Source organism: Marmota monax, unplaced genomic scaffold (genome assembly GCF_021218885.2).
Source record: "Marmota monax isolate L192 unplaced genomic scaffold, Marmota_monax_Labrador192_F-V1.1 WCK01_AAM20220418_F8-fsc00059, whole genome shotgun sequence".
Lineage (NCBI taxonomy): Eukaryota > Metazoa > Chordata > Mammalia > Rodentia > Sciuridae > Marmota > Marmota monax.
The window spans coordinates 3,784,606-3,917,947 of record NW_026693595.1 but is presented as its reverse complement, the minus strand read 5'-3'; the positions used below and the strand labels follow the sequence as shown (position 1 = coordinate 3,917,947).

The 133,342-nt window shown below is 35.6% G+C and overlaps 1 protein-coding gene and 1 long non-coding RNA gene across 3 annotated transcripts; both read left to right on the top strand.

The window, feature by feature from the left end:
- The first annotated feature begins 17,773 nt into the window (after positions 1 to 17,773).
- LOC124103007 (uncharacterized) lies at positions 17,774 to 85,601 on the top strand. 2 transcript variants are annotated; one of them, XR_009228197.1, is made up of 7 exons: positions 17,774 to 18,022; positions 52,113 to 52,193; positions 55,713 to 55,919; positions 59,446 to 59,562; positions 62,088 to 62,197; positions 84,994 to 85,070; positions 85,383 to 85,601. It is a non-coding gene; the product is annotated as an uncharacterized LOC124103007 (long non-coding RNA). The 2 variants fall into 2 exon arrangements; XR_006855049.2 differs by lacking the exon at positions 17,774 to 18,022 and adding an exon at positions 20,863 to 21,075.
- A 1,667-nt stretch (positions 85,602 to 87,268) lies between these two features.
- Anxa1 (annexin A1) lies at positions 87,269 to 112,706 on the top strand. The gene is made up of 13 exons (XM_046459470.2): positions 87,269 to 87,454; positions 93,605 to 93,684; positions 93,770 to 93,878; positions 94,401 to 94,495; positions 95,310 to 95,423; positions 95,859 to 95,949; positions 97,943 to 98,022; positions 98,686 to 98,742; positions 100,264 to 100,357; positions 101,220 to 101,315; positions 102,365 to 102,423; positions 111,216 to 111,338; positions 112,464 to 112,706. Exons 2-13 carry the CDS (start codon positions 93,619 to 93,621, stop codon positions 112,518 to 112,520), a joined length of 1,041 nt encoding a protein of 346 aa, XP_046315426.1. The 5' UTR covers positions 87,269 to 87,454; positions 93,605 to 93,618; the 3' UTR covers positions 112,521 to 112,706.
- The last annotated feature ends 20,636 nt before the right edge of the window (positions 112,707 to 133,342 follow it).

The following is a 133,342-nucleotide window of genomic DNA, read 5'->3' as shown; positions in this document are numbered from 1 at the left end:
AACCAAGCACTTATCATGCACTGTGGCTATAATTTGCAGTTTAAAGTATACCAGCAAAACTGGCATGAATGAATTGTTCCTTTTTCAATTTCATAGATAGAAGATTCATTTCCACCATAAATTTTAATCTCACCATGCACTTTCTTCCCTTTTAAATCAAAAGCTTTCATGTCTCGAATCCAGCATCACTGTTCCTGCATTTTAGTGTCACTATTAAGGAATGATTTGTAAGTACCACATACCACAACAGTGAATTTGATAACCAAGATGGCTACTAAGTTACTAAGTGGAAGGTAGTGTATACAGTGTAGATTTGCTGGGTAGAGGAATGATTCATGGCACAGACAGATAGAGCTTCATGGAGTAAGGTATCATGATACTCAGAATGTGTGAAATTTGAAACTTGTGAATTTTATTTTCCTAGAATTTGCCATTTAATTTTTTTCTGACCATGATTGACTGTGGATGACTGAAACCTTAGAAAGCAAAACCATGGATAAAAGGAGACTATGTACACCGAGTCTCTGCATTTTTTTCTAAATGTTTAAAGTGTGGAAGACTATTTAGTCTATGGTTAAAACTGCAAAAATAAAGTTTTCATTTTTTAATTTTTGGTGACTTATTCCTGAAAATAATATTTGACATAATAGTCACTCTTGGAGAGGTGACCACATATTTTATAATTTTAGTGATGCTTTTGGTTTTGTAAGAGCATTTGGAAGCAAGGACAGAAATCAGATATCTTTTCCTGGCCCTTGGTCTCTCCCCCTTATAAGAAATCTCCAGTTTAACCATGGAAATGAGAAATAAACATGAAGATGCCTTTCTCCTCTCACTTAACATGGTGCCCATTGTGGTAATGAATGGAATGGAAATAATGAGGCAAGTTATATTAAAAAATGAAGAGTGTTTTGCAGGCAGACATATCATGAACACATTTTATTTCCTGGCAAAAATATTCTTTTATATTAAGTGAATTATGGAGGGAGCTAAAAGATTCATTAAAAAAAAGCACACATTTTTGTTGCCTATTCTAAATGCAGAAGCAGAATCCTTCACTGTTGTTGTTTGCTTGAGAAAATCTGTCACCATGGATGCATCTGAGTTGATGAAAGTATTGGTAGTGTTGACATCCAAGAATGTCAACTTTGATCCCAGAAGTGTAATCATCTGTGCAGTGGCCAATATCGTTTGGGCCCTTTATTTAGCAAGAGATATGTGCACAGTGACAAGAAGACTCTGGTAGTGAAAGCAAATGATGGCTTACTCACATCTTCCAGTGAAGCTCTCCCAGTTGCTACAGTCCACTGCTGTCTACTAAGCTCCCTGGGAGTTTGTCAGCCCCTAAATTGGCTAATTATACTACATTACAATATTATCTTATTTCAAGGATGTAAATTTATACTAGGATGAAAGTTTCAGTGAGAAACAGAGGACAATGATGAGATGCACTGAGTGCCCAGAAAGTTGTAATCTCCCTTGGTTCTTTTCATCAAGGTCTTGCCATAATGAATCCTACTCATGTCATTAGCAAATCTGAAGTCCAGAGAGTGAGATTACATGGTAGTTTTACAGCTCTTGTTTAAAAGTCCTATGAAGATTTCTGTAGTCTTATATTCTCAATTTCCCTAGAAACAGAATTTTCTTGAGCTTGAGGATAGGGCACAGGCATGAGTGAAGAATCTGTGGTTCACTGATAAGTGATGACAAATATGTAGGTAAGGTTCTGGAAGAAAATTAGCAACTGTTTTGTCTTCCTCATTTCACATCTGGCACTCTGAGATCTCAAACTAGTGTGTCAAAAGTATCTGCATATTTTATCAGATCACATAAAGAATAATTATAAAGAATACTCTACAAGAAGCTTCCAATTGTCCCTCATTTCTCACTAGAGTAGGTTTTATATATAAAAATGAATTTTGAGATCATACTCACATCATAAGTATCTCCAGGAAAGACATTAAACCATAAAAAGATAGATAAATACATGAACAGGACAGAAGAGTTAAATTCTTGACTATAAAAAAAGAACAGACAGAAGACATTTCTTTCAAGCTACTGTGGGGACTCCACAGAAAACCTGTGGAATGGAACCACCATTTGACCCAGTTGGAATATACCCAAAGGACATAAAATCAGCATGCTAAAGTGACACAGCCACATCAATGTTTATAGATCTAAATGCACCCAACCTAGGTGCCCTTCAACAGATGAATGGATAAAGAAAATGTGATAAATATACCCAACAGACTATTACTCTGCCATAAAGAAGAATGGAAGTATGGCATTTGACAGAAGATGGTTGGAACTGGAGACTAGAGACTATAATGCTAAGTGAAATTAAGCCAATCCCAAAAAAAACCAAAGGGAGATGTTTTCTCTGATGTGTGGATGCTAACACAAAATGGCAGGGGGTGGGCAGGATAAACAGAGTTAAAAGTTTCCTTTAAAAACTCATTGGATAAGACAAAGGAGAAATGAAAGGAAGGGAGGAGGTATGGGAACAAGAAAGATAGTAGAATGAATTGAACATAACTTTCCTATTTCATATATGAATATATGACCAGTGAAACTCCACATCACAAGAATGGGACCCTAATTAGAATAAGTTGTACTCCATGTATGACTAATATGTCAAAGTACACTCTACTGTATGTATATCTAAAAAGAACAACAACAAAAAAGAATTGATTCTAGTATGGGCATATTGGATATAACAATGTTTGGGAACATGACTTTTGTTTGATGCTTTCTATTTGTTGAATGACATCACCTCTGTACTGTTGAGTGCATTTGCTTGAATACAAGAATTGATTCATTAGACAGAAACTTGTTAAACAACCATAAAAACTGTGCTTATGTACATATTGATTGAAAGAAATTCTAAGGAGAAAAATGAGTTTGGTGATTTAGTTTTCCATTCTACACTCTTTTAAGATTAAGTATTACCATTGCCAACAAAAATGGATGTAAGTTTTAAAATGATCTACTTACATTCCTTATGTTTTTAAACACCCGATTCATTTCACGTTAATTAGCAATGTGGCTCTTCCTGCATGGAATTTATATGTGATGTGAAATGTAGATAGAAATAAGTGCTCATGCTGCCTCTGCCTCCTAAGAGACATTACCAATGCCTTATTAATACCTGCCATAACAAATATGATGCTACCAAGAGAGCCACATTAAATGATGATAAAAATATTAGCACCGTGAGTGATTTCTTTGAAGATGATATGTGAAAATTTTTGTCAATGTGTAAGGTAAATGCTTTGCTCAGGAGATTGAGTACAATATCTTGTTATCTACTTTTTACAGTTTAGACTATTTCTCCTCTTCTTCTACAGGACATTTCGTATTGTTTATCTTATACTGCATAACCAATATAGTATTGTGTCATACCCATATCATTCAGAAAATCTTATTCTTATTTCATTTATTTTTATCTTATTTTTGCAGTACTAGGGTTTGAATCCAGGAACATTGTATCTCTGAGCTATATCCTCAGACTTTATGTTTTAAAATATATTTTGAGACAGAATCTTACTAAGATGTCCAATCTTGCCTTGAACTTGCAATCCTCCTGCCTTATCCTCCCAAATCCCTGGGATTATAGGTGAGCACCACCATGCCTGCTTTATTTTGATTAGAGGAGCAGAAACTTGAGTTAACCACAGTCTCCTGTTCATGGTACAGTTTCATCATTGTCCATATAATGGCTGCTTTTGTTCATTTATTACTTTGGGTCCTTACTCCTTATTTATTCTCCCAATCCATAGATGTTTATTCTTAATCTGTTTAAAATGTTATTGTTTTTTTATGCATTCTTATAAAATAGGATTAATATTTTCACATATAACCATGTATTTTTATATGACCATGTAATTTACATCTAAGTCTTTTTTTTTTCTTATGAAACCAAATGCTTTAAATATCCAAATCCAGTTGCCAGGCATTTTTCTAATTTGCTGTTTCTCAAGGTTGCAAAATATTCCATGATGTACAACCTCACACACATTTAGCCCATCTCCTAGGCATCATGATTGTTTGTAACGAGTGACTTGCCAGAAAATGATGCTGAATCGGGGCTGATGATAAGGTGACCATGTTTTTGTATGAGTTTCACCTCCTTTTTGAAATACAACTCGTGCTAAGAAGTAGAATTTTTCTTATAATAGAATTGTTGAGTTTTTATCGTCAAGTCCCTTTTCAGAATGACTATACCAATGTATCATGCTACCATGTTACTCTCTTTAAATTTCATAGTTGTTTCTTAAAAATCATTTTTACCTATAAAATTTCTTATACTTCCTGAAAGGTGACAGATGGGCGAAACAAAACTTCTTAGTATAACTAAAAGCAAAATGCCAAAAATGTTGTAGCAGTTTTATTTTAGGTGAAGTATCTCGGAATTCATTTTTTCCTTCTTCTTTCTATTCTCATTGGTAATCGATTTTATTTGTTTTTTGGGTTTATAATTGTATTTCTTAAATTTGTTTGCAATTATTATTGTATAAATTTAGCTACAGTTATTATCGCACTACTATAGTCAGAGTTTAAATTTCCACAAAAGCTTAGTCTCCAGCTTGACACTATTGGAAGTGGTGGGACCTTGAAGAGAGGGCTAAGGTGTTTAGCTAATGAGAAGTGTGCTCTTGAGGGTGGTTGTGGGACCCCATTCCCTTCCTCTTTTCTCTCTTTTGCTTCCTGGCTTCCCATGGGGTTAACAGTTTTGCTCTGCCCCATGATCTACCATCTTACTCCAGACCCAGAGGAACAGGTCTGGCTGATCATGGATTGAAACCTCTAACACTGTAAGTTCAAATAAACCTTTCCCTTTATTTCAGCTTATTTGTTGTAGTAGCAAAAAGCTGAGCAATACATACCAATGGCTTGTGTGATGGCACATGCCTGTAATCTCAGCTGTTTGGGAGGCTGAGGCAGGAGGATCATGGTGTCAAAGTCAGCCTCAGTAAAAGCAAGGCACTAAGCAACTCAGTGAGACCCTGTCTCTTATAAAAAAAGATACAAAATAGGGCTGGAAATGGGGCTCAGTGGTTGAGTGCTCCTGAGTACTCCCCACAAAAAATACATACCAATAATATTTATATAGTTCAAAGTTTCCAATTTGGCTTTTCTTACAAATTGCATATATCTATATATTTAAATTTTCATTTTGTTTTTAATCATGGTTATAAATATATAACATTAAATTTTAAGTGTTAACTTCAGTACCTGCAATACATTTACATTGCTGTACAACAGGCAGCTAAAACTTTTTCATATTTCTAAACTGAAATTTGATACCCATTAAATACTGACATCCTTCTCCATTCAGCCTCTTTTCTGTTTCCATGAATTTGACTGCATTTGATACCTCAGATGAGTGGAATCATAAAATATTTGTCTTTTGTGATTGCCTTATTTTACTTAGCATAATGTCCTCCAGATTTAGCAATGTTGTAGCACAGGACAGAATATACATTTTAAAGACTGAATAATATTTCCTTGTACGTATATACAACGATTTCTTTATCTGCTCATCCATTGATAAACATTTGGGTTTCTTTCACTTCTTAGTTATTGTGAATTATATTTCAGTGAACATTGGTACACCAATATGCCTTTAAGATGCTACATTAAATTTTGGGAGGTATAAACCCAAAAGAGTATTGCTGTATGTGATGATTCTATTTTTTAATTTTTGAGGACTCTCCATACTGTTTTCTACAGTAGCTACACCATTTTACACTCTCATCAATAGTGTATAAGATGTTCTAATTTCTTCTCATCCTCACCAACACTGCTTATTTTCTATTTGTTTGAGTAGTGACTATCTTAGTGAGGGAGGTTACAACTATATTCTTTAAATAAGATTAATTTACAATAGTTAATTTATTGCTACTGCATTGATTTATGGGTATATTTAGATTCTTTTACCCCTAGTTTTTAGCATTCATATGTGAAGTAAGTTTTGAATGCTAATATAATTTATACTTTTTTTCATGATATTTGTTCTCTTGTTTTGTTTTCAGGGTTTAGGTCAGTGTCAAACATTGTCTATATTGGAACTTTCTTCATTTGATAGGATATCTGGAAATTCAAGGCAAAAATTCGAGAAGAAATGAGTAACATGCTTTCATATAAAAATTATAATTCTTATAATGATAATTTTTCTTATTAAATAAATAAAATACTTTTCTTTAAGAAACATTGGAAAGAAGCCACCCAGATTTGAAGGCAGAAAAAATTCACTTTACATAGGAGCTTTCCCAAATAAAATATTCAGAGTCACTTCCTCTCTTTATTTAAAGTGTGTGATTCTCCTTTGAAATAGCAATGAATGATGGGGTCTGAGAGGTGAGAAATATTAGATATTGGGGCACTTTAAGTGATTTAAAATTTGCATTGTGTTAATTATTTTTCTAATACTTAATTTTACTTTGAAGCTTTCTATTGAATTTTTTTTGTAGAGAAAAGGCAAATTTCATAATCATTCTTCATAACTAAACTACAATAACATTAACTTTCTTAAATGAACTAAAAAGGGTAGCATAGGGAAAGATAGAAATTCCAAATAATAGATAATCCATCCATAACATCTATTTGGATCTGAAGCATCACATAACTAATATCCTACCTTCTAGACCCATACTCAAAACTGTACACCTTTCCCCTTGACACCTCTGTAATCATACCTGGATTTGATTAAATCATTTTATGTTTTCTTGTGGCTCTTTCTGACTTACTAGATTACCTTCACATTCACTTCACTCCAGAGGATAATTAGCAACATTTCAATCTGATGAGTTTTAGAGAAGACACTGGGCACATTTGTCTCAGCCACTTCTTGGTCTCTCTTCAGGTCAGCCAGCTTACAGTGAAGATATATTGCATTGGCAATCACCACAGGAGTAGTTCTGTTGGGAGTCGACCAGGCTCCAAAGACTAACTTCCCCATCCCCAAAAAAGAGCTGTCCAATGGTGAGCCCTGCCTGCTGGCTCACACGATCCTTACCCACCAATCAGACTAGCCCTGCTGGCTCACATGATCCCCCAACCAATCAGAAAGCACCCCATGCCAACTGTCAAACCGTTCAACCATTAAACTGTCATAACTGTCAAACCACCCCCGGCTCTATAAATATGCAGAGCTGTTCCTCAATAAACGAGCATTTTCTCCGACAGGGAGTCTTGTTCGTTCTTTCATTGGTGCTGAAACCCAGGAGGGGGAATGCCTCATTGCTCTAGGGCCCCCTGTCTCAAGGCTTGCTGTCCTGGTCCACTCTTTCGAGCGCTGCTGCTACTCACACAACACCGGCTCTTCAGTAGGTGAGTTCCCCTATCAGGTATCCAACTTCAGAAGGGCTACACAGGGACTTTGACCGTGATTGTCTGGCAAACTTCTGACCCCCAATCTGGAGGAGAGAACGCACCTCACCACAACCTTCCTGGTTACGGTAGACTCTCTGGAGCCTGGTTCATGAGCAGGAGGTCCTGAGGGGTGGAAGAACAGGCACTCCTCTCTCTCTCTCTCTCTCAACCACCCTTTTCCCTCTCCTGACCTATGGGGCCTCTTCTTCCCTCCCTACAGACTCCCCCTTATTAAATTCTGCACACAAGATTGGCCTTACTATCAATTAGACAATCAAAGTCAATGGCCCCCAGGAGGATCCCTATACCCTGTAATTCTCAGAGATCTGTTAAACTTCTGCGAATGCTCGAAAAAGTGGAAGGAGATCCCCTATGTTGAGGCTTTTTCTCTTCTTCGTTCTCACCTGACCTATCCAGCAGATGAATCCCCTCCCTATTAACCTCCCCCGTTGGCTCCATCCAACCCCTCAGGTGCTTCCCCTGACTCAGCCGACACCTTTAGTCCCCCCAAACTAGGTTCCACTCCCTAGTCCCACAAACCATGGCCCCCTTAAGAGAGGTTGCTGGACCTGAGGGCATTATCTGGGTACATGTCCCGTTCTCTATAAATGACCTCATGCAACTCGAGCGAAGGTTGGGCTCATTCACCACAGAACAGAGTTTCAATGGGTCCTCCAGGCTTTTAGCCTCATTTATATGTTATTGGCTAGTACTCTCCTTCTTGAGGAACATACCAGAGTCTGGGAACTTGCCAGAGTCCATGCAGATGAAACTCACCAAGTTAATCCCAATCACCCTCTGGGGCCACTTGCTGCCCCAGATCAAACTCCCGACTGGGATCATACACAAGCTGGCATACAGAGTAGGGACCGATTCTCTGCATGTATTATTGCTGGGCTCAAAAAAGAGTCACATAAGGCTGTCAATTTCCAAAAATTACAAAAGATTATTCAAAAGCAAGAGGAGACCCCATCAAAATTTCTGGGTCGGCTTACAAAAGCCCTTCAGTAGTAACCTAGATACCGAAACCCTGGATGGCCATCATGTCCTTATGACATATTTCCTCTCTCAGAGCTACCCCAATATCTGGGCCAAACTAAAAAGCTTGAACAAGGCCCTGCCACCCCCCAGACTGAGATCTTGGCGGTAGCCTTTAAGGTTTTTATGCTTGCCCAGGCCCTACAGGGTGCTTCCTTGGGTCGCTGCCCATCATGGAAACCCCCCTGCCCCTGGGCACCTGCTTCAAGTGTGGCAAGGAAGGACACTGGGCCAGGGCATGCACTGCACCATGCACACCGTGTACCAGATGCCCTAAATGTCAACAACAAGGTCATTGGGGCTCTGACTGTCCTAGATCCCATAGGAGGCCTATGGCCAGGGAACCCTCCGACCTTCTGGGCATGGCAATCAATTGACGGTGCCTTGGGTCCTTGTCCCCGGCCTTAATGATCAATAGACAGGAACCCAGGGTGCAGATTCAGGTGGATGGGTGCAAGGTTGATTTTCTCCTTGACACCGGGGCTACCTTCTCAGTCCTGACAGAATTCTGGGGGCAAACAGTGCCGTCCTCCTCTCCTATTGTCGGGGTAGGAGGAAAGACCATCTACCCAAGAAAGACTCCCCTATTACTCTGTTCCATAGACAACTTCCCATTTTACACCAAAAGGACTTAATGAGTTCCTTTATAGTTTAGTGATATGATTTAGTCTACCTACCATGGCCAATCTTGTCATAGAAATACTAAGAATGTTCCATGCATATCTTAGTCATACACATGCTCTGAATATAGTAAGTGCAAATGTTTAACATATATTAATTTAATAATAGGTGGAAATTATTTTGACTTATGAAAGAATGAAGATTTATAAAGATGTAGTATTATTCCAGTAAAAACATAAATAAAAATAGTCTATGAGTCTTCATACATGTACTTTGGATAATGATGTCCATCACCTTCCACCATCCTTGCTAATCCCTTACCCCCTCCCTTTCCCTCTCTCCCCTCCTCCCTATCTAGAATTCATCTATTCATCCTATGTTCCCCCTCCCTTCCCCATTATGAGTCAACCTCCTTATATCAGAGAAAACATTTGGCATTTTTTTTGGGGGGGGGCGGGGGAATTGGCTAACTTCACTTAGCATTATCTTCTCCAACATCATCCATTTACCTGCAAACACCATGATTTTGTTCTCTTTTGTTGCTGAGTAAAATTCCATTGTGTATAAATGCCACATTTTTTTTTACCCATTCATCCACTGAAGGACATGTAGGTTGGCTCCACAGTTTAGCTATTGTGAATTGTGCTGCTATAAACATTGATGTGTCTGTGTCCCTGTAATATGCTGTTTTTAAGTCCTTTGGGTATAGTTTGAGGAGAGGGATAGCTGGGTCAAATGGTGGTTCCATTCCCAGATTTCCAAGGAATCTCCATACTGCTTTCCATATTGGCTGCACCAATTTGCAGTCCCACCAGCAATGTATGAGTGTGCCTTTTTCCCCACATTCTTGCCATCATTATCCAAAGTACATGTATGAAGACACAAATTGGGTGTCAACCTACTTTCTATACAAACAGAGATATGAAAAATTGTGGTATATATGTGTAATAAGAATTGTAATGCAAAAAAAACAAGTACATGTATAAAGACATGAATTGGCATAAATATACTTTATACAAAGATATGAAAAATTATGCTCTATATGTGTAATATGAATTGTAATACATTCTGCTGTCATGTATTTTAAAAAATAAAATCAATAAAAAATAGCCTGTGAGTTGTAGGAGACAGTTTAAGAGCAAGTAATTCAAAATTTAAATTTTCAGGATGTGCTACAATGCTATATTTTACTTTCCTAGTATTACAGCAGACACTACTCTGCATGGCTATTTCATTCTCAAGCAAATCTGCATCTTTATTGACATATATAAACTAAGTTATGATGAGTAAGTTCCCCAAATTAATTTTGGGATAAAATTGGCTTTCTTGTTTATTAATGTGGTAAAGATTTATATTGTTGTTAACCAAACTTTACTCTTATTTCTTTTTAAAGAAGTTCCATTTTCTCTCCTCCTTTGTAATAAGAAGAGTCATACCTTAATATAAATTAAAGGAAAGTCCAATTCATCAGGCTTATTTTACTGTTTTGTGTTTCTATCACAACATCACTGAGACTGGATGCTTTAATAAAGAAACGTGTTTTATTTAGTTCACACTTTTGAAGGTTTAAAGTCCAAATTTGGTTGAAAGTCCATTCCTATCTGCTCTTTGGAGAGAGACTTCTACTATGTCACAACATGGTAGAGGCATCACCAAGCTGGAGCATCACACATGAGAGCAGCATCACACATGAGAGCAGCATCACACATGAGAGCAGCATGGGGCATGTGTGGAGGGGAGTAAACAAGTGAGATGGGCTTGCTTTCAAACCCTTCTTCAGGACAACCAGTCTAGCCACATGAGACCTAATGCACTCCCACAGAATGAACAGCAGTTCCTCCTGAATTTCATGATCCTGCTCACATAATCACCTCCCATGAGCCTCCTCCTTAAAGCTTCCCCACCACTCAAGACCGTTAGATTTGGGACCAAGTTTCCAGAACCAAACCTGGTGGGACTAATTATATCCAAACGACAGCACAGCTCATTGTTAGGGAGGTGTGGGCCAAGAACATCATGGGCTCATCTTTTGCACTGCTATGACCAGTTGATACCTCAAATGCAGTCTGAATTCCCCCACTGGGTGTAAGCCACCAGATGGATTTTTTCCCCCTCTCCTTTTCTTTGTTTTGTCCTCTATCCCAGCACTGCCTGCTGCATACTTAACATTCAATAGATATTTGTTGACTAAAAGGAAGCTATAAAAGGGAGGACTGAGATGAAAGCCCCCTTGCAGAGGAAGTAAGGATAATGACCATACTGATGACTGTGGCGGGAATAATGATTATCACAGCTAATATTTGTAAACCCCTACTGTGTGTCATGCACATAATCTTGAAACATCCCTCTTGAGCCTCAATAACACTGCAGTGGTGCCATCTCGATCCTCATCTTATCTGAAATAGAAACTCTCAGCCAAGTGAAACCAACTGCCTAAGGTCTCATGCTGAGGGGGTAGCAGAGGCAGGACTAAATCCAGATACGTAATTTTTTAAAAAATGGAAATCAGTTTCTTCTTATGGTCAGAACTTTATGAGCCCAATAATTTGGCAGGGATTACCAATTTGTACATATTCAAAATATTGTAAAGTTTCTGCATCTTCACCCAAGGTCCTAACTAATGTCTCACACTCTAGGCTGTTAGGGAGAGAGGGATTTTCCAATGTACCTATTGGCAACTTCACAATCTCTGTAACAAGCAAAATGATGGAAAACAGTGCCTAGGATTTTCTTCTGCAACACGTGTTGGTTAGAGAGATTGATACCTCCATTCTTCACATTGAGTGATCCTACTGAGTGATATTAAACATTTTAAAGCCCATTACAAGAAGAGATACAGTCTAGGTAAATTTCGTGGCATTTTTTTTCTCACTTAGTAAACTCTACATGTTCTGTATGCTAATAATTTACTATTATATTAAATATTGAGTAATGTTTGAAGAAACTGGGTTAACACAAGTGCCACTAAGAAATCCTATTTGTATGGAGACACTTTTTCAAGAAAAATAAATACATGATTAAAGACTGGATACTATAAAAAAATTACTCATGTTTAATCTAAACCAGAGGTCACAAACTCAAGCACCTAATGAGGAATGGAAAACACCAAAAATGAACCGGGCACAGTTGCACACACTTGTAATTCCCATGACTCAGGAGGCTGAGGCAGGATGATTGCAAGTTCAAGGCCAACCTTAGCAACTCTGTGAGACCCTAAATAATTTAGCTAGGACTTTGTCTCAGAATAAAAATATATATATAAAAAAAAACACCTGGAGATGTAGCTCAGTGGTAGAGCAACTCTGAATTCAATCCTCAAACCCCCCCCCAAAAAAAAAAAAGATAAAGAAAATATCAAAAATGACTGAATTGTAATTGGTAAAGCATTAAGTGTTGGGGGGTCATCTCCATCAAACTCAGCCTAGTGAACTACTGAGAAGTACAACATTGTCCCAGACTTGTTAGGTCTTCCAGTTACGAAACAAGACAGAAATACAGATTTGCGGGACGCTCTAGTGGTGCCACTGATTAGGATACAGTCCTCACAAGAAATTCAGGTTTGTATATGAAATCTGGTGTTTAAATATTAGCAACAATGAATTACTTTTAAAAAATGATGAAAGTGAAACAAAATTTATTGAAGGACCTCTAGGTCTGTGACCTCTGATGAAGGTAGAAACCAAGTTTTTCCTCCAGAAGGTGACACCCACGAAGAGGCCTGGTTCTTAGTCAAGGCAAGTGAGTCCATGATGTATGGTTTAGAATGTCTTAGAAAACATGCTTTCATTCATTGTCATAGATGAGCTAAAATCTGGTGACCATAATGAGAGAGAGACAGAAGAAAGAACCAGATGTATAGTGATCTGGGCTCAAGCAGAGATGCTTTCTGGAGACCGGGCTCCTCTCTGTGATGATGATAAAAGCCCTCTTCCTAAACATGTTAGGATCAGAATGAAACAGGTGACTCATTTCATCATTCTCATTCATTTTAAAATCAAAGGAGCTTGAAAATTAATTACTTTCTATTTATTCCACAATTGTGTTATATTCTTATAAGAATTTTGTGGAACTCTTCATATAAGATAATTAAAACTGAAATAAAATTTTAAGATTATTATATAGCATTTAATGAATCAGAAGCCATTGTAGTGAAAATTAGATATATACTAAATATATATGGGTCAATATATGATTATATTTCATTATTATATACTTACACATGTGTGTATACACACAAACACTTGTACACACACATACATATGAACAGTGATACATACCCATACAAAGGCTATTCCAAATTGAGCGAAAATTTGGTGGAAAACAAAATTAAAAAATCATTATGGAGCAATTGAGATGATGGCAAAAGTGTTTAAATGAATTCTTCTTAAAATGTAATTTTATCTATTTTATGAAGGACTATTTGGGATAATCCCAATATATTTACATCCAAGTACTTTTCATATGAAAACAGGAAACTGAATAAATATCTTATTAAGAAGGTGTTGATATTTGGAAAATAAATCCAAAAGTGTCTGAGAAAAAACATGTAGCAAAAAGTGAGATACTCATTTTCATACCTGGTATTCTGCAATGACCCTAACTGAAAAAATGCCCAGATCTGAGATTGATCTGACAACTTATGGCTTAGAAATAAAGCCCAAACTCTATCAACTCCAACCACAATTCCACTACTAAGGCAGTCCGACTGCTTAGATTTGCAGACCAAGTGCACGGTTTCTTATTTAATTAAGAAAAATTAGATGACCCAAGTTTATTTAACAAGCAATTTAAGGAGTACATCCCTGAAACTAGGCTGTTGATTCAATTCTGTGTCACATATTTCAAAGTGTATGGTCTGGCCTCAATCACGAGACACTAAGTATACTACAAGGTAATGACAAAGGGAATGTGAATCAGGTTTAAATTTGTCAAGTGTGAGATGTCCTAGGTGTCAGTGTGAGTGTGAGAGGAAGAGAAAGGTGAGTGGCTAATGGGGTGAGCAGGCAAGGGATGTTTTCCCCTTCCCTTTATGCACATTTTAAGTAGAAAATTATATTCATGTTAATTTTAAATATAGTGTTCAAAAGAGCCAGTTTCTGACATTACGTATATTTGTTTTCAGTGATGCAGGGCCTAGGTCTTCAGTAGGGCCACAGAAGGGAGCCAGGCTGGCTTTGGCCAGGAGACAAGGATTCATAGATGAACTGGGCTAGATTTAGAGAAGTAGAGAAAAGGACATGAAGGTAGATTTCTTCAAAATCCATTTTGGTACCATCTTATATGTTCCACATGGAAATTTGATTCCCTGGCAAAGTAGTGATTTTATAATATTGCTAACTTCTTTTTGGTAACTAAACAAAATTACCCTTGTGGGGGAGAGGGGGGTTAGTTTGTCAGAACAGCTCCAATAACAAAATACCAGAGACTAGGTGGCTTAAACAACAGGAATTTATTTCTCAGAGTTCTAGAGGCTAAAATCACAAGATCAAGGTGCTGCTTTCTCCTGGTACCTCCTTGGCTTGCAGATGGCTGTTTTCTTCCTCTGTCCCCACGGGGCCTTTTCTCTGAGCATATATCCCTGGTGGCTCCCTTTCTTCTGATAAGGAGACCAGTCCTATTGAAGTAGGATCCTCACCTTAATTTCATTACTCCTTTAAAGGTCTTATCTCCAAGTACAGCATAGTCACATTTTGAGGTACTAGGGGTCGAGGATTCACTACATAAAATTTGAGGGGAGAAAATTCTTTCCATAATTACATGTTATGACTGAAAAAAGAAGAAGATGCTAATTGCATTGTTTTTTAAACAGTACACAGTACTAAGTGTGTGCTTATTTAATTGAATATGTTATTGAGTGAAGGCACATAAATGAACTTTAAATGGACAGTGACGAAACAAGTGTTTCAGATTGAGATTTTAAAGTGGAGTTACCTGATAAAGACTTAGAATCCAGTGGGGAGATAGAGCACTTCTCAGAGAGATAGAGCACTTCTCAATTAGTCCAAGCTGACCTAGCACCTAGGGAGGTGTGGCCCTCCAGATGAAGACATCCTGGCCAGGGTGTGGCAAGGGAAGCAGAGAAGTTGAGCACTTCAGAGACACTGAGAATCAGTCACGACTTAGTCTTATTTTCAGACATACATAAATTTAGAATTCTTCTTGGGAATAAACCAATTAAACTATTTTTGCTTTTCTAGAAAGGCTTTTGAAGTTATTTGTATTATCTCCATGGTAGTGTATCAGTACAAAACCTTCCTGTATTTTTTTCCATATAATCAAGTTTTTCATATAATCAACAATAATGGCGATGACTAGAACAACACAAAAATCTTGAAATTTGCTTATCTGATATTTTCTTTGAAAAATTATATTTTTCTCACCACTTTGTTAAGTAAGCAAAGTCATTTTTTTAAAAATGTTATATGATTTATTTTATAATAATATTGGTAAAATATACTCAGAGGTGAAAATAAACATTTAAATAATGATACATGTACATGTCCATTTTTATTAAGGTATAGTAAAATACATCTATTTTTGTAATATACTCTTGTTCATAAAAGCATCATAAATATTATTATCAAATATTATTGTAGCTGCACAAAATTAAAAATCCAAATTGTACATATCTCAGTAAATAAGCTTTCACATGGATTATTAAAATGCTAATTTATACTTTTACTCTAAAAGCCCAATAGTACATTATTTAATTGTGCCTTAGGCACAATTTTTGTTTAACTCATATTTTCATTTTATATATTTTTAGAAACATGAATAAGAATAACATCAGGAAAAGAAAGTATAAGAGCAAAATAGGAGTAAGTTGGTCATTTAATATGTAAAAATGAGTTAATTTCAATTGCATGTATTTGCTCATCCTGAAATGAATAGTTATTTTATGAAATATAATTAGAAGCAACATTGTGTAGAAAAATATTATATCAAAAAGCGTATGAACATTAACAGTTGAAATACTCAACTGGAGACTATGCACAGAATTATTACTGTGAAGTGGCTGATAATGTATGTACATATGCATCAGTTGATGATCCAAGATGAGCGAAGTCCTTAAAGTCATCACATAATAAAGTAAAAGGCAGAGTTGTAGGAATGAAATATTCTACAGGCAAGAATATGTGGATACTTTGATCTCTCTGCCCTTCTTATAGCTACAGCCTCTCCAACTTCTTTGTAACATAAAGACAAAGACCTGTTGAAACATTAGCCACTCTCTGATACAAGGGAGCCCAGGATGTATCTGGCCTGGCATGTTTTTCGAGGAGAACACTGGGGTACCAATTTGAAAAGACCCCAGGGCCTTTTCTCATATTGCAATTCTCTATTTTTTTCCCAGTTAAACACATAATCCAGATATAATATCAACCCACATACTACAAGAAGAAAGAAGAAGCATTTTTAAGAGATACAGAGGGAACCTTTGGGGATTTTACTATGTAAACAATTATTAATTAGGTTGGGAGACCTACAGATGTTTCCAGGACTCCAGATGTGTGCATATCCCATTGATGGTTCAGATTCACATGCACCTCCCCACAAAATCCAAGAGACATGCTTTAAACAAACAAACAAAAAAGCACTGTGCTATATATACCTTAAATCAGATGTAGCTAAAGGGAGTTGTTTTATGGCTTCACAGACTATAAAAACAAATTGCCTGTGAGGAATGCCTCCATTGGCTTTCTCTTTACACAAGCATAAAACACAGGATGCAGACAACTGAAGATCATGCAGATTTTTCACCCTGGAGAAACAAAATGAATAAAAATAATAAAAGCATATAGGTCCTCTATCTTTTAAGTTGTTTACAGAGAATAGTTACTGAATTCAATATGACTCTCAGGCCCTACCAAGAGTAAATTCTACACCCATATACACGATCCTGTCACCTTTATCAGTTACCCCTGGGTACTGAAGCATGGTCAGGGTACATTTTCCAGCTAAGTGAGATGGCCAAGTTCCAAACAGTTCATTTTAATGGCTCATAATAAAAGTCTTTCTGAGTTCTGATGTTTTAAAATTCATTTATTAAACATAATTTTCTCTTTCCCAGACTTTACAGTGACATTTATTTCTATGAGGCACTGTGCTGGGCTATAATCGTTTGTTGCTCTCTCAGTCACACCCTCCATTCCTGCTCAAATATTGGCTTCATTCATTATTTTAACGACATTTTTCTCTACTACTCTGCAAGTCCCATCAATGCAGGGGCACATCTGCTTCTCTTCCCATGGTATGTCCATTGTCTGGTACTGTAGACATGTAATAGACATTCCACGATGCAAATTTCAATCATTCATCTGCAGCCTAATTAATATTTATGTAGATAGTAAAATCCCCAGGAATGTTGATTAAATATTCAATGAATAATGGAATTAATTTATGATTAAATGAGTTGATGCATGGGAGGATGAGGAAAAGCTTCAGTGAAAAGGAAGTGTTTGAGATTGGTAGAGTCTTCTTACTCATTTGATGTGTATCATACAGGTCTAATCAAATAAGCCCTGAATTCTTTTTTTTTTTTTTTAAACTCACTTTTGTGGCACCAGATACACATTGTTATGGCACATTTTAATGGAAATTAGACTCTTAGGTTTCTCTCCAGCATTACAATCACAGTGTCTCTTGTGTATCTAGGAAACTTTCCAAGGGTAACATCTCAAGCATGTTCCAAAACATCACTGCCGCTGGCTCGAATTCTGACCTCCGGGTCTTGCCGACACCAAGCAATAGCAGCTGCTCAGGCTGTTGCTTCATTTCAAACATTTGTTGTTTGATGCATCTGTCACTTCTTCTGCTCACTCTGTGGAGAGAAAGGATCACTGCTCTTTTGTTATGCTCGAATTCGGGACCCCCAAAGACCACCACAGACCCAAGATCATGTAAGCAGCAAAGAGGTGTTTATTGCGAGCTAGCTCCGTCCTCCGCACGCACACAGCAACTGGTGACGCTGAGAGGCCCCGAGCCCAAGGTTTGCAGCATTTTTATACATTTTTTGGAGAGGGCAGGGACTTCACATACATCATAGCCTCTTTTAGCAAATCATCACACACTGCGGGAAAATCAAATAACAACTCTAAAACATGATTAGCACATTCACTGGCGGGAACAAGTTGGGTAGGTGTGATTGGTCAGTACAAAGGGGTATTCGTTTGAACTGATTGGTTTGAGCCAAGAGGGGTGTACGTGCTGAACTACATGGTTTCCCAACTTGTTATTAACCACCATAAACCACTGAGAGGGTTATCTGGCATCCCAGGTATTTCCCTGTCTCATGCTGATTGGTGGCTGCTAGGGGGCTGCTATGGATCCCCACCTAGCCTGACTGAGTCAGGGACACCTGGCGCAGCAGATCTCTCCTGTTATTTGTAGATAAACAACTTAGCAGGGTGGGAATGTGCTTAGGAGTGCTCTGTGGGTTTTTCCAAGGACTAAGGTCATGTCCCTTCCTTGGACAGGCTTTGCTCTGAGGTAGAGGCCGGTTTTTCATTCTCCCTGTACAATTCATACCCAATGATGAGTTTTGGGATTGAACTGAAATTCAATGACATAGAGATTTAGGTGTAATTCTGAGAACCAACTTGAAGATTTGGCACTATTAGAAGAAAGAAACTGGGAAAACAAAAAACAAACAAACAAAAACTACGTTGTCCTACTACCTACTGCCTAAACCCAGACTATCCCCAGGGCTTCATCCTGGGCCAATTCCTTGATCTCTGTGGTTCGGCAGTCTCCTCACCCACTTTTCGCACCAATTCCCATTAGAATTGTCCCACTCCACTTTGTGAACACTCAGAAGCTGGCAAAACATAAAGGCAAAGTATCTTCTCTTAGCCTTGGAGAGATGTATCTTTTGACCCGTGTCCCAGGCATAACTCCTGAACCTTTGCTTCCTAACCAAGGATTACCTCAAAGACCCCATAATCTCAGCAGATACTCAGATTGTTAGCTTTCAAAACCAGGGATATTCTTACTTATCATCATCTTGTTGCTGTTTGCTTTTATTGATAATGATAATGTCCATACAGTATTTGTGCCAATCAATGTAGTGGACATTTCTAATGATCAATTTTGGCACAGACTGTGAACTAGGTATTGACAGTAACTTTTTGCACAAAAAGAGGCTCAGAAATGTTAAGTAGTATGTCCAAATCATTCTGCTGATAAGAGTTTACTGCATTATTGAAATCCATATCAAATGCAAGTCAAAGCTTGTATGGTTTACCATGATGGCAGTGGTTTCAAGAGTATCTGACTTAATTTAAATAAAATCTTGACAGCATCATAATATTTAAAATTGTTTTTCATTGGTAAAAATGCCAAAATTTACTAAATCATTGTAAATAAATTAGTTTTATGTATCTTTGAAATATTTCAAGCAGAAATTTAAAGCTAATACAGTGCAATACTTGCATTGAAATCATGAATATTTCTGGCTATTTAAGTGTTGTTATAAAAGTATATTATTGGCAAGAAAGTATGTTATATTCAAAAGTAAGTGTGAAATATTACAAGTATGCTTTTATTGATTTTGCTAAAAATTCATGTATACTTAAGGGGAATAGTAAGATATGACAGTGTGTTTTAAAGATACTATTAAAAAAAACTATGATTTTTTTTCCATTTCAGTTTAAGCTTATACTCTATATATGGTACTGAACTTATTAGAGATTATAAATTTCCTCTATTTCTGTGAATTTCACATAAAGGGCAAAGTAAGGTTTAAAGATGGCAAAAATTCATAGATTTAATCTAGAGAGAGGGGAAATCCTCAGATTCTCAGAGTAGAGTTAGGAACTATGAGTCAAAACTCCAGGTTGAAGATGTGTTGTGTTAATTAAATTAAAAACAGAATCTGGTGACTGACAATGAAGAAAGACACAAAACTGTAACATAAAACCTTAGATGTCTGGGATTATTCAGTGATCAGTCAAGAAGCTCCTTATGTCTGCATAACACTTTATTTATTGTTTATGGATGTTTTTAGGTGCCCACGGTAAGCCAGGCATTTTGGGTGTCACATATAAAAATACCTAAATTATGACTCCTAATTGCAGAAGAGCTCTTCTACCCTAAAGAGAAGAGGAAAATGATAACAATTATATATTTATATTTATGTACCATATGTATATATCCATCTGCATATGTATACATGTATCACATGTGTTTGTATCTATTTATAGTTGTATATACATATTTTCATTATTCTTTATGAGATGATCAAAAATTCAGGCTTCCTTTTACTCTCCTCATGCATATAAATAGAGACACATTTAAACATTTCACTTGCAATATTTTCTGATTGTCAAAAACCTGGGCAAAGTGAATGCCTTTTGTTGGTAAATCATATTTGTATGTTTCTACCAACTTACTTTGGTGCACAGCAGGTCACTCTTTTAAAGAGTCTTCATTCTTTGATTCCTCTTGCCAACTTGGCCTCTCCAATTCTGTTTTCTAGCATTCCATACTTGGCAGTCCTCTCTGGGTTTCAGCTGCCTCCAGCTATTGTTCCTGACCTTTTGACCTTCATGTATCTGTTTGGCACAGCCCTGGGTTTTTGCAACCTCTGAGTAGCTGAGGACAAGGTAGTTAAAAATCCATTATATTGAGAAGAGAGTTTAACACCTTTAGAAGGAAGAAACAAGTTACCTATTGTCTTAGCCAGTGCTTAGCTAAGTGTCTAAAGTGTAATATCCTCTGGCATGCACTCAGATAACTCATTCACATTCAAAGTGTTTATTGGAAGTTCACTTTGCTGGTCCTTTGTGAGTCATAAACTAGTACTTTGCAAAAAGGCTTTCCAAAGTTGAAATTACGGTGGGCAGTCAAGTGATTTACAAGATGATCTCTCTCAAATTAACAATATTCTTACACTGGATGTTTCACAAAATTGGGAAATAGAGCCAAGTGTATGAAAACCAGTCTCCAGAGCAGGAGCAACAATGGCCTCTGGTCTTGAGATAAAAATCAAGCTGTTGTTTTTCCAGGATATTAGACTGCCCCAGTCTGTAATGGATGCCATAGGTGAGTTTGTGTCTTCTTGATTTATATATAAAGGGAATCAAACAGCATATATTCTTTCATGCCTGACTTATTTTCTTCCATACTATGTTTGCAAGAGTTAGCCATGGTTGTGCAGAATTTTCCATGTTGGATGTAAATGAATTTCATTCATTCTTATTGCTGTAGAATGTTCCTTTAGGTAAATATGCTACAATTTACTAATTTACTCTGCTGATAAAAGCTAGTTAGCAGTGTCCAGTTTGGGTCTGTTATGAAAAGTGCTGCTGTGAACATTTCTGAGCACATTCTTTGGTGAACATGCATACGCATTCCTGCTGACCATAAAAACCTAGAATTGGAATTGCTGAGTTGTAAGAATTCATTCACTCAACTTTAGAACTGCCATTTAGATTTTCGCTATGGTTGTAACAATTTACACTTCATCAAGATAAAAGAGTTCTCTGATTGTTCCACATCTTTAACATTTGCTACTTTCTGTCATTTTTTTTTCTGCCATTCTGATGACAAACATGTCCCTTGTTAAAGGGACAGACCATCAGAAATATCGCTCACTTGTTACCTTAAGTGAACTTGATGTTGGCAATATTAACTAGTTTATTTTCTTTTAATGAAATGCATCTGGGACAGATTGAGTGCCTTTATCCACTGAAGGCTTTCAATAGTGAATGATCTCCCTCACCCCACTCTCCCAAGTACAGATGATCTGAGCTCACAGTTACCATGGTCTCCTGAGAAAGCAGTTTTGCTAAGATTTCTTTCTTCTGATTTCCTTTGATAGAGATGCTACAGGCTTTTTTTCCACTAATTAAAACACACTCTAGTTAAACAATATATGTGTTCCTAGAATGTTTCTATTCTGTTCATGATTTATGGGTAGTCCAGAAGTGGCCATTTACTTGTGGCATGGCTACTTTGTATTTTTCAGAATCCCATTTTTTCATTTCAATGGTGAAGACTGAAAAACAGGATGTTTCCTCTGATGACTTACATTTCTAGAATTTTTTCTTGGTCAAAAGCTCAAGCCTGTTGACCTAAACTGTCTTTTTGACAAAAAAACAAAATTCAGGAGGGAACATGTTGATATCTTATTAACTATTTTGTATACTGCCTTTGTACTTTTTCCTCTATTTCACTTCTTATATTTTTCCAAATTGTACCATTCTGAATTATTTATTTTAAAAATGAAGAATTGAAGTGATTTTCATATTTTTCTAGAGCTATCAGAAAAACATTTCTGAGTAATAAAAGCATAAATCTTACTTCGGAATTCTTCCAGTAGGTTGAAAAAGTCTGAAACTTCTTTCAGTCATATATACAGTGAGATGATCCTCTGAATTCCACAGATTAATTGTACATGTGATGTTTCTTCAATAACTAGTTTTAATCAAAACATAAGCTTTTCCACACTTAATTTATAAATGCATTTTTGAATCTCTCTTTTTACTTTGTATAAAATATCTTTTGCCATGTAAAACTGTAACTTTAAAATAGACAAATGTATCTAGCCTTCTTTTTATGGTTTCTGAGACTCCTGTTATGCTTAGAAAGATTTTCTCTGAACATTTACATAAATATCTTAAATTTTTCTCCAAAATATTTTTTTTAAAAAAAGGAATAAGATTCCAACTCCATTTTCTCTAGGTGGAAAGAAAAAGGAAGGATCCAATTCTGTTTCTTTCTAGGTGGACAATCAGCCATAGCAATATTATTTAAATTAACAAATCTTCCTCATTTATTTGATTAAAACTACATAAATACTAGATCTTTCTGTGAATGCTCAATCATATATAACTAATAAATTTATATATTCTTGGGTCAATATCACATACTTTTATTTCAGTGACTTTATAATTAAGTATCTGGAAGTCTCCTATTTTGCCATCTTGTTATTATTCAGTGTTTATAAATTTATTTGCTATTCTTGAGACTTAGTCTTCTACAACTTGAGATTTAGTTGTGGTTCTCCAGAGGAACAGAACTAATGGAATGCAGATATAAGAGAAAATTAGAAAATTAGATTGACTCTCATGGCCAGAGCCTGCATAGTCTCACAATAATTGTTTGCAGACTGGAGAGCCAGAGAAATCAGTAGGTGCTCCATCCAAGAAGCTGGGAGCCAAAGGATAAGAGAGACCAATGATGCACCCCCAGTCCAACGCTGAAGGTCCCTGGAAACTCATTGGATAGCCTTTGGTGCAAGTCATGTTTAAAGGTTGGAGAAAATAGTATATGCTGCCCGTGGTCAATGGGAACAGCATAAAGCTCAGAGGAGCCCAGCATGAGAGCTCAAGCAAATCTCCCCCTTTTTTTTTTTCCAATTTTTGTTTCATCTAGACTCCTACTCTATTGGATGGTGCTGCTCACATTCAGGGCAGATCCTTTTCCCTTCAGTTTGCTGACACACATGCCATGATCTCTGAAAACTAACTTACAGACACAGACCCAGAGCATGCTTTAACAATTTTTTAGGTGTCTCTCCATCTCATCAAGTTTACAACCAGGATTTACCACCACACATTCACATTATAGAATTATTTTAGATACTTCCATAGAAAAATCCATTGTGTTTTTAATTTGAGTTATGCAATGTTTTCATATTGATTTTAGTTGTATGACATACCTATGATAGTTCATATCATTAAATTTATTTTATGGACTTTTAGATTCATTAAATTAACTTTTATTTATATATTATGTTACTCTTGCCATATTTTGTTCAAAGAATTATCGTGTCTTTTCCCTTTTATGAATAGAATTTTTTTTCACCTTACTTTCAACCAGGATATGGCTAAGTCAGAGAAAAAGCTATTGATTTTCATAACCTGTCAATCAAAGCTAAGACAAGGGCAACTGGGAAGAGATTTCTCTTGGAACTGAAATTTTTTTCAAACTGCTTGTCATAAGGAGTCTGAAAACCTCAACATTAAGAAAAACAGAATCTATGGATACAGACATGGCATGTTCTGGAACTACTATTATTTGAGCTTTTGGAACAAGTCATTTATGAAGTAATTATCAGTTGTTCTTTTTAATTACCTGAGCCAATAATTTCCCCCTATTTTTATTTGACTTGAGCAGGCTTAAGTCAGTGTAATTTCTTTTCTTCTTCTCCTCCTCCTCCTCCTCCTCCTCCTCCTCCTCCTCCTCCTCCTTCTTCTTCTTCTTCTTCTTTTTGTTTTTGTATGGACATTTTTTCAGGGAGGGAGGATGCCAGGAATTGAACTCAGGGGTGCTCAACCATTGAGCCATATGTACAGCCCTATTTTGTATTTTATTCAGAGACAGGATTTTACTGAATTGCTCAGTGCCTCGCTGTTGCTGAGGCTGGCTTTGGACTCAAGATCCTCCCAATTCAGTCTCTTAAGCTGTGAGTATGGACATTTCAGTTTGGCTTTCCCAGATGATTCTTCTGCTGATAATCTTTGGAAATATATCAAGTTATTCTATACTACTATCATCAGGATATAATGAAAAATAATTTAATAGGATAGAGTTGAACATCAGAGAATTGTTGAAATATTATCAAATGTATGTAGTATAAATCAGATGTTGTTTCATTAAAGAGTTGAAATCTCAGAGATATTGTTACAATAAAAGAATGGAGATTATCCAAATGCAGAACTGTAACTAAAATAAAGAAGCTGTATGAAGATGATAGTCACCCATTTTATGCTTAGAGAATATAAATTTGATGCATTAATAATTCCCTTCCAATGGATAACTTATGAAGTCACTAGATAGTCATTATTTTATTCAAGATAATTCTATTAATTAGAAAGCAGACACTAATTATAACATCAGTGGCATAATTATGCTCTTTGACGCAAAGAAAATACAGCTTGAACCCACTATTACATTCTGGTTTATCTCCCTCTTTGTTTATCCAGCTGCCTTATTTCCTCATAATTGACTTCTGAGAGATTATTGCACAACTCTGATTTTGTTTGTGTTTCAGCTTTAAAGTCACACTGAGACCAATCGACATCTTTCAAATAGTTGATTATATTTGAGATTATATTTAGGGAACTTCTTTGGTTTCTGTTAAAAAATGATTGGGACTCCAATGGGATTAGGACTCATCATCTATCACTCAGGGTGCCAAAGCATAGTTTCTGTATCATTTGAGAATTCATTTATTTTTTCTTTCTTTACTCCACCCATTTCATTGGATGTGACCTAAGGATGCAGGCATTTTTACAGACACAATCAGCACATCACTGAAAAAAAAAATGGATAAAGTTCTTGCTCTTATTAAATTTGCATCCCAAGAAGGAAAAATAGTGAATAAATATATAAACAAATATGAACATGCTGCAGGTATATACATAGTATTGAGTGTAGGTAAAAACTATAATGTGAAATAAAGTGAAGAGTGATTAGGATAAGGATGTCCTTTTATGTATAAGACAGGAAAATTACCCCCTGACCAAGTGACATTTATGAAAGGAGTTCTAGTTATAGTGAAGGACAGATCAAACGGATATCAAAGAAAGGGCACCAAGCGAAAAGACACAGGCACAAGAATATGCTAAGCATATTCAAGGAGTGGCCAGAAGACCTAAAGGGCTGGGGTAGAATGAGATCTGGGAGAGTTAGAAGAACAGAGGTAAGGGGCTGGATCATAAGGGATGTGATATTTGTTTTAAAAATTTGTTGTTTGCTTATGCAAATAGATGGTAGATGAGCCAGGGGAGAGTGATATGGCCCACTGCAAAAATGACTACTAAGAGTTGAATTTTGTTTTAGTTTGTTGTCATCAATCATGGGTTAGAAGAGTGGAGAATGAGCCTTGGAGGACAAATGGAAGATATCTAGGATGATGTTACCTAAACACGTACCTATATGAAGACAGGTGCATGCACATGTCTGGGGTGGGGGGTGGGAGGTGGGGGTGGCAGGGAGGGCAGATTAAAAAAATCAAAACGAAATTTCAGACAACAGAAATTTAAGATGGGAACTTGATGACAGATGCAAATAAGAACAATACACCAGTCAGGAGTGTCAGGGAGAAGTTGAGCCTGAGAAATAATCTCAGCATACAGTTGGTCTCAATTCTTGGAACTGGATCAAATCACCCCCACACTGAGTGTGGATGGAGAAGAGCTTATGAATGTAAGGAGGAATCAGCAAGGAAGACACCAAGTAACTTTTTTTTTTCCAGAAGGAGGAAGTCATTAGTTGTGTAAACAGCTGTTAGTAGTAGGAACGAGATGATTACTGGGGAATGACATTGAATTGTCAATGAATATACATCATTAATAACCTTAACAAGATTAAGACTTTAAAAAATGTTGTTTTGATGGAAAATCATACATTGCCTGACAACTCCCCTTGTTTATTCTCTTTGAGCTATGTTATGACTCTATACATGGTAGATAAATGTTAGACCTATCTGGTAGTGATTTTAGTTAATTTTCTGTATCCAGTTTGCTAATGATTTAACCGAGGTTGAAAATCAATTTCATTTCTATTGGTAAATCATTTCAATATTCCATTGCTCTAACTATGTGCTATTTGACATTTTATTTGAACTGGTTATTATATCAGCCTGGTTCTCTTGAAATAAAATAAATAACACATGTTCATTTTCTATATCTGTATGACAGTCATAATTTTACTTCTTTAAAAATTATATTTAAACATTAATTTTGGTGTAATGGTATAGGCAAAAGACTGATTTATATGTGCTTTATGGAGAATGGGGTCAAGAAAGCAGATATGATATTTAGAAAAAATCTGGTTTTGGTAAAGCACATTGAAAAATCTCAACACAACCTAACAACTTTGTGGAGTTTTTTAAGCACTGTGGGAAAACAAGAGAATCCACAGGGATGAATGAGCACTAGATCTACTGATCTGAAGGGTCAGGAGCCTTATGGATAGGAGAAAATCATGGGAGAAAGGACCCCCTATTATGGTTCTGGGATTCATCAAAGGCAGAATCTCCGGGGTGGGGGGGGTGGGGGGAAACTGCCTTTCCTTTAAAATAAAGCTGTGTGAAGTATTTTGTCCGCTCTGGGTTGAGCTGTAGGTAAGGAAGAAAAAAAAGATGAAATATTACCTGCTGAGAATTCCCAACCACAGGCTGCACCCATCTTGTTTGTTTAAAGAACTGAAGTAAGACAGGTGTGGACAGAACACAGTGAACCAAAGGAATCGCGGTGTGACTCAAGACAGGTCTTGTCTATCACCTCTTTGTTACCCTAATGTAGAAACCATAACTCCTTTATTTCATTGGGTAATAAAGCTCTAAGGAAGTCTCTTGATTCGTATTATAAAAGCCCAAACAAGATTCTTTTGTTGCAGTGCACAGGAATAGGTACAAGGATGTTAAAGTGGACAGATTCCACCCCTCTGTAATTTCCATTTCTCAAAAATTGGTTTGTTATATAACAATGATATTCACTTGAATTTTCATTTTATGAGAAATTAAACAAAGAGATGTAAATGTTAAATCAAAATATCAGAAACAGAATTTTATTTTAAGATGAACTTAACTCTTTCTCTGAGCTCTAACCCCATGATAAGTCAATCTGGGTCTCACGTTCATCTCATGGAAAATAAGTTGATTATGAAGCCATTTGACCTTTTACCCATTGGATTGCCATGAATGTGCCTGGTCTAAACCTGCAAGGACCAGTGGAATCAGAGAATCTTGGGTTTTGTTTCTACCAGTAGACTTTGCAAAGGTGATGGACTTAAGCCCATCAAAGTATGGAGGCTGGAGTGAACTATGGTGCCAAACAGGAATCCACAGATGTCCCTCTAGATGATGCTTCTCACCTACCTTTTCTATAACACCAGGCTCTTGTCTTTCTATCTCCTCTCTGGCATAATTCCTTCAATGGGTGTCAGGATTACAAATCATCTGCCTCCCAGTTGGCCTTTCTGTCCCACAGAACAAACCTCCCTTTAAGTTAAAAGCATAAAGGGAGCTGGGCGTGTGGCCTGTGGTGCCAGTGTCTCCAGAGGCTGAGGCAGAAGGATTTTGAGTTCAGACCAGCCTCAAAAACTTAATGAGGCCCTAAGTAACTTAGAAGACCCTATCTAAAAATAAAAACATAAGAAGGAGTGGGTTAAGTGCTGGTGAGTTCAATCCTCAGTACCAGGAAAAAAGAACAAGAAAAAGCATAAAGGGGTTGGCTGCCTCCTTGATGTGGGCATGAGGGGTCAGAAGTGCAAGAAGAACAGCACACAAAATGATGCCAATTCACAGTTTTCACTGTGATGCCCTCCCCTCATTCCCCAAATAAAGGAGGCAAACTCCATCTCTCACATACTGTTCAATTTGTGGGTGACCAAGGGAGTCCTGGGATTGGGGTTGTAGTTCAGTGGTAGAGTGCTTGCCTCACATGACAAGGCCCTTGGTTCAATCCCCAGCACCACACACACACACACACACACACACACACACACACACACAAAGATTACATGGGCTGGGGACATAGCTCAGTTGGAAGAGAGCTTGCCTTGCATGTACAAGGCCCTGAACTCCATTCCCCCCCCAAAATAAAAAAACAAAAAAAGAAAAGAAAAGGCAACCAAAGGAGTCCTGTAGACCTCCACCAGTGGCCTAGCATTTATAATCTTACAATCACAATGTTTTATTCCTGAAATCTTAAACCTGAAGGAGAAAGAATAGTTCAATTACAAACATCCTTGCTCACTGGCTTAAAATTTATCTTCTTGTACGTATTTGAATGCTTCCTTTGTTTTCCTACAGTTTCTTCCAAACTTTTTCACTTGATGTACCTCCAGTACATTGAAGAAATGAAATAATTTCTTGACTCCCTGGGGTAGATAAGACTGAGGAGGAAAGATACTGCCAGGAATAAGCAGATAAGCACTGTTTTTGATAAGAAACCAATGGAGATATGCCCATTTTATGTCTTGTCAGTGGTTAAATTATAACTGAACTGAAACGTTGTTGGACTTTAAATTATAAGCTTTCCAAAATCTATCTTGGTGTATCCAGAGACCGCAGAGAAACTAGACTTTATTGAATATAGGTTTGAGGAACTAGATCAGATGGGTATAGAATGGCTCTATTACTTCTTGAAAGACTTTTGTTCCTTTTGTATGTAAAACTACGAATTATTTGATGGAGAAATTAAAAGTATCCCCCATCAGTGTATTATTAACTACAATCATATTATATTGAAATTTTATCATTCTCTCTCTTTCAGTCTGAGAAAAAGGACTGAAAATCTCTAAAACTCCTTTTATATTTTCTTACTAAGTAGCCATGGGAAAAATCTCTTGTGAATATTGAAAAAACAAAACAAAACAAAAACTTCAGAAAAAAAATGCTGAATGAAGGATTTCAGTGGACACTGCCTTCCGGCATTTTTTTCACATGACATTGCATTTTATTTTCCCTTCTTTTCTGTTCATAATGTGACTAAAAGTATAATTTATTTTAGGGCCAACATCATTAAAAATGAATCAATCATTTTTCAAATTCCAGAATTTGATTGATTGAATGATCATTGTGGTTGTTTATTTTTCTGGGTTTTTATTTTGTTTTTGCATGTGGACAGACAGGAAAGAGACCAACTCAAGACTTTTGGAATGAAGGAATATGTGTACTCTAGCACCACCTACTGGTACATAGTATGTAGTGCCTCAGATGGCAAGAAACTCAACCTCAGAATCTTGATTTTCTCTCCAAACATTTTGTAAATTTTTCTACCATTTTCCCTTTTCCACCCTTTCCAGGCCTGATACTTCTCTCTATATTTTTTTGCCTACTATGAATGCTTTCTCTGTGTAATTCTCATATACAACTGTCTAATGCTATACTGGTGATTGAAGCCCGGGGATGTTCTACGACTGAAATATATTGCCAGCCCTTTTTAATTTTATTTTAAAACAGGGTCTCACTGAATTGTCCAGGTTGGCCTCAAACTTGCTATTCTCTTGCCTCAGAGTCAAGAACAGCTAGAGTTACAGGCGGGCCTCACTAAAGGCTAAAACTCCTACTTTCATGGCATTTGGACAAGTTGGAGATGAGTAAAACACAAATCCATGGTGGGTCCCTGATGGCATGACTTTGGGATATTTATTTTGTATCTGGCCAGTGGAGTCTCCCTCTGCTTTCTGATCATCATGTAAACAGCTTCTCTCTGCCACACTCTTCTACCATGATGTTCTGTTTTACCTAGAGCCCTAGGGAGTGGACCCAGCTGTCTATGTACGAACTGAGACTCTGAAACCGTGAGCCTCCAAATAAATGTTTCCTTCTTAAAAGTCTTTCTTTTCAGGTCTTTTAGTCACAGCAGCAAAAAAGCTGACTAAAACATCACATAAAGAGGTGATTAATAGGAGTGAAGTTTCCACTGGTTTTACTGGAACTATTCCTTCATGTCAGATTTCTTTGGAAGCTCTTTCTCTTTAGCACACACAGCATTCGAAGTTTATCCCCAAACCAGAAGAAAAAAGAGACACAAAGATGAACAAGGAAAGCATCTGATTTTATTCAAAACTCTAAAATTAAATTGATGAGTTGGATAGATTAGAGGAGCATCCAAATCTCTACCAGTGTGTATAACTTGGTTTGGGATAAACGGTTCTCTTGGATCTGACGGGAACTGCCTAGATACGCTTTAGGGTTTCATATCAGGTGAATATTAAGGATTTTGTCTATGGGCTAAAGCACCTCACACCCTTCCAATTAAGAAGAATGTGGGCTGGCTTACATTTGAGACAGGGAGGGAAGGAGAATAAGGGAGGGAGAGTAGTTCTTTATTGGTTCATCCTTCCAGTCTTCTTTTAGCTCCTCTTATATTTCTTCTGCAGCCTATGGATCATTCAGAATCAGTGGTGTCTCTTGATATTTGCCTGGTGCTAAAGGAGGACAGCATGATTAAAGTAATAGATGCCTGAGATTTAAACTCATTTCAATAATTTTCAAATAAATAACAAAATAACAAATCATTGTATTTTGATTTTTTTAAAGCATTTTTCTTAGGTGGTTGCCTTGAAATGTGTCAATGTACAACCTGTAAAGTGAACAAGAACATATGCAGCAGGATCCTAGAGTAATGGAAGTTCCAGCCCCCTGTTTGACAAAATGATCATTATTGCTCAGTTTGAAAATATATGGCCATTCAATTTAAGAGAAGGAGTAGAGAGAGAAAATACACTTGAATAGATTGGCTGTATTGCCTTGTATGGTAGGTGGAATTATACTACGACTTCCCAGATACTGGCCCTTTATGACCTGCATGATTTCCTCTCCTTGAGTGTGGGCAGGGCTATGATTATGACAGGTATAACTCTTAAGATTATGTTACATCTGATTGCAAAGGAATTTTCACATATGATTAAAGATCCCTATTCAATTGATTTTGAGTTGATTAAAGAGAGATTACCCTGAGTACACCTGGCCAAATCAGGTGAGCCTTTTAAAAAATAGACTGGAGCTCTTACTGAAATTAAAGATTTTCTCACAGTGGCCTTGAAGAACCAATCTGCTGTGTTGGGATAGAGCCTGGGGCAAGGGACCAGGAGCAACCTCTAGCAGTTGAGCTCAACCCCCAGCTGACAGCAAGCAAGAAAATGGGGAATTCAGTCCTACAACCACAACGAGCTCATTTCTGCCAGCAGCTGCCTGAACTTGAGAGAAAATAATCCCAAACTCTAGAAAGGAATGGATCCTGGTTAACACCTTCATCAGGTCTTATCAAACATTGAGCAGAGAACCAAACTCAGTTGTAACTAGAATCATGACTCCCAGAAATTGCCATTTTGTGGTAATTCATTTTGAAGCAATAGAAAATTAGTATGCCTTATATTTAAATTCAAAATTTAAAAATCAAGGCTATGTTAGTCTAGCCTACCCCCAGTATTTTATTATTCAGATATTACATGTATGGATACATTTATGCATACAGATATACATATACATATATGAAACTGGATGATTTCATTATGTAAGTCAAACTAAGTTGGCAGGCAAGTTTAGGGAGAACAGAAATATTAGCTCTCATGTTTTGTTTTTTACTTCTGCAGTTTGGAGTTTTAAAATATGTTTGGAATTTAAACCCAAGTTTACCACATGATCTCGCAATCCAATTTTAAATACTTATTAACAAAAGTAAAAACATGTTTGTACAAACATATATTCACCAATAGTCACAACACTTCGTTCATAATAGTATAAAACTGAGAGCCAGCAAAATATTCTAGCAATAGGTGAATAGGGAACCAAACTCAACAATAGAAAGAGATGAGCTGTTGAAATACAGGAACTATGGATAAAATCTCAGAAAATATTATGCTGGGTGAGCACAAAAAAGCAGAGCCAGATATAAAAAAGTACCTATTAACTCCATAGTGGATACTATAATAATTTTGTTTATATAAAATTCCAGAATAGGCAAGACTAACTTGTAACAGATGGTAGATTAATGATTTTTCAGAGGAGGATGAAGGTAAAGAACATTTTGGAGGGAAAAAAATGCTATGTCTTCACTATGATTATAGCTACATAAATGTATGCATTTATTAAAATCCACTGAACTGAACACTTAAAATGGATTCATTTTTGTGAATGTAAATTACACTTTAATAAAGCTTATTAACATAAATAGTAAGAGGTACATAATAAAACATTCTCTAAATATTTGTGAGTGAATAATTAAAGCCAATTTTATTCTTTAAATACTTTAAATTTTAACAAATGTGTTTTTTATTAGTTGTTCAAAACATTACATAGCTCTTGACATATCATATTTCATACATTTGATTCAAGTGGGTTATGAACTCCCATTTTTCTCCCGTATACAGATTGCAGAATCACATCGGTTACACATCCACATTTTTACATACTGTTTTCCATAGTAGCCCATATAGGTCAGTATGTAAGAAAAAGTTCATAGAAAATATATTGACTTTAAAAATGCAAAATTAACATCACAAATTATTTACTCACCTAGCTGTGGTGACGGGCTGTCTGCAATTATTAATTTGGGAAGTTTTCCTTTTATAATGCAATCCAGTGTTATTTGCTTTAGGTCTTGATAAAGCAAATAAGTTTTGGGCATCAGAGTCATTCTGCAAAAAATTGCCACAAAATCATTAACATCATAGTGTAGAAAGTCAGGATGCTGTTAAGTATCACAATGATTACATTTTGACATTTGAGTTAGAGCCTTCTGAGTAGTGGGAAGTGTAACATGTTAAATAAAATAAGTTGGAAAATTCGGGGTCACATTACTCCTTAGGAAATAGCATTTCTGTATCTTCAGATATGTTAGGACAAGGTGATCCTTCCAATAGTCATGAATTTATATTGCCAGATTTTGAAAATCAAATTCACATTGAGAGAGTTAATATTGATGTAAAATCCAATTAATATACAGAGAGACTTCTTTACAGGAATTTTGGAAATGCATTTCAAAAAGGCAGAGGAATATAACTCAAGCTTCAAAATATTATTCCTATCCTTGTTTTACTTTCAAATATTTCATTAAATTGTTTCTTCTTTATGAAAATCTCCTGTAACATAGGATTTATTGAAAGCCATGACTTTATGTACAAAGCAATATTTTATTAACTAATGAATGATAAACATGTAATTTCAAGAATTCTGTCTATAAATTCATAACTCATTAAAATACCTTTGCAACTCCTCTGTTTCATCCTTACAAAATGCTTCATGGGATGATGTCTTTGTCCACCTGTCTGCAGGCTCCTGCTCAGACATCTCAGCATCATTTCCTGTGAGCAGGTGATGGATTCTTTGTTTTGCAACGGGAATGTCACAGTATATAATGTGGACCTGATGAAAATTAAGATTAAATCATTTCACAGACAGAAACTTGAGCCTTTCTCCTTACCACGTTCACTTATTCTGTTCCACACTGGAGGTGTTTGGACAAAGGTTAAATGGCCAACGGCCTGAGAAGTTATGAGGAGTCAAGAGTTAAGAGCCATTTGGATTGGATGTCATTTGAAATTCAGTGTGGCTTGAGATCCTATCTGCAACTTTTCAAATGCATTTTTTTCTTTCACAATCCAATGCACATGTAACACTGACAAATTGTAATTTGTATTTACATAATGCTTAAATGTGGTTTGTAAATTTTAAAATAAATCCAAACAACTGAACTAGGATCCTGTCTTTGTACAGAAACACCAGCCTTTGTGCAACTTGCCCTCTGTAACACCAGGGAACTGCTGTTTCCTTCCGATTTAGTTATGTACTGTTGTAACACAGGACTTGTTGTTATTTTTTTTTTAGCAAAATATTCACATTTTGTAAATAGGCTTTTCTAAAATTTTACTTTTCTCTTTGGTAGAATATAAAAAAAAAGTTTTAATTTTGTTCCAAAACTGCTCTGTGTTTTCTGTTAACATAATGGACTTTTTTTTTTTTGATGGAGATTTTTCTTTCTTTTTTTTAATTTATTTTTTAGTTTTCGGCGGACACAACATCTTTTTTTTTTATTGGTTGTTCAAAACATTACAAAGCTCAGGGCATACCATCTTTCATACATTTGACTCAAGTGGGTTATGAACTCCCATTTTTACCCCAAATACAAATTGCAGAATCACATCGGTTACACATTCACATTTTTACATAATGCCATATTAGTGACTGTTGTATTCTGCTACCTTTCCTATCCCCTGCTATCCCCCCTCCCTTCCCCTCCCATCTTCCCTCTCTACCTCATCTGATAATACATGTAGTCACATTATATTTGAACAAATAATTCAGTAACTTCATTTTAAGATAAGTTTATTGTTGATATTTTCCAAAGAAATGTCATTTTGACCTTGGATGTCCAGTAAGCTCCAATAATTTAAATTATCCATACCTCACTACCTCTGTACTTAGGTAATTAAAGTTATAAATACTAGTTCTGAGAACAAACTCAACCATTAACTTGGCATTTTTCATGAACAATTTTAAAAGAAAGAAAAGAAAAAAAGGTATAAAAATTGAAGTGGAATTATGGCACTTATGTGTTTATTAAGATGTTTATGATAATTATAGGATACTTTATTAATATTAACATATAAAGCTAATAGTATACATCATAATCAGAGCATTTGTTTGTAACAAGCTTTCAAGATTAAAGACACAAATCCATCAACATTCCTTTGCCTTTAGTATCTGAAAGATAATTATTTGCTTTAATTAAAGGCCAATGAGAGGCTTTGACCATGGGGCCCACACAAAAGTGAAACCTGTGATTATCTCAATGTCCTAATCAATGCACTATGGACTTAAATCACAGTCTTGATGGTGGTGAAGAGCAGACAAAGTCTGTATGAAAATGCTATTTTTCCATTTACCATGTTGCTGATCATCTTTCCCAATGAGCACACTATGTACAGAAGGTCCCCAACTTATGATGGTTTGATTTGCAATATTTTTATTTTATGACAGGGCAAAAGTGATATGAAATCAGTATAAACCATACTACAAATTTTCATTTTTTGGTCTTTTCCCCAGCTAACCACGTGTAGTATGATGCTCCCCCTTGATGCTGGGCAACAGCAGTAAGCCATAGCCCACAGTGAGCCACATGATCATGAAGAAAACTACTGACATCCCACAGTGAATTGTATTGCTAAACTATGAGGTTGGGTAGGGTAGGCATATGAAATGCATTTTTGAGCTATATGTTCAATTTACATTGCACTTTATTGGGATTTAAGTTAAGGATCATCTGTATTAACAATGTTTTCCTCTCAAAAGAAGGAAAAGCATGTATTTCTTGTTCCTTTTTCTTGCTATAAATTACATTTGGATTTGTGAAGGAAAATATAAGCTGTCTGCACCATCAGTTAGATGTCTGATTACCTGTCTATTCTGAACAGGCTGAACTATGATGTACTTGAAGGGTATCTGAGGGGAAACTCACCTTGGATACACAGGCTGTCTGACTGTGGGTGATGTCACTATAACTCCTTGTTTTCCCTGCATCAAATAAAAGGATTGGACCACAATAATTTTTGCGAACATCCCTGGAAAGCTTGGTTTTGGGGGTGGGGGAGGGCAAGTATTGTCCCTCTAGAGTTCCAATGGCTCCAGTCCAGTATCCCCATAGCATCTCTATTTTTTATTATTATTTTTGTGTTCTAATTTTTTTTTTTAATTTTGGGTTTCAGGGATAAGCTAAGATTTTGTTTGAAGACAAAGAATCTAAATTCTAGAAAGGATAGAAAACCCCTGGTGTGAATTATCTTTGTCCTCATGACTCCTCTGTTCTGATGTATTCTGACTTGGTGAATCATTTGCCCCAGCACCTTGCACAGGGCAACGAAAACAACGAATGGATCAAAATCTTTGCCACTCACTCATGTCCTTCGTCACCAAAGATCCATTTGGAAAATTTCATTGATATTTACCATGCTTACTAAAATTTCCAATAACCGACTGATTGTTTCTTGAGGTCCATTCAATCTTCTTGGTTCACTTTCACTTTGCAAAATTTCGTTAATAGCTGTCTCTCGTTTGAGTAAGTCCTGTTTCATTTCTTCTAGTGTGAATAAGGCCCCCTCTATATGTTGCTCGGACAGTACCTTCTTCCCTTCTGCCACTGCGTTAACAGTCTGGTAAAAAAAGCACACAAGTTTAGTTTCAGTTTCTAGCTAATTATGTTTCACTTTTTAAGCTACAAAGTAGAGCGGACTTTATTGTGCCCTCATGTGATAAAAAGCAGCAATAAGATGTGCTTATAGGAAGTAAAGTACTGTGTATAAAATGCCAGATAATTAAATTCTGATATGTGTTCTGAAATATTTTTTATAAAATGTTCCAGAAATGTTGTGGGAAGTGATTTGCAATTTTAAATTGAGAGACATTTTGGTATATAATAGTTTAATCTTTTCAAATAACAGGGTGATTATTTGAGGAGAGAAACCACCTTTAAGAATTCTTTTATAGAATACCACACACAGACTTCTAAAGGGTATTTGGAAACATATTTCCCAGAAAATTTCTATTTGTACTCTAAGTGGGTAAAATGAGGCAAATATAAGAGAATGTTTAATTAAGTGAAATGTTCCTAGAAAACAGTCAACATTAACTTAAAAAGTAAATGTGGAATATATGAATAAGGAAGCCCATCTCATCTTAGTTTTTTTTTTTTAATGTGTGTGTGTGTGTGTGTGTCCACGCCTGTGTGTAGCAATAACACAATATCTGAGACTGGTCAATTTAACAAATAGAAAATCATTTTCTCATAGTTCCAAAGGCTGAGAAGCACAAGATCTAGGTATTAGCATCTTATAAAGATTTCTTTCCTATGTCATCCCCTGGTAGAAGGAAGAAGAGCAAGAGAGAAAGAGTCTACTACCTAAAGAAAGCCCTTTTACTAAAGCATTAAACCCACTCCTGACTTCATCATGGCTTAACCTTCTCTTAAAGGTCTCACTTCTTCATATTGTTACAATGGCAGTTAAGTCCCAACATGAGTTTTAAAGGTAACTAACATAAATCCTATCAAAATCTAGTACTTTACATCTTGAAAATGGCTTTGAAGACTGTGAACTTTTAATCAAAATTCTAAGAGGCTTCTATACTTCCTCCCTAAATCTTGGCTATTCACAAGTATCATGAAAATAAAATAAATATCACATTTAGTGTTGATTATTAATTTGCCTTTTAAATATGAAATAATTCTCCATAAAAAACAATTATTTTCATGAATATGTCCAAGTGTTAGAGGGCTATCACTACCTCACTGTACATTTTAGTTGTATAGACCAATAATAAATTCTACATTCCTAAGATTTTTAGCAATTAGTTGTGTTTTAAGCAATGGGGCCATGTTTTTATATTTTCCTTAGTCACATTTACATTTACATTTGATTATTTTGTTATGGTAAGTTCAAATTATTCTAGGTATCTATTCTCATATTTAATTTGCTATGCTACTATAAAACATCAATTTTCAATGAACTGTGGAATGGTCATATAAAGTAATTAAAAATTCATATTTATAATTACATACTTATTTTATTTATTTATATATTTATTTTTACCAGGGTTTTAACCCAGGGGCATTTAACCACTTAGTCATATCCCTAACTCTTTTATTTTATTTTGAGACAGGGTCTCACTAAGTTGCTTAGGGCCTTTATAAGTTTCTGCCTCTGGCTTTGAACTTGGATCCTCCTGCCTCAGCGTCCTAAGCAGCTAGGATTACAGGTGTGCACCACTCTGCTTGGCTTAATTTTTATAACAAAATTAATTTTCAAGATTTACAAAGTGAAAAATTTCTTGGAATATTTTTATAGATTTCTTGAGGTTTAAACCTAGTTTACTTACTTACTAATTTGCAAGTGATCTTGAAATATTTCTTAGGTAATGGTGATTTATCAGTTGCTTTAGAATTTAAGAGAATAAGGAAAGATTGAATTAACTTCAAATGCATTTGTGGAACAAATACTACCAGTTATAAAGTGATTACTTTGGAATATTTTTATTGTTTTTAAAGTTTTTTTTTTCTTATTTTCTCTTGCTATTACTATTATTTATTTCTCTGTCTCTGTCTCTCTCTCTCTCTCTCTTGTACTTAGGATTGAACCCAGGAGTGCTTTATCACTGAGCTGCTTTCCTATACATTTTTATTTTTTTATTTTGAGACATATTATTGCTAAGTTGCTTAGAAACTGGCTAAGTTGCTGAGGCTGGCCTCAAACTTGCAATTCTCCAACCTCAGCCTCCTAGTCTCTGGGATTACAGGTGTGCACCACCGTGCCTGAGTCATATTCTCTCTAATATCAAAGATGACTATCTGTTCTTGACTTAAACAAATATTCTTCACAAAACTATTACAGTTCACAACACTCATTTACTCACTACAATAGGTCATAGAAACAGAAAGGTTGAGGCTATAAGTAAGACACTGCTTACATACAACAACCTTTGTAAGCAGGAAAATAAATCTGAGAAGGTCATGGCATAAGAATACAAGTATTTGTTTTATCAAAGTGAATTGAAAATTTAAATACAGCAAGAGAACTAATGGAAATTTGTAGGAGACAACTAATGATTACCTTTCACCACTGAAAATCAAGATTACACTAGTAATTAAATATCAGTTTGTAACAATGATCATTGAGGGATCAAAGTTTCTGAAGAAAATGAAACTGAAGTATCTTCCTGGGTTTTTAGAAGGGTTAAATAATAGTCTTGATATAAGAGGTTACTGCTTTTTGCTTGGCCAGTTTTGTTATTTTGAATTTATCTGGTCCAACTAAAAATAAAAATATTTTAAAAAATTGTTTTGTTTCATTTTGTTTTGTGTCTTGGCCAATGCATTGTAGTATTTTTGACCAAAGCATTTTGTTAAGATAAAAAGGGTTATTTATATTCTTTTAATTCTAAGAAGATATTTCCAGATACATGCTTCCTACTTACCTGTAATTTTTTTCTAAACTGAAAGAAAAAACTGCTTTTATGATGGCAGGCATAGGAAACATTTTGTCTTGCCATTAAAGAAATTTAGATTCTGTGGTTGAGTCCAATGGGAGCCACCAAAAACTGTGCTCCATGCACATAATATATGTGTGACTCTGGGCTCTAAACCTCCTTAAAAAAAAAATGCTCCTAGGAAGCTGAATCCTTATCTCCTGTCTGAAAATGTGTGTGTGTGTGTGTGTGTGTGTGTGTGTGTACTGATGTAGGTACATGTGGGTTTGATTGGAGCAAGGAAGATAAACAGGTATAGTTAAATCCATGGCAAAGAGGCAAGTCAGGCAAGGACAGTTTTACTCTCAGGGAAAGAGTCTAAGAGCTAGATGGGAAGCTGAAACCCAGTAAGAAAGAGGTGACTGTGGTTCACGAATGGAGTTGGATCAGTCAGGAGTGCCTTATCTTCAGGATGGGGCTCTCCTAGGTAAAAGCAAATGTGGCGCACCTGGACATGGAGCCTGGGTGAGATTCCCTGGAGGAACAAAGCAATGAGTCACGAGGTTGAATTTTGCTATCCATGACCAGTATGCCTGCTATAACTTGACATGGTAGGAGAGTCAGCCATCTGAACAACAAATAACTTGTTTAAGAGTACACATGTAGGGCTGGGGCTGGGGTCAGTGGAAGAGCGCTTGCCTAGCACACATAAAGAACTGGGTTCGATCCTCAGCACCACATAAAAACAAACAAATAAATAAATAAATGATAAATAAATAAATTAAATAAAGGCACTGTGTCTGTCTACAACTAAAAAAAACATTTAAAAAAAAGAGTACATGTGTAAGGGGCAATATCTGCCTAATTACATGATTGTTTATTAAAACACCTATAACACACACACATATACTTATATTTGTACTATATATAACTGCAGATATATATACAATATATATAAATATAAAATATATAAATATATGTGATTATATATACATTATATAATTGTGTGCGTGTATATATATATATATATATATATATATATATATATATATATATTTTAGTCCAGAATTTTGGCATTTAAAAATGACTCAAAGTTCTTATGAAGGTAATGATAGTTTTCTTCTTTCTTTTAATGTGTTATTTCTCCACTGTTTTACCCTATGATTAGGTCTGATCACTACAAATCAATATGATGTTTTGTCTTAGTTATAACTAGTGATTCACTAGAACTCTAAATGGAATATATTCATCTAGGCATTTTCTCTGAAAATCAAAGAGAATAGATCTCCACTATCAAAGACACAGCATCTATAGTTTTGAAGATGTCCAAGCTGTGCTACAACATGTATCTAGTGAGTTACATATCTAGAGAATATACTTGATCTAACAGCCAGAACCTACATCTCAACATGACATTATGTAGTGACATTTTAAAGGTCTTTTTGAGGAGAAAAATAGATCTTTAAATGTATTTAGGTATTTATGAAATAAATGCCTTCAAATACATACATGCCTTATGAATGTCAAGTAGTGTAATGGTCTCAATTATTTTATAGATCACCTCATATTGCAAACTGAAATTCCAGAAGGATATTTACTTGAAGGGTGACTAGATTATTATTATCAATAATTATTTTAGTTATTTTAAAGTTATGAGAAAAATTACATTTTCAAATTTGTTTTCACTTTTCTGTCCTCTTTCTACATCCAAATTCCATGATATCATCTTCACAGGGGACACTTTTATTATACTTGGATGGACATGTGCAAATTTCAAATTTTCCTGGACTTCTTCCAGATCCCCCATGATTTTTTGGAGTTCTTTAGCAGCTGTAATAAGAAGAACAGAGAAGAACTTTACATTTCTACTTGGTTCTCTTTCACTTTTTTCTGTTCTAAGTGGTTTTATTTCCCCCTTTTTACTAGAGTTAAGAAAAAGAAACTCTTAAGCATAGTCATAACATTTTTTTTTTGAAAACTCTTCTCTCCTGGCTCCCACCTTTGGCTCATCTCAGGAACAACTTCTATTGATCATTTTCATCCTTCGGAATGCAATGTTTTTCTGGTTCTTTAAATTATGTCCTATTCATTATGGATGTTGTATTTTTGAGCCTCTGGAAACAGTTATAATTCCTTGAAATGTGTGTGTGTGTGTGTGTGTGTGTGTATGTTAACAGTAAATAAAATTGATTAAAATTAAATTACTGGCAAAGGCAGCTCAAAGCTTCTTGGCTCTCTGGACCTTAACCAAGATAGTTGTAGTCTCCCTCAAACTTTATTGTTCAGAAATCTCTTAGGGAAAGTTTAAACATACAATTTGGAGTTCCCTTACTCTTCCTCTCTCCATTCTGGAATTCCTTCCTCACTTTTCACTTGCCATATGACCCTGGGCCCCATTCTATGGTTCCCAAGGCCAGATGGATGGTAGACTTTCTATCACAGATTTATTAGTCCAGAGCCATGCTATAGCTGGGGTCTCCTTCAGATCTAAGCTGCAAAAAGTAAAATACCATTATAGTTTCTTCCTTCAAGTTTTAACTTACTTTCAAAATGTTTGATTTCTTCTACTGTCCTAAGCCTTCAAGTAGATTTATTTTTAATTTTTAAAAACTTTTGTTCTGTATTTTGTTATGCGTATAATAGTTGATCTGATCTTACTCTGCTATACTAGAAGCCTCTAAAGATCTTTACATCATAATGTTTCTGATAAGCATACTAGTAAAACAAGGCTTGTGTGACTTGTGTGCATATATACTTGTGCAAGTATGTGATTGAAAGAAATTTATAAAAACAGAAATAATTTACATCTTTCTAAAAGCTCAGGTAGGACACTGCTCTGTTATACAAGATTAGATCAGTTGATTATATATCCATAGAGAGAAATACAGACACACTACTAGAAACACAAGGAATAATTAAAATTTATAGTTGTAATGAAGCTGAAACACAGGGGAGAATTACTTACTTAGAAAATGATGCGAATGCAGAAAATTCATTTTCTGAGCAAAAGTTTCCAGAAGCTGAGTCTGCAATATACATATTTCAAAATAATGATAACATGGTGTGTCACTTTTTCAAACATAATCTTCATTCTTACCCAAGTTAAATCTAAGAATGTAAAACTCAGTTACATTGTTCTTAGTTTTGTTAATTTAATTTAAATGGTTTTCAAGGATTATTGAAATGGCTGCTTTTAAATCTTCTATTTTCATGCTTAAGTACTTGTTGGAATCTTCTGTGTGTGTTCATGTTGTTTTTTTTTCCTCCTGAGTTTTTCATGAATAATGGTGCTACAGAGTTCCTTATCACTGTTCTCCTAATTGACCTGATCACTTTATCTTTGCAAAGTTTTAAGTTAACTCTGATTCTCAAATCTGTATCTATTGAGCATCAAACCCACAAAACCAAGTGCCTTTCCATCATGATATTCCTTCAGAAGCTCATGTAGTCTATGTCCCCAAATTTTTACCTGTTCCTTTTTCCATACTTCCTTTACATCCTAAGTTTCTTCCACATTTCAAATCATAAAACTACCTTTCACTCGCATTAAGCAATAATTCTTCTTCTAACTTTCCCCATCACACTGTAATGCTGAGAGTGGGGACAGGTTAAAACAAGGAACAAGTTTCACTTCTTCAAGGCTCTCAAGCATGCCTGTTAGGGATTGAATTGTGCCTGTCCCTAAAATTTCTATGCTGATATTATACCCTCAAGTATGATTATGTTAGGAAATAATGGCCTTTAAAGAGGCAACCAAGATTAAATAAAGTTGGGGTCCTAATCCATAGAACCAATGTCCTTACCGCAAGAGGAAGAGTCACCAAAAGCACAACCACATAGAGAAAAGGCCTTATAAGAGGGGTGAAGTGTGAAGACAGCCATCTGCAAGCCAGGTAGGGAGGATTCAGGAGAAACCACACTGCTAACACCTTGACTTTGGATTTCTAGTCAAATTGTGTGCTGTTGATGTTACTCAGCTGGAGGTGTTTCGTTTTGACAGTATTTATACACTCAATGCCAGGCCTAGTGCCTATGTATACAGACCTTGGAGTATTGTGGCAATTGTTAAAAATAGTACCAGAAAGAAAAATAAATAAAAGGAAAAAACAAAGCATAACTATTACCTAGGAGCTCTCCACTCTTGGACAGTCAATGCAATGAAGAGTTATTGAACACACTGTGGTTTTTAAGTTGGAAATTAAGACAAATTAGATGGTAGAAATATACCAGTGAAGAGTACTTTATCTCACTTTATCTCCACCAAAGAGAAAATAGAAACATGTCTAGTAGGCTAAAGAAATGACAAGAAAATGAAGACAAGGAATCACGGATAAGCAATGGGGTTATACATACAAGAAATGACTGCTTCCATTAGGAGTTTTCTAAGGAAAGCGTCATATAGAAGGTGACATTTAGTTTGAATTTTAAAAATGACTAAGAATTCATCATGTACAGAGATGAGGGCTACTGCAAAAAAGAACGAATCCTCAGATCTAAGACATATCAAAATAATGTTGGAGAAATTTTCAATACTCTAGTAGTGATGGAACATGACTTGTCGTGTGTGTGTGTGTGTGTGTGTGTGTGTGTGTGTGTGTGTGTGTGAGCTGTGCTCATGTGTGAAACATAGGGAGAGGAATGCCTTGATTCTTTCATGGTGACATTTGAATAAAACCTCTGGGAGGCAAGTGAATCTGATTAGTAACACTCATAATTTTTTTGTTGTTGTTGTTACTGGGGATTGAATCCAGGGGCACTCAACTACTGAGCCACATTCCCAGCCCTTTTTCGTATTTTATTTAGAGACAGGGTCTCACTGAGTTGCTTAGCACCTCGCTGTTGCTGAGGCTGGCTTTGAACTTGTTATCCTCCTGCCTCAGCCTCCTGAGCCACTGGGATTACAGGCATATGCCACCATGCCTGGATCAAACTTTTTATTGACAAACATACACCTTGAGGAAAATACTGGGATTGTTATTTCTCCTATCTGAAAGCAAATTACAGGAACAGTACTATTACATTCTTGTGAAATGTCTTGCTCTGAAGACAAAATGTTTTTCAAAAGCATGGTTAAAAAAGAAGAAAGCAAAATGTTTAAAATTTACATATTTTAAATAAAATTATTTGTACCATGAGTGCAGTTACCTAGGTTTGAACACTACTTCCAAGAATCTTCATGAAATTAAAAGTCAATGACATTCATAGTAATAATTAGGATCAGATTAATATACTACTAATATAAATATAGAGACTAAAAAAATTATAAAACTCTTGCAAATATGGAATAATAAAGTTCGAGAGTATGAGAATATACCAGCTTTGGGTACATCCAAAAATTAAATTTCTTTTCCTAACTCCCATGTTCCAATAAGCTTATATCACATAATTAGTTTTAGTTAAAATTAAAACTAACTTCATTATATTTGTGTTCTTCTTCTTAGTTCACATTTTCTAACATTTTGTTAATTTTAGGAAATTAATAATATTTTATTAAACAATGTCTTTATAGATAAGCAAAAACATTTATAGTAGGTGTCTTTGTTTGAATCAAAATTAGCAGATTCATGATTTCCTCCATACATATGGCTGAGGGACTTAATAATATATGTATATTATATCATACATACAAACACAGAGAGAGAGAGAGACAGAGAGAGAGCGAGAGAGAGAGAGAGAGAGAGGACTTGATTCATGATGGCTTGATTTTGTGGCTTGATTTTATGATGATGTGAAATTGACAGACATTCAGGAGAAACAAGACTTTGAATTTTGAAATTTTATCTTTTCCTGGGATAGCCAAATGCTGTATGCTGTATTATTGTCTGTCTTGAAGTTGGGCAGTGGCAGTGACACCCAGCTCTCCACCAACCACAAGACCACAAGGGGAAATAAAGTGTACTGTGTGACTAAGGTGTGATATTTGATAGGTTAGGTGTATTAAATGCATTTTAGACTTATATTTTCAATTTATGATATGTTTATTAAGACATGACCCCATTATAAGTCGGGGAACATCCTAAGTAAGTTGGGATAATTATGTGTGTGTGTGTGTGTGCTCTCTTCAGCCTCCAGCTAAAATGCTTCTAGTGCTCCCATGTGCAACCTGTAGGAGCAACAAGCCTGTTCATGTCAGTTGTGTGTGCACTTACGCTCCATCTTTCCAGATTATCACATGAACTGTGTATTCAAAAGCAGGCATCTCTCCTCTTCCCTTCCTTTTCCTCCTTCTCAATACTTGCTCCCAATTAGCACAAAAGAGAAGCTATCCAAGGTGGTGATGAACACCTGTGCTCACCATCCCTTTTAATACTCTCCAGTGGTACACAGTTTGGAGCCCTTTGACGATACGGGTTCCTTCACATGTCTGCTCTTTCTTCATGGTTTACCTGGAGCTTGGTATACCTACTCTACTCTATTCTCAAATTGGCTCATACTTTCTTCTGCTTTTATACTCAGGTCAGGCACCTATCTGCTAGGATATTATGACTGAATCTGTTGTGGTCTTGTTACTTTCTCGAAGCTGTTTCAGAAGCCTTACCTTAGTGTTCTCTTAATAACACATAACTATCTCTCAATAGTCTACCCTTATTGCAATCAAATTATATGTTCTTTATCCTGTCTTATTCCTCTTTATAATGCTAGACTACAATGTGTTGCATAATAAATTATGGTTGGAAAAAATGAAGAACTATTGTTCACAAACACCAGAAATGGGTATTCAAAAATTAGCATTAGGTTTAGGTACAGCAAGAGTCCCCCAAATCTCTAAGGAGATCTACATCAGGCCCAAACAATGAAAGATAAAGCTTATATTTCGTAACCTACTTTTTCTCTCTTCCATTTTTTATTTTTCTCATTTGCTTGGTGAAGGAGGATTTTTTTTTCTTTCATAAGCTCATCATTTCTCTTCAGCAGAGCCTATAGACATTGGAAGAAGGTATAGGAAAAAGAGAAAAAAAATTAAATTATGGAAATATAACTTTTATCGCTATCTATATTTGCTACTAACATAAAAATTTTTATATTAAGATATAAAGAAATTCTTAATCAATTTTGGTCTCAAAACTTCATAAGTAAATTTCTATGGAATTAAAAATCATGCCAGAATATGTGTTGAATAAATATTAACATAATGATGACCAATTCAGCAAATTAGTGGGTGGCCACAATGAGTCATTTAATCTCCCCAAAAACCTGAAGGCAAGTTTCAAGGCTTTAAGTTAAGTTTTGCTACATGGATCTATAAACTGACCCCATTTAGTTAAGCACTTCTCTGTGTGTGTACCCCAAAGAAGTCCTCCCATTGTCTGACATAATCCCCAGAACCTGTAAATATATTAGGTCACATGGCAAAGGACAACTAAAATTTGGGTAGAATGTTGCTAATCCACTGACTTTGAATTAGGGAAACTAGCCTGCATTGTGTGGGTGAGGAGTCTAATGTAATCATGAGTCTTAAAAAGTGGAAGACAGAAGCCGAAGAAGAGAATCAGTGGGGATATGATGATGAAAGAAGAGGGAATCATGCTGTGTTGAAGATGGAGGAAGAGAGCCACAAACCAGAAAACAAGCGCAGTTTTATATGTTGGGAAGGATAAAGAAGCGGATCGCCCCTGAGAGCTTGAAGAGAGACACCACTCTGCTGACACCTTGATTTTTGCCAACTATAAGTTTTGGACTTGTGACCTTCAGAATTCTAAAATAACAAATTTGTGTTTTGTTGTTTTAAGTCACTTAAGTTTTTAATAATTTATTACAGCTTCAATAGCTTAAATTGAAATTTGGAAAGTGACTAGAAAAAAATAACATTGCTACTTAATCAGGTGTACTGTTAACTTTCTAATTGTATAAGAAATATCACAAATTTAAAATTGTAATTAAGGAGCATCAATTCTCATATTGACTGAGGTGAGGTTATTGAGAGCTAGCAAGGCTGACCTCCTCCAGGCCTAATCTCCCATTTCTTCCCTCTTTTTTCTATTGAATGGATTCAATGTCTATAACATGAGCCGGGCTCAGAGTGTGGAGAGGTTTCAAAAGTGTGGGCTATGGAAGATCTTATGTCCTCTTCCAAGAGCCCAAATAGCAAAGATGACACTTGAAAAGATAAAGAATTCTATAAATTATCAAGGACTCCCTGTTTCAGACTTTTTAAAAATATAAATACATCATCAGAGCGATCGTGTTTTGCAAGCAAGAGACAAAGCTGGAATAATTTCATGGATTTATATTAAACATTATGCATTATTACAGAATGAGTTTCTTGAAATCCAAGAGACATCTAGCATCTTCCTTTTGCCTATATTAACCTCACTTTAAAGAAGCTTGTTGCAAATAGTTTTGAGTCATTTGTTTTCCATTGGTGAGAATGAAGAAAGCAGAAGGAATCAGAGGAGAAATACGTGAATAATACCTCAGTAATGAAGTTCAATATGAAGAGGGAGATCCTTGTTTTCTGTTTAAGTCAACTTTTTTTCACTGTGATGAAAAGACCTGACGAGAATATTTAGAGGAGGAATAGTTTATTTTGGTTCACAGTTTTAGAGGTCAAGTCCACAGAGAGCCAACTCCATAGCTCTAGGCTCAAGGTGAGGCAAAATACCATGTCAGAGAAACATGGCAGAGAAGAGCAGCTCAGGACATGGCAACAAGAAGCAGAAAGAGTTCTGCCCACCAGGGACAAAATATATACCTCAAAGGCATACCCAGTGACTTACCTCCTCCCACACCTCACCTAGCTAGAGTACCACTCAGTTAATCCATGCAAGTGGACCAAGCCATTGATTAGGTGACACCTCTCATAACCTAATCATTTTTGTCTCTGAATTTTCTTCAATTTTCTCACACATGAAGTTTTTTGGGGAACACATTCCAAACCAGAACATTTTCCTAACTAGCTGTAATCATCTCTGTGGGCCTATTTTGTATTTTATATAGTATTATCTTTCTAGAAGACAGCATACATTTCAACATTACCTTTACTGTATCTTGGCAGTGTTTGTTTTTCTGTACTGTTTGGTCATGATATGCTTCAAATATTCTCTTGATTAGCTTCATTTTCCTATCATGGTCATTCTATATATGGAGAAGAAAGTTTTAGAGCATCCTTAAAACTGCTTTCACTAACCAGAAATCTTGCTGCTTGTTGCCTGGGCACATTCCATAAGATAAAACCTCAATCGACCCCTCTTTGGACAGGACAGCTGTAACCATCAAAGACACCTATTTTTTCATGGGAACAAGAGCAGCTAGTAACTCTGGATCTCATGCCTCCTCTAACCTTGAACATTGGTGTTAAGTTACTTTTCAGCCCAAAGGTAATAAACAACTGCTTCAAACTAAATGGTAACAAAACAGTGTACTGTGGACAGTTCTTGATTTAATAAATAAAAGCTCATAAGTCAGTCTTGAAAAGGTTAGCTTTTGGCTTCAAAAATCTGAGTAGCTTAAAAACTGAGCTTTAACAGAAGGTAACCTTAAACACAAGCCCCTGCCGGAGTCTGTACATAGGCATTTTTGTTTTGATGATCTTTCCTGCTCTTTCCAAGCCCATGGGGATTTTGCAACTCATACTTTATTTAGTAATACTCCATAATTCTTTGCAAATGAAGGGAATGATAAATTTAGTGATAGAGATGGCTCGTATTTTGGGTGATTGGAAAAGGATCAAGGTCTTCAAAAACCAGCAATAAGTTCTTTCACATAGGCATATCTCATACTGACTTCCATGTCGCAAGCACCACTGATTTTCACATTTTTCATATCACATCATCTGATTTTCACAATATTTCTACTTATTAACATGTTTGGACTCATTTGAGAACATTGGCAAGAAACCAGAAATAGAGCTACAAATGTACTAAGGAATATGCCAAATGCAGTGTCTAAGCAAGAGGAAAAGAATCAGAACTCAGTATTTTCAACTTTATTGAGGAAATGATTAAAATATACTGTTGATTATTTGGCACATTTTGTATATTGGAGACTTCAGAGACTCAGTATGAGCTAATGTGAATATTTTCCTCTCCCCACTAGAATGCTACCTATGTGAAGACGGGATCTTGTTGGTTGCGTATACAGCAGTGCTGTATCCCTACCATTTGGCATATGTCCTGGCCCTGAGTAGGCATGGAGTAAATATTAATTTAGCAAATCAAGAAATTAAGAAGAGTCTGAGAGAAACAAATAAGTCTAAAAATTCACTTGCACTTCCCCTTAATATAGACATTATTTATTATCATAAATTTTGTGCTTTTGTAAAATTAGAATGTAGTCATAAAGTTTTGGATGCTGATTCATGTGGGTAATGCTTGGTCTGCGGTTTTGATATACACAATTTTGAGAGGGTGCCTTTCATGTTACCTCCCACATCCTCAACATTTGTCAAGCCTATATATGTGTGACAGGACTGAAGCTGTGGATAAGTAGGGTCATGTGTATGTGTGTGTGTGTGTGTGTGTGTGTGTGTGTGTGTAGATGTCTTCCCAACTATAGATTGACAAGCTCTAGATACTTTCAAGGCTTTGATAAGCTAGACAGAGCTGCATCCACACAATTGACCAGTAGGGGGAGCGGTCACTAGCTGTATAGGGGGAGCGGTCACCTGCTGTATAGCACAACCAGGCCCAAACTCTTTTTGTGAGGATCCATAACACAGTGGTAATGTTTATCTAAATAATAAAAACCATAGATTTTGTTAAATATGTCAATAGGTATATCTGACAAATTAAAACCCAATAAAGTGTAACATATGACCAGTTGTGAAACATATTATACTTTGTAACATAAAATTGGTTGTAGTGCATGATAAGTTGGCTCTTATGTACTATAGATTATTAGCACTTATGTACTATAGATTTTTTAATAAATGTTTTAATTGGTTTTTTTGTTGTTGTTGCAGATAGACACAACACTTTTATTTTATTTATTTACTTTCATGTGGTGCTGAGAATTGAACCCAATGTCCCACACATGCTAGGCAAGCGTTCTGCCCCTGAGCCACAACCCCAGCCTGTACTATAGCATTTCTGTAGTGGCATTGTTTATCATCATTCACCTTTTCCTTTTTTCTCATAACCTGCATTTGCTTGATTATTTGCTTGTGTTTATGATGCATTTGTTGCATGTCCTTTGTCATCTGCAAAAAGAAAAAAAAAGGTAACAGAAGAGAAAAAATAAAAGTAGAAAACAACCCAAACAACTATGTAAAACAGCATATTAAAATGTAACACAGTGTTTTCAGGATTCACCTCAATTTTTTTTCCCATCTACTATGTTTGTATTAAACATTTGTCAGATATTATCTTGTTTATTTTTCAAAAAAATCATCTTTACAATTGGTTTCATTAATCTAATTTTATAGGGGAGGAAATTACTATTTAGAGAAGACAGGAGATTTCTTCAGGATTGTATTATTAGTAAGTGGCTAATCTGACAATTAAACCTTTGTCTTTTGACTGTAGTTCCCAGGTAATTATCTTTTCTCTTGAGTTACTCCTTTGATCAGCTATTCACTCAAACTTCAACATATGCCAAATATATGGGGTCAGTTTTTTCTTCCTCATTCCAAGGTCAGCATTTGAGACCAGAATCTTACTCAATTTTATAGTGATCACTGTGTGCTAAAGGCACTGATCTCCTTCACAAAAATCTTTTGCTATTTTTTTTAGGAGGTATAAGAAGTGCCTGCTGTTCTCTGGCCTAGTCTGATCTGCCCTACAGCAAAATATTTTGGAAACCTGAGGTGACCAGTGGTCTTCTTACCTCTCTCGAGAAGTGGGAAACCCACAGAGACTAACAAGTTGGTTCATCAGGAGGCTGACTAAGGAACAATAATCAAAACTGGCCCAATATACCTCCACAGTGGCTTTGCTAATGATATTGATTCTGCATTTACTGCCATGAATAACATAATTAAATTGCCTCATGTTTGCATTTTGAATTTTAAGAAAAGACATTGTAAATCCAAACCTTCTATTAAACAAAATTACCATCTGTATGTGTTTCAAAAGCTATTTTGGGTCTTATTTGTCATTACTCTGTTATCAAAATAGAATTTGAGTTACTGGATAGTTCTATTTAATTCTTGGAAATTGTAAAAATGTACAGTTTAATATGAAAGAGAAGCATAACCCCTGTTTAAATGTGGCCATTCTTCATAAATTTTTTTGTGTATTTATGTAATTACCAAAGACATTATTTTATAATACTTATTTTAAGAGATTCCACTACATGTATTGATAGTTCTTTTAATTAATTTATGGGTTCTCAGTCTAATATTTACATGTAATCTCCAAATTAATATCATGCTGATTTTGTTCAACAATTCTTACTTAACCTTAGTCATATTACATCAAATAAGCTAAAAGATTGGTTCCCTAAGGATGGTTAAATACTATATTATTTTTGTTATTAAAACTATAAAAACTTGGGCTGGGGATGTGGCTCAAGCGGTAGCGTGCTCTCCTGGCATGCATGGGGCGCTGGGTTCAATCCTCAGCACCACATAAAAATAAAAAAATAAAGATGTTGTATCCACCTAAAACTAAAATATAAATATTTAAAAACTCTCTCTCTCTCTCTCTCTCTTAAAAAAAAACTATAAAAAATCATAATTTCTAACACCCCTCACCTCTCATGACTGGACTGTTGGACTTTCCTGCAGTGGTGTAATACAGAACAGGCAGCAATGTGAGCCGAGAATAAAGACTGAGAATCTCATCTTACTGAGTCTACCCATAATGCTGTGAGTATCCAGGTGTGGTTTGAATGGGATAATTTTTAAAATTTCTAAGATCTCACAAAGGCAGCATAGCACATTAACAGCCCAGAGCCAAAGCCAGAACACATGGGTTCAAATTGCATTTCTGACACTGCCCTTGATCAATTGCTTAAAGTTACTCTTTGCTTGTCTATGAAATGAGAATAATGCACTGTATATGCATTAGTATGAATAATTCACCTAGAACTTGGCCTGACACAATAGAAGAGCTATGTTTCTATCCCTGTTCTTATTTAAATTGGCTACAGTATTTAGATCTTTGCATGATTTTGAGTAGCTCAGATGTTCATCCAGTATTTGTTCCATGAATTATCTCTATTAAGCTTCAGGGACCACATCCATGAACAAAACATACAAAGACTCCTGCCTGAGTGTTTCCTTATAGTTATATGTTCTACTTGTAGCCTCCTCAAAACTCCAACTTATGAGAAAATATTTCTTATTTAAAGTTTTTTGCTTTTTAAACTTAGTTCTTAATGTATCTAGTTGTAGAAACAGGTTTACTTGCATCTCTAAACCCAATTCTTTTTATCCCACTTCTTATTATTCTTACTGATAATATAGTACCTAGCACATACCAAGAGCTTATTTAATACTTAATGCCATATTTCCTATGATAACGATGTTAAGATGTGAAAGAGAAAAAGTATTTAGTACTAGAAAATATAGTATTACTATTTTCTTTATGGAAGATTATGTGACCAACATGGCCCGAATATAATCTCTCCCAATGGAGCCAAAAAATAATTTGTAATCTACAATCACAGTCCTTCAACAAAATAATTAAAAGATTTATTTTAGCCATCTCCTAGTATATAATGAATTAAAATATATAAATTAAATCAGAAAAGAAATGTTTAGTTGCAGTTGCATGTGAACTTCAATCCAATATGATTCATGAATAGTCTTCTCAAATTGTCATTTTTTTTCAAGTGAATGCAAATGTCTGTGATATGTGATCATTGGCTAGTTACAGAGTTGGTATATGCGACAAAATTGGGGGTATCTAATAAGATCAAGTGACTTCTCTGTCATGTTCTTGTTAATATTTTTCTTATAAACCAAATGTCATGTATATTCATTCTAGACGATTCTACAAGATGATATACAGAGGTGTTCTTGAATTTGGAGGTTACAAATGCCTCCAGACATCACTGTTCCAATATTCCAAGATCTACTGCATGAGCTCATACAAAGACAGAATGACCCAACCTGACTCATGAAACTACTACTACTTTTCATGAGAAAGACTCCCCACATCAATATAGTTAGAACAATATTGTGACAAATGCCAAGTTACCTGGCAACACTGCTTAGAGTAACAGCAGGGAAGCAGAGTTTTCTGACCTGGTCCACAGCTATGTTGGAGAAAAATGTGTTTTACAACAGGATCTAGGGCTTTATTCTGCAGACATGATTAACTGCTAATATCTCAGGACAAGTAGCTCGGTGATGATGTCCTTATCGAGATGAAAAAAGTGAAGACTCATCAAAGAATCTGAAGAAGAAGTCATAGTGGAAAATCCTCCTACTCCAGTCATATTATTTAATGATGTTTGGATACATTTTTACATATCAATTCTGAAATGAAAAACCCCAGACAGGGGCGGTAACTTAAAATATCCTCAAAATCTTTAGAGAAATGAAACCCACATTTATTTTAGAGGAGAAGGTGTTATGTTTCATCCAAATTTCACCAACCTGCTGTCTCAGGATATTTAAGGTATCATGAGTCTGGATTACATCCCTCAAAGCAGTATTACAGTGTAATTTTACTATCAAGCTTGGTTTTTTCATATTTATTAAATGGCGGTAATAGCATACTTTTCTTACCATTATTTTCATGGGTTGCTTGGATTAATTTTATAATATTATTTAAATAGATTGTACTTAATTCAGTATGTAAGTATTAAATTCTTGCCTATATTCCAAAAAGATCTGCATACATTTCCATGCATTTTTTCTACATAAATCAACAGAAGCAAACTAAAAAAAAAAAAAAAAAAACACATTTTCCTGGCCTATTTCTTTAATGGACAATGTATTTACCTTGGTAATGTAGGATATGGCTAAAGCATAAGGAACATAGGGTTGCTTTGTTGGGAAGACTTTGAGCTCAATCGGCCTTTCGTTATTTTCATTAATTACTTCCAAGTTGTTTTCATTAATCACTGTTGACATAAGGCAGGTTAAAATAAACATAAAATAGTATTATGTATTATACTTTCAAAAATATATATATTTATGAAAACAAATATATATATATATAATATCAATAATATATGAATACATAAACAAAAATATATAACACACACATACATATACACATTTACATAACTGAATTTTTAACATTCAAAAATCATATTAAGATTTTTCATTTTATCTTTTTTGCTTCTTCAGGATTTCTATCAGTTTTTCTATCAGTTCAAATAAATAATATTCACATTTGATAAATGAGATGCTCAGGGAAGTGATTGCTCTGTATTCCTTTCATGTACTCTTGTCAGGCTTACTATCAAGGTTACACTGGCCTCATGAAATGAGCTCGAATGTGTTCCCTCTTTTTCTAGTCCATGGAAGAGTTTTGGCAAATTATGGCTCATTGTCTCTTTAAATACTGCTTATTACTTATATTATTTCTTATTGCTATGGATCAGATGTCTTTAGTACATTGAATGTTCTTCTATTTGCCATCCTATCATACACATTTTTACTTTATTGATATTCTTCTCAGATTTTAATGTTTTCAATATTTTCTGTCATAAATAATATACATAAATATATGTGTGCATTTATACATATTTTTTCTTTTCTTTTCTTTAACCTGTTCCTTATTACCTATATTTCCCAGTTCCCTATTAGGACACATTTAAGGGTTGAGAAGCCAAAATTAAGAGTGTTTAAAAAATAAGCATTGAAATACTGAAAAACCTAAATTCTATTCCTATATTCCTAGTGCTATAATAGTTAAGTAGTTTGATCTTAGGCAAAGGATTGTTACCTCAGGACATGCTTTCCTCATTTGTAAGTTGGTAAATTAGGGATATTGTGCAAACTTAATGAGCTATTGTAAAATTTTAAAAAAATGTTTAAGTACAAGACATTTAATAAATTCTATAGAAGGAGCAATTATTATTATCTTCACTATTGGTAACAGTTATAAACAAAAAATGTACTTTTTTAGAAAATTTTATTTTGTTAGGTTAATATATGAGATAGATACATCTATCAGATTTATTCTTATTTCTAACAACTTTAGGTAATATCAAGTCTTACTATCTCTAAATTTTATCAATATAGCATAAAATAACATGCTTTTTAATATTCTCTGTAAGAAAATTGAAAATTTTATGTGCTAAATCTATTAGGAAGAATAGGTTATTTGGATGTTCTTTATCTTGGTTTGGGTGTGTTTTAACAAACTTGTTCTACAAGTTAATAACAACATTTGCATGTTGTGTAATCAAATACCTTTTTCCACAGTTGTACTTTTTTCTTTCCACCCAATGAGCCACCTGAAAAACCTCAGCTTTCTTTTGATGCCAGATCTATCCATTGAGGGCACTCCCAGCTCTTCAACTTCAAAAGAAACAGATAATCTCAGGTGAAAAACATTGAGAGTAATGTATATGGAAGGAATCAAGGTGCCTGAAACCAACCCTAAATGAAAGATGGACTAAATCTCACACAGTAAGGAAGATAAAAATAATTCTTTGTAATTAATATTTATTTGCTATGGCCCAGAATGTCAATGTCTCTGCTGAAACAATGTTCATGCCCATAGGACAGGAGCAGATGGGAGCAAGTATACTAAAACAGTGCAGAGAGAACACATCATGCTGCACAAAATTAAGGATTCTGGGAACTATAATTAGTAGCATTGTTGAATCATGCTAGAAGATACATTTAGCTGTTAGGCAAGATAGTTTATGTTGTCTGTTTATGTCTCTGTCTGGATAGAAACCTCTAAATTTTTCTGATCTCCAACATCATCTAAGTACAAAAATAAGAGATCTGATTCATAACCAAAATGAAGCTCAACCTGTGTTTATAGAATTTTCAATTTTTGACATGGTTAGAGATGGTGAGACTATAAAACACATTGCTATTTTATATTGCCAATAAAGTCCTTGATATTACAACTTTCCTCTGTATCTATACAAAAGATATTCCATTTTAAGAATTAAAATGCCTGAGTTTTTAGTGAGACAAGTGTAAACCAAATTCTTATATATCAATACTATTTTGCAAAAGATTTTTATTTGTGGAAGAGAGTAGATACATGGAATAAGTTATGCCTCAGGGTCCGGAGACATCCTTATTCCATAACTCTGCTTTCAACCTCCTATTAACCAGCTTAATGGCAATATATAAATATTGAGGATTCTCACAGGGAAATTATAAAAAGCCCAAATATATCGCTCTGTAGAATATCCCTACGCACTGAATTTCAATATTGAATGACATAAAAGCTTGTTGTTATTTTCTCAGCTTCCTTGTCAGGTCAATCTGCCCCCATGTCATTCTCTTCTTTTGCCACTATAAAGCAGTGTATAATTTTCAAGCATCAAAGTCGGAGATCAACAGAGATGCTAGGCCAAACAGCATTGAGTTTGTGAACAAATGCCAACAGAGATCCCCTTTCAGACTTCCTCATTCATTAAAAAAAGCATCTCTCTCTCATTCAACTCCTGTTAGACATATACCATGTTACTTATAAATGAAACCATTACCCGACTCCAGGGGCTTATTCTGAGAATTTTCATTAAAAATGATTGTTAAATTTGTCATTATCTGATGCTTTTTTCTGTTGACTTGGAAAAACATAGTGATGTCTGACTCAATATATTTTTCTTGAAAATTAAAATACCTTATGAAAAGTCAGACTATAAATTGGCCCATTTCAGTAGTTGGTTATTTTTAGAAAAACCATCTCTAACTAGGAAAGAGAGAAAAATCTTCAATCTTTATTGAATTCTCTCCAAAAGACTTTCACTCACAACAAATAAACCCAACATTTTAAATTCTCTTTACCCACAATTTGGTCTCCTCATAAAACTAGTCATTACATCATGACAGCATTGTTCCAACTGTCCTTGGTTTGTAAAATCTTCCCAATCTTTTCTTCCCTCCAGCCCAGTGTCCTTCCTCTCGTGGCCTTCTCCTTTCTCCCTTTCTTTTCTACAAGTAACTCTTGGTCAAGAGCAGTGAAAAACAAACAGATGGGGTTCAATTTACAATTATTACTGTAAAACTTTGCATCACCTAAAGCAACATAGATCTTAAAGGTATCTCTTTATAGAAGAATAAGAAAAGCCAGAATCATTCTATAAAGTGATCAGCAGTGAGATTTTTCTCCCATTTATGTTACTTTAATACATGCTTTTTAATGTATCAGCCTTTTAAACATGTTTTCATTTGTTGTGGAATTATGAATTAAGTTGAAGTCTCCTTTCTTTGCTTCCTATCTTCCTCAGGGAACTTTCTCTTTCCTCCCTCTCTCCTTGGGCTGGAGGCAATATGCATTATTAGTCTTTCACCTGAAGTGTCCATCCTAGTTCACTGGCAATGTAAATTCTAGATTTAGCACTTCTAATCAGAAAATCTGAAATTTAAATGATTCAAAATCTGAATTCTTTGAACTCTGTTGTGAGACCACCAATGGAAAATTCCACACCAGGCTTCATGTGATTGGCTAAAGTCCTTCACATGAGTTCTTACACACTCATTGTTCCAGGGACAAGGAAGAAATTCTTCCTGTATGTGAGAAATGAAAAAGATTCTGAATGAGAAGATTCTACTTGTCATTTTTTTCTAAAGCATAACAAAAGCTAGTGTGTTTAAAAGACAAAGCCTTAAAGTAACATATTTAAAAGTAAGCCTTAAAGTAACATATTTAAAAGTAAGCCTTAAAGTAACATAAACAAGGAAGAAATATCTTGTTGCTAATCACTTTGCAACATGACTGTAGTTTTCTATATTCATCTATAAACGATGCCTTTAAAACTCATGTAGCTTTCGGTGTTGAAAAGTCCTTGTTTTTTAATAGGTCTATAAATTTAAATAAGCACTTGAACATTCTACTTCCTGATATTGGTTTTAAAGGAGAGCATTTGCTAACTCGGCATTTCCTTTCTCACTAATCAATCTTAGCTCTAGCTGTCTGTTCCGTCTCACTCGTTATACAGAAAGACAAAAATGACTTCTTGGTCATAACTCTGACTTCATACATCTTGACTGAAACCAAAAGATTCAATACTCAAAGTAAAATTGTACAAGTACATGCGTGATTCCTCTCACCGCTGTTTCCAATCATGGAGTCAGTCCATCCCTCCCTGAGGCAAAGATATCCATCTCTCCTTGAGTAATTTAAAACTATGTGTGACATATTTGAACTAAAATTTGCAGAGCTATTCAAAACAGTTTTAGAGTCTTGCTCTTGATAGGAATATGTCAATAATTGTTTCCCATTTTGAAGAGGTCCAGACCCTTTTTACACATGCATATTTAAAAACACATCAGAAGCAGACATAGTACAAATATTAATAGTGACTTTATGCCCAGAGTGAGAGATCCTGAGTCAACAATTGGTGTGATCTACATCATGTCCAATTTAAAAAATACTTGAAACTCTTTTCCATATGACAGATCACACAATCAGAAGACCTACTTTAATAAACGAACTGAGTGGGTATAGTTTTCCCTATGGAATAAGTGGCCGCTCAGATTTATTATGAAAATAACTGTTGTCCATGGCATAAAAAGAACCTCAGGAGAGTTTTCATAGATTCTGAAGGAAAAACAAGGACAATGAGTAAGAATAAGAGCAGGCCTGCCAGTAGAATTAGCTGTTAAGTTTGAAATGTATTGCTGCTTCTAAACTAGATAGGTACACTTCCTACCACACAGCCTACCCCTGTTCATACCAGGCCCTCACAGGAGTTGTGATGCCCATTTGTCAACAATAGCAGAATTCTAAGAAACTTAGATCTCCAGAACCTTCTTCACAGAATTTATTTGGGAAACTGTCATCTTCACTAAGGTGTCAATAGTCTGGTTTGTGTTGTGGAAATAACCCCCACATCTCAGGGCTTAGTGAATACTTTCCTCCTCACTTGTCTTCAGTCATTCTTGGTCCACTAGTTCTCTAGACAGCTCCCTTCCAAATAACCACTTTGGGTTCCAGGTCCTCTCTTCTTTCTCTTCTTTATTCTAGCCCTACCGTTTGGAACTTCAGTCACTATAGCGGTTGGAGAGGAAGATCAAGGAACTCACTTTGGCTCCTACAGGTCTCATCTCAGAGGGGCATGCCCGTGCTTCTCATTGACTTTTGGTAAGTATAGTCTTATTGGCACAAATTAATTATGTGTAGACTGTGAAATAAAGGAAATCATGTGGACTATTTGGATTTGTAAGGTCGGTGTTTCAGTCCACCTGTCAGTTGTGAGCCCAGCATTGAGGAGTCCAGATGCAATTAGCAGCTCTCTCTTTTCTCAACACAACCACCCTTAAACCAAGAACTCCCAACTCTGGGGCCACAAGACAGAAACAGCCTGCATGCCTGTGTTGCAACTGGGAAGAGAGCTGCTCTCCAGAGTTACCAAGTCACAGCCAACTCTGAGTGTACCAAAAATAAAGCTTTATATATTAAGCTGATGAGATTTTAGGGCTTATTACCACAACGTAGCCTCTCCCATTTGAATAATACAATGGTATAGAAAGGTCTTCTCTCTCTCAGGGAGCCAATGGTGCAACACATTTTGCCATTTGTATTCTCAAATCATCCTTCAGATTTCTTATAAACTTTTGCCAAGTTTTGATACTGTACTCATTCTCAGCTTTGTGAGACTTCTGGGTTTAATGCTTTCTGACATTTTAATTTTACAGGGACATATTTTCTTAATTCTGAAAAGAAAAAGGAAAATACAGATCTATAGGAGACTCTAGATCTATAGGAAAATACAGATCTATAGGAGCAGACGTGTAATTAGATCTCATCAAAATTGTTCATGTTAGATACAATGTAGGACAATGTAAAATTTATACCTGATTAATTTCTTTAGAATTACTGCTGTTATTAAATTGAGAGACATGAGTGAAAATTAGTAGTAAGGTAAAAGAACATATACTAGTTGAATCAGTGGTATTATAGGTGAAACTATCAATAATTTTTTATAATGAACATTAAATACTAACATACATGCATATTTTGTATTGAAGTTTCATCTCACTAAGCAATTAATCATGGCTTACCCTGTCCATATTCTTCATCACATTTAATACCTTTAGTCACCCAGGGTGGATGAGTTTGTGTTTCATCCGGAACAATTCCAGGCAAGGGAGCATCAGGGACAGTGATACCCTGCGCCATGGCTCTGGTGATAAACCTTTTGTGTAACTTCAGCTCCTTGATGGTTTCACAGTATTTCCTGAAGACCCCATTCTGTAAGCATATTATGTTTTCATTAAGTGAAAAGATGCTTAAATTTGGAACTGCTTTTAGTTGATCAATATGATTCTAACCTTTTAAAAATATTTTGCATTCAATCCAAAACAGGTACAGAAATCCTAATAAGTTCAAATCATTATGTTACACCCTTTGGAGACTTGGGAGTTTAGGGTAATAACTTAAGTCTTTCTCTTTATGTACTCACATTTTAAAATTATATTTAAATACATAGTTACATTTACAAGATCACGTTCTTTAAAGTTAGCAAGACAGTGGGAATGACAGCATGGGAAGATGAAATTTCAGCTTATTCAGTAGAATGCATAGGTTTTATGAACTATGTAGTCACCAGAATACAATAAAATGATGCAATACTTCCTTCCCACATTTTCACATGGATCAGTCATGTAACACAACCACTCTCCGAGTCCTTGGGTGTCTGGGTAGGGCAGGGAGCCCTTTCTCATTCTGCCGGAGGAGTGGCATCTTAGTTCATGATTAACTCATGATGGCCTGAGGGATAGGGAGTTAGACAGCCTAGAACATATCCTAGTTAATTCCTGGTCTGAATTACTATAGTGCTTGGTTTTCTGGGAATAAATGATGAGGAAAATCTTCTTCTGGAAACTTCTCAACTTAATAATGTGAACCTGGAGACCTTTGTAATATCAGAGTGGATTTTCTAGACCCCCAATATTACACCAAAATTACAACACCAGGTTTTCATTTTAATGTAAACTCAGAGAAAGTGTTAGTGAGTGAATCTCATTCTTTTCAATTCATTTCTATGTATTTATTATTCTAATAAAATTTCTGGATTTCTTTATCATATCAGTATGCATCAAACTAATATTTTTACAGGTATTACAAGAGCCAATATCTTTAATGATCCTCCATTCTCTTTGATTTTCTGTTCAAATACTTATTCATATCAAAAGGTCTTATTTATTTTAAATAATATTAAACTTTGAAAATATCTCATAAAATTGTAGGTGATGTAGATGTACAATGATTGAAGTCAAATAAATAATGGTCTTTGGAATAAGATAGATTTTTTTCATAGTTGAAACAACATGAATATATGATTTATATGTGTACCAAATAGAAATAATCTCAATGAGAAAATGATTAATGGGCTATAACTCAGGTTAATTAAAATATCAGTCATAATCATTATTATAAATGTAAATAACATGGTTGATTTTTAGATAAATTGGACTTCTTGGGTGTCATAAAACATTTCTTCTTTTACTTTCTCATAGCCAGGTACATACTAAGTTGCTTATACTTACTAACACATATAGATGCCTTCCTGTCCCCGAGGAAGGAGAAACATATTTTGGTATTTGGAAGGAAGACCCTAAGTAATGACATATCAGAGAAGAAATGAGATCATTTCTATCTCATAGGTTTTGTTGGAATCATTTTGAGATACTAAGAAGAAATTGATGGGATAGATTGAGGAACCACAGGAATACTTGGAGTTTTAAAAGCCCAGGTAGCAAAATGAAGAGTTGAGGTAAGTTGTTCTCACTGTCTTTGCTTGAAATTCAGGAGTCCCTTGGCAACTGCAAGATTGAAAACTTTAAAATCATCTAGAAACAAAAACATTGGCACAATCCTTGAACTTCGGATGATGAATGGCCCTGATGGGCTTTCTCCAAATCTCATGAAGAGTGGAATTAAACTACAAAAGAGAATGTTTGGAAGAAAAGACCAAGGAAGACCTGTTGCTATGCTAGAAATATTTAACCACCAGCTCTCCAGACAAGGGAAAAATTCTAGCTTGTAATGTTAAATAAGTCATAATTACATACGATCACTGAACATGGCTCTGGGAAGAGATGTGCACAGTGGGCTCTGGTGAGCTTGTAAGAAGCAACTCCAACACAGTACTGACTAGAGATCTCACATCCTCATTGTTCGAGGAAAGATGACCTATGGTTCATGAGAGACACCTCTTAAGTGATTTGGCACTTTCTTCAGCATTACATTTTACAATCAAGTAGAGGGTTTGTTGCCACCACTACTTAAGAATAAAAATGAATCACCCAAAGTGTCAGGTCAGATTTCTAGGTAACATGAATAATATGTCATAATTATAAGAATTCCTGAAGGCATACTGATGGTCATTATGTGTGGGAAGGGCAATACACAAAGTCATGTGGATCTTGTTCATTCATTCACTCACCTTTTTGCAATTATCATTGTTTCTCCTGCTTTAACTTGGGTTGTTTCCCTTTTGAGTCTATTCCAGTAATTATCTCTTCCTGACTTCCTAATTATTTCCTTGACTTCTCTGGATTTTCCCAGGATACTGGGTAACTGCTCAGACCTGGTTTGGCTCAGCAATGAGTGTGAATTTGCATAGGTGAGGCAATATGAGTTGCTTGAGTTCAATCTCCTATTTCCTGATACACTGATGCCTTCCTTTAGGCCCCCGAAAATTATCTTCAGATTCAGCTACACCCTCTGACTCTACTCTCTAGAAGGTTTTTAGAATGTGCTTGTATCCTGTCTCATGTTAGGTAAACTATAATACATTCCTTTGGAAATCAGATTCCCACCAAATACTGCACAGAACCATCTCTTTTGGAAGCTCAGCGTAGACAAAAAATGTATCTTCTCCACAATTCTGAGTATGTTTTGCCATTTCTTGTTTCTTTAACACACAGCTTTGTTAGCAAGTGCGTAACTCTTAGACCTAAAGTGACAAAGCCATTATCAGACAATATAGGAATATCAACTTCCAGTATTTTCTGCTGGTAGAATACTGGAGATAAGGAGGAATTTGAAGAAGGGTTAAATCTCCTTTGTTCTCCAGAAATTATATCCTAATTTAAGTCAGCACCTCCCTGGTAAGAAAAAAAAACGGGGATATTTGATGCTTAAACTTCTCACTTTGTATTCTGACAGATTTGGTCAATTTATTAATTTAGTCAATAAATATTTATTCTGTCTAGAATGTTTGGGAATAAAAATATGTACCAGATATGGATTCTTAGTTCAAGGACCTATATTCTATGAAGAGAGATAAGGCAGGTACATAAATGGTAATATTAGAAAGTAGTAAGTGATAGGGATCATGAGAAAAGTAACCAAAAGACAAGAGAAGGGAGGAAGTGTTCTCAACCGGGAGGATTAGGAGAAGGAGACATCTGGAGGATGGGGAATGTGGACATGTCTTTGGGCTGGTGGAAAGCAGTGAGTGGGGCATTTCATGTAAGAAGGAAATGTTGAGATTCTTCAAAGAACAGCAAATAAGCTGATTAAGCTGGAATACAGAGTTCATTTTGACACACCATAGGAGGAACTAAATTAGAAAGGAGCAGAGTGGTGGGTATTGAATAATTAAAGTGTGAACTCATGAAAGTCATGAAATCCTAGTGATCCAGTTATTCCTCGGGGCACTTAATTTGATGACAATTGAACGGAATAGGAGAAAAGGTCATATCCGGGAAGGAAAAACCTACTGGTAGCTATTGTAAAGGTATCATAAGGCAAAGGTAGTAAGATTCTAGGTCATGGAAAACCCAGTGAGAATAGAGAAAGGAATCAGATAATAGTAGTTAACTTTTATTGAGCATTTGCTATGTACTAGGCACTGTGTCTGCAAGGATGATCTCTCTTTAACTTAACCAGAGGTTTCTGAGATAATGAGGGAGAATCAAAACTTTGCCTTATATTTAGAGTCAGAAAACTGCTGTCTCTTATAGCAGCATGAATTAAGCTGGTACCACAACAACTGTTTTCCCTCCTGTAAGAGGTTTCAGATTGATTAGAAGAGCAAATAAAGAAAAAGCTCAGAGTTTTTTTCCCCCCATAGGCTGAGTGACTTAAAAGATGAAAAAATTTTAAACTAACTTCATGTCATATCATAGTTATAATGCAAAACTTAAAAAAACAATGATTTCTAACTTTTAGAGTTGACTAAATGATGGCCTTTTCATAAGGTAATTTGATATTTAAAGAATCTATCATCTTTCCATTAACTTTCAGGAAAAGATAAAGAAACTGCAACTTATGATAAAGAACATGACATGTTCCATAAAAAATCTGAGTAAAGTACATGTTTAGTTCCATGAGTTTCATTTCTATCTATGTAATGAGCTACATAAGTCTCCTTGTCCAGTCTAATTCTGATTTATGTTTCCTTTTTGATAGAGACTAATTTTTATCTCAACAAAGAATGTACTGTAATACCAGCAGCTCTGGAGGCTGAGGCAGGAGGATCATAAGTTCAAAGCCAAGCCCCAGCAATAGCGAGGAGATAAGCAACTCAGTGAAACACTGTCTCTAAGTAAAATAAAAAAAAGAGGCTGGGGATGTGGCTCAGAGTGCCCCTGAGTTTAATCTCATGTACCAATAAATAGACAAACAAACAAAGACTGTATATATAGAAATGTGTGTGTATACACATATGTATATATATATATGAATATATATGTATATATTGAATATATATACGCCAATTTTTAAGCAATATTATGACCTAATTTTACAAGTAAAAATATTCTGAAGCTAAGTAGGTTCATTTATTCAAGTTTGTACAATAAGTGGAAGATTCTGGATTTTAAGATAATTATTTATTTATCTTTTTATTTATGTCCATCACACCAATGAAACATAACCTTGATGAAGGTAGGAATAGTTTAGTAGATAAAACACTACCTGCTTCAATTGAAAATGGCTGTTTAGGTGAATGAAGCCAGAGAGTAAGAACACTGGGTGGCTGTTTTCAGCCACTGGACTTAATTGCTTCCATGGAGACACTCTTTTAACACTCGGAGACATGAAAAGATAAAGAACAAGGGTGAGATTCTGTGGGTAACAGAAAATTAGGGGAAGAGTATTTACACAACTCAGAATGTGCATAAATGAGATGATATTATAACATGTTGATTAGTGTGTTTATGGCATATTTGCCACATTGATCCTTAACTTTTCCAATTACATAAAAGTAATGCATTTTTTGTTTCTTCTTTCAAAATGAGCTATTGATCTATAAGAATGGAGTTATTACATTTAGAATTGTTTTTTAAAATCTCTTTCTGTGTGTCTTCTTGGAGACTGACTTGATTTGGAAAGTTCATCTTTGTGTCTGTATTCAGCTTCTGGGTCTGAATACTAACTCAATCTTTGCTCCTCTGGAAGAAAATTATTTCTTTATTTTATTACAGCACAAGCTTTGGCTGTTCTGATTAACAGGCTTAAAAGCAAACTAACATTAAGTGTGAGGAGAACGTTTGTCATGCTAACATCAGGATCACTTTCCATATGGTACACAATTTTCCATGTAAGATTTATTTAGATGTTTATTCTAGATCTGAAAAACTGTTGCATTGTGTTTGGAGTCTTTGCAAATAACCTACAGCCTTTTTTACATTAATTTTTTTGTTATCACTTTAAGCATTACATGTAAAAATTTCAACTTTCATTATTGAAAATAAAATTGATCTCATATTACTTGTCATGTTTAGAAGAACAACAACAAGGAAATAACCTAAATCTTGTATATGTTTATACATATGTATATACATATATCTTATATAGGTATATGCATATATGTTAATAGCATTCCTAATTTTAAAATCTTACTATATCACTTTTATTATTTTTCTTCTTTTTCTAATAAGAGAATTGCATCTGTATATTTTATTCTTAAAAATTTGAAAGCTAAATTGCCATTTTGTGATTTTAAGTATAAAATAAGATATTTGGTTGAATAATTAATATGTAACTTAAAAATTCACAGCAAATTTTTGTCTTCTTCTGTTACCATTCCATCTCCTCACTTTCCTGTGTTTTCTTTACAAACAGGTGATCATCATAGGATTTGTCTGTCTTTATCTTTGGGACATTGTTATGGGTTCAATAGTTTCCCCCCCAAAAAAAAGATATGTTAAAGTCCTCTAACTTGTAAATGTAAACTTATTTCAAAATAAGGCCTCTAACTACATGAGATCAGACTATATTAAAGTGGGTCTGAATCCAATCTGACTGATGTCCTTACACAAAGAGGGGAGATTGGACTCTGAGACCTAAATACATAAGAAAAGTGTCATGTGCCCACTGGGATACAAAGGGAATAATATCATGTGGACATAGAGGCAGAGACTGGAATGACTTATGCATAAGCCAAGGAATACCAAAGATTCCCTGAAAACCACCAGGAATTAAAAAGAGGCATGGAATAGATTTTTCTTTGAAACACTCATAACCAACTCCACTAACCTTGATTTGAGACTTATGGTCTCCAGATGAATCCAGGACTCTATTTCTGATGCCTTATGCCACCAAGTTTGTGGTATTTTTTTACAGCAGTTCTGGGAAATTAATGAAGTTGCCCAGATGAAAAGAACACATTTCAAAAATGGCCCTAAGGATCGAATGCATTGAAAGGGATTCTAGAATCAGATCACTGGCCAACTGGATAGTAATAGGATCCCATTATTAGAGAGTCTCTGAACTCTTATCATTACAATTGTTGTAACTTTCACTGGTGGTGAGATGGGATGGATACAGGTGAAAAGAGATGTACTGCTCTGCAAGATATACCATGGGGGAAATCAGTTATTATAAGGACTTTTGAGACATTAGTTGTGGCTAAGCATTGATGTTCTATTGAAGAAGAGAATGTACAAGCTCATATTTGTCAGTTACTGATCAGAGACACTGTGAAAGTTAGAAGGTCTCCAGTGCAGCATTTAAAGAAATCCAAGGTTTTTTGTTTGTTTGTTTGCTGCTAAAAGGTAGATAGAACTGAAGATTGGATTACACAATTTATGGTAAAAGTAGTAGAACTATAGGGAAGTCTAAATCACACCCATGGTGGTTTTTTTTCCCCCTAAATTGGAATCCTGGTGGGGAAGGATGGATCTCTAAGACACTGAGTAGGGAATCAGGGATTGATGAGTTCAAGAACATGGAACTCTATTTCTGGCAGGGGCCAACCAGGGAAGGGAGAAAAGGAATTATTGAACAAAGAAACTTCAGGACATGAAATTGTGCAGCAAAAGGAATCAGGGAAATATGCCAAAAAATTAGATTTTGATAGTGTTGGACTGTAGATGGGGCTAAGGATGGTGACAGATAAAATTAATAAAGAATTTGTCAATATGGGAGCATTCTCCCATGAATGAAAACTCCCTGGCATGAGTGCCCAGAAATCGTCCTAATACACTGGTTGGATGGTCACTGAAAGCCTGGGGCAGGGAGGGAAAGTCTCAGGTTAAATTAAGTTGAAATGACAGAACTGCCTTGGCAGAGTTTTGAGGAAGGGATCAAAAGGCTCAGAGAAGAAAGCATGAGATAATGAGTCTATTGTGTAGCACCAGAGAGCTTCCCAGCTGACTATGCTCATTGGGAGGGCCAGAGAATGCTCTCTTCTCTAAGCTGACAAGGCATGTGCTGCTGATGGAGGGGCAGGCAGTTTGAGAAGCTCAGTGGTGGACCAGGGAAGCTGGACCAAGGTGGTGGTAGACAGTATTGTTTGAGAACTGGGCTCCCTGTTGTCCGTGGGGATGACAGGATTTCAGAATAGCAGAGGTTACATGGTGATCCTCATCCATTAGGGATCTGAAGTGATGATTGTGTTTCTAAAGAAAAAATAGATGGACAGCTGACAAGAGCATGGCTTGACACACAGAATAAGAATGATTAAGGTAAGTTGAGCAGAAACCTCATGTCATCAGTACCCATGGAATATATGGTCTTGGTTTAAAAACCCTGAGCGAGCTCTCAAATGAACAGAAAGAGCCTGGTATTCTACAAGTACATACCATGGAAGTTTCTGTACACATAACTTTACATGTAATTCACGAACAATTTGAAATGACAATCAGCAATCCACTGTATGCATTCTACTCTGTTAATTATGCCTTTTATCTCTGGAATAGCTTGTGCACCTTCCTTCTAAATAAATGCTATTCTGTTTTAAAACTTCAAGGAAACCTCCTCTGATGACTGACCCCTTCCTCCAAACATACGCTTGACCATTTATTTAACATTCACCACTTTCAGCCTTGTAAGGTTTGTTACAACTTTTATATATAAACAAGCCATTTTTTTTCCCAAAAAGATTCTCAAACCCTTGCAAACAGGATGTCTTATACCTTAGAATTTATTACAATGTGCTTTTTAACAAATTCTTGATTAAATTTTTCCACTTGGCACTTTTGTTTTTGTTGGTGTCATTAATGCTTTTAGATATTGAGGATTGAACCCAGGGGTGCTCCATCACAAAGCTACATCCCCAGCTCTTTTTACTTTTTATTTTGAGATAGGCTCTCATTAATTTCCTAGGCTAGCCTTGAATTTGTGATTCATCTGCCTCAGCCCACCTGAGTTACAGGGATCACAGGCATGTGCCACCATGTCCGGCCACTTAACACTTTTAATTCCTTCCATTTTTATGAAACTGAAATATACATGGTTATCATTGGTTATCAAAATGCAAACATTATTACACCCATACCTTTATCTCAGATTTTAATTGGTTGAATTACTTGAACTCCATGAGATAAGATTAAGTAGCTAGGTGATTTAATATGGAATGATTAACTAGGGTGGAGAGATATATACTTGTCTGTCAGTGTTTTTTAAGCTGGAATTATAAGTTTTCAACATCAGATAAGTTAAGGGATAATCAATGGCCACTGCAGAACAGATACAAAATCTTGAAATTTAGGCTCTTCTGCAACTTTGTTATTCATTGCTTCATAATGACTAAAAAGCCACAATTGGTATCATAGGGCCCTTCCAGAAATCACCATGCCAAAATGGGAACTGTGACTGGCTGTTTTCTATGAGAATTATATCAAAGGATCTCGGTAGAGAGAGACTTAAATAAGAGGCTGTTAAGATTGCCCTATCAGATAACAAAATTTATTACAAAAGTTTAGAAGTTGAAATACTGTCGTACTGAATAGAGATAATAAAAAGATATAAATGTATATATGTTTCATATATGTTATATATATGTATATATAGGCATTTGTATTCACACACACATATATTAAGCCTCAAAAACATTTAAAATAAAGAAAGAGTCAAAGTGAACATAGTGCTGGTAAAATGATGGCTTTACATTTTGGAGTTTTTTAAGTTGATGATGGAAACTCCCCTCACCCCAGCACAACCGTTTATTTACAAGATGATATCACCCTCCAAGATATACTTATTCTCATTTCTTGATTAAAATCAGACCTTCTTCCCCTTGACAGCAGCTCTTGCTTCCTGTTTTCTTTTGAATTAGCTGACTGTTCTGAGGCTTGGAGCAAAGAGCCTTAACCCAAGGGCAATACTTCGGTTAATGATGAAATCCTTATTACTAAAATTTCAGTTTAAATAATGATGTCCTTTGTTTTTATCTTCTTTTAATTCTGAGGCCATTAGGACCAAACACACAAAGATGACAGCATTTCTGCTTTAACATCCATCTGCTTCTGATTCCCCGAGTTGTATAGTATAATTATTTCTATAGCAACCAGTAGAGGAAGTGCCTTGACAGAAAAAAACATGCTCCAACAGGCCGAAAACTCAGACCAGGGGCTTTTTAGCTCCTCTAGGTTCCAGTATTAGGCACTTCACTTGCAGAAACCCATGCCTCTGCCTTTCTCCCCTCCTTGATTTCAAGTGTTAATATTCTGATCTTACAGCATCTTTGTCATCTTTTCTAAGAGTCTTCCTTTTTATACAGTGTGTATTTTTTATAAGTACCTCTTCTAATTCCTGTTTTATAACAGATATTATTGACCCTCTGTATCTTCAGGCAACCACATTCATCTTTCAATCAAGTGTAGATTCAAAATACTTGGAAAAAATTGTGTCTGCATTGACCATATACATATTTTTTTCCTTGTCATTATTTCATAAACAATACATTATGTAATAATGATTTACCTAATATTTACATTTAATTAGATATTATAAGTAATACAGAGAAGATATAAAGTATACAGGAGAATATGGGTGAGCTCTATGCTAATATTTTCTCAATTTATATGCGGGACTTGAGCATTTGCAGATTTTGGTACCCACAGCAGGTTCTGCAACCAATTCCCATAAAAACAAGGGACAACTGTAGAATCTGACAGTAAAATGATGAACATTTTGCTTGTCCCAAATGGTAACTTATAAACACAATTAGATGAAATGGAAAAATAAATAATTCCCTTGCTTTCAACTTCTTACAATATCTTCTAACCCATTTTCCTGCAGAACCAAACTCAGTAGGGAAAGTCGATCGTTTGTCTTTAAAAACACAGAATGCAGTTCAGAGAACATCAGTGAAGTACAAATGATCAATCTCTTTCCCCAAATAACTTCATTGGCATTATAAAAATGCAAAATGATAAAATAACATTTTCAAAAGAAGACTTTAAATTTGTCTAGTTTTAAAATATCTATATCTTTGAAAAATATTTTTCTTACTATGGCCTAATTAAAATGACTTTCATTCTAATTTTAAAGAACTCAGTCTACTTCATTTGTTTTGAGCAAACAAAAGGAAAACTTTACTGAGGAATGTCTACATACTATCATGCTAACTTTCTGCACAGAGGTTCTCATATAATCCACCAAAAATAATGTGGAGTACTAATTTCCATGCATATTTTACAGAATTTAGGGAATTTAGGCATAGAGAAATAAAGAAACTTGTTAAAACTTACACATCTTGTAAGTAGCAAAAGCAGATTTGTTCTTCAGTAGATCAAGAAACTGTGCAATTAGCTCTTATGTTACATCATCTCACATCATTTATTGTCTTTCAACTATATATCACCATTTTTCACATCATTCCATAGGTGCAAGAAAGTTAAGTGATACCACTTGTATTATAGATGAGGATACTGACATAAAATTACTTTCACAAGGACTTCTACAATAAATGGTCAAAAATAATAATGAACAACTGAAAAGCTGTGTGTGTGTGGAGGAGATTTACTTTACTTTCTCATATTAATGAAGTTTGAGCTCAACTAATACTAAAATGTATTGAAATTGAAATAAAGTTCTATAAGAAAGAAGCCTGTAGTTGGATGGCTCATGGCACAGATTTTTAAGGCATAGTCTATAGAGAATAATTGCTCTAGATTTAAGTCGTAATTCTCTCACTTAGGGACAGTGAGAACTTCAGAAAGTTGTTCAAACAAATAAGTGATTATGGGAGGTAGGGATAATAATGGTATCCTGTCCATATAACTGTTATAAGGGTTATTTTTGAAAATGTATGCTGTGAACTTTTGACCAATGTCCTATGATGTGCACATGATAAATAAATATTACCTTTTACTTTTACTACTTAAGATGAGCTGAAGTTAAACTAGAAGACAAAAAAATTAAGAAAAAAAACACATGATTTTAGATAGAGAAAAAGATTTCTTTGTGGATAATATTCATATTCTATATAAATCATATGGGGAATAGAGTAAGAAATAGACGGATATGATTAGAAGCCATTTAATGAATTCTAGCTTTAAATCTTCAACCAATGTCATTGTGTTGTTCTGCAATCATAGATTTTACTTTGTAATGACAGATTCCTTAAAATTAGATTATGTGACTGCTATATTTTATCTAATGTTTTCAATAATTTAACTTATTAAAAAAAATTCATGGCTCGAAGTTTCAATATGCTGGAGTTCAGATCAAGTTAGTTTCTGGATGAGTGAGTTCTTTTGTACCTTCCTAAAAACCAAATAGTAAAGGGGTGGATTAGCCTTTATACTTAAACCTGTATTAGCAATATATAAAACTGATAGAGTGCCAATAAAAACAAGCTACTCTGATGAGCATTTGTGATTCACATTCTAACATCACAGTGAGCCAAGATATTTTTCCTTTTAATAAGATGTTCAGGACTCTGGCCAACAACTGGTTCGATGTTTGCATTTTCTGTGTGATATATTTTTTCATGCTTTCATGGCTCTACTCTATGAGTCAGTTGTAGCAAGCCCCAGCCTCATATCCAGAGTACCTTTCATGTCTTGTTCACCAAAGCAGTCTTCAGCGTTCATGACCCGAGGTGACTGTCCACATTCCAGCTACTTTTCGAGAGTCCTTTCAGAATGATAATTCCTATGTTTCCACATAATCCCCATCTACACCCAGTAGTCATATCACTCAAGCATCAGTCATGAGTCATATACAATGCAAAGGACATCTCCTGAAACATTTCTTAACTGCATTTGTCCTCTACCTGAAACTCTGCTGAATTATAAACCAGTGACCAAACTTCAAGAGAGAAAGGATATCTACCCATGGCCCATCAGAAAATTTCAAATCTTCCTTCATTTAAAAGTGCTGATTTATAGTAGATTTTTGTTTTTTCTTTCCCAAAGTTATTTCATTAAAGAATAGTGTTTATTAAAGCCTTTTGTTAATTTTTAAAAATCCTATATTTTGAAAGCCAGAGATTTTAGAAATTATAAAGTTTTCTATACTTCAGACCTTTTATCTTGATGATTCTTCATTGAATATCTAAGGTCATTAGCTTGAGAAAAATGAAAATCAAGTTACTTTTGGCTTTTCAACAATTAGTAAGGACTTTAAGATGAAATTCTTAATGACATTTCAAGATTATGTCATATTGCCATTGACATAAACAAAGTGTTTTATCTCATAAAATGTGCTAAATTTCTAGAAGATGAATAAACCATAAATTTCAATGATTAGTGCCATCAGTTAATTAAATACATTTCAGAAACAGAGGATCAGAGCTTTTAGACATTCACTGAATGAATTTGATTACTCTATAGACCATGTGAGATAAGCACAAACCACAGTGTCTATTAGCTTTCTTAATGCATGCTTCAGTATTCTGGTCGATTTGTTTTGAAGATGGAATAACAGCACTTTAAATGACATTTGCTGTAATCAATAGAACTTATATCATAATTTTCTAGGATTTATAACTTATTTGAAACCTAATATACAAAGAAAGTTGTCTGGGGAGTCAGGTTATTTTTTTTTTTTTTTTTTATTTTCCTGAAGAATTCTAAGAAAATTGGAATCTAAGCATTTATGTAGTCAACGACTTCAGTGAATTGAAGTAAAGAAATCATGAAGGAAGACTTCTGACATAAGAACTAAAGGTTAAAAGCTAATTCAAGGATTGAAACAATTTCAGAAACTAAATCAAAGAAAATTACAAAAAATAGTAGAGTTCAAGAACAATCAACCTAGAGAAAAGATCGGGAGTGGACAAAAACTAGGCATGCTTGGTGCCTTTGCATTGGATTCCTTTTATTATAAAGACAAAGAATAAATCAGACTGTCTCATTATTTCATCACCTGGCTTTGTTTAAACTGTCAGGTATGAAAAATTACTGAGAAGAACAAAAATTTTCAAAAGGGAGGAAACTTTTGAAAAGTATGAGCACATTAGGAGTGCTAACTCCAGAATAGCTGGTTTTTCAAGAATTGTCAAGGAAACTGACTAATGCTAGAGGAGTTAGAAGCAAAAGTGTACTTCTGAGGTTCTCTCGCCATCCCAAAGACAGAATCAGAATGGATACCCGTGGTTCTATGTGCTACAAAAATGGGGTTGTTGAGCTAGGCGTTCAATATGAAATTATTTTACTATTACAGGGTAACTGGATGTAAGTTCATAGTCATTAAAGCCCTCATATTCTAGCCTCATTGTGTGGCTTTATTGACATCCTCTAATTTTGTTTTCTAGGTTGAAGTTTTAGATAATTTTACGCCTTCAAATGACTAAGCTTAAGTAGGCGCTGTGGTTTGATGTAAAGAAATTTGCATTCAAAGGTAGAAGAATTAGATTCAAGTCATGACTCCCTGGTTTACTATTCATTGAATTTGGCTAAATCCTAACTTCATTGGGCTTCAGTTTTGAAATATGCACAGTGATTGTATCACCTGTCCTATCTTTTCCAATTGTGTTATTGTGAAGAAGGGATAAATATTGTAAAAGACCAACAAAAATTTTCACTTTTACTGCTGTAGCAGATAAGATTTCACTTCTTTATTTTTTACTTAAAAGTTTCTGTAGAATTACATGCTTGAGAAGAAAATGATAGACATTCAGCTATGTCTTTTTCCTCAGTGAGATTCTATAGCACCTCAAGAATCTGGTAGTCAGAAGAATAAATTCCAAGTGATCAGTGATAGACCTCATTGGCACAGTGACAATTTTTGGCATGAAGATAACTTTGTGTATACTCAAAAATAAGAATATAAATACATAAATTTCATTCAATACACTAGTTTTAAGCACTCTTTGAGAGGCCTTATAAATACAGTGAGTTATGATTTAATAACTGTTTTTTAGTTCTATTAATACAATTTTAGCATTACATTTTTCAAATAAAATGACCATAGGTTGAATAGCTACTACAATTACACTTCATTTTCTGAATCAGTATTTGCTTTATAGTTTGTATTATCCTTGGAAATCTGTACACAATGCTGTTCGGTGAAGTGCCAATGCAGCTGCTATGCAAGAATCAGAGTAGAATGAACACAATGTGATCACCGTGGTCCTTGCCATTCAGTTCACCACTCCAATATGTTTCAACTTTTTTCAACATAAGTGCTGCCAGTTATCAGTTAGGCAACAATATTAAGAAATTTAAGTTACTGCTATCCAGGAACATTGGCACTGAGTGAATGTTGAATGCCCATACACACCTTTACACATATACCCATGTGTCTGTCTGATCTATAGAAGAACAGAACCAATCCAGTTTAATAAATTATATGATGAAGTCTTTTCACAGGAAGTAAAACATATCCACAATAGCAGAATGGATCACTCCATGAGGGAAACTTAAAGAATGAGAGTTGCTCCTACCCTGAAAGTTGCCAGGGAAAGACTTGGGGCTGCTGAGTCTCTACTGACTTGGTTTCCATTTGCCCTTTTTAGAGAAGTTCAAGCTTTCCTGAGCAATCTCAGTAAGTGCATGAGTGTACACTAGAGGGTGGGATCTGTAGAGTTTCAGTCATAAACCACAAAGAAAGAGCTAGTCAACTCTAAGTAAACACTGTTGTGTCATTCCTTTGTCACCTGCCCACCTGGGCACAGTGCCCTGCAAAGTTTTATGTTTCAGAGTTTCATGGGTACAGAAAGACTATTGACTGATTGGAGATGTGTTTTATCCAGTATCCAGAGCATTAAAGAAACAGAGCTCATTTGGTTATGCCAGGATGCTTGGCTCCCCTGCCCCTTCACTTGATTTCAAGTAGCTCTGCATGTGTCCTGTGTATAGGATTTATCCAGGAACTCCTCCGAGGCAGGCAGTACTTCTTTTATATTTGATCCTCTTTTTAGTTTCATCCTCTACATGTTCCTCACCCCACCCTGCCACCTTCTCATCAACTTTTAAAGCTATATCCAAGTAATGCTTATTTATCCTTATGAGATCATTCTAAATCTCCTTATTACAAATGTTGGCTGTTAATAACATGTCTATGACAGGTTATTAAACAACAATGTCATGCTTCATTATTATCATCACTATCATTCACAGCGAAGAATTTCACTTTAAGATGAAGAAATGGAAAACAAGAAGAATGTTAGAATGCAGAAACTGAAACTAGAATTGATTTCATAGATATAAATTTTCCATATCTCCTTATCATTTATGAAACTTGTGTTGAAATATAGAACAGATCAGAATCAGCTCCCCTTGATACTGTCCAAGCAGATTTTCTTTCAGGAAATATCAGCTTCCCAGTGGTGAAAGCTAAGCCAGATTATTCTGTGTGATTATTTATTATTTAAGAAGTCCTAGTCCAAATAACCTCCTTTAAGTATCATATCCTCATTTATAAATTATTTAACAAGTATTTATTATGTGTCTTCTATGTGCCAGACACTGTGCTAGGAAATGAGGCACATAAGAAATCAATAAATTTACAGTTTGTTTTTGGAGACAGAAATCAAACACATAATTACAGACAAAACTGCACAAGTAACTAGACATTTGCAGCAATTCAGTAAATAGAATTTCAGCACAATCTTTCTTAAGTCACAATTATATATTCATATATTTTTTTCCTAATCACAACTGGATATATGTAACAATTACTTCAAATATCTAGTATATAGCGAAGTCAGTGTAGAAGAAAATTATCTTGCCTGAATTCAAATATTGTCAATTCACTTTTAGGGGGAAAAAGCATGAAATTTGGTGAGTTTCATTTAATTTTTTCTCATTAGAGAAATGACAATTATAATTTCTAACATGAAAGTCCTGAGGTTTAAATTAAAGAAGTATTAAAAACAGTGAGTACTCTAAAGGAATTTCTAAGACTATGGAAGCATGAAACGCTCATAAAAAATAGAATAAGAATTTTCAAAGGACTGAATCAGAAAGCTAGGGAGTATATAGCGTGGGTTACTGTTGGGCTTGAAAAAATGCAAAGATTTATGGAAAATATAGGGAAGTATCATTCCAAAGAACAACCAAATGAGCACAAGTTGGAATCTAAAGTGTTTGGGAAATTATAGAGAAAGGGTCTCACTAGGATGAGGACACATGGGGCTCAGAATATAGAGTGGGAGAGAAAGAACAAGATGTCACTATTAACTGAAGTATGAGAAAGGGAGAAAAAAAGAAAGAGAGAGAGAGAGAGAAAGGACAGGAAAGGATGTCTATTTTCCCATTTTAGGTCTTTTTAGACATTAAGGCAACAGATGAAACTCATATTTTCATGTTACAAAATGTGTGTTTGTGTTCTTCCTCAGAAATGAAATTGAGAGGAAAAGTGTTTCCTTGAATCTTCAAAGTATGACTTCATTTGAACCTAGGTACAGAATCAGGACAATAGGCTTTTAATAAACAAGGTCAGTTAAAAATAGGTTGGCAAGTATTAGCGATGTTACAAATACATTCTCAGCATTGATGTAATAGACGTATACATAGAAATAGAAAAATACATCTATTTCATCGCAGAGAGTTCTACCTGAAACCATAAATTTCCTTTATTCAAGTGCAATGAACATATGCAAAAGAGGATCACTACTTCAGGTAGCAAAAAATGTGATGAGAAAAGATGAACTCTTAGGGAAAAAAAAGGTTTTACTGTGGGGATGTTGGCTGAGAGCCTCAGCAATACATGAAAATAAAGGAAAGCAAGTTACTAGATTTCATAGAAAGGATACATTGTTCTTTCATTGGAACGATGTATTCCTCATTTCTTAGCAGAAAATAAATGCTTTTGAAGTGTATATTGTCTTCCTTTAAAACAATATTTACATGTAATGCTGCACATCAATCTTCCAAGGCTTTGGGAAATTGCTTTCTATTTTTCAGGACCTGGATCAAATCTTCTTCTGGTGTCAATGACACATATATTGTTTTAGAGTTACAGTCACAAAAATGATTTGGTAAATATGCCATTGAGTTAAGTGTGGATCCTAAGAACTCAACTAACCATAAATCTGAGATACCATATGAGAAGTGTTTTTTTTTTCCTAAATGTAAAATAAAGAACATCCCTAATTATTCCTAAGTATATTTATATCATCGATATGAACCTACCATCAATATGAACTTTGAGTAGACTGTAAACTATTGTTGGATAATTCTTATCCCCTGTGATTTTAAATAGACCTTTAAGCTAAGCAACAACTATAACAGAGATTGGGAGAATGCTCAAAATTAGTTATGACCTGACAAAAACTATGTTTTTAATAATACTCATTTTCTCAATCATGCTATGTTTGGGGGCCTGATGAAAGATCATGAAAATAAGTTTTGATCTTTATTTTATTTGACTCTTAGTAGCTCTATATAGGCAACTTATTCAATATTAATCAATCTAGCCCGATGGCTATTTTATATCATATTGTGATTGAATTGGGTTGACAAAGTATATGGTAGTCAACCACGATAAAATGAAATAATTATATAATAGAACCCTCATTAATGAATGGAAAGGATTATGATTAAAGGAAAATTAAAAAACAAAAACCACAAAAGATTACATGGGTGATTGAACATTGGCATGGGGGTCGTCTTCATCTGCCTATCCTCTTGAGATTTTACTAAGACAGAGAATAAGTGAATGAAATGAGATTCTACTAACAATTATACAGAGGTACCACCAAACTTGAGTTTTATAATTTTAAAATTTTTGTCATGTGTAGCTGTTCATGACAAGATGTTACATGATTTGTTATTTTTGCAAAAAACATCGACTACATAAAGCATTAAACCAATTAACTTTAAAGTTGGAATAATCATGAGATGATATTTATTCTGAAAATGGGATTTTTAAAAATAAAGTCAGGATCATGGGAAAAATTTATTTTGTGTCTACTATTACTTATAGGAGCAACATACTATATTTCTTATCTGTTTTAAAAATTCTGTCTTTACTATAAGTCACTATGTTGGTTACACAAGAATTTTTTTTCAGCTATATCAAGAGGAAAATAAGATGATCAATTTTATATGGATGGTTATGGTTTTAAAACCTTTCCAGATATGAGTTACTGAGGAAGACAGTGGATTCCACTGCCATAAGGCGATATAGAATTCATTATTTTGTCTAAGAAGCAGCCTTCACTAGTATTAAAATTCTAATTCTTCCAGTGCCTTATGGATGAACAACTCTGTCTTGTTTTGGGTAAAACCAACCAACTGGTTCTGCAGAGTCTTCTAATCAAGGCTCTCTGTCCACAGTGGATTATTTTAAGTCAGATCTAAGTTAGGTCAATCGAAACATTTCCATGGGATTTTTATTTTCATTTCTTCAAATAGGGGAAGAAAGAAGATGTTACTGAAGCTCTGAGAAGCAAGAACAGAAATGTTGAATCTCATGTTTATTACTGTGAGAACAAAAACAAGTTAGATAAATGCAGAGACAAGAGAAAGAAAAAGAAACTTCTAACATTATTCAAATTCCTGATCCCAAAAGATTCTGAGGGTCTGGATTAACCCTTCAGTTATCATAGATACCCCGCCATTGCCTAAACTCCTTGTTGTACAATTGCTGCACTTGCAATCCTGAGTAATCCAGATGACTTGTATTTTAAAATAAAAATCAATAATATCAAACACACTCTTTATATTACAGACTGATTAATTAACTTTACAATTGTGACAAACTCCCTTGCTTAAGGCACTTTCCTCCTGGGCAATTGCCAAGGCCCCTTCCAGTGTCCTCTTGAACCTATTTCTCTAATCTCCTCCCTAGTCAAGTCTAATTGTTATTTCCCAGTCTATTTTAAGAGCTCAATATCATATTCAACCATCATACTCACACATCATACTCATCCATCATATTCACACAAAATATGATGAGTCGGGCGTCTGGCCTTCTGCTGGATTTAGTTGACCTTCTACTGATCCCCTTCCTCTAAGCCCCTGCTCCTGTTGGCCCCAAGGGATGAGTTAGTCCTTCTGTCTCTTGGACACAACACTGATAGTGGTTTTTCAAAGTCTCCTGTTAAGGCCCACACTGGGGATGGATAGATGGATGTGCTGTCTTTGCATCATGGCCACAAAGGGCAGATAATTGAATTCAGATGCCCTCAAAGATCTAATTATTACCGCCTTTGTGTTGGGATCTTAGAGTATTTTTTTTTTGTAACTGCGAATATTGGCTACAATTGTAAATATAGGAGCTAAGCCTTGAGACAATCTTCCATCACCTCCTAAGGCAAAAGTCTGATTTCAGTCTGCACTGCACTATGTGTGAACAGACTGTGGGAAAACATTAGGGTGAAAGGGTAAACTTACCTTTCTGACATAATGTAGTGACTGTGTCCTTAGAATGTGTTTGTGAGGGTGGTAGATCTTCTGTTTTGTCTATCACTGAATCCCCAGTGCCAGGCAAAGCACCAAATTCTATGTTATTGGTAACAAGTTTTGAGGAGTTAACACACAGTTACTGGGTAGATTTGAATCATTCTGTTAAACAATTGAATAACGGTTGAGTATTTCATATGTGCACCTACAACAGACAAAGCCCTGCAGATAATTTGGATATGAATAAGAATTAATTTTAAAGAAACAATCTAGTAGAGAGATGGCATAAAACAGATACACTACAAATTATAATAAAATAATTCTTTATTCAAGATCCCACCAATATGCTGTTTGCTTTCAACAGAAGCAACATTTATTTCTACAGAGACTTGAAGTTTTGCTCTAGAGAACTGGGGAGCTGAGTCTTAAAATATGGGGGAGCAAAATCAGCAGAGAGAGCTTCAAGTCACAGAATGCCTTGCTCTAGAAATTAAAGTCTTTTCTGAGCCTCTGTAAAACTAGCAAAAATAAAGAATGCTATGTCTCAATAGCTGAAATAACTGTATTGTAATTTATTAAGCACTGCAACTTATTTAAGTCAGAAGTACTTTAAGCAATTCTGGGCAACTTCCCTTGGGGGGAAATGTGGCTTTTCTACCACTTCTTAAAGTGAAATGAGTCACTTGAAAAAAAAATATTTTTAAGAGCTTTTAATTTATTTTTAAATATCTGTCATTTTAATGAAAAAAGTAAATAAAGTAATAAAAAGTAAATAAAGAAATATGTTTCAAAAAAACCAAATAGTATTATTTTTTCATTATTTAGATACAAACAAAACTATGCAATCTCCCACAATCTCCCTCCACAACTTCTGTACCTCAGGGCAAATTTTAAAGTCATGATTCATCAAACCACAGTTAAACATTGAGAAGTTTTGTAACTCCTTTTGCAAAAGCAAGTTTGTTAACAAAATGAATTCTTAATTTTTTCAGAAAGTCTTTTTTAATGTTACTGACATTCACTATATAATTCTCTTCAACAAAGTGCTTTTTTACAACAACAAAACCCCATCTATAGAGTTTTAAAAAATATCTCATAGTTATGTTAACTTTAGTACACTCAAACTGCATAGAAATGTAACTTAGATGTTTCAGTTTAAAGGAAGTTTAGGAGACACTGCGATTTAAGAAGCTCATGAGGTTGTTTTTCTGATCTGCATTTCATTTCCATATGGCAAATATCACATGCTGTAAAGAATATTTGCCTAACCCACCATTTCTAATCCCAGTGAGTTTTCGTGCTCCCTCTTTACCCAACTAAGCCTTTATTCTCTTTACACTTAGAGTACTTTGAGCAAATTTACCTGTGTCCACAGCAAATAAGCCTCAGCCTCAGGCAGCTGACTTCTTTTTCACCCAGATGGAAATTAAACCTCAGTGTGCATATTGCAAGCACCTGCCACAGCCTCTTAAAAATGCAAAACCTTAACCCGGCAACGGGATACAGTTTCAAATAGGCAGAGGAGCTTCTGATGAAGCCTAAGGATCTTTAATTCTCTGGATTGACCACCATAAACCCATTAGCCGAATTCGAATTTCTTGGGGTTCATTTCCACCTGACTATCACATGTGGAATTTAGAATTGTTTCTTTTTCACATTGTGCTTATTTTTAGTCTCTCAGAAAGACTCCGGGTTATGTATCAGATTTAGGGAAAATGTTAGAATTTGCATGTTTGGCTTTGAGCTTAAAGATGATCATAGTTATAAAAAAGTGTGCAGGTCCCCAACCTGTGTATGTTATATTGTGATGCTCATTTTATGGTACTTTCATGAGTTTCCTTATTTTATGGGTATATAAAATATAAATACCTGAAAAGTTAAGTCAATGATTTTTATATGCTAGCTAGTTATACAACATTACTTCCAATATTTTTGTATAGTTATTTTGACAATGCGAAACATTTTGAATTATTTGGTTAATAAACTCCGCATTATATCTCCTGCCCTGATTATAACTGTTGGGAAAAAAATGTGATATGTTGTTGCAAAACTAAAGCATTATCTGATTCCTTTAAACTAGTTACATCTGTCTTGCGACATGAAAATAAAATGTTGCTCTAAGACATTGTCAAAATCAGAGATAACATACACAAAACAAAGTCTTTTAAAACCTCTTTATAGTAATCAACTTTTCCAAATATGAAGAGCAAAAATTCGTCAAAGAGCTATTCTTATATTTAGTCATTATTTGAAACAGTGCAAAAATGTATGTTTTCTATGAACGAGAGACATTTCTTCTTCAATGGCCATTCTGCACCTACACTTTCCTGGGGGTGCATCCCAAGGAACACGTTCACCACTATTAGCTTCAGTTCTTCAGGCATGGAAAAGCAACTGCTTCATGAGGCAGACATTCTGACCCATCCATTGCCTCTCCTAAGACTATGGGAGCATCAGTTGCAGCTTTTCTGTGGCTTGGCAGCTTAATAGAAATGTATTGCCCACAGTTCTGGAGGCTGCAAGTCCAAGATCAAGGAGCCATCAATGGTTCATTCTGAGGGCTGTGAGGGAAGGATCTGACCCTGGTATCTCTCCTTGGCCTGCGGATGGCTGTCTTCTCCCTGTTGCTTCCCATAACCTTCCCTTTGAACATTCTTGCCAGTGCTACATCTTTGCCCCTCAGCATGACTACATTTGTCCCCTTACACTACTGAGTTTTCACCTTCCTCCCATCAGGTCTTCAGCAAGAAAGGAGAATATGAGGAGATTCCTGATGGAAGGGGTATTCCTCATCTCTAAGGGTAGTAATGCTTTCTCTGTACTGATTTTTCTATCTTCTTAAATCTTCTAGAAGCATGGTCCCTCAACTGCATCATTCATTCCTTATCTTTACTCTCTTACCTTAATAGCCTCTAACTTTCCACCCAGAAATATATGCAGGTTTTCCACTCTCACTTCATAGTAAATGCCTTGTTGCCTTCACTTTATCACCATTTATTGCAAGTCTATGCCTGAGAGTGAGGACACTTACTCCATCCCTCAGCCCTCAATGCCCTTCTCAAACCACTTTCTCTCCACTGTACTTCTGAAACTTATGCTTAAGTCCATCATCTTCCTCTGGATTTCCAAATACAGGCCCCTCTAAAGCCTCTTTCTGAACTCCAGCCTTTCACAATGGGTTTCGCATCTTCCTTCCTGACACTCTCTCCTCAGTCCTTCCCCAGGATTACGTGCTCTCAGCTTGCTCTCTGTTCTTCTGAATTATCCTCTTGTGTGTATATTTTATTTTAATTGCTGCTGCTAGCTTGCTTTTAAACAAATAGCAATGTGCAGAGAATTCCTTTCTAACAGTCTTGCCAGTGAAGATCTCATACCCCCCCCCCAGTTTTTTTTTTAAACTCTTCTAGGTTAAATAAATATTCTACTAAACTAGGTTATGTGTATAAATTAATATGGAATGATGAATCTTGCGTTATATGTTATTATAGTGCACCAATAAAAATTAATGCAAAAACAGAATTATTTTAGCCAGATGTGTGGTTCATGCCTATAATCCCAGCAGCTCAGGAGGCTGAGGCAGGAGGATTGTGAGTTCAAAGCCAGCCTCAGCAAAAGTAAAGCACTAAACAACTCAGTGAGACCCTGTTTCTAAATAAAATACAAAATATGGTTGGGGATGTGGCTCAGTGGTCAAATGCCCCTGAGTTCAAACCCCATCACACCCCCCCCCAAAAAAGAAAAATTTTAAATTATTTTTAACCAATTTGATTAAAATAGAAATCAAGACAGACATCATTTCTAAATTTAAGGATGTGAAACCCTTGCTCATGTCCTGAGCAGGCTTAATTATGATTATCTGAAGACTTGCTATATTATTGTAAAATGTATATATGAATTTTTTCCTTTAGATTTAAAATAATTCTGAGTAATTATATTAGGAATTATATAGTCCAAATATATCTTTGGAATTATCTTGTGAACTGAACTTTCTTTTTTAGTTAGCAGACTAATTTTTAGAGAAATATCAGATCCAGGCTTTATTGTTGGGTTCAAGTTGATACCTTCATTCTTTTTTGCTGAATCTGTATCAGGAAAAACAACACAATTTATCAAAGGGTTGATCTATTACTCTTTTAAACAGTCATCTTCCTATACCAGATGTGATTAAGAAAATGAAGTTGCTTTTTTTTTGTCTTGTTTGCACACAGATAACTTTGGTTTTTGTTTTCTTAAATGAGATCCAACAAATGAGGTAGCATATCTAAACATACCTACCTATACTTATCTACAGGTAACGGGAAACCTATTTAGAGCCTTAGTTCTCAAAGTGCTTTTATCTGAGAACACATTAGAAATTAAAAAAAAAATGACTTTCATTTGTTATAAAATAGTGAGTGTGAGAAAGCTGTGGGGACATTTGGAGATTTCAGTGAACCACTGTTCATGATATATATGTGTGTGTGTGTGTGTTACGCATATATATGTGTGTGTGTGTGTGTGTATCTATATCTATATCAATATCAGGAATTGAACCCAGGGGAACTTCACCACCGAGTCACATTCCCATCCCTTATTATTTTTTATTTTGAGACAGGGTCTCCCCAAGATGTTGAGGCTGGCTTTGAACTTACAATCCTCCTGCCTCTTCTTCCTGAGCCTCTGGGATTACAGGTGTGTACCACTGCACCCAGCTCTTCTCCATGATTCTGAGTACACCTCTTCTTCCATATGAGCAATAGTGCTTAGAGAAACCTTAATAAAAAGGTTGGGGAGAAACCTCACCAATGTCAGACATTCTGCCACTCTTTCTCTGTTACGGTATGAGGGATACATGGGAGGCTCCCTATTTTTTCTCATTGTTTTGTTTCCTCTTCACTATCAGATTTTACAAAAAGAAGAAGAAATAAGTATGCTGTGAAAAAGTAATATGTACTGGGTGCTTTTAACTGTCTGCTTTTCTTTCCTCCTCTTCCTTTACTTTAGGTTCTCTTGCTATTTGTAAAGTAAATGGAGCTGATGAATCATCTTCTAGAAACAGAAGAGTGGTGAGTCATTTCTCTGGGGTTGTAGTTATCTGCATTTCTCTCACATACAGCATTGAAAAACTGATTCTCCTTCAGTGGTAACATATTTTATGTCTTCTTTTATTTCCAAAAATCCACTTGGCATTATGACTGTATGGGGAAAAAAGATTCCAACAGATTATTCACAGCAATATTACTCCAGGATTAGTGAATTTCTTTTCCTTTACGTTTGGGAGTTTCCCTTGCCTTTAGAGCCACAGCTGGAAGTTAATTTTGGAAAAATGTTCCTTAAACTTTCTTTTTCCAAATTCTACCACAAGTACTATGTTTATTGTTGCTATTTTGGGTTTGACAACACATTTCAAATCTGAACATGTAAAGCAATTCCCTTGGTTCATGCTGCTGGTATCAACAAAAACAAAATAAGATGGCATGTCTTTTAGATTGCTATATTTTACTTAAAAATACATGGACTTTTTTCTTAATTTCACAAGAGTGTCATTATGCAAGTATGAGCCAACATTTCCAAGACCAAAGTTAGAAATGCAAACACAAATAGAAAAAAGAAAAGAAAAGAAACCATATTTTACATAATTATCTTTTCCCTTCTCAGCTGACAATGTAAATATACTATTAGGAAGCTAGTGTACCTCTGTCAAGATCAATTTGCAAAGCTATCAATCAAATTAATTAGCATCTAATTAATTAATTTTTATATTTAGCACATAACAATGTGATAGGTACCAAAATACAGATAGATACTTTTTCCAATATTCAAATTAGATGACCATCTGACTGTAGGCTATATTGACTTCATTGAAATTGGCATTGTGTTCTAAATATTGCCAAATCTTACAAAGGTATTCTCATTGTTTTTTCTTGCCTGACCTACATAATTACCTGTGATATCTATGAGGAAAGAGGAAAAAGAACAAAGCACTAAAATGCAAAATAAACAGAACCATGTGTGAGGCAGCTCACATTTGTGCATAGTTTTATGGAAACATCATACATTATTTTGTGAGGTTTAATAAAGAATTAAAAATGAATCACTCTTGAGGTTACGGGAACAAATTCCCCTTCCTTACGTCAGGTGGGAAACTTCTTATGATACCTGCTCTGTGATAGTTGCTACTCCATTAATCCTTTGAATGTGCAGTTTTAGTTCAACTACTTTCCAGTGTCAAGGATCTATTTGTATCAAAGTTTATAGATGAATGATTTTCTTCAAAAGAATTAATATAGATAGGCCTTGCTCTAATGCTAATGTTTTTATTGAATGTTATAATATTCAAATTTTTAATTTTAACTCTGTTCAAAATTTGGAACCCCTCTGGATTTTTTTAAAAATATTTCTTACAGGTACAAAAAGAATTTTATTTTGAAGGCAGAAAAAATGATGGTGAGATATGAACAGAAAATTACTCATCCCTGAATAATGTTAAAATTTACAAATGTATTTTTTTTGCAATTGTCACAAGAATTCTTGTGGTTAGGCAGCATTGGTATTATTACTCCTATATACAAAAGTAGTAACAAGTTCAAGGAAATTAAATATGTCCAAAGGGTCACATAGTAATAGGTAATGGAGCTGGAATTCAAACCCTTTTCTTTCTTTGATTTTTTTGGTTTTCAAGTTAATGTACAATCTATTTAATTTAAAAGTGTGCCAATATTTGGCATTAGGATTCGAGCAGACAGCACTGCATACTTGAAACTGTATCGAATTCTTTCCCATCTGAGGGAAAAAATGTGCAAAAGGAAGAAGGGAGGAAAAAAATCTGTCCTTCCGTTTCTTCTTACTGTCAGCTGAGTTGGTTTAGTGAGTAGTTTTGCAAGAGTCGTTTCACTTTGTTTTTGGACAAAGCTGAGCCTGTACTTCAAACAAAAGGAAGCCAATTACTAACTTCTGGTTGCTAGGTGTGGCCTCCGTTCAAATCCTATAAAATCAGAAGTACAAGGCTCCACTTCTAGACTGCAACCTTCAGAGAAGAGCCTCTCTTTCATTCTTTAGAAGAAGGTAGAAAAAAGGTAAGCCTTGATTTTGCCTTTAGATAGCTTGGGTTGTTTTGAAAACTTTTCCAACACCAGTAAAAACTCTTTAGATTTTTCTCTGTGTTTTTCTAAGGAGTTTGATGAACTTGACTGTTATTGCTTCTATAGAATTTGTGGCTAGTTGCATTAATATGCTTTAATAAATCTGTAAAATCACATTGGATATTTATGTATATTTTAAGAATCGCAAATTGGAATGTTTATTTTATTTAAGGAACATTTTCAAAAATATGTTAAGTTTTCTTCCTGTACTGTTGTTGAGTTACCATGGAAAAGAAGGAAAGAATGTGCTTGGCCTGTGCCAGCCTGGAAAGATTGTGTTTTTCCTTCCTTCCTCCTTGGATCCCCTGTCTCCAGGAGCTGTGTGTGTGTTACATGTAAATCATGCTGGAGGGGGTACTTGGTGGGGGGGTGGTCAGAGAAACAGGGGTGTCACTGATAGGTTACAAGGAACTATTAAGTTTCATAATTTATTTTTCTCTTTTGTAAGGCAAACTAAAGAGACCTCAGAGCGGTAATTGTGCTCTTTGCAATTAACGTTTTAAAATTAATGTTATGTTTACTCATATAGTTTAAGAAGGCCCACTTATGACTCATTTCATTTAAACAGGGTGTGGTCACATTCTTTTCCCTGGAGTCTCTGTGTCATGGACAGGCTTTTCCAGTGCTGGTTTGAAAACCTAAGGGAAAGGAAATATTTCCTGGGTGGTGTCAGATAAGTCATCCCATGGGAATGCCAGAGGGGCCTTCAAAAAGCTCTTCTAGCTTAGCAGTATCTTGACTGTTGAATGAGCTAATGGTCACAGAACTCCTTAGGAAAACACAAAGCAAGTCTTGAGAGCTTTGCTACGTGAGAGATTATGAATCATAACCTTACAAATGTTCCTTCAAGGATTTTTCTTTTAAACATTTTAAATGTTAATTAAATGCCTTGATTTCTAATTTTTAATGTTAGCTAATTAAGAAAGATGTGCTTTTTCTTGCTTTGGTTGTGCCTAAAATTATGTAGACACTTTGAAAAAGCAATGTTCTCCTATGTCTGCAGAAAAGTATTTTGGTAGCTGTAAGAGAAGGCATGTTACAAATGATTCAAATGTGGAAAAATACTGGTTTCATAACTCTGAAATGATCTCTTACCCAGAAGTTATGTTACCGCCCTAGCCCCAGGCATCCACATCTGGCAGACACCCAACATATGATTGATGTTGGCAAAATAATAACAACACTATTAGGGAACCAGCTAGAGTTTCAAGCTTATTAAGTACTTTTTTCAATCAAAACATCTGCAAAGTTGATTTCAGTACATGATACTAGCTATCTAAACTGATTGTTCTTAATTCTCTCTAGAACCATTAATTTGTGACTTATTTAACATCAAAGCAAAGTGAATGGGCCTATTACATTTAGTGATAAGCTATAAATTGTTTTGAAGTAAACTACTTCCTTTTCCTTTGAGTTCTGACAGATATTTATCATGAAGATCATGATAGATCCAATAGTAGCCTTCCTTCATCAGGCTAACTTTCTTCACCTCCAACCACTCAAGGTGAAATTTAAGATTGGTACTTCGGAGCTGTAATGGTTTTTAGATAGTATTCATTCCAAGATTTATATTTTATCAATTAAAACCATCTGGAGAAGTTTGATATTTCCTTGGGGTCAAATTGCTAATAGAATAGAGGAAAGGGATCTAAAGTGAGGGAGGAGGGGAGCAGGAGGAACTACTAGGAAAAGAAATCTACCAAGATATACTACATCCATGTATGAATATACCAGAGTGAATCCTGCTTATATATATGTATATAATAATGTACTAATTAAAATAATGATGAAGATATTATTATTAATAATAATAGAAGGAAAATCAATATAGTAAAACAAGTGGATGGGGGAGAGGGAAAACTCAGCAAATTATGTTATATACAAATTTGGACTTGATATAATGAATTCCACTTTTACGTATAATTAAAATGCACCAGTAATAAATAAGTAAAAATGAAGAAAATCCAATTAAGGCCAGGAGTACTTTAGTTTTTAAGTTGCTATTCCATAGATGTGGATAGATGATGATTAAACCGGTATAGATCTTTTCTAAAATCCTAGCAATGATGCATTATTTATTAATTCAATAATAGTTACAAACATACTAAATACCAGGCATTTTTCCAGGGTTAGGATGTACATAATGAATGATATATTTGCTCTGCTCTCATGGAATGCTTCTGGGGGCTATAAATGAGTCATCAGAAAGGGGTAAGAGCACAATAGTTGAGCTACTGCAGAGATGAAGACAGTATGCTTTGGGAGAGCACAGAAGGTCAATCCAGTGCTGAGGACTCAATGAAGGCTTGGTGTAGGATGTGATGGGTCCTCTATGCTAAGTCTTCACTTAGAAGTAAGCAGTTAGTTAGGTGAATGGAAGAGGGTGTGCAGGAGAAAGCACATTTCAGGCAATGGAAACTCCCTATTCAAAAAGCTAGAAGTAAAACATGTATCAACTTACATTTCATAAATTGGTTCCTCAGAATCAGGCCATTGTATAGTTTAATTGTCTTCTTCTCAAGAATAGCAATGGTAAGGATTTATAAAATACATAGTCAAGGAAAAAAAATGTACTAGGCCAAAGCATTTAAAAATAAACTCCCTAGTGCTGCTATGAAATCTGCTATAGTCTCCATGGTTTGATTGTTAATGAATGTGATTTTCAAGTGTGAGTTATTAAAAATAATATTGTCCTTGATATTATTGTCTTTTGGTCACTAATTTTTAAAGCATGTAACACGTAGAAGTCAGAAGGCATGGATTTGTGTCACAATTCTGGCCACTACTAGCTACAACACTGACTGAAAATCACGCTCTTTTTTTCCTAGACAGAAAATGAGATTATGATGATAAACTTGTTCCAAACAAGAGGCGATGCTACTGGCATTGCAGAATTCTGATAGTTCTTGCATGTAACCCAGACAAATCATGAAGATATCTCCTCCAGGGACACTCTCTTGTGTCAAATAAATTGCTCAAGCCTGTTAGCTTTTGTATGTTGTGTTATGCAGTTAACATAGTAATATCACTGTTGTAACCAGGAAGTTATGGTAAACCACAGAACAAAGCTTCCTCTGTCACAAGTTCTGGAAGTTGCCTTTCATAAGGCTGATAAGGATAGAAAAATGATGGGGACTCTCTTAGGACACACAAATATACAAAAATATTCTAACCTTTAAAAAGCTACATATTTAGTCCACAGATAAAGTGAGATTGGTATATAGTGCTTGTTCATCAGTCATAAGAAATGTGGAACATTATTTATTTTCTTGTAGGTCAGCCCTATGTACAAATAGCTAATTTCACCCCAAAATAGCTGATGCTCATCATGGAGATAAACTTGGTTTGAAACTCACTGGTAGCTAATTGAAATACATATTAACCTAAAATACTTAGTAGAATAGGATCTTAAAAACCTAGTCAAGTTTTAAACATATTATTAAAAAAGAAAATGTATTTTGAACTCTTAAGTTTAAGGTGGTTTTCATACACAGTGTAAAGTAGTGAATAGGCAGAGGGATTTAGTAATAAAATTGGGCCAAAATTTTGTTTTGCTGTGGTATTTGTAAGGTGTGCTATGGTTATGCAAAAATTCTGTTAATACATGAAATTTGATGAGGGCACTAAACTAGCAGACTATGGTAAAATATGTTTCCTTTAGAGCAGTTTCTTACATCCTACCATCATCTTGTGTCTAAGCTTTGCTAAGAGCTAGAAGATGTTATTTGACAGACTCAACTTTCATTTCCCTCCCTGGACTGTCTTGAGGGTGATTCCATTCTCATGCTTTTCTCTCCTAGACAATGTTTCTAGGCCAAGAGTCCAGACTAAAATGTAGGCACTCAGAAGTTACAAGTCACAAAGCTCTCTTGTCTAAGGACACTCATGTCAAATAAATTATTCAATTCCCTTATTGTTATTTTGTGTTGTGTAATTAATACAGCAATATCATTATTTTCCTAGACTTTCTCAGTATTTTTAATGGATGTACTTTTAGTAGCACATTTGCAAATATTCTTATTTCTGCTTTGCTCTCTTTAGGAATTTTTCTTCTCTAGTTGAAAAGAATAGAATTATTGAACATGTTTTTATAAGTAATAGAAAAAAAAAACTTTGCCAAGTGACCAATTATATTACTTTTTTTGAGGATTCTACTTTATTAAAGGTTTGAGTGAGATGATGAAAAAGAAATTCTGAATATTTGAAATTTTACTAGAATTGCTATGCAATGTAGGATGTGCCAATTAAACAGTTTGCATTTGAAATTTCATGTGGCAATAGCAATTGCACCAGATTAGACTATAATGGGAAGTAAAATCTTGTGCAAAACTGCACATCATGACTTTACCATAGGAAAACAGCTAAATTTATGGGTTGCTGGAGAGAAGAAAATGCATTAACTGAATGCACAATATACTGGTTTTTCACACAGATGACAAAATAGTAATTTGAACAATTCCCACGATAATTAAGTGGCAGTTGTTTCTGCTTTGGATATTATTTCCCTCAGGTATTTAATCTCATTACTTGGACGTGCAGTCATTTTTCAGCAGGTGTGGATTGAAATACTTTGTCTGAACATGCTGTTAAGGAATCAGGTTATGAGTTTTACTCCTCATGAGTCACTTCACTTCATATCATGAATTTAAAACTGCAGAGATTATTTTTTCAACCTCCTTCACAAGAATCCATGAGAGTAGTCTCCAAAGTGATATAACAAAAGGGTGTGGAAAGAGATATCAGGGTAGATTTTCAGTATGAGCTTCTAAAATACAGCTCCAGAGAAAAAGGATCATTGATGGCATTTTTTGTGTGTGTGTGTACATGAAGAAAACAGAAGACACATTAATTTTTAACATGCATTAAGTTTTAAAAATACATATGCTCCATTAAGTAAAAATATTATCACAACAGAACAATTTAAGAAATTTTATTTAAGATAAAGTTTGACATCAGGGCATGCATGCTGCAATTTCACTCCAGTGCTTCTTGTTAGAAAAAAAATATTGGTACAAAATAATCCATGTCCAGCTGTGTGTGTGTGTGTGTGTGTGTACATGCATGCATGCATATGTGTTGAGCAAAAAAACACATGTCTAATACTTAGTTCAGATAGAAGGAAATGTGAAGATAGCAATTACTATAAGTAGTGAAACCATTTTTCACCCAGAAATGGAAGAAGAAAGTGGATGATTTGGGAAGAAATACATGGATTTTTGAGTAAATTGAGTTTTAAGTAAACCACACCTGCAGATTGTTACAGAATATTGACCTCGGGCTGGGGATGTGGCTCAAGCGGTAGCGCGCTTGCCTGGCATGCGTGCGTCCTGGGTTGGATCCTCAGCACCACATACAAATAAAGATGTTGTGTCCACCGATAACTAAAAAATAAATAAATAAAAAAAAATTCTCTCCCTCTCTCACTCTCTCTTTAAAAAAAAACAAAGAATATTGACCTCACAAATGTAATACTTATGCTTTTTCTCTAAGCATCCCATGGTACAGGCCCTAATTCATCTCACACAAATTCTCTAATAACCTACTAAGTGATCTCCAATCCTCCAACTTGTCCGTGTCTTAGTCATTCTCCATGACCTGCAATGAAGTTTCTTTCTGAAATATAAATGAAATTATGCCACTTTGTTTTTACAAAGGTATCATTTCCTTAATGCTCTGGACATACATTTGAACTTCTTTGTTTCAGCTTCTGTCAACATTTTTCGTCCCAGCAAACTTTTTTCAGCTTTCCAAATAAGATCAACTTCTCTGTTTTATTCTCTTCTACTTTCTGACAGATTAATCTTGACTCATTTCGTAAAAGGCTTTGCTCAGCCAGCACTTGTTCTAAGAAGGTTAGGATTAAATATACCAAGAAAGAGTTCAGTTTCTGAGTGGAGACTATGAGTTTCTTTTTTAGAGTTAGACCATTTAAAATAACTACACTTCATATTTATTATGCCCCTAAATACAATCCCAGCAAGTAAGCACCAGGTAACTTTATAATGTTATGTCTTGGGTATGTAGGGGGAGTGTTTGTGTGTGGTGGGTTTATTTCATAAAGACATCTACCCATTTTCTTTCCAGACACTTCTTTGAAAATGGCAATGGTATCAGAATTCCTCAAGCAGGCCTGGTTTATTGACAACCAAGAGCAGGAATATGTTGTAAGTACAATGACTTAGTTACCATTTTCAAATGGAATTAACACAAGTAAACGGACATTAATGTATGCCTCTATCTCCACCATAGCAAACTGTGAAATCATCCAAAGGTGGTCCTGGGTCAGCCGTGAGCCCCTATCCTAGCTTCAATCCTTCCTCGGATGTTGAAGCTTTGCACAAAGCCATCATGGCTAAAGGTGAGTGTGTCTCCTGAGGACAGCTGCTCCCCAGAACTCCAGAGTGGCTTTCCATTGGCTGTTGAATAATAGACCTGAGAGACTGGAAAGAGAATTTCATTTGAAGATAAAAGTTCTCTTTGTTGAATGAAGATATATTTCCTTTCTTGTTACTTTGAAAAATGTGGTATAATCAATGGAATAAATGCTATAACAGGTATCCACAGAACCCATTTCAAGCAGATACTCAATCCTGAAATCACCATTCTGATCACTTTTAGGGTTTAAACTGGGACCAAACCCTGTGACACTGAGGTCCAGGGACAATTAATTGGAATTTCATTTTTCATTCAAATGAATGAAATGCCATCCTAAATGCTTTAGCTTGATAGTAGTGTAGCATTTATTTTTTGGGATGACATAATTTATATTTTTTGGTTTGTTTAGAACCTCACTTGGAGCACCTTGAAAATGAATCATTTTATGTTAGCTGTTGATTATGAGGAAAATTGATTTTAAAGCCTGGAGTCTCTTTATTTCCAGGTGTGGATGAAGCAACCATTATTGACATTCTGACTAAGAGAAACAATGCTCAGCGTCAACAAATCAAAGCTGCATACCTCCAGGAAAAGGGAAAGGTAGGTTTGAAGTTTGATTTGGGTTTTATTTATGCATAATTGTAGATTCTGAAGCACACTTACCTAGTTTTTCAAGTTTCTAGCTATCGTTCTCCCATTATATCTGAGACTGGCATTGCAGTATTTATTCATCCATTTCATTACAATTTATTCAAGTTTAGCAAATTAGTTGGTTTCATATGCTGGTCATCTTTGTGTAAGTTCTTTGCAGAAGTGATGTTCTATATTAGAGATAAGTCTTCAATCTGAACATAACAAATATTAAAATTAATATAGGTGACAAAGAATATATTTTGATTGGAGTGCATCTTCTGCTAAATTTTAAATGAGTTGAAATTTAAAGTTTGTATATATTTATTTTAGACGTAAGCTTTGCATCTTCTACAGAAAATATGGATATAATTTTTTTTTAAATTGGTGCCATTAGAAAGCTGTAAATCATTGATGTTCAATGATAGTACTTATCTGAGCAGCACAAAGCTCAATGCTTGGAAAACTTCATATCGTGTTTTAAAAGTATTCTTACTACTATTTTCTGTTGATAACACAGATTTCTGTTCTTTGAACTGTGTGATTTCTTTTCTGTATTAAGATTGAGAACCCTATTCTCTAAGAAATTAAAAATAGATTCATTAAATTTCATCTAATCTCTCTAGATCTAAAAAATGAAGATGACATTCCTAAATATCTGTCATGTTTGTCAAGACTCTAAAAGATGGCTGTGTTTAGGAAATTCTAGCAAGATGACCTAAGATCAAGTATCACCACATTGCTATATAAGCTAGCACCTAACTTCTTCTAAACTTTCTTATAGCCCCTGGATGAAATTCTGAAGAAAGCCCTTACAGGTCACCTGGAAGAAGTTGTTTTAGCTCTGCTGAAAACTCCAGCCCAATTTGATGCAGATGAGCTCCGTGCTGCCATGAAGGTAACCCTCCTGATTAGGCAAAACTCCTTTCTTAGGACAGTAAATGGAGCAAGTCTGCTTATTCCTAGCATCACCTCTTCAATATCTAGTACAGTGTATGTCAATCAGTGGGAGCTCAATGAATTAGTAAATCAATAATTCAATAAATATAAATTAGTAGAGAAAAAATAAATGTTGGCACTAATATCCTTCTTGAACATGATCTAAATCAAATATCTACATTTTTATGTCTTTACCTGAAATATTGGTTTTTAAACCCAATTTGTTTTAGAGGCATACAGTAAATAGAATTTATCATAATTATTAAAAATTACAGGTGAAATTGACATGATTAAATTCAAACAAGTTAAATTCAAATTAAATTAAAAAAAATCTGGTTGATCCTCCTGAATCCAGATTTGTATATGTTTTTCCTTTTCTCTTCTTTCAATTCAGGGACTTGGGACTGATGAAGACACTCTGATTGAAATTTTGGCATCAAGAAATAACAGAGAAATAAGAGAAATTAACAGAGTCTACAGAGATGGTAAGTTGTAGTGTCCAACAGTCCAAGTGTGCTCCTGGGAAAGGAATTCTGATACATTATCTTAAAATTAAATGCAGATGTTGGTTGTGCAGGCTTTGGAAAGCCTACCTATTAAAATGTGTCTTTACTGTTTTACACATGTCTACTGAAAGCATACATTGTTATCAGGCAGCATTCAATGTGCTAGAGTGCTGATATCCCAGGTCCCAGGTCACATGGGTCTGGCATTTAATAGAAAATATCCATCCAGAACTAATAGGCTCAAGTTATTAGGATGGAGACCTTAATTCAGAGCATTGTGTTCTGAGAGTTATTTCATGAAAATGGTCCAGTATTATTTTTTTTTTAATTTTGAGAAGAGTATGTAATAAAACATTTCAAAAATATTGTTCACCTGTCTTTGACAAAGAAAAGAATTAGGTACTTTTAATTCTATGTTGGAAACCTTAACTTTACCATTATGAACATAAATGATTCCCATACTCTTTATCTCAATTAGATTCATGGTATAGAGAGACCAACCATGACTCATTTTACCTATTCAGTGAAATATCTCATTTAAATGACATGCTCCCCACTAATAAGAGGATACCCACATATCAATTACTATTTTCCTTTTCTTTCCCCAAACCAATACATGACTCCCTCCATTAGATATCTTCCTCCCTTGTTCTCATATCAAGCCCTGAAAGCCCAAAAGTTCTTATATGTTGTTTTTAGAACAATATAATAAAAGTATGAAAGCAAGAAGATTTTAACTTAATTTTTGAAATGTTTATGTCATTACAGATGTTTACCTTATATCTATTTATCAGTGATAATAACCAAAAGGGACATTGTTATTAATTTTTGTTTGATAAAGCATATTTCATAAAGGTAAACATCCATATTTCTCCATTATGATGAAGATTAGTCCATTGATAGCTTATTAAATTGCTCTGTTTCTAGTCAATTACAAATTCAGCTATTTTTTTTTTCTATTACAGCATGATTTTATACACTTAATGAGTGTATATAGACAGGTTAAAATATCTCTATACACATACATACATCATTAAGCTATATTGCATACAAGATAGTTATACTTTTTAAAGTAAATAAATAATTTATGCTGAAGTGTGTATTTTTGTTTTATTCTTTTAAATACCTGCTCTATTCACTATATTGCTTAATTCTGGCATACTTTTATTTCAAAATTATTTGGTAAATATGTACTTAAGCAAATTATTCTTGTTAGAAAAAACTTTTTGACTCTGGGTTTTCATTCACAGTGTTGTTCAGATTGCTTCCAATGCCCTACAGGAAATAATTTATTTATTTGTTGTCATTAACTATACATGACAGTAAAATGCATTTTGACTCATTGTACATAAATGGAGCATAACTTTTCATTTCTCTGATTTGTACACAATGCAGTCATGCCTTTCGTGCAGTCCTACATGTACATAGAGTAATAATGTCCATCTCTTTCCACCAGCTTTCTCACCTTCACCCCCCTCCCTTCCCATCATTCCTCTTTGCCCAATGCAAAATTCCTCCATTCTTCCCTTGTTCACTCCCCCACACCATTATGTATCAGCGTTCACTTATCAGAGAAAACATTTGGCCTTTGTTTTTGTGGGATTGGCTTACTTTGCTTAGCATGATATTTTCCAGCTCTATCCATTTACCTGCAAATGCCATAATTTCATTCTTTTTTAAGACTGAGTAATATTTCATTGTGTTTATAAACCACAGTTTCTTTATCCATGCATCTATTGAAGGGCATCTAGGTTGGTTAGGAAATCAATTTCATTATCTAAAATTTCACCTGTTCTAATTTCTCAAATTTTATTCAAAAATGATAATAATTTGAAATATGTTTCATAAGTCAATGGACATTGTGGCAATTATAAGTTGTAAGCAAATACAGACATGTCAGATATGGTTATTCTATTATTAGCACCATTGTTTTTCAATAGCTTACTAAAAAACTATTTTTCTTGTTTCTTAGAACTGAAAAGAGATCTAGCCAAAGACATCACCTCAGACACATCTGGAGACTTTAGGAATGCTTTGCTTTCTCTTGCTAAGGTATAACACATACTTTGGGAAATTCCTCTGCTCTTTTATGAACAGTAAAATCTGATATTTGAACCCTCTCTAGAAATAAGTAATTAACTATTTTTCTTTATTTTCTTTTTTTAATTAATACTATTTTAATTGATAAATCATATTGCATTTATGGGTACATTGTGATGTTTTATATATGTATACATGTGGGATTATTAAATCAAGCTAAATAGTATACTCATTACCTTGATTAACTATCCTTTTTTTATGGTGAAACATTTGAAATTTACTCTCTTAGTTACTTAGAAATATACACTATATTAAATCATTGACTATGGTCACCTTGCTGTGCAATAGATCCCCAAACTTATGCTTCCAGTGTGAAACTTAGTACTCCTGGGTCAATATTTTCCCTTCCCCCTGACTCTGGTAACCATCTACTCTCCACTTCTGTGACTTCAGCTTTTTAAAATTCCATGTCTAACTGAGGTCATCTGTCTGTGCCTGGCTTATTTCACTTAGTATAGTGCCCCTCACTTTCATCCATGTTTTCACAAAAGACAAGATTCTCTTTTGACTCTCTTTTCTCAAAAATTATTATGTGTCCGAGTTCAAGGGAATTAAGTAAATCATGTGATTATTTAAAGCTTATGATAGAATGAGCCTTTTTTTTTTTCTTTTTAGGGTGACAGATGTGAAGATTTGGGTGTGAACGAAGACTTGGCTGATACAGATGCCAGGGTAAGCAAGGGCTCAGAAAATATTGCTGCAGTAGGTCTTCTTACACTGCACAGGTCACCCGTGTGACATCAGGGTTCAGATCTGCTGAGAAGCCAGTGGTTCCTTAACATTCCTTCCCTGAATGAGATACAGCTTCCTAGTTCAAGAGTGAAAATATGGTCTTTAAGTTTTCAATGGATCTCATACAGCCAGAGAGGATTAAAAGAGAACAATGAGAATTTTTGTTCGTTTGTTTTCCAAGAATTGCTTTTTTGAGAACAATTCTAAATTTTCATTTTATCAAGTATAAGAAAGGGAAGAAAAAATTTTAAGTTCAAAATATAAAACAGTAAGCACATCTAACATTCTTTTAACAGTGATTATGAAATGGTTTACAGATGCAAATTTATATTCTAAAATTTTTGCAGTGATATTATAAATACAATTTAAATTATAATATCAAAGTTATATCATTGAAAACATACTATTGCATACCATTCAATGAAGTTACCATTATTTATGCAGTAAACCATTGTTGATGTTAGAAAAAAGCAGAACATTTCAGATCTGGAATTTCCATTTAAAAAGAACAATTATTTGCATTATGCTTTCCCAACACAATGAGTCATTAAGGAAAAAAAAACTTATTTGTCCACCCACATCAACATATTGTACCAGTACATTATCTTGCAATAGGCACTAATTAACTTTTTGTTTAATTAAATACATACATAGTAGATCATTTTGCTTGAAAAGTTCAAAATAACTTTTTACTGAAAGTTTGATTGTTTAAACAGAAATTTTACAAGCATATAAAAGAACAAGAGAGAGCACTTGAATAATTGCCCATGATAAAAATTATTCTTGTTTGCTTGTGACATCTCTGAATATGTTTTCCATTTTAAGACTCTCAGGGCACTTAGATGTATATTTATAGAGGCTACATGGATTAGTGTGACCCAGGAGGATGATACTAATTAACATTTCAAAGTTAACAGAGCATACTTATGACAATAGGGCAGGGGATTATCTATTTCATTTACAAAAGATGAAAATTTGTGGTTTAGTAAAGTTAAATTATTTGCCTAAGATTATATAGCCTTTAAATTTCAGAGTCAGCATTTGAATCTTAGAAATTGTAATATCAAAACACCTGATCTAGCTTATGGTTAATTTATTGATTTACAAGTACCATTTAATGATAATTACTTTGAATAGTAGAGTAAGAATCTTTTAAAGAGAGTTACTTGAAGAGGTCTTGATGTGCAGCATAATCTTAAGGCAATATAATTCTGCAAACATGTGTTCTGCAAATATATTCTTGTCTCTAGGGTTTACATGGGACCTTGAGAGAATTAGTGGCAGACATGACAAACAAAATAGGTCCCTGTCATTGAGGAATGTGCAGTCTTCTTCTGGCATCCTCTCATTGTATTGAACACAGAGCAACTGTCTAGAAAAGCTTTGGGGAAAATCTACCATCCTGATGGACAGAACATTTTGGCAGATAGTCAAGCGTTTATCTTTTGTGTTTCTTGACAGGCCCTATATGAAGCAGGAGAAAGGAGAAAGGGGACAGATGTGAATGTGTTCAATACTATTCTTACCTCAAGAAGCTATCCCCATCTTCGTAGAGGTAACAAGAAAAATATTTTTGTGGTATCAGTTCATGGAAAATGGATTTTTTTTCACTGAGGATATATAGAGCAGGGAAAGAGAAAAGTCTTATTCAGGTCCCTCCTACATCATATGGCACAGTGCTCCTGACCCAATATAGCTATTTGCCCATTTTTACAATGTATTGGAAATACATTTTACATCTTTGGCACGCAGAACATTGTTTATTTTCACAGTTTCTATTCTCCCCAAAGATTTGGCTTAGATATGACAAAAAATACCCATATAATGGAACAAAACAAAAGTTACCACAAAGTAAAGCAAAACATACCAAAACACTTGGGGGTAAATGAAGAAAAGATTACACAGGTATTACAGAAAGCAAAAGTTAAACAAAACCAAACATAGCTCAAAAAGACTTCTGGCCTTTGAGCACAAGACTTGCTCTGAGCCCAACAGTAGCCAAGGCAAGAGTAATGCCATGATGCCTATCTAAAGCTCATTATCTTATAATAACACATTGATTTCTAATGCTAAACAAGAGAAAATCACCATGCAGATCTTTATATGGGGGAACATCCATTTGCTTTGGCACATAATTCTGCTGTAGTAAATGTTATAGTTGCCATCATGAGTCATTTCTAATAACTGTTAACACCTGCAAACTTTTCCCCAAATATACAGGAGCACCAAAATGGCCACATGGGTTACATTCCTAGGAGGAGATGAAATATTCATATTATGCTGATTTGTATGAATAGTTTTTAAAGTGTGGCTGGAGTTTAGCCAACCCTAGAATTTCCTTGAATCAGTTACCCTGATTTTGCTAGACTTTTTTAAAGGATGATTTGTATGTACCTTAATTTAAATTTAATGTTCAGTTTTTCAGAAATATACCAAATACAGCAAACATGACATGAACAAAGTCCTGGACCTGGAGCTGAAGGGTGACATTGAGAAGTGCCTTACAGCCATTGGTATGTAGTCCTGGGCTTCAAAGAAATTTCTAACTAGGAACTGTGTTTTTAATGTTGCCTAATATGTCAAACAAACCAACAAAGCACCAACCTTCAGAGGTGATACATCCATGTTTCAGATGGAGGCTATTTGTAAGACTGACAAAGAAGTATGATAATCTTCTTAATAGCAACAGATACTATTTCCCTTTTCAAAAACATGGAGAAGTAGAATGTACTTATCAAATACCTACTTATGCCAAGCGGTACACTAAGATGGACACACTGCTGCACAGTCAAGAATGGTCAACAAAGGCATGGGATTTGGAATTAGATAAATGTATATTCAAATTCTATTCTACCATTTGTTAGTTGTATGGTCTTGGTCAAGCCTAGGAGAATCTGATTTAGCAGTTTGAAGTTGGCTTCTGAAAATTTGAGTGTTTAAAAGGTCTTCTAGATTATTGAGATGACCATCAGAGTAAAAGAATCTGTATCTCAAGAAGTGCTGCTCAAATATTACCTTGCTTATGGTTGAATACGCTGGGAATTGTGTTAACATGCAGATCCTGATTCAGTAGGTTCTGCATTTCTAACAAGCCTCTGGTAGATAGGAGTAGGTCCATGGATCTCCCTTGGAATAGCAAATAAAGAAAACTCCACAAATAGACCTGTGCTAGTATTTTGTTTGAGCAGCTTCTTTATATTTAAAGCTTGTTGTATTGCAGGACTTTAAAAAAATGTTCTTATTACAAATGATTCAAATACTTACTTGTATGACCTTAAATACTTGCTTGTTTCCCTGTGTGCACTGAGAGTTTATTTGGGATAGCTGTAACTCTTGAAGTTGCAGTTGGGATGAATTAAATATAATTAGGAAATAGTTGATATTTTCAGGACCACCATCTGGAGAGTTACAATATCTTTCTTTAAGGTGAGTGTCTCATATTGGGATGGGAAAGAACTAGTGGTAGATGGAAACCTATTGGCAAAACTCTCTATTCCTGTTTCTTTCATATGCATCTTTCTTCTGTGATGAATATATCAACTAAAACTCATCTCTCTTGCAGTGAAGTGTGCCACAAGCAAACCAGCTTTCTTTGCTGAGAAGCTTCATCTGGCCATGAAGGTACCATCCACTCATATGCTTTGCTTAGAGAATAAATGTATTTGCAGTATAGAAAACCTAATATTGTTTGAAAATTGGAGTTAATATCTTCTCATTGAAGAGAATCTTTTTTCTATTCAATGCAAGAGAAAATCTACCACTTTATTTGTGTTAGATTTGGTGCATTTTTAAAAATACATGGATGTGGTTGTAATGGCAGCTTGTAAGTGATTTATGCCTGACTTGTGACTTGCAAAACTTGAGACACCAAGGGAAGGGTGATATACCTTCCCTTTTTTTTTTTTTTTTTTTTTTAATTTTTTATTGTTGGCTGTTCAAAACATTACATAGTTCTTGATATATCATATTTCACAATTTGATTCAAGTGGGTTATGAGCTCCCATTTTTACCCCATATACAGATTGCAGAATCACATCAGTTACACATCCATTGATTTACATATTGCCATACTAGTGTCTGTTGTATTCTGCTGCCTTTCCTATCCTCTACTATCCCCCCTCCCCTCCCCTCCCCTCCCCTCCCCTCCCCTCCCCTCCCCTCTTCTCTCTCTGCTCCCTCTACTGACATTCGTTTGTCCCCCTTATATTATTTTTCCCCTTCCCCTCACTTCCTCTTGTATGTACTTTTATATAACTCTGAGGGTCTCCTTCCATTTCCATGCATTTTCCCTTCTCTCTCCCTTTCCCTCCCACCTCTCATCCCTGTTTAATGTTAATCTTCTTCTCCTGCTCTTCGACCCTACTCTGTTCTTAGTTACTCTCCTTATATCAAAGAAGACATTTGGCATTTGTTTTTTAGGGATTGGCTAGCTTCACTTAGCATAATCTGCTCTAATGCCATCCATTTCCCTGTAAATTCTATGATTTTGTCATTTTTTAATGCAGAGTAATACTCCATTGTGTATAAATGCCACATTTTTTTTATCCATTCATCCATTGAAGGGCATCTAGGTTGGTTCCACAGTCTAGCTATTGTGAATTGTGCTGCTATGAACATAGATGTAGCAGTGTCCCTGTAGCATGCTCTTTTTAGGTCTTTAGGGAATAGACCAAGAAGGGGAATAGCTGGGTCAAATGGTGGCTCCATTCCCAGCTTTCCAAGAAATCTCCATACTGCTTTCCAAATTGGCTGCACCAATTTGCAGTCCCACCAGCAATGTACAAGTGTACCCTTTTCCCCACATCCTCGCCAGCACTTGTTGTTGTTTGACTTCATAATGGCTGCCAATCTAACTGGAGTGAGATGGTATCTTAGGGTGGTTTTGATTTGCATTTCTCTGACTGCTAGAGATGGTGAGCATTTTTTCATGTACTTGTTGATTGATTGTATGTCCTCCTCTGAGAAGTGTCTGTTCAGGTCCTTGGCCCATTTGTTGATTGGGTTGTTTGTTCTCTTATTGTCTAATTTTTTGAGTTCTTTGTATACTCTGGATATTAGGGCTCTATCTGAAGTGTGAGGAGTAAAGATTTGTTCCCAGGATGTAGGCTCTCTATTTACCTCTCTTATTGTTTCTTTTGCTGAGAAAAAACTTTTTAGTTTGAGTAAGTCCCATTTGTTGATTCTAGTTATTAACTTTTGTGCTATGGGTGTCCTATTGAGGAATTTGGAGCCCGACCCCACAGTATGTAGATCGTAGCCAACTTTTTCTTCTATCAGACGGCGTGTCTCTGATTTGATATCAAGCTCCTTGATCCATTTTGAATTCACTTTTGTGCATGGCGAGAGAAAGGGATTCAGTTTCATTTTGTTGCATATGGATTTCCAGTTTTCCCAGCACCATTTGTTGAAGATGCTATCCTTCCTCCATTGCATGCTTTTAGCCCCTTTATCAAATATAAGGTAGTTGTAGTTTTGTGGATTGATTTCTGTGTCCTCTATTCTGTACCATTGGTCCACCCGCCTGTTTTGGTACCAGTACCATGCTGTTTTTGTTACTATTGCTCTGTAGTATAGTTTGAAGTCTGGTATCGCTATACCGCCTGATTCACCCTTCCTGCTTAGCATTGTTTTTGCTATTCTGGGTCTTTTGTTTTTCCATATGAATTTCATGATTGCTTTCTCTATTTCTACAAGAAATGCCGTTGGGATTTTGATTGGCATTGCATTAAACCTGTAGAGAACTTTTGGTAATATCGCCATTTTGATGATGTTAGTTCTGCCTATCCATGAACAGGGTATATTTTTCCATCTTCTAAGATCTTCTTCTATTTCTCTCTTTAGGGTTCTGTAGTTTTCATTGTATAAGTCTTTCACCTCTTTTGTTAGGTTGATTCCCAAGTATTTTATTTTTTTTGAAGATATTGTGAATGGAGTGGTTGTCCTCATTTCCATTTCAGAGGATTTGTCGCTGATATACAGGAATGCCTTTGATTTATGCGTGTTGATTTTATATCCTGCCACTTTGCTGAATTCATTTATTAGCTCTAATAGTTTCTTTGTAGACCCTTTTGGGTCTGCTAGGTATAGAATCATGTCATCTGCAAATAGTGATAATTTAAGTTCTTCTTTTCCTATTTTGATGCCTTTAATTTCTTTCGTCTGTCTAATTGCTCTGGCCAGTGTTTCAAGAACTATGTTGAACAGAAGTGGAGAGAGAGGGCATCCCTGTCTTGTTCCAGATTTTAGAGGGAATGCCTTCAATTTTTCTCCATTCAGAATGATGCTAGCCTGAGGCTTAGCATAGATTGCTTTTACAATATTGAGGTATGTTCCTGTTATCCCTAGTTTTTCTAGAGTTTTGAACATAAAGGGATGCTGTACTTTGTCAAATGCTTTTTCCGCATCTATCGAGATGATCATATGATTCTTATTTTTAAGTCTATTGATGTGGTGAATAACATTTATTGATTTCCGTATATTGAACCAGCCTTGCATCCCAGGGATGAATCCTACTTGATCATGGTGCACAATTTTTTTGATAAGTTTTTGTATCCGAGTGGCCAGAATTTTATTGAGGATTTTTGCATCTAGGTTCATTAGAGATATTGGTCTGTAGTTTTCTTTCTTTGAAGTGTCTTTGTCTGGTTTAGGTATCAGGGTGATGTTGGCCTCGTAGAATGAATTTGGAAGTTCTCCCTCTTTTTCTATTTCCCGAAGTAGCTTGAAAAGTATTGGTATTAGTTCCTCTTTAAAGGTTTTGTAAAACTCTGCTGTATACCCATCTGGTCCTGGGCTTTTCTTAGTTGGTAGTCTTTTGATGGTTTCTTCTATTTCCTCAATTGATATTGGTCTGTTTAGGTTGTCTATATCCTCCTGACTCAATCTGGGCAGATCATATGACTTAAGAAATTTATCTATGCCTTCACTATCTTCTAATTTATTGGAGTATAAGGATTCAAAATAATTTTTGATTATCTTCTGTATTTCTGAAGTGTCTGTTGTGATATTGCCTCTTTCATCCCGTATGTTAGTAATTTGAGTTCTCTCTCTTCTTCTCTTCGCTAGCATGGCTAAGGGTCTGTCGATTTTGTTTATTTTTTCAAAGAACCAACTTTTAGTTTTGTCAATTTTTTCAATTGTTTCTTTTGTTTCGATTTCATTAATTTCAGCTCTGATTTTAATTATTTCTTGCCTTCTACTTCTTTTGCTGTTGTTTTGCTCTTCTTTTTCTAGGATTTTGAGATGAAGTATGAGATCATTTATTTGTTGGTTTTTTCTTTTTTTAAGGAATGAACTCCAAGCAATGAATTTTCCTCTTAGAACTGCTTTCAATGTGTCCCATAGATTCCGATATGTTGTGTCTGTGTTTTCATTAATCTCTAAGAATTTTTTAATTTCTTCCTTGATGTCTTCTATAACCCATTGATCATTCAGTAACCTATTGTTCATTCTCCAAGTGATGTATTCTTTTCCCTTCCTTCTTTTATCGTTGATTTTCAGTTCCATTCCATTATGATCAGATAGGATGCATGGTATTATCTCTACTCCTTTATATTGTCTAAGAGTTTCCCTGTGACATAATATATGATCTATTTTTGAGAAGGATCCATGTGCTGCTGAGAAAAAAGTGTAACTGCTTGATGTTGGGTGGTATACTCTATATATGTCAATTAAGTCTAGGTTATTAATTGTGTTATTGAGTTCTATAGTTTCCTTATTCAACTTTTGTTTGGAAGATCTGTCCAGTGGTGATAGAGGTGTGTTGAAGTCTCCCATGATTATTGTATGGTGGTCTATTAGACTCTTGAACTTGAGAAGAGTTTGTTTGATGAACATAGCTGCACCATTGTTTGGGGCATATATATTTATGATTGTTATGTCTTGTTGGTGTATGGTTCCCTTGAGCAGTATGTAGTATCCCTCTTTATCCCTTTTGATTAACTTTGGCTTGAAATCTATTTTATTTGATATGAGTATGGATACTCCTGCTTGTTTCCGAAGTCCATATGAGTGATATGATTTTTCCCAACCTTTCACCTTCAGCCTATGTATGTCTTTTCCTATCAAATGCGTCTCCTGTAGGCAGCATATTGTTGGGTCTTGTTTTGTGACCCATTCTACTAGCCTGTGTCTCTTGATTGGTGAGTTTAAGCCATTAACATTTAGGGTTATTATTGAGATATGGGTTGTTCTTCCAGCCATATTTGTTTATTTATGTTACTAAACATGGTTTGTTTTCCTCTTTGATTATTTTCCCCCCTTTAGTGTCCTACCTCCCACTGTTGGTTTTCATTGTTATTTTCCATTTCCTCTTCCTGTAATGTTTTGCCAAGGATGTTTTGAAGAGATGGTTTTCTAGCTGCAAATTCTTTTAACTTTTGTTTATCGTGGAAGGTTTTAATTTCATCTTCCATCCTGAAGCTTAATTTCGCTGGAAACACAATTCTTGGTTGGAACCCATTTTCTTTCAGTGTTTGAAATATGTTATTCCAGGATCTTCTAGCTTTCAGAGTCTGTGTTGAAAGATCAGCTGTTATCCTGATTGGCTTACCCCTAAATGTGATCTGCTTCCTTTCTCTTGTAGCTTTTAAAATTCTCTCCTTATTCTGTATGTTGGGCATCTTCATTATAATGTGTCTAGGTGTGGGTCTCTTATGATTTTGCACATTCGGCGTCCTGTAGGCTTCTAGGATTTGGGGTTCTGTCTCATTCTTCAAGTCTGGGAAGTTTTCTCGTATTATTTCATTGAATAGATTGCTCAATCCTTTGGTTTGAAACTCTGTCCCTTCCTGTATCCCAATGACTCTTAAATTTGGTCTCTTGATGTTATCCCATATTTCTTGGATGTTCTGCTCATGGTTTCTTAACAGTCTTGCTGAGCTGTCTATGTTCTTTTCAAGTTGAAATACTTTATCTTCATTGTCTGATGTTCTGTCTTCTAAGTGTTCTACTCTGCTGGTAGTATTCTCAATTGAGTTTTTAAGCTGGCTTATTGCTTCCTGCATTTCTAGGATTTCTGTTTGTTTGTTTTTTATAACCTCTATTTCCCTGTGTAGTTGATCTTTTGCTTCTTGGATTTGTTTATGTAATTCATTGTTGAAGTGATCTTTCATTGTCTGATTTTGCTGTCTGATGTCTTCCTTGAGACTCCAGATCATCTGAAGCATGTATATCCTGAATTCTTTATCTGACATTCCATCTGCTGCAGCTATTACCTCTTCTAATGTTGAGTTGACCTGCATTGCTTGTGGTCCTTTCTTTCCTTGTCTCTTCATACTGTTTGCGTTCCTTTCTACTTAGTGAAACTGTTGTGTTATTGAATTTTCCCCCTATATATTTATATTGGTCTTGTATAGTTGCAAAGTCTCCCTCGCAGGCGCGGGCGGCGGCTCTGTCCCACTGCGGGCCGCTAGGCTTGTTCTGTGGGTGGTCACAGTTCTGTCTACTTTGCAGGTGCAGGCAGCGGCACTGCCCCTCTGCAGGCCTCTGGGGCTGTACTGCCAGTGGGTCGCAGGTCCACCTACCTTGCAGGTGCGGGGGGGAGGGGGGGCGGCTCTACCCTTCCTCAGGCCACTGGGCCTGTTCTGTCTCTCGGTTGCAGGTCTGGCCTGTTCTGATGGTGGTCACAGTTCCACCTACCTGGCAGGCGCGGGGGGTGGGGGGCGGCTCTGCCCCCCAGCAGGCCCCTGGGCCTGCTCTGTGCGTGGTCACAGTTCCCTCTACCTTGCCGGTGCAGGGGGAGGGGGCGGCTCTGCCTCCCAGCAGGCCGCTGCTCCTCTTCTGCCAGTGGGTCGCAGGCCCGCCTACCTTGCAGGAGTGATTGGAAGCTCTGTCCCGCCGCGGGCCACTGGGCCTTTTCTGTCGGTGGTCACCTGGCAGGGGCGGGGGGTGGGGGGTGGCTCTGCCCCTCAGCAGGCCGCTGGGCCTGCTCTGTGCGTGGTCACAGTTCCCTCTACCTTGCCGGTGCAGGGGGAGGTGGCGGATCTGCCTCTCAGCAGGCTGCTGCTCCTCTTCTGCAGGTGGGTCGCAGGCCTGCCTACCTTGCAGGAGTGATTGGAAGCTCTGTCCCACCGCGGGCCACTGGGCCTTTTCTGTCGGTGGTCACCTGGCAGGGGCGTGGGGTGGGGGGTGGCTCTGCCCCTCCGCAGGCCGCTGGGCCTGCTCTGTCCGTGGTCACAGTTCCCCTACCTGGCAGGCGCGAGGGGTGGGGGGCGGCTCTGCCCCTCAGCAGGCCGCTGGGCCTGCTCTGTGCGTGGTCACAGTTCCCTCTACCTTGCCGGTGCAGGGGGAGGGGGCGGCTCTGCCTCTCAGCAGGTCGCTGCTCCTCTTCTGCCAGTGGGTCGCAGGCCCGCCTACCTTGCAGGAGTGATTGGAAGCTCTGTCCTGCCGCGGGACACTCGGCCTTTTCTGTCGGTGGTCACCTGGCAGGGGCGGGGGATGGGGGGTGGCTCTGCCCCTCAGCAGGCCGCTGGGCCTGCTCTGTGCGTGGTCACAGTTCCCTCTACTTTGCCGGCGCAGGGGGAGGGGGCGACTCTGCCTCTCAGCAGGTCGCTGCTCCTCCTCTGCCGGTGGGTCGCAGGCCCGCCTACCTTGCAGGAGTGATTGGAAGCTCTGTCCCGCCGCGGGCCACTGGGCCTTTTCTGTCCGTGGTCACAGTTCCCCTACCTGGCAGGCACGGGGGGTGGGGGGCGGCTCTGCCCCTCAGCAGGCCGCTGGGCCTGCTCTGTGCGTGGTCACAGTTCCCTCTACTTTGCCGGCGCAGGGGGAGGGGGCGGCTCTGCCTCTCAGCAGGTCGCTGCTCCTCCTCTGCCGGTGGGTCGCAGGCCCGCCCACCTTGTAGGAGTGATTGGAAGCTCTGTCCCACCGCGGGCCACTGGGCCTTTTCTGTCGGTGGTCACCTGGCAGGGGCGTGGGGTGGGGGGTGGCTCTGCCCCTCAGCAGGCCGCTGGGCCTGCTCTGTTCGTGGTCACAGTTCCCTCTACCTTGCCGGTGCAGGGGGAGGGGGCGGCTCTGCCTCTCAGCAGGTCGCTGCTCCTCTTCTGCAGGTGGGTCGCAGGCCCGCCTACCTTGCAGGAGTGATTGGAAGCTCTGCCCCGCCGCGGGCCACTGGGCCTTTTCTGTCCGTGGTCACAGTTCCCCTACCTGGCAGTCGCGAGGGGTGGGGGGCGGCTCTGCCCCTCAGCAGGCCGCTGGGCCTGCTCCTACCTTCCCTTTTAATGTGTGATTTTAGTAGCCTACTTCCACTAAAGTTGTGTGTTTTATAACCTTCCATTTTCTTTTTATTTATCTTTTTTATTATGCTGTCTTTTATGCCATGAATTAATAGTGAATCTTTTAAAATGTCATTCCATGGTTACAGAAGTAGTAGGTATTACTAAGATGAATTTGAGATACTTAAACCTATATCACTTTAACTTTACCGTCTAACATGCACAGTATTATACAGGATACCACCTCTATATTTTCATTTTGAGTTCTCAAATGAATAGTTATGAAGTTATCTTTGTTTACTCTTTGTACTCAAAAATGAGGAGGTCTTCAGAGAAATATAGGGGCAGGGGGTTTCTAACCATTCAAATACTACTAAGGAATCCTGGGAGATGGTAGAAACATTAGGCATGCCTAACACAAAATGACAAGTACTGGTATAGGGTACTTAGCACATTTGCTGTCACCATGCCTGCCACTGTCAGTGTGGTATTTAGATGGGTTATGATGACTACTTGGCATTAAGGGAGAGAAAAAAGGGACATGTGCCCCAGACTTCAGAAACCACGTAGGCTTGCTGTCAGCTAACCTAAGACCTGAACCTGAGTATACATGAGCCAGGTAAGGACAAGGGTGGATGATAAGGGGGACAAAGCAAGGGTGGTCCAAGAAGAGGAAACGGCACGTCCTTAAGCTTGAAAGCAGACAGTAGCACAACCCTTTTCAGGTGGTAAATATCATCAGAGTGACGGTGCACAGTGGAAGAGGTTGTGCAGTCAAGCAGGATATTGTAAGGCTGATAAAATGATTAGTTTTCATCCTGAGAGCAACAGGAGACTGATGAAGTATTTTAACTAGATGAGCTAGATGATCTAAGTCACAATTTTGTAAAAATGCTCTTTATTTGCAATTGTTGGATGGTTCAGACATAGGAAAGACTGACTGGTAGAAGGCCAGTTAGGAGGTTGAAAAGCTTTAATCAGGCAGCTGGTTTCTTTTAATTTCATTACCACTTGTCTGGGTACCCCCGTGTGTGTGTGTGTGTGTGTGTGTGTGTGTGTGGTGTAAGAATAGGGAGGTAGTTTCTCCATAGAGATTATATGAAAAGATAAAAAGGGATTCATTTTAAAATCCCTCTTTAATGAGAGTTCCTTCTGAATACAAGAAATAACACAATTTTATTTATTTATTTATTTTTTGTATAGGGTGCTGGAACTCGTCATAAGACGTTGATCAGAGTTATGGTCTCCCGTTCTGAAATCGACATGAATGAAATCAAAGCATACTATCAGAAGATGTATGGTATCTCTCTGTGCCAAGCCATTCTGGTATGTAGTGCTTTTTATAGTCTCACCTCCTCAAATGAAATTTCTTTTAGGAACATCTTCAAAAGAAGAACTGACCAAATACATAATTAAATCTGTAGAAAACTTAAAATCTTATTTTCTGAGATAAGGAAAATTATTTGCCTGTTATTTAAGTAACTGATTTTTTTTCACATTTCTTTCTTGTATTAGCTCTAGATTTACATTAACATTTTGTCTAGCATTTATAGGTTCATAGTGTGGCTGGAAGAGGTTTTTATGTTTCTTCAAATAGAAGTATTCAAATATCATTGTAATAACTTATTTTATTTTTTAAATGACAAAAACAAAAAAGAACTCATTGTATCCATAAATTTCATATATAAGATTAATTCAGTATATCTAGGTGAATACTTCGTCAATAAACTTTCACTGGCAAAATCTACTCACTAGTAATGGAGAACTAGTACATTTTTCAATTTAAATCATGAAAATGTTTACTTGCTCTTGCATAAATATTCAAAATATTTCAGAATTTTTACTAGCATAGACATCATGATTTATTTTGCAATTAAAATCTGTCAGAAGATAAAAGGCTTATTATTAAAATATTTTAATTAATTTTATCATGGTAAAATGTATGAAATATATGTTAAAGTTATCTCATTTGGATGTTGAAATATAAGACAGAAAGAAAAGTCAAGGATTTTGAACATATTGAAAGATTGATAACTATTTAAATTTGTATCCAATAACTAAAAACTACAAATAAAAAGTGAGTGATTCTGGTGAGTGAATCAAAATATTTTTCTCATATATATGAGGTTATATTTGTAATACTTTATTCAATCCCATATAATGTATTTTACCCTTAGATAAAAATGGCTCTAACATATAACATAATTAACTCAGGAAAGTTTATAATTTGAATCTTGAAAGCCCTTGCTTTTTGTACAACAATCCACACTTACCAGATTTTGGCTGTACATATTATTTAATTATACAAACAGTATTTTGATTATAGATCCCAGATCACTGAAGAACTGCAATGTATGATATAGTCTGTAAATATGCAATTTTTCTACAATTAAAAATATATTGTTTAAGATTTTGCATAGCACTAATGGTACACTATTTTTGAATCAACAGGATGAAACCAAGGGAGATTATGAAAAAATCCTGGTGGCCCTTTGTGGAGGAAACTAAACAATCCATTGATGTTCTCAAGCCTTCTCATCAGAAGATTGCTGAATTGTAGCTCTTCATTCTGTAACAGGGTTAACTAGGAAGGTTTGCTCAGTGGGATTACAAGTCTTGCTACCTACTTTCTGAAATATATAGCCTATAAGTCATTTTTATATCACAACTCTGTATAGTAGAGAGAAACTTTTTTTTTTAAAAAAAAAATATGTTTACCTTAAACCCTAAAACCCCATAAACAAGTTGTTCTGGTAACTACCTGAGAAAGGTACAAGTAGTTGAAAATAAAGTGTTACAAGACAATTGGTGTCATTGGCCCCTTATTCTGATTTTCTTTTATGTGTAATGCAGAGATTTAATTTGGTATCAAGGGACTGGAGCCTGAATGCTAATTGACAATTATTTAATGAAATCATTTTCACATGCTAAATTGAAGAAAATATTAATGGAGTTGGAAAATGAACTCCTTAACATTTTGTCATCTGAGTACAGATTACCAAGAGGCTGTCTGGATTTCTATTGCACCAACATTATAATTGACATCTGCAATATTTCATGGAGTAGTATAAAAATGAAATGGCAACACCAACAAAAAGTTTCTCATGTTTGTTTCTGGGCAATTGCATGTTGATTTTTTTCTAAGAAAACCTGTCAAACATATCAAAAGTGGTAATACCATTTTACTTTGCCATCATAAATGGAACAGTGGTTGAGTTTCTCCACACCCTTGCTAGAATTTGGTGTTGTCACTAGTTTATTTCTTATTGATGATTTTTGAGAATCCTTTGCATATTCTAGATAATAGTTATTTGCCAGATTTTCTCTGTTTGTAATATTTTCTTACAGTGAGTAGCTTTTTTTTTCATTCTCTTTATATTTAGGAATATTAAAAATTTTGTTCTTTTTAGTTGTACATTACAGTAGAGTCAATTTTGACATATATATACAAACATGACTTTTTGGAACAAAAGTTTAAAATTTTAATAAAATCCAATTTATTTATTTTTCTTTTGATAGATTTTACTTTTAATAGCATATTTACAAACTCTTCACCTAATTTGAAGTTCTGAAATTTCTTCTCCTTCCCAAAGTTGTGGGAAGAAAGGACATGTATGAGGAAGGAATGAGACTCAGTAAAAATTTACTTCGGATGCCAGGCCTTTGACAGGAGATAATTTTAATCACAAGTATCCAAAAATAACAAAAGTAAATACATCTTTTTTTTTCTTACAAATACTGTGATTCTTTTTTTTCCCCTGCCTGCCCCTTTCCTACCTTTCTTCCTCCTTCCTGCTTGCTTCTTACTTTTTGTGGTAAATCTAGTGAACAAAACAATAAAAGGCAATTTTGCATTATTTGCCAATATTTTTTTGTGATAGCATATGCCCTTTTAATAACCAGATTTAAAGAAAACATGGTTGAGACATGCAAATAGCAGCTATAAGAAATAAACATTTTTGTCAAGATTTAGGAGAAGGGGGTGAATAAAAAGGTGATAGTCTCAAGTTCCACAACAAGATATTAAAATTAAAGATCATGCTAAGAAATAAGGTCCCCCTGGTAAGGATATTTCTCTTGGTAAACTGTGGTGTAGGTAAAATTCTGACAATACTCTGTATGTAATGATTAAACTCAGGGAAAACTTGCTATCCCCTCTATTTGTCTTTCTAATTAAATGAATGGCTCAGATCTATCTGTGTTAAGCTCTTAATTCTTTCAAATAGTCTTTGGTTAAGTCTTCCTCCTGTTTTCCATAATCTTGTGCTGTAATTTCCTAATCAGCTGTCCTTGTTTTTCTCCAGGTTTCACAAGGGTAGGAACTATGCTTGTTCGATTCGCTTCTGTGTTTGTAGTACCTAACCCAGTCCTGGCTGATAATATATGCTTGAAAAATTAAATATATGAATGCACACACACATTAAGCATGCAGTCAGTATTTTGCATTGGCACAAACTCTATTACTTTTTTTTTTTTTTTTTGGCCTGGTACATTAGTTTTTCAAATTCACACACACACACACACACACACAATACTTGTTGGTTTTGACATGGAGAAGTAGAAACTAAATACTATCAATGATTAATCTCTCAAATAAAATAGTAATTATATCTAGAAGTAGTACAAGAGAGAAAATATGTCATGCTATAATACCTTCCCCGTGTACTAATTATTGGTCCTTCCATCTCTTTTTATTCTCAGGATGTACTTGCTTTATGTCTTTCATCTATGTCTAAAATGTTCCACAAGCTCCTCGCTCCTTGCTTATATATGAACTTTATCTATCCTCATTTGCATGCTTTTCTTATTATTAAATAATAAAGCAAATACCCATATATTGTACCCTGTGATACTTCTGATAATACCTCTGCCACTGGAGTTCCCAGGTCAATTCGTTCAAGCCCCCTTTATTTGACTCCCTTCTTCCTTTATCTCCTTGTTCCTTAATACCTTGTATGAAATGAACAGTGATAGTTTCTAGGAACATATCAAATAAGATTGTGGTCCTACATAGGTAACAGAAAAGATGTCTAATAATGGTGAAATAAATGGGATTTTTATTTTCGTCATCTTCCTCCCCCCAATACAGGAAAGACTGTTTGCATTGTTGCATTGGGTTAGGATTGAATGACAGCAGGAAATGCTCTGTTCTTTTGGCATTTCCAGTTAGTGGTTATCTCATTGTTTCAAAATGGCAGCCAGAGCTCCAGCAAGGAAAAAAAAATGAAAATAAAAAAGGGAAGTAAGAGAAGGTGGAGCCAGTTGCATATTTTCTCTCTCATTCTTTTTCCCTCCTAGAAAACTTTCTCCCATCCCCACCTCAGCAGACTGTGTTTTAAGAATCACTGATCAGATTGGAAATAGGGTGGCATAATTGGTCTCAGCCAGTGGTCTTCAATCAGGGCCAGGTTTGGCCCCCAGAAGACAGGACAATGTCAGGAGACATTGTGAAGCTACTACAAATGGGAGATGGTGTTACTGGCATTCAGTGGGTAGAAGCAGATGACACCTGTGAATATCTGACTACAACCTGCAGGACAGCAGCTCCTCCCCCCTGCAAGAATTACTTTGTCTAAGTTTCATGGAATTCTTATTAAAAATTAAGTCATATAACACTCTTGTCCATTTTATTATGGGTTATTCATCAAGGGAAAATCAAGCAAAATATTACTTACTATCTTGAGGAGAGGTCTAAAACTTACAAAATATTCCCAATTATTCTTCACATTAATTACAACATATTATTTACTTATTTTTATTGACTTACCCCATACCTTGCTCTCTTTTGTCTCTACTCTCATAGGCAACCTAGCATTAGTATGCATTTGATGTTTATCTCTAATTAGATATTTTTGTACACATTCTTTAATTTTGTTTTTCATCAGAATTGAATTCATAGTAAATTGCCTTTAGATCTGCAAAATGAGGTTGAACTCCAAGATGCTAGTTTGGTCTAGAATTTCATATTTTTTTTGGGTGGGGGCAGGTACTGGGGATTGAACCCAGAGGTACTTTACCACTGAGTTACAACCTCAGCTCTTTTAATGTTTTATTTTAGGACAGGGTCTCACTAACTAAGTTACTTAGGGCCTCCCTAAGTTGCTGAGGCTGGCTTCAAACTTACAATCCTCCTGCCCCAGCCTCCAAGCCACCGATATTACAGGTGTGCACCACAGAGCCTGCAAGGATTTCTATTTTTAATGAATAAATTTAGGATATCTGTACCCTTACTACTAGAATCTACATTTCAATTTTTTCACATTTCTTTCCATTAAATACTAACAATAACAATTGCAAAATTGTAAGTATAAAATGATTACCTTATCAAAAAGCAAATATGATCATCATTAGTACTTCTACCACCCAACAGTCCCACACCACACACACACACACACACACACACACACAGAGTTAACACTGCTTTGTTGACTTCCAATTGCTTTTAGGAAAGAGACAACTTTCTTATGGAGACAAATAATATGTGACATGACCTGGGTCTCACCCAGCGTCCCATCTTGGGTCAGCATGTTCTCTGGCACTTTCTGTACTCCACCTTTGTGGGTATTCTACAATCTTTACTTCTTCAAATGCTCACATTTTATACTTTCTCACTCTAAACATATCTGTTCTCCTCTCATTCTTGTTAACTTCAGTAATCCTAGAGCTATCAACTGAAGGCCCCTAACAGACATTTTTTAGCACTTAAGCCTCTATATTATAGTGCATTCCAGAGTTGTAATTATATGCTAACAGTTTTTCAGCATAATTACTTTTTGGCTCAGAGGATTGTATTCTATGAACAAGACTTAAGAATAATCATGTTTTTTTTTCATTTTGTTTTGTTTTTTGCAAGTGTTATGCAATATTGCTAGCCAAAGAAGAGGGAGAAGAAAAGACATTTGTAAATATTTGCTTAGGGCTTTTTATGACACAGGAGCAGAGTGGTTCAGAGGATAGTGACCTGGAAACCAAAAAGATCTGTCTAATCAAACTTCTACCGTGGCCCCAAAGGTAACAATTACCTTTTCTAATTTCTAGATTTTCATTAGTAAAATTCTGCTATCCCTACCTGCTATTCAGAGTTGCTACAAGGATTATATATGATAGAGTTAAAGCAATTGACAGTTAACAGGAAATAATCAGAGGAATAGCTGATATCAAGCCAATTAAGAGAAAGTGAAAAAATTCAATGCTTTCAAGTGCTAACATAATTGTTAATGATAGGCCAAACAGAATAATTGAATCAGATTTTAGTTTTCATCCACATTTGCTGATATAGATGGTAGAGATCTTGTGGTGATTAAATTTGGATTAAGCTAATTCTCAACTCCAAACTGAAATGACTTTGAATAATTGTATGATCATATATCGCGGAGGGACTCTAACCTAGGAAACAGATTCAGGTTCCCAGCAGGTGGAAGAAGATGCAAGACACAGTTAGAATAGTTGACATGCTTTATTCAGATGTGACAACAGCCTCTAGCCTCCAGCTTCAGCTTTAGCCCCCAGCCAGTTACATTTTGCCCCAGTCATTGCCATTTAGCCCCCGAGTCTTTTTCATAGGCCCTTTTTATATGTAGGCCAAACAGAGAATGTACACTGCCAACATGTTACATAAGTAGGTGCAGGCTCACAAGCAGACTTTTATGACCTTGAGTATGTAGGCTGAATCAGAGTGTTTCTGGCCTTGACTACACACTAACCACATAGAGCCAATTCATGGCTTTGGCTACATACTAAAAACATAACAAAACATCTCATAGTCCACCACAAGCCTCAGCAAGGGAGCCTAACTATAGCCATTTGGGGCCTGCCCCAACATCATATAAGAAATTCTTAAAGATGAATTTATGTGCCTGCTATAGCTGAACCAGAAATACTGGAATAGAAACAGCTGTTAATATCCAGAAAACCAAAAAGCAGTCATGTGGAAATGATCCTTTTTCCTTAGCTTTGATTCTAATGCTTGGAGATGCTGACTCAATAGCCAAAGTGACCCACCTTTTAAATACTTTCTGCGCGTTTGACATGTAAAAAAATGCTCCTGGCAATTATTATTACTGTTTAATTTCTGACTCTGAAAATGGGCTCAGAGGAGGTCAGTGTCTTCACAGCCATAACTCGGAATTAGGCAGTTTGAGTCTAATCCCAGCCCCAATATGCACTGGTAGTGGGGCTCAGTCTAGTTTCTTACGCTCTTTAAGCTGGGTTTGCTCATCAGTAAAATGAGAATATTAATGATCATGATACAAACTGAACGTGATCATCAGCATGCAACACACAGAAAACACTCGGTAAATTTTAATATATAGTAGCTACTGCTACTACGAGGATCTCCTAATGCATTGCTAAAAAAGAAATCTTCCTTTAATATGATAATTCATTATGAAATATCCTGTAATATTAGAAACAGTAGACCATTTCCAGTTGCTGCAAAGATAAATGTAGTGAATTTATCACATGTAGTCAACTAGGCTATGGGTTATATTCTTTATATTCTTATCTCACTGAAGATTATTAAATAGTGTCAGCCTTTTAAATAGTGGATAGCTTGTTTATAGACTGTCTTTTTGTATATTAATATAAAACTATAAATGGATCCAATGTAGGTGCAGGGAAAATGAAAAGGAGCAGGGTTCAAATTCAGCATATTAGACATGGGAGAAAAGAATAGAAATGAAAATGCCTTGAATACATCTGGGTATTAAAGATTACAGAGGTGTTACCCTTTCTGCTCCTGTTGAATTCAGAACCATGGCCACAGGTGAGACAGGTGGACCAGGGAAAGAAGCTGACTAGGCCTGGAGACCCCGGGGAGGCAGGAGAGGAGAACTGGTGGATCCACTCACAGCAGTGACAGCAGTATGGGCAGCTGGGAGTGGCCAGAGCTCTGTGAGGAACCTGTATCCGCCCCATTAGGTAGGAGGAGCTTTTTGGCTCCAGTGTGTCCACAACTTTTTTTTAACAATGTTCATAAGTGCTCAGACTCATCCTCCTCAGTCTTTGTGACCTGGACACCAGCACATTTTCTTCTGATTTTGAATAACTATTTGTTTCCAATTTGTGTAACTATAAGCTCATATGAACCTCATGGATTTTAGCTTAGAGAAAGTAGATTTTATTTATTTATTATCAGTGATTCCAGCTTAATAATGTCCCGTGATTCAAAAAAAAAAAAATCACATATTTTTTTCTTTAGGCCCAAGCAGAGGGGTCGACAGAAACTCAGGCTTAGTCCCAAGTTGAGTCATCAACCAATCAAACCACTCATCTGGAAAGAATACTGATTTTGGCTAGTCTACTGGAAATATGGAAATAAACTTTTTAGGCTCTTTTTCTAACTGGAAACAATTATTGTGGTTCCATTTTCATGGGGACTGTGACCACTGGAAAGTTTGTGTGGGCGGAATGCAAACCAGCTATTAATTTCAGATGCCTTAACTTTTATATTTTATTTATTTATTTTCCTAGACTTAAAATTGCTTTAATAACACACAAGCACAATTTTTTTATTCAAAATACTGATTTCATTTTCGGTGTTTATATTTTAAATATCTTTATCCTAGTTTATCTGGCAGTCTGTATGTCTTCCTTCTAGTCTCTGCATTCAGGGTCCTGCTTAGGACTTTCTAATTCTGATACCATGGGAGAGAAATAGCAAAGTACCCAAAAAACATACCTTCATAGTCATAGAAAAACCATATTTTATGAGTATTTTTAAAAGGAAAGAGAGAGGGTGAGAGAAAGAGAGATGGAGGGAGGAAGAAATTATTGGCTTTTCTGTAGTGGCCTTACATCATATTTTGAAAGGACAAGAGAATAAAGTTAAGCAAGCACATCTGCATAACTTGCAGAGCTGTGTGAAATAAAAAGATTAGGCTCCTTGTTCAGAAATTCTAAAGAATTTCAAGAAGGTGAGAGCCCATTAATAACCAAAATTGGACTTTTTGGTCATGGAGCCCTGTTCATCTGCACAGGCCATACATTTTTGAAGCCAACCCTGAATTTAGGTTATGTATTTTGTCTGAAAATTATTTACTTTTCAAGAACTCATACATTCTGCTTTAGGAGGGGGAGAAGTTAACTTTTCTGCATCTGCTGTGACTTCATTGGATCTGACAATTTACTTTTAGATACTCCTTTTATTTGTCTAGGAAAAACAGTGTAGTTTCTTAATTTCTCTTCCACCCTTTCCGTTGCTGGCTTTAGTCTAAGAATTTTAGGCATGCACTGGGAAAGGAAGTCATTGGAGAATATGAAGATGGAGGTCCATTGTCTTCTGACTCTTCTGTTTTTGTCCCTTATCCATCTCTTATCCTTCTGGGGATTACTTGATATTGGAAACTAAAGTCTATAGCTAGTAAACTTGGGTGGTGAGACATTGCCAGTTCTTAAAAGGACTATTATTAGTGGATTTTAAACTAGACAGGTCACCAGGTTAATTTTCCTACTAATATGTGGAAACTTGGAATAAAGACAAGATTAACCACAGTCAAAAGAAAAAAAAAAAGGGAGTATAATTTTCTCTAAAAATAAGCTGTGATTTGTGGAACCTTTATGACCTAGTCATATATGGTAGTTTTCCCAAATTTTTTTATACTTAAAAATAAGTCTTAATTCATGTTTTGGTGAGTTTTGTGGAAAAAAAATGAGACAAATAATAAATCAAACAAAATTACTTATGCTTAAAACCACAAACTTGACTTCCTATTAGTGGAAGTAAAGTTATAGTAAGCTCATTTATTAAATGATGTTGGTGTTAAAAGTGGGTACATTTTGCCCATTGTTTACTCTTATTTTTCTTAGTTCTGTTTTGATGTATTCAAAGGAAAATGACACTAATAGGGTCCATCATTGTTTAGTTGAATTTACAAATTTTACTTTTATCAGTTCTTTCTTATCTTTTTTAAAAGATTCAAGGATTTTCTATCATAAAAAATAAAAACAAAAATAAACAGTCAAGCTTAGCATACGCCAAGGCTTCTGGGGCCACCTAAGCTGAGGATAGCATTACTTACTTCCATTAGGTAATGGGGCTGGTTAGTGAAAACAGATACCAAGACAGAGCTGTGAGGAGGAAACTCTGTTCAACCTAAAATTCACGAAGTGATCCTGCTTCTGCGATTCCTTTTGGATGGTGAACATGTCCACGTGAGTTCTGATCAGAGTGTACATGTGGTGCTGTTTAGAGTGCAAAGACAATAATGCAAATGTATTGCCAGAACACTCGCATTTAGAGGCAAAGGGAACCATAATCCTTCCACAATAAAATGCTGATAAAAATGAGGAACTGTGTTTTAAAAACTCTGCTCTTAAATACATTTAATATGTAATTGTTATGTGAGCATTACTGTGTAGCATCCTAATATTGTTTTATGTTAGCCAATTGTTCCACAAAAATGAGGAAAGTGCTAAAAAATGATAAAATCGTAAATGAAGAAATTCCCCTACTTTTATTTGTTGGGGGAACTTAATGTTTTCTGACAGAAAGTACAGAATTGGACTGCGAAATTTTAGGCATGCTTCTAATGTTGTGCTGGGTGATGGAGGGTCCATCTGTCAAGGAAATAGTAAGACCATTATTAGATTCCAGTCATTAAAATTTTGACTTCAATATTTCCAAGGCTTTCCCCAGGAGAATCTTCCTTTTAAACACTAATAATGAGTTGGCATATTTTTTCAGATATATATTAGCTAGAGAACTTGGAAATGTAGCTTTCATATTGATTTGAAAAGGACAATTTCATAATTTATTTCAAAATGATAGATCATGGTGGAAGATTTTTGCCCCTGATTTCATCCAACTTTTGATCTTTTGCACCATCTAGTGGCAACATTTTGAACTTCCTCTTCACTGCATACAGAATAAAGAACCATGTGGTAAAATGTTTAAAAAAAAAATCTAGAAAGTATGCTCTATATCTGTATAGGATTTATAATCTAGCCCAGGACAAATTACCTGTATCCACTGAAAAGTATGAAAAATATTTTAGGAGGCTATAAAAGAATAAAAGCTTAACTACAGTGGGAAAACTATATATGTACTAGGGAAACATAATAATGATATTATACATTCATTATTTTATTTGTAATAAAGCATAAGAATGCAAACATCCATTGTCCATAATTCAGTGTAACATTAAGATTAATGGAGCATAGAGCTTTAGAAGTCACAGTCACACACATTTTTTTTTTGTCCCCCTTCTCATCCATAGTTCCTAAAAAGTACACCTTGGTGATCCTTTCCCCTATTTTACTCCTCACTACTCTGCCAAAATGACCTTGGAAACCATTTGTGAACTTATCAATCAAAATGACCACTTTTAGCCTCTATTTCTCTTTGCTATATTCAACAACTCTGTTATATCATCTTCTCCTATGAGTTTGGTCCTCTGATTTTCTCCTCTTTTCCCTTCCTCCCCACCTTCCATGGGTTCTGTGTCCCCTGACTACTCTCTTAAGTGTTTCATCTATGACCTAAGGTGGTTACTTGGCTAACTTATGGTCACATGACATCATCTGCATACTTGGTTTTATTTTCCATTGCATTTCCATGTCCTTCAAGCCTAAGGTGTGAACACTGACTTTTCACAGCCCACCTCCCTTGTATATCTAGTGACTTCTCCAACACTTGGATGATTCTTGCAAACCAAAGCTCTCTGTGTCCACCTTTCCTATCTGAAAATGAATTTAAGGCTTGCTGAGTAACAGAATAACCCTGTGAGAGATAGATAACCTCTGGCCACCATTACCAGGATCTTTGCACTGGTAGCAAATAGAAATTCAGGGACCCCAAAGACTGCCAAAGATCTAAGATTATTAAGGATGAAAACAAACAAAAGTTAAGGGTGTTTTACTAGGAATGTTTACTAGTAGAAGGACTCCTCTGGATTTTAACAGCCAAAAGTATCAATAAGAACTAATAACTCCATTTAGAATTCAGCACTGTGAAAACAGAAGTTTAGCAGAAAACATCCAATGTTTGAAAGTCTTGCTTCTTGTCTCCTGGTGCTATGCCAGTAGACACTTGGATTTATGGCAGATTGTCTAAAGCCAGTTCACACATAAACAAGAGATTTTCAATTACTTAAGACTATTAGCATTGATTGAGGGTGTATATATGACATGGCAAGCAAAATAAAAAGAGATCCTTGAAAATAAAAAAAAAATGTAAGGGGAAAAAAGCATCCATTGAAGGCACAAGAAATCCAATAATACTCAATCACCTCTTTCCAGGGATTCTTAAAATTAAAATATACCTTAAATTCTAAGATTTTTTTTTTTACATTGTTAACCTTTTATTCTTTCTCAGCTGTGTGAAGGAAAGAGAAAACCTATTTAGGACAAAAAATTGCAAGAGACACCTGGGAAATACACTGAATAATCATACCAAATTATTTATGCATGTTTTATTTGTACAGGTAAATAGGGACATAATATTAAGAAAGTTATGTGATATCATTTTTTTGGTATCTTCCCTCATTTAATATTTTCAACATATATTATTTTGAATTACTCCTTTTAAAAATTCATTTAAACTCCTTAAGTCACTTTTCCTAATTTTGTCTTTCTTTCATATATTGTCTGGGAAAGTACAATGCTCCACAGGATAAGGCATTTGAAAAATTTACATTCTTCTTCTTTAAATGATTAACTCAATATTTCTTACTAGAAACATAAACTTCTATTTCTTGGTTTATTAACTTTAGAGTGTATATGTTAATATCCCTATTGTAAAAGATGAAGTTAATAACTTTCTTACTCAATCTCCTTGGTCCTACCTACATTTATAACTGTTTGTTAAGTATATCATTATTTTGAGTTTTTCAGATTATTGTGTTTACATATTTAAATGTTGGTTCAGTTTGGGAATGTTTTTTGGCTCCTAATGAAAGAAAACTTGATTATTACTATCATGGCTTAAATGAGTAAGAATTTATTTCCTGCTCATAATAAGAAGTCTGGAGGGTATGGTTGTAGGGTTGGCCAAGACTTAATAACAGCAGGGCCTCTGGACAACTCTGCAATATCTTGGTCTTCTCCTTTATGGCCAAATAAACACCATGGATTATCATTCCTCTGATGCCATTACTTGGTGGCATATATTGCAGCCAGATGCAAATATGGAAACTCTACCACTCTCTATTTAGCCTTTCACTAATTACTCTGTAGGAAACCCTGCCCTTCCTGAACTTTGTCTACTCTGAGGTTGGCCACTTTGGGGAGCATGGCCACTTTCTTTTTCTTTTTCTTTTCTTTTTTTTTTTTTTTTTTTTGAGAGAGAGAGAGAGAGAGAGAGAGAGAGAGAGAGAGAGAGAGAGAGAGAGAGAGAGGGAGAATTTTTATAATATTTATTTTTCAGTTTTTGGTGGACACAACATCTTTATTTTTATTTTATGTGGTGCTGAGTATCAAACCCAGTGCCCTGCGCATGCCAGGCGAGCATATTACCGCTTGAGCCACATCCCCAGCCCAGCATGGCCACTTTCTATGGAAAGAAATTGTGGTTATTTTCTTCTCAGCCTTCTTCTGCACATGTTTTGATTTGCCTTCTATATGCCCATTTATACATCAATAAGAATCTATTGATTTTCTATATTATGGAAATTCAACATTTGTGTAACTGTAACTGATGGATGCTATATTTTCTATTTTTTTCCCATCATAAGTAATTTTCTCTTGGGTATATCTATTGTAATTTCAGGAAGACTGTAGTAAGGAGAGGATAAAAATTCCTGCGCTTAATTCAGTTTTTTGAACTAAAACTTTCTAAGCAGCTTTTAAAACTGTCTCTATGACCCTATACCTAACACACAGATATTTTACTTTTCACTTTGTGAATTAAAAGTTCACATAGGGACTAAAAAGTTGAATGGCAAGTACTTTTTAATTTAATTTGTCATATCAAGTGATTGACTCAAGTTGTTTGTTGAAAATCATCAATTATAGGCTCGGCATGAAGACTTGCCAGGAATTGTGTCTAGTATTATTTTCCATACACTCTAATTGTAATTTTTAAAAAAATTAAATAATTTAAGACCTACAAAAAAGTTTTAAGACTAGAACAAAGATTTATACCTTTATTTCAGATCCCCTAATTTGAAATTTTGTTTATTTATTTTTGGTATTGGGATCAAACTCAGGGGTGATTTACCAGTGAGCTACATTTTTACTTTTTGTTTTGAGACAGGATCTGGATAAGTTGCTTAGGGCCTCACTATGTTGCTGAAGCTGGCCTTGAACTTGTGATCCTACTGCCTCAGCCTCCTCAGTTGCTGGGATTATAAGTGTACACTATCCTGATGAGTTTAATTTTAGCATTTTGCCGTTTTTCCATCTTTTCTGTCTCCCCTGCACTCTCTCTCTTTTTCTTCTCGTACACACGAATTTGTTTTGAACCATTGGAAAACAAGTTTAAACATTATTCCCTTTATCACTCAATGCCTTAGCATGTGTTTCCTAAAGAACAAGGACATTTTCTGACAAAACCATAGTAAAATGATCAACATCAGGAAATTAACATTGACACAATATTTCTATCTACAGATCTATTTCATAGTAGAACCTTAAATGTTTCTGATACTATCTAGGCAATGGGAAAGTGCAGTGTCTTTTAATTTGCTACAGCATGATTAAGATTAGTTGTTCGGTTTAGGCTCTGCTTTTATAAAAATACCAGGCATTAATAAACATACTCTAAAAATTCGAGCTTTGCCTGAGCTTAAGTGGATTCTTAGAGCTCTATTAAAAGCGTTTTAGACCTTTGATAACTCATTAGGTTTTATTATTACACCAGTGGCCCCCCACAGTGGATCACTCCTTTATTACATTCTTTTTTTCTTTCTTTTTAAAATTTGTATATGACAGCAGAATGCATCACAATTCTTATTACACATATACAGCACAATTTTCATATCTTCGGTTGTATACAAAGTATATTCTAGTATCTTGAAATTCTTCTTAAAGCTTATGATGATTGAAGTTCAATTTTTAATTGGAAATAATTTATTAATATGTCTTCTCTATTAAAATGCAGGCACTGTTTCTAAAAATGAAATTCTAAAAATATAATATAGTTGCTAGAGGACAGAAAAGGCTCCATAAACATTGTTGAATGAATAAACATACACATTCCTTGTCCTGAGGCCATATAGCTTTGTCAATCTAAGAAATATTGATTTTCATTTATTTATTAACACATTCAAAAATATTTATTTGACAAATGTTATGTTTTGGGTATCAGAAAATCCATATATTTCTTAAGTAGTACTATCTTCATTGTTTTTCTATAATGTATGACAAGTATGGATGGTCTACATTAGACTACATGACTGTACCCAATAAAACCTAAGTAGGTATAATGAGAAATACTGTTTATATTTGCTGAGGAATCTTAGTGTGGCATGAAATTAAAATATGCATTTTAATATTTTATTTAATTTGTAAGCATTAGGGATGCATTAAAATAAATTAAAACATGGACTATATTAAAACTATGATCTCCCTTTTAAAGAATATCTTTAAAACTTTAAGAATACTTCAAGAAAAAAATGAAATTTCATCGATCAGTTTAAGTGTTGTTGTTTTTCAGTCTGTATTCAATCTCCTTTATTCACCAGTGTTTAAAATGTCACCACATTTACAAAGTTTACTGTTTGTTTCTTGTATATTATATTATATTATATTAATAGCGGATAGTGAACTTTTAGTGCCAAAGAATTAAAATCTTAAAAAGGAATAATATTTCCAATATTTTAGATTACTTAAAATTAGAAAAAATGATTATTTTTGACATTACAAATTTTCTAAAGTGCTTTAAAATATAGTGTTAAAAACCTACAAACTTTTTTATCCTTAAAATGTGTGCATACACACATAGTTATTAGGTACAGAGAGAAAAAGTCCCCATAACTTAAAATTTAGGCAAGGATGCATGACATGATGAATGAGATTGACCATCTATGTAAGTTAACTAAGGTATTAGCTCTGGAACACATTTCTGGCCCCAGTAGGGGTACAATTCACAAAGTATGATTGCAATATTTCACCTAAGGAAGTGAAAGTCTAATCTTTTCAGAATGTTAAAAAAAAGACTAAGGGTAATATAAACAGAGACACTATAAAGTGTAAGACTAATAGGCAAGAAAACTAAAATAGCAGGAGTCAAAAACAGCTCAGAGAAGCAGGTCCCCAGATTTCGAGGACATAGTTGCTTCATCATCTGAGTGTGTCTGTATGTGCTCAAGTGTGACATAACAACATTTTGATCAGTAGGCAATCAATTAACTATGCAACAACAAAATCACCTAACAGCACATTTCTCAGAATATATCATTGCCATCATTAAGGACCATATTACTCTATATATGAACAGTTCAATTCATATTTGCTACCTTATTTAAAACTCTATTTTCTGTCTAGAGTATACATTTTATTTCATAATTTGTAGTTATTTTGTTAAACTGCTCATGCTTTCTTTCTAGAATGCAAAGTCTATAAGAATATGTATCTGATTTGATGCCTGTTATATCCTAATTTCATGTGTCCAAATATATGTCCTGAATTAATATGTTGAAAAGTTTACTTTATCATAATGTCCCTGTTTGCTCATAATGAGGTTAAAGTGATTAAATGAGATAATCTCAGTAAGGTTCAGATATACAAATATTATTACTTTTCTATTTGTTGTTGCTGCTCTGTTTTTGCGATTGATATTATCAGTGTTATTATTATTGTCAAAGAGAAGAAAGCCAAGGAAGGGTACTGGGAGGGAGGATGGAAGGAAAAAAAAACAGGAGAAGAAGGAGAGAAAAAAGAAAAAAAGAAGAAAGGAAAGAAAAGAGACAAAGAAAAACCAAAAGGAGAAGGGAAGAGGAAGAGGAGAAAGAAGTAGAGAGAAGCAGGAAGGGAAAAAGTGACACAAATGTCATTGGACTTTGACATACACTGGATCAAAGGTTTGTCAAGGCTCCAAATGCATTCAACATTTGAACTGAAAGAATTTGATGGCAAGTTCTTTGGGCAGCACATTCCAGAGTTACAGACTCAGAAAAGACTTCATACATGTTTTCAATTTTGCATTGATCAATAAGCATTCGGATTTCCATGGTACACCAACAAAGCTGGGCTTCAGATGCTCAAAACATAAGAACTAGGCTCTGCAATAGGCTGACCCCACACACTGCTGGAGGCTCTGTTGGTGGTAGTGGCCAGCTTCACCTGGCCAGGTGATGACTATATATCTGCCCTACATAAACAGATTTGCTACTACAAGCTGAATAATGGGATATGAGTTGGAACATTAGATAAAATGATCTTTCATTTGTGTTAACAGTAACAAAAATAAAATCAAGAACATTTGAAACAGACATTCTTCAATTCTTGGTTACCTACTGCGAAAGCTTTTTGATTGAGGTTCCAATTAAGTTATGAAGAGGAAAAAGAGTAAGTATTCTGTTTTAGCCTTCACTTTTTCAGGGAAAAAATATCATTTATTTTCTTATCTGTGTATAATATATGCTAGTTTCCTTGGGTGTCTCAGCTATAAAATTGATAAAAGATTGTCTTATGGGAGATGAGAAATGTAGTGGGTAATTTACTTCTTAGATCAGGTAAAAGACTCTATATGTAAATAATACAATTTTAATTTTATTGCAGTTTCTAACCGCCTCTTCTTCAATGCCTTGCTAAGAAACAAAACAAAACAAAACAAAAACACAGCAAACACTAAAAACAAAAGGCAAGCTTTGCATATAGGTATCAGATCACAGTAGAGGATAAACTTCCTCTGAGCTAAGTGGCAATTTTTTTCCTTTACAAAGACTGCGGGATAGGGTCCAATGTGATTAAGGGAGCATCTATTCTTCTTAGCACAGCATTTACATTTTAAAGGAAAACTCAAAGTGCATTCTGAGACAAATTTGTAAATACTACTACTGTTCCTCTGGTGGTAAAGTAAAACATAATAGCACATTCGAGGTCAGATTCGCCACTAGATGGAGATGTTGTCATTTAGAGAAGAGAGAAATGTCTGAGTTACATTTTTATTTTTTGCTTTCGGAATCAAGAGAAATTATGTATGTCCTCTGTGACCCGCAGCACGCATTTACTATCGCCCACCCTCCCCCCAACACACACATACACACAATAGTGCGCTAGTTTGATAGCCACAAAGCAAAACTAAAAGACAACACACCATCTCATGAGTTAATAATGGATTGGCCACAGTGGAGCTGCAAAATAAATTCAGAGAGAAATATCCAGCTATGAGTCTGACATTGTAATTACAGGAGTGGAGCGCAGGTTTCTCTTGAAGCATCAGTGCGTTTTACATGGGTAGGATAGAGCCATAATCCGATCAGCGGCAACTGCCACAGCAACAGAAGGACCCTAAAAATAGGCCCCCTCTGGTAATCTGTCTGGATTACTAAATTCAGTGACTGCTTGGCAACAAATCAGGGAAATGTTTGCGGAAAAGGATTTAAATATATCATGAAGTTCTATCTGCATCATAGAGAAACTCATAAGGCCCCTAATTCAGAGCTACTGCTGCAGGGCTGCTTCCAAACAACCAAGCTCATTTTGTCACAACATCACCTTTCTGTCCCGCCTCTGCCTCTTCCAATGTAGTCATCTTAAATCCATTAGTGGGGGTGGGGGAAAAGACTTCAAAGGAAGCCCTCAGAATCTGCACTCTGATGCCCACATTTTACACCGTGGTGTCCTTATAGGTCCCATTTTATTTGATTAATGGTTGTACAGAAATTTACCAGGAAATAATTTGGATTCTTGTAAAAACATTGTTTGAAATAGATGAAGGTAGGATTTTTTTTTTTTAAACTATGCAAAGATGCATGAGGCACAGTCTTAGGTCTATAAATAGAAAGTAGCTTAATATTTTGGGTGTGTGCTGTCACTGATCAGAGAGATAGATACTCGTGTTGACCATCAATCACCTCAGAACTCAGATTCAGATTTTAAAATCAAGCAAGACTAGGACTCCTGTTGTAAAAGACAACACACCATATTTCTGGGCATTTAGGATCCATTATTTTGTGGGCTGGCACTGCAGTTGTTTAACATGTCAGGATGCTGCACACAAGTCTTTTGACTTTGAAGCTTCACATTACCTTTTTGGACAGAAAAGCTCCCCACAGTTCCCTTACTCGGTCCTGGGATATTTGGAATGCTGCTGTGTCCTTCCATGCCTGGCACTAGTCACTGTCTACCCACTTCCTCAGGACGTTTCTTACACTCCTCCAAGATGCTTCATTTCCCGCCCCCTCATTCTGGTCCCCCTAACAATCCCCACAGTCTTCCCTTTAAAGCTGTTCATTGGAAAGCTCTTGGAGGAATCAGGGAGTGAACAGATCACATATATGGGAACAATCAAGCACTGCAGGCCAGGTCTCCCTTCTAAATCTTCTGCCTCCCCTTGAGGCTATTGAATGCAAATTCAAGAATATTTAAACACTTAATTTAAAAGGAGAAAAAATAATAACTGGTTAAAAAAAATCAGTGATTATTCTAGAATGTGTTTGTTACATGCTTAATACTTAAGTCACAGATACTGAAAATATTGCCTATTTTTTTCAAGTTAACAGTGATAGCTTTGATGAAAGCCAAAATTACAACTCAAATGGTTTAAAGTTAATTGATTCAGGCATAATTACTTCTATTATTGTCTCACCTAAAATTAATAATATGAACAATTTGAACAAGTAGACCAAGATTTTACCATCATCTGTTGGATACATAGATATTTTACCTTAAAAATTCTGATATGAGCATATTTTGATTTGTCTTTTAATCGCCATACTAACTCCTGAGCTGTGCAGGTAACATATGTGAATATTAATTTTACATAGGATAATATTCCTCAACAGTTATAAAACACAAAGAACTCCGAACAGTGTCTCAAGTTAGCATTGTATAAGATAAATGCATCTATTTTCACATTTTTTGTGGGGAATGATAAGTTCCTTTTATTAATGAAGAATCAGATATTCTAAGATTATCATTGCTTTTCTTTTAGCAAATGTAGTTTCAGAATCTTATCAATTTTGGACATTTTTATACTAGCCTATAAGAGTTGTAGACTCATCATCAATATGAATCTGTACTTACGTCACAATAATAAGGAACTGTCAAACAGGACAAATTATAGCCAACCTGTAGCAAACTTTCTTGGGCCCTATAACTTTTACCAGCAAGGTACCAATAGTTTTTGACACCATTGTGAATAATAATAATGTTAATGAAAACTGATGTGTTGTATAGCAGAAAAATATTTAGGGATGATACCAGTGAAACATTTGAACTGTGTTTTCTTGTAAATAATGAATTTAACCTGCACCGGCAATGTAGAGGGAACTGTGACCACGCACAGAGCAGGCCCAGTGGCCTGCTGAGGGGCAGAGCAGCCCCCCACCCCCCGCGCCTGCCAGGTAGGTGGAACTGTGACCACTGACAGAAAAGGCCCAGTGGCCCGCGGAGTGGCAGAGCTTCCAATCACTCCTGCAAGGTAGGCGGGCCTGCGACCCACCGGCAGAAGAGGAGCAGCGGCCTGCTGAGAGGCAGAGCCGCCCCCTCCCCCCCGCGCCTGCAAGGTAGACGGAACTGTGACCACCATCAGAACAGGCCAGACCTGCAACCGAGAGACAGAACAGGCCCAGTGGCCTGAGGAAGGGTAGAGCCGCCCCCCCCCCCGCGCCTGCAAGGTAGGCGATCCTGCGACCCACTGGCAGTACAGCCCCAGAGGCCTGCAGAGGGGCAGTGCCGCTGCCTGCGCCTGCAAAGTAGACAGAACTGTGACCACCGACAGAACAAGCCTAGCGGCCCGCAGAGGGACAGAGCCGCCGCCCGCGCCTGCGAGGGAGACTTTGCAACTATACAAGACCAATATAAATATATAGGGGGAAAATTCAATAGCACAACAGTTTCACCAAGTAGAAAGGAACGCGAACAGTATGAAGAGACAAGGAAAGAAAGGACCACAAGCATTGCAGGTCAACTCAACGTTAGAAGAGGTAATAGCTGCAGCAGATGGAATGTCAGATAAAGAATTCAGGATATACATGCTTCAGATGATCTGGAGTCTCAAGGAAGACATCAGACAGCAAAATCAGACAATGAAAGATCACTTCAACAATGAATTACATAAACAAATCCAAGAAGCAAAAGATCAACTATACAGGGAAATAGAGGTTATAAAAAACAAACAAACAGAAATCCTAGAAATGCAGGAAGCAATAAGCCAACTTAAAAACTCAATTGAGAATACTACCAGCAGAGTAGAACACTTAGAAGACAGAACATCAGACAATGAAGATAAAGTATTTCAACTTGAAAAGAACATAGACAGCTCAGCAAGACTGTTAAGAAACCATGAGCAGAACATCCAAGAAATATGGGATAACATCAAGAGACCAAATTTAAGAGTCATTGGGATACAGGAAGGGACAGAGTTTCAAACCAAAGGAATGAGCAATCTATTCAATGAAATAATATGAGAAAACTTCCCAGACTTGAAGAATGAGACAGAACCCCAAATCCTAGAAGCCTACAGGACGCCGAATGTGCAAAATCATAAGAGACCCACACCTAGACACATTATAATGAAGATGCCCAACATACAGAATAAGGAGAGAATTTTAAAAGCTACAAGAGAAAGGAAGCAGATCACATTTAGGGGTAAGCCAATCAGGATAACAGCTGATCTTTCAACACAGACTCTGAAAGCTAGAAGATCCTGGAATAACATATTTCAAACACTGAAAGAAAATGGGTTCCAACCAAGAATTGTGTTTCCAGCGAAATTAAGCTTCAGGATGGAAGATGAAATTAAAACCTTCCACGATAAACAAAAGTTAAAAGAATTAGCAGCTAGAAAACCATCTCTTCAAAACATCCTTGGCAAAACATTACAGGAAGAGGAAATGGAAAATAACAATGAAAACCAACAGTGGGAGGTAGGACACTAAAGGGGGGAAAATAATCAAAGAGGAAAACAAACCATGTTTAGTAACATAAATAAACAAATATGGCTGGAAGAACAACCCATATCTCAATAATAACCCTAAATGTTAATGGCTTAAACTCACCAATCAAGAGACACAGGCTAGTAGAATGGATCACAAAACAAGACCCAACAATATGCTGCCTACAGGAGACTCATTTGATAGGAAAAGACATACATAGGCTGAAGGTGAAAGGTTGGGAAAAATCATATCACTCATATCGACTTCGGAAACAAGCAGGAGTATCCATACTCATATCAAATAAAATAGATTTCAAGCCAAAGTTAACCAAAAGGGATAAAGAGGGACACT

Coding starts and splice junctions, on each gene's coding strand:
- Anxa1 (XM_046459470.2), top strand. CDS start 93,619: ATGGCAATGGTATCAGAATTCCTCAAGCAGGCCTGGTTTATTGACAAC. Junction 94,496..95,309: donor ACCTCCAGGAAAAGGGAAAG/GTAGGTTTGAAG, acceptor ACTTTCTTATAG/CCCCTGGATGAAATTCTGAA. Junction 100,358..101,219: donor CTATCCCCATCTTCGTAGAG/GTAACAAGAAAA, acceptor TTTAATGTTCAG/TTTTTCAGAAATATACCAAA.